This window comes from Cololabis saira, chromosome 6 (assembly GCF_033807715.1).
Source record: "Cololabis saira isolate AMF1-May2022 chromosome 6, fColSai1.1, whole genome shotgun sequence".
Taxonomy (NCBI): domain Eukaryota; kingdom Metazoa; phylum Chordata; class Actinopteri; order Beloniformes; family Belonidae; genus Cololabis; species Cololabis saira.
The window spans coordinates 39442720-39586898 of NC_084592.1; the positions used below are offsets into that span (position 1 = coordinate 39442720).

General features: G+C 40.7%; 1 protein-coding gene across 2 annotated transcripts; it reads left to right on the top strand.

Annotated features, from left to right (window-relative positions):
* The first annotated feature begins 14939 nt into the window (after nt 1–14939).
* On the top strand, nt 14940–87946 carry LOC133446178 (aryl hydrocarbon receptor-like). 2 transcript variants are annotated; one of them, XR_009782805.1, is made up of 12 exons: nt 14940–15408; nt 18800–18987; nt 51853–51959; nt 60612–60701; nt 65564–65696; nt 66241–66374; nt 70352–70554; nt 70680–70789; nt 73284–73425; nt 76410–77883; nt 83421–87611; nt 87733–87946. XR_009782805.1 is itself a non-coding variant. In XM_061724094.1 (11 exons), the coding sequence occupies exons 1-11, from the start codon at nt 15368–15370 to the stop codon at nt 83568–83570; spliced, it is 2772 nt and encodes a 923-aa protein (XP_061580078.1). In that variant the 5' UTR covers nt 14940–15367; the 3' UTR covers nt 83571–87946. The 2 variants fall into 2 exon arrangements, 1 of the variants encoding a protein (XP_061580078.1); XM_061724094.1 differs by having other exon boundaries at nt 83421–87946.
* The last annotated feature ends 56233 nt before the right edge of the window (nt 87947–144179 follow it).

Below are 144179 nucleotides of genomic sequence, written 5' to 3' on the forward strand. Positions count from 1 at the left end.
GCACTTCGAGAAAAAAGTCGAAATGTTGAGAAAAAAGTCAAAATGTCGAGATTAATGTTGAAGTACAATCTTGAGGAAAAAAGTCAAAATGTTGAGAAAAAAGTTGAAATGTCGAGAAAAAAAGTTGAAATGTCGAGAAAAAAGTCGAAATTTCGAGAAAAAAGTCAAAATGTCGAGATTAATGTTGAAGTACAATCTTGAGAAAAAAGTCAAAATGTCGAGAAAAAAGTCGAAATGTTGAGAAAAAAGTTGAAATGTCGAGAAAAAAAGTCAAAATGTCGAGAAAAAAGTCAAAATGTTGAGAAAAAAGTCGAAATTTCGAGAAAAAAGTCAAAATGTCGAGATTAATGTTGAAGTACAATCTTGAGAAAAAAGTCAAAATGTCGAGAAAAAAGTCGAAATGTTGAGAAAAAAGTTGAAATGTCGAGAAAAAAAGTCAAAATGTTGAGAAAAAAGTTAAAATTTCGTGAAAAAGGTCGAAAGGTCGAGAAAAGTCGAAATGTTGAGATTAAAAAGGAAAGGAAAAAGGAAGAAAAAAAGAGAAAAAAGAAGAAGAAAAAGAGAAAAAAAATTAAAAAAGGAAAAAAAAGAAAAAAGTAACAAAAAAAGGAAAAAAGAAAAAAAGAAGAAAAAAAGGAAAAAAAAGGTCAAACATTTTTGAAAAAGCTCCAGGAGCCACTAGGGCGGCGCTAAAGAGCCGCATGCGGCTCTGGAGCCGCGGGTTGCCGACCCCTGCTCTAGGTGTTCTGATCTGACGTACAGCACTGGGACCCGGACCGGGTGGATCTCCGGTTGGCGCGTTTTATAATAGATCCATGGGTTGGCGACGGAGCCACGTATTAAACGTCATGGTTTAAAAGGAATAAAAGAGGGGAAGAGAGGCGGTTAGAAGTGATTTTATTGAGCTTACTTGGATCATTTATCACTTCAAGAAATTCAGCGTTTCATTTTGAGCTTAAAAACATCTTAAAGAAACATGAACTGTGTTTTTATGTGTAATTAAGCTCTTCAGGCCAAAAAAATCCATATCTGTTGTTAATGAGGCGTCATCACAGGAAGCTTAACCATGCACATCGTTGGCCAGGCGGACTTGTGTTGAGATGTTTTTCTAAAGCTTAAAAACGCGCACAGCCGGTGGCTAGTTGGAGGGAAACGAGCGAGCGGGACGAAAAGAAGAGGTGTTCATCAGTTTTATGATTCGAACTTCACAAAACTAACATATCCTGAGGTTTCCTCCAGTAGCTCCGTTAGTGTTTTTTGTGGGTTTAGTTCAATGATTGACAGCTGTTCTATTATTATATTTACAAATATAAAACAGCTGTGGACACATCTGTGCACTCTTTCACTAAAGAAGGAAAAACCCACAATGGTCACTGAAATAACTTGAAACAATAAAAGTAAATTATACATCAACAGACCCTCGGACCCTCGACTTCATACTTTGTTGCTACACAACGTTTGAGATCAATCACTGTTAACTGAGTGTAGACTTGTGCACCTGTAGACGAGTGTTCTGGTCCTCATGGACAAACACCTGTCTCAGCTTTGAAGGGTTTCTTTGAAGGGAGTATTAGGGCCAAACTAAGACACAAAAATTTGGGAAATTACGAGAATAAAGTCATAATATAATGAGAATAAAGTCGTAAAATTACGAGAATAAAGTCGTAATGTTGCGAGAATAAAGTCGTAATATTATGAGAATAAAGTCGTAATATTATGAGAATAAAGTCGAGAATAAAGTTGTAAAATTCCGAGAATAAAGTTGTGACATTACGAGAATAAAGTCGTAATGAATAAAGTGGTAATTTATGAGAATAAAGTCATTATATTATGAAAATAAAGTGGTAATTTATGAGAACTCTAACAGGAAGAGCAGTCTTCTCCCTGTGTTAAAATGAAGAATATTGAGCATCTTGTGAAGTTATATTTATATATTTATAATATATTACAACTTTATTCTCGTAATATTACGACTTTATTCTCGTAATATTATGACTTTATTCTCATAATTTTACGACTTTATTCTCATTACATTATGACTTTATTCTCGTAATTTCCTTTTTTTGTTTTTTTGTTTGGCCCTAATACTCCGTCGTAGTTTCCACAGATGTTCAACAGGATGTAGATCAGGACTCATAGAAGGACACTTCAGAATAGTCCAGTGTTTGGTTCTGAGTGGTTATTGGCTGGTTCTGGTTGTGTTTTTTTGAGCCTTCTCCATGTTCCACAGCAGATCCAGTCTTCTTTTCTTTGAAGGCTTCATTTTTGCATCTGTGAACATGGAGATGGTGTGACATATTAAGTGGGTCCAGTCTTGACTCATCTGTCCATGGTCTTCTCGTCTTCACCTCTAACTTGCTGGTTTAGAACAGGGGTGGGCAGTCCTGGTCCTCGAGGGCCGGTGTCCCTGCAGGTTTTAGATGTTTCCCTGCTTCATTGCACCATGATACAAGTGACTGTGTCATTAACAGAATTGTGCAGCCCTGGATGACAAGCTGATGACGATGATTAATTAGAATCAGGTGTGTTAAAGCAGGGAAACATCTAATGCAGGACACCGGCCCTCGAGGACCAGGAGGACATCAGACTGACTGACTGATGACACCTGAGATGATGTTTACAGGACAAACTTTAGTTAAAACATCACTTTTCTGGAGGTACCAGCTCACCTGTCCAGGCCATTTTCTGTCTTTCTCTATTTTCTTTTCATGATTATTTGAACCACGTCTGAGTTTCATTAGTTGATTTTCAGTAATTTATTGACTATTATTATTTCTGTTAGTTTCGAGTTATTTCAGTGACCATCGCGGTTTTTCTCTCTGCAAAGGGGTAACAACAAATGTTACCATGTGTGTATATCTTAATATGATTAATTAGTTGTGCTAAGTGACTGATGGTTACTTTTGTTTTTATAAAACCAAAAATTGTTTGTTTAATCTGGTAATATTTTCCTCCGTGTTTATGTCTTCCTGTGAAATTAAAGTATTTTGTTGACGAGGAGTCAGTAAATGAATCAGTAAAAACAATCCTTTGGGCTGAGAACATGGCAGCTTCTACGGCATATGATTTCATATTGTTATAATAATTACAGCGACGAATATAAAATCTCTATAAAATCGACGATAAAAGGAAAACATTTCAAAATAAAAGCATCACACCCTGATTAATCAGCGGGACGTTACGTTTTATGGCCACCAGAGGGCGCCCTTTCCAAGAGTCTCAGCTCCCGGATCGGTCGACTGGGCCGGACAAACCGAAGAATAAAGCCCGTTTGGACATTTTAGACTGCTTTCAATCCACTTAAACCCAAAAACCGATAATGTAAAGATGTGCATTAATTCATTTTGTTAGTAGAGACGTTGAAAAGAATTTATCATCACTTGAAATTGTGAGAAAAAAGAAAATGAAAAAAACATACTGACAGTAATTATTGGATTTTCAGTTTTATTGTGACATTCAGTTATTTTGCTGGCAGCTGATGGCGTCTGCCCAGTAGGGCATGGTGGTAGCTGCATCATGATGAGTTGGACGGGTCAAAACTGAGGGAAACATCCACGCTGGAGGGGCTCGTGGACGTGTCTGAAGGTCCAAGGCCCAGGAGACTGACAGGAGACAGCTGGTCCTGGAAGTGTTTGGAAAGAATCTGCAGGAAGGGGAAACTTCTCCACACGACTGGATCTGAAAACGTGGATAAGAGAGAGTTGTGAGCTTTTAGCCTGATATGTTCATGACAGAAACATTTGAGATGAAATCGTACACAATGAAAGAGGTTCCAGCATCGCCTGAACAGGATGTGTTGAAGCTTCAAGAAGGACGATGAAGCATGTATGATAACCATTTTCTCTGCGGCTGTGAGGTCGCAGGCCTCTCTGGTACCAAACAGAATCCTAATGATCATCTACAAACCCACAACTCCTGACAGAATATTACATTCAGCTGATCGTACGGCTGTTGGTTTCCAGTTGGTCTCCAGCGTCTCACACTGCAGGCCGAGTCCCGACGGCTTGGAAAATGTCCCTGTCAGGGGTTTAACAGCGCTCCATTGTGTACAACAAGAACACTGATGCAGGAATACTGTTGACTTCAGCTCTGCATTCAACACGGTTGTTCCCTCCAAACTAATCACTAAACTTAGATACCTGGGAAATAACACCTCCCTCTGCAACTGCATCATTGACTTTCTGACCAACAGACCTCATAATATTAAACCAGGATTAAATTAAGATTAAATCAGCTTTAAAACATACTAACATGTAATTAAACGATGCTTTCCTGAATCTATTAAGGCGGGTGAAGAGCTGTAAAAGGTTAAAGTGAACCTTTGTTGTGAAGGTGTTGTCCCCTTATGTGAAACCTCCTGTTTACCCCAAACACAATCTGGACGTGAATGGCTGCCATTCACGTGGTTGTTGCTCTAACCAACTGTTATATTTTTTACATCAGTACATGCTGAAACAGCCCACAAATAACATTATTAGGCCATTACTTATTATTTTATCAGTGTATTGCACTGGTCTGCTAATATTTGTAAGTTGAAGCGGTCAAAGTTTACTTTGACAATAGTCAACCGGGTTTGGGAAATCTTGCGAGATTGTAATATTGCGATATTTCACAAGTTCCTTATGGAGGATTTTTTGTGCCAAAATTAAATAAATAAATACATCATTAATTAATTAAATTGGGAATGAAATATATCATTAATTAATTAAATGTGTCATTAATTAATTAAAATTAGAATGAAATATGTCATTAATTAATTAAAATACAATTCATTTTAAGTAAAAATATATATTTATTGTTTCAGCATTTAATTAATTAATGACACATTTAATTAATGATTTCGTGTTGCGTGTGAATCATGAAATGTAAAACTGCATTTAATTAATTAATGACACATTTAATTAATGATTTCGTGTTGCTGAATCATGAAATGTAAATGTAAAACTGTCAGTTTCACTCGTCAAATTCAGTGGGCGGATTCCAAACACCTGATTGGTTCCCCTGCACATCAAGTCAAGGCAAATCGAATCCACATAATGGATTGTTGCAGGGCTTCGGGACACATTCCGACAAACTAGGGCCGCGTTCAGACTGCAGGCAAATCTGATTCATATCTGATTCCTTCTCATATCCGATTTTCAGGGCTGACTGTCCACACTGTTTTTAACAAGTGTCCATATCGGATCTGGCTCTGTTCAGACTGGGCCACATCATTGACTGATCTGACGGGTTGCCGTAGCAACGACGTCGGAGCGGAGGCGTCACCCAGCGCGTGTATTGTGTAAAGTCATGTATTTCTTTTATATATATAAAAAAATCCCAAAATATCTGTACCGTTTCTGATTGGGTCGGCACTGCGCATCATTTTTAGACATAAAAATGAACGCATACCGCAAAAGTTGTGTGATCGGCGGAGGGACCGACGTCCCAGCAAAATGAGAAACAGAGAAAAGTGTTCAGAACAAAACCACCAGCAAACTAACAAACCAACCAACAAAGCTCAGAGTTAACAAAACGAATCAGAAATATTACAACTATAATAATATATAATAACTATATATATATATATATATATATATATATATATATATATATATATATATGTATATGTATATATATATATAGTTATTATATATATATATATATATATATATATATATATATATATATATATATATATATATATATAATAACTATAATACAACTCTATTAAAATAGAAAACATGTTATTATTGCAGGTTTAACATAGGTTTTGAGCATATGGGTATTATGTTTCCATCATTAGGGAGAACCCCTATGACAGAATCATCACTGTCTAATGTTCTATCTAATGACAGAATTATCACTGTTTCAGCAGGTCTCTTAGGTTTATAATTCAGATTAATTTTCGTTTACATATAACATTGTTTGTAGTCATTTTAGTGCAATTTAAAGCTTATTTCTACAAATAAAATCAGCACTTTAGGCAGCGATCTTGGACCAGCGGCCACTCTGATTGGTCCAGCACCAATCAGTGACAATGTCGAAGCACTTTGTGTCAACGCCGCCTCTGGAAATAGTTCCACTTTTAAAACGTCGTTTGTGAAGCCAGTTTCCCGAGATCGGACTTCGACGACTAGATAAATGCTTGGCATCAATAGCTGTATATGTTGAAGTGAATGGCATGAGATAAAAAGTCGTGCGCACGAGATAACAATAATAATTTCCATGTCACCTCCAGGGCTCCGTACAGACCAAAGCAGTGGATTCCACTAGATTTGCGTTAGCTCCGCCCACTGAGTTTGACGAGTGAAACTGACAGTTTTACATTTACATTTCATGATTCAGCAACACGAAATCATTGATTAAATGTGTCATTAATTAATTAAATGCAGTTTTACATTTCATGATTCACACGCAACACGAAATCATTAATTAAATGTGCCATTAATTAATTAAATGCTGAAACAATAAATATATATTTTTACTTAAAATTAATTGTATTTTAATTAATTAATGACATATTTCATTCTAAATTTAATTAATTAATGACACATTTAATTAATTAATGATATATTTCATTCCCAATTTAATTAATTAATGATGTATTTATTTATTTAATTTTGGCACAAAAAATCCTCCATAGTTCCTTACGTTACCTTTTTTTGGTTATTTAAATGCACTGCACTGTATTTAAGTAACTCGTACATAATGTCTTCAAGGGCCTATGGTAAATGAGTTCAAGTTTAAGAGAGATATACCCACTTATGTATACATAAATAGTGTTTATGTGGGACAATACAATGTTAATGTATTGTAATTGAGTTTTATATTTTTATAAGTAATGACAAGACAAGGAAGTTTTGAAAACTTTTTTAGTATTGAAAACTTTTGTATTAGTACATTTAAAAACAACAAAGCAGACCAAAGTGCTTTACAATCAAATGAAAATAATTTAAAAGCATGAGCATATAATAAAGAGCATTAATGGTACAAGGAAATCAAAATAGCATATTTATCTGTCATACTCTACTTAAAATTGAAAGCTGAGGAGAAGAAACATGTTATTAACAGTGATTTGAACATATGCAAGATCTACCGACATACAGCACATTGCAATAGAGTAAATGAGAGGTGACGAATGCATGAATTACTTTTTCCAGGTCTTTTGCAGAGAGATAGGGCTGCACCCGAGCAATAACCTCTAGGTGGAAAAAGCTTGATTTCTCCTTCGCACTAATAAATAAATAGTCCAATTTAAGAGCGGAGTCAAATATTACACAACCAGACTTCTGACAGCAGAGCCACGAAATGAGCCCATGAGAACGTCAGTAGAGAACACCTGACTTTCTACACCGAATGAGCTCTGTCTTCTTGTCGTAAAGATTCAAAAAGTTAAGTTTCATCCCAGTTTTAACCCACAGAGACCCTGTTTCATTGACTGATGTCAATAAAAGAAACATGATAACCATTATTCCTTTAACAGTTTCGTCAGTTTCAGTCCACTGCCAGAAAGGGACGTGTGATGACGTAAACCAACCATTAATAGATTATTACATTTGTTGGCAACTAATTTAGTCATTGATTTTGATGACTACGTCAATTATTTGTGGCAGGCCTAATGTGTACCCCAAAAGATCCCATCAATCATTAAAGTTCCCTTTTGCCGTCCTGGTCCAGGTTTCTTCCTCCTAAAGGGGAGTTTTTCTTGCCACTGTTTGGCTTAAGGTTTTTCTCCCACTAGGGGAGTTTTTAGCTTGAATTGAATTGAATGTAATTTAATTCAATTCAATTATTTTTCTGTGTTAATAAAAAGTTTGCTTAGAACATGTTGACACCTGTGTCATCCTAAACACTAACTGCATTACTACTTACCCTCATCTAGGTACATCCTGTCACATAATGACAATGTAAATAAAAATAATTTCACGTATTTACTCCTAATTCAGCAGTTGGCCAAAGCTTCGCTGCTGGATCAAAAGCTACAGATCGGACATTTATATTGCTTTATACTTCATGAAGTTGGCCAAATATTTTCTATTTAGAAGTGTTTTATGGTAAATTTAAAGGAATTCAAAACCCACAGGTCACAACATAAAATACGTCTTAGTGCAAATTAACTTTTTTCTGATTCATTTGTTTTGCCTGTTGAGTCAAGATCATTGACTCTGGGAGTTTTAAAGTTTGGGTTTACATGTCATCAAGTTGTCCTCAACAACAAAACATTTTTTATCAACATAATAAAATAATGTATATTTGTCCATGTGATTCGCCTCACTCTGGCTAATGCTTTGTCACCATGGCAACCCAAGAGTTCCGTTATGATGTCAATGACCCCCTTATGATGCAATAAAGCACTGCTTACTGCTGAGGAACTCTCAGACAGTTGTATCACGTTTGGTGCTGACAGATCAACTATCACGTACAGTAGAAACATGAAACATCCCAGCCAGGTTTTGCAGCATACTTTTATTATAAATTCACACATGGAGCAAGATAAAAACAAAACCAGTCAAGATCCACCCCAGACATTCTGTACAAGCAGCACAAAAAGAGGAGAGAAAAGAAAACTGGAGGACGGCGTGACATACAGGATCCGCAAGTTCATTTCTCCACCGCGAAAAAGACTTAGAACTTGTGAAGGAGGCTTTTGCAGAAAAAGACCTCATAGTAAAATTTCTGAGAGCAGCATCTCAGATACTGCTGCTCTAATTTCGAGCGTCTGACGTTTCTCATCCCCAACAAGAAAGAGGAGGAGGATCAAAAAAATGGAAGTGGCCGTAGCAAGTACCTCTAAGTGCTTTCCTACTATTGGGAGCTCTTTTTCAGAAGGTAAGAGGACGAAAGATGACATAAACTCAGCAATAGCAAGCACGTCTAATAATGTTGCTACAACTGATATCTCTTCTTCAGAAAGAAAGAGAGCAGAAGATAAAATGGCCTCAGCGATAGCAAGCACGTCTAATGATGTTTCTCCTACTGAAATCTCTTGTGCAGAAAGTAAGGGGGGAAAAAGGACCTTCAAACTTGTGAGAACTTTTAAAACCATTTCTTCAGTTGAGAGCTCCTCAGAAAAGAAGTCATGAAGACGCTTCACCAAGAACGGACTCTAGTTCTGGTTCCAGACTGCGCCATCCTTGTCATTATTAAACATCTTTTTGTACGGAGAGAACATAATCATCATGGATCAAGTCTAGGAACGACTCATGGAGGAAGTCCCAAAGTACGACAACAAATTCGTCGTCACCTCATTACAAAGATTGCCAGAGGGCACAAATCTCCTGGAGGGAGATCTCTCAGAACTGCGGAGAAAGTTGGCCTCAAGGAGCGGGGATCCAGGTGGAAAAAGAGCATTCTATCATTTTCATTCCTGGTTGGCTCCACATGTAAAGCATCGAGACACGGACTCAAATTATGATGCACAGGTAAATAAGCTCTTTTTTCTACTGGTAGCCTCTCGGTTTGGGCGAGCTAAGCTAACAATGCTAGGGCAGGATAAACAAAGCCCATAATTGCCCAACCTATTGTTTTCAACAGAACTCATGCCGTCTTCATAGCTCCGTTAATCCATGCATTTAACAAAAAAACTACACTTTATAAGCAGTGATGGACAAAGATTCCACATCATTTATTACATCAAAAATACTACCACAGTGTGTACTCCACTACAAGTTAAAGTTCTGCAGTTAAAGTACATAAATATATCAGCAAAATGTACTCAAAAGTACTCATTGTGTAATAAAATGGTCCCTCCGTGTTTTATTATAAGATATTTTTGAATTGGAAGTAATGTTGCATTAATGTGTATACTGCATTTTACTAAAATGTCTGCTTTTTCACTATCACAGGAAGGAACCCCCTCTCCCCCAGCGTCCAGCATGGAGCCATCGTCCCCCTCAGATGACCCTCCACCGTCATCCTGTTCCCCGCTGCCCTCTGTCCACCCAGCTGTCCCTGCTGCCCTCTGCATCCACCCAGCCGTCCCTGCTGCCCTCTGCATCCACCCAGCCGTCCCTGCTGCCCTCTGCGTCCACGCCGCTGTCCCCTCCCGTGTCACGGATGGGACAGAAAAGGAAGCGCAGGGACCAGGACGAGCTGCACTTGGAGCAGCAGGCTGACCTGGAGGACAGGCAGGTGGAACTGCAGCAACGGTGCCCCAGGACACCAGGGATGAAGCTCCAGGGTTGGCGAGACTGCGGACCATTTTCTCAGGAGGGTCTGGAGCCCCAACCTGATGAGATGCGGCCTGATATCATTTAAAAACTCTCCAGTTTGCATGACGGCGTGAAGCACTAGTGAACTTTCAGCGCTCTTTTCTTGGTGTGTGTGTGGTTTTTTTTTTTTTTGGGTTGTTTTGGTTTTTTGCACATAGTTTCTCTCTTTTGTTAATTTGTTGTTAATGCATCTTTCTAATTTTAACTTTTGACTACTTTTCTTGCACTGGATCATTGTAAATTTACTTGTTTATACTTGAAAGTTGGTTTGTTTACTGTTTTTGCAATAAAGTGCACTCTGATTCAGATTCTGACTCTGAGCATTTCATGTATTAGTATTTTCATCAATTATTAGGTATATAATATATATTCCAGTGTGTATACACAAAACCATTGGGGTATAATTTATTAAAGTTTAAAAATGTAACCCATTAAAACAAGTGAACACTAATAAACATGAATTGTATATGTTTAAATATTCACCTATTTTAATGCCAGTAACACTTTATGCTTGTACTTTAATGTACCAGTCTTGCACTGTTTTAATTCATATAATAGTTTAACATAGTTTATTTTTTATATACAAAACTGTATAGGCATATTAATAGGTTAACTTGTCATATTTGAGTTTTTATTAATGTTGGATTTTTGTACTTCATGCACTTGCATTGTAAAAAATTAAGTTCTTTTCTCAACTGAAACTTTTTCATACTCACATGGTAGTTAAAAATGTACACCATTATGAAAACCAGGGGTCAGATCATCGTCACGAAAAACAATTCTAACCGTCCCTAAGTGAATGTGAATTTTTCACTTGTTTTCATCACCTATAGCTGTTTGTGGAATTACAAAAACAATACTGGGATGAGGAAATAAATCATATTTATTTTGCTCCACTCAAAGGAACATTTATCACAGCACACTTGTTTATTCCCAAAACAACTATTTACAAAACATGACAGCAATATGAGCAATTTCAATAATATTAGCCAAGAGTGCCACAGCACACTATGCCATTCTGCCTCGATTGGTTCAATGGGCGTACATCCCATCTCCTCCTTCTCCTCCTTCTCCTCCTCCTTCTTCTGTTGCAAATATGATTCAGGATAACGATACTTTCTTCAACATCCAAGAACTTCAACTCCAGCAAGATCCTCTTTCTCTTGGTCGCCATTGTTTACTGTGACCGGAAAAGCCGGAAGCTAAACAAAGAGTCAACTAGAGACGACAATAAACCATTCAGGAAAAGAACGCAACCCCCTAGCGGTCTGGAGGGGTACTGCACCGCGGAGAAGATGGAGTGACGGAGAAGTCCAGAGGAGTCACGGCAACGGAGTCACGGCAACGGCGTCACGGCAACGGCGTCACGGCAACGGCGTCACGGCAACGGCGTAGGCTCTGCGTTGGTTTAACGCAGAACCATAATCCAGGCTTCAGTCATAGAAGGCCACTTTAGCCATTGCTGTTTTTTTTTTTTTTTTGTCATCTCTTAAATGTCTGAATAAAATTTGCAAATGTAACGTCAAGCTGCTTGGAGAAGTTATTTTAGCATTTGCCTTTAACATTTGCACCTGCAGTACAGAGGATGCCCTAAGACCGGTACAGTGGAACATGTGGTGTGTCGGGGTGCATAAAGATGTGAGGGTCTTTCTTCTAAAACATTTTCTGAGACGTAAAACCCTTTCCAGAGAAAGGGGTTGTACTTTTTTCTGAATTCGTCGTACTCCAGACTTCTGAGTCGGATGTTCTGGCATTGACGCTCCCTGAAGTCAGAGAAACCCCAACATCAGAATCCTACAAATAAAGAAAAAAGTAAAAAAAAAATAATAGAGCTGCTGCAATAAGAGAACCAGAGTGGCGCCTTTTATGCACGAGCTGCAGTGGTTTGTTTGAATACATCTTCAATAAAGCCCGTTGAACCTCCTTGTTGTTGAAGTATGTTACATAATATCATGTGTCCTGGACCCTCATGGACCATCACGGACCACCACGGTTCACCATGGACCCACATAGAGCACCACGTGGTTGATTCCTACCTGAGATGTGACTGTGAGAAGAGGAGACGAAGTGACCACTGACAATTAGAAAACGCGAGGGCGTTGTTTCAGATTTGTGTTGCAGATGAATCCGCCCGTAGTTCTTTTAAGCAAGTGCATCAGACAAGTGTCTCAGGTGTTTTACTCTGAACCCTCAGATCACGTGTCAAAAACTTCCACGGAGGAAACACCAGACATCCTCCTGGACGCTCCTCCCGCAGCCTCCTCCCCCCCCCCAGGCACATTTTGTTCTCCATCAACATTGAAGACATTGATTTCTTTTTTCCTCAGGCAGGAGGAGAGCGGTGCAAAGGAGAGAAGTAAGAGGAACTCGCATGATCCGCGTCCCTACAGTTTCCTCTGCTGGATTCTGCATGTTTAATATCAATATTTTAATTCATATTAATGCAGCTTATATCAGCGTCACTACTCTGTTGAGATTTACTGGAGTGTTGTTGGTGTTGTCCTGTTGTCAAGCCTCCGCCAGTAACCTTGAACGCTGAACCCCCCCCCCCCCCCCCACTCGATCTGTTTGGCCCAGAGCATGAAAAGCACATTTACAGTTGTGGCAGAGGCTCCCAGGGGACTCATGGTGTCTCAACAAACACGGAAAGTCTTTCTTCTTCCTAAATCATCCACCGTGCAAGGAAGCGACCCGGCAGCCTGACGCGCAGCAGAGGAGAGGACTCTCTCACTTTTAAAGGCGAAGAGGAACTCAAACCGGTGGACATCCATTTTTAATCCATGTTGGACTGGTTTCCTGTCATGACTCTTCTCCCCATGGCAGCAGGGTGTCGGGAGTTTTCAAGTTTGAAGGTGGTGAGGAAGAGCTGCTTGGTCTCTCCCACCTGCACAAACTCCGCCTTCCTGAGCCATAACCTCAGTTGTGTTATGTAACTGTTGACCTCTGACCCACATTCAGCAGCCTGAGCCCGAGTCTCTCGTCTGCGAGCTGATTGGACGGCGAGACTCTCGGGTGCGTGCTTAGCTTGTGTTTCCAGGAGACTCTACCTCGGTCCCGCGCACTCGTGAGGCCATGTATGCCGAACCAACACGATCAGAAAATGCCACTGAAATCACACGCTCTGTAATGAAACCGGAGGAAAGGACCAGCGCTGAGAATGTCTGAAAGGGCTTCTCACAAATACATTTGTGCAAAACAATGAATAAATGTCTAAGCTACTGATAACTCCATTAAAAATGCTGTTTTGTGCAAATAAAATGCAGTTTTTGCCGCTACAAAAACTGAACCGTCATCATCTAATCAGTGAAGGAGGAGAGCGGACTTCACCAATTCATTACTGACCTCCTCTGCAATACAACAAGCCGTTTGTTTTGGTTCCTGTGGGGTTTTCTGACACCCATTTTCCCAATAAACTCATCAGACACAGTCCTAAAATTGTACATTTGGAGCCTCAGTGGTTGGCTTTCTTGGACACAGGTGTAATATGGGAGGTTGATCACCAAAACTCATATATGTGGTAGTTTACTGGTCATGGTTTCCACCCTGATTGAAATGTGCTAGCCTTCATTATTTTATTTTATGCTAATAATTATGATGGATATTAATATTCAAATGAAGATAATTACAACAATATTGTTGGTTGCTGCAGGTAGTAATGTCATTGATTATAATGCAATTTTAGTAGAAGAGAAAACCAAGGGGAGGGATAAATATGTAATAAACATAAGGTTATTGATTATTGTTTTTGACTGTATAAATTGGTAATTTTGTTTATCACAATCTACTACCAAAACATATCAGAGGAATGTTCACAGAGAGAAGAGATATATATAATATAGATATATAATCTAAGGGGAGAACTATTTTAGAAAACATAAAGTACGAACAACAATGAAAAGCATTTGTATATGGAACTGTGGAGACTCTGTGGAACAGTTTGGAGCAGGAAATGAAACAAAGTACTAACATAAATCTGTTTAAAAAGAGATACAAGAAATTATTTATGTGTGTGTTTATGAGTTTGATAGACAAATAAAATAGGGAACAATTGTATATTATACTTGCTTAAGATATGTTTAGATATTTATGTAGTATATATTATATGTTGAGAGGGATAGTTATAATTATGTAATATATGTTATATATTTATTATGTATGTAGCATATATATATTTATAGGGATATTTATGTAGTTTATATAGTGTATATTTATATAGATGTATAGCCTATAATATTTGTATTTTCTATATATTGATATAATATTTATGTAATATTTATATTTTCTATATACTTATATGGATAATTATGTAGTAATAGGCATGTTTACGTAGTATTTATATAGACTATATTTATATGGATATTGTGTAGATATAATAATAGCAATAATGTAAATTCATGGAGTTATAAAGGGGTAGGAACTAGGAAAAAGTGTATACTTCTTCCTACTCCTTTTTCGAACCTATGTACATATGAAAATGTTAAATAAATTCATTCATTCATTCATTCATTCATTCACTTGTAAAAAGCAGGTTTTTTTCTTTAAAAATTTCTGTTTTGACTTCTAAACGGTGTTTGTTATTATCATAAAAAGCGTAACTGCATCGTGTTTAATGTTCCTGCTGGGTTTGCCATAGCGCGCACCTCCCGTGCCACACGGCGCGCTCCCGACAGAGACGCACGAGGCGCGTGGCCGCTGGCGGAATGCGCGTCCCCGGTGCCCCGTTTCCCCGGTCGGCGGGTGTCCGTCTCAGGCTGGAGCAGGAGCGCAGGAACGGTGCAGCTCTGCGGCGTCTCTGCTCTTCTAGTGGAGATGTTCAGCATCACCCCGGCTCAGCCTGAGCAGCCTGAGCAGCCGCTCCTCTTCCTCGGGATGAAGAGCCGGCATCGGGTCTGAACTTCTCCAGCTTCTCCGGCTGCGGGACGAGCCGCTGCCGCTGCGACACTTCTCTGTTCTGCGGGGGTTTTGATTTCACCTGAACCCAACAGGACTCCGTCCCACTTATTACGTCTTCGGCTGCTGTTATTGTTTTATTTTATGTTTTATTTTTCTGTTATTCTTGTTTGGTGTGGTGATGAGTTTGCGGGCCAGAGGGAGATTGTAGCGGATCACTGGTCTGCGGTTTCCATGCAGAGCTGCGGCTTTTCTGACAGATCCGTTATATAAGAGGAGCCGTCATGTACGCGGGACGCAAGAGGAGAAAACCCGTCCAGAGAGCGTGAGTTGCGTTTCATTATTATCTTCGGCGTAAATCTTGGTGATTAAGCTTTTAAAATGCACCTGCTGGTCCGCTTCCGACGATCATCCTGCGCTTTTCCGTCCTCAAAATAGATTTTTCTTTAATAGTTCATTTAATAGTTAATTTATGAACGTTAATCAAGTCAGAGAGTAGACTACATGAGATGGTGAAATGCATTATTATTATCATTATTATTATTATTACAAACGGGCTGCAGGCCGGTCGGGTGGCTGCAGGCCTGCAGCGGCCTCGTCCTCCGCAGCGCTGCTTCGCCTTCTTATTTACAAAACTGAACATTTATTCTGGGAGGAGACAAAAACATCGCAATAAAGGGGTTTAATCTTCTAAAATTAAAATGTCGCTGTTTCTAGGGGTTTTCTGCACATTTGGCTGCCAACCGATGTTCACGTCACTCTGTTTGGACGCCCTGCGGAGCTCAGCGGGACTAAATTCTAGAAATATATAAATTATAGGCCTATAAAATCTCCAATTTGCGGAATTAAATTCACAATGTTCTTCATTAATTTATTATAATTATAATTATAATTATTATTAATAAGAATAATAAGAATAAAGAATGCAATTTGAATTTGATTTATTTTGACAACTTTACTTTAATAGCCTATGCTTTTAAATCGCACCTTTTCTCACCATGAACGTTTCAGAAAAAAAAAAGTCAAGCTGTCATGACATCGCAGCCGCGTGCAGCACCGCACTGACGGTGTTTTTTTGTCGGAAATGATATTAATAGTAATAATCTACAACAAAACAAAACAAAATCCAGCAATTTGAAGGTACATTGCATGTAAGTAAGGAATGGACACATGTAAATGCTTCAGAGAGCTGCAGGATGAATCTCTGCTGCAGCTGTTGTCGATGGTGTGTACTGCTGGATGCATCTGTCAGCTGCTAGTGCATTCTGAGGAGCCTGAACAAAATCCATCTCTTGGTATTTACTACTAAACCCTGTGGAAATGTTGTAGGCAGCTATTGTTTTAATGTTTTATCAAAGTACAAAGACACAAATGTATAATTTTAGGTTTTTTAAGATGCAAGCAGAAAATCCAGTGAATCAGTTTGACTGTAAATCCACTGCAGACCTTGTTTCAGATTGTAAATATTGGTATCAGTTTAGTGTGAATGGAGGGATCTGAATGTGTCCAGAAATGACGCTGATGATGCTGTTGTTTGTTTTCTGGGTCACTACTTACTCTTTCTTGATTTATCAAACATAATTCATGTAGAGCAGCAGATAAGAACAACAACATCATTTATGGTGGCTGAGTGTGAACGGAGATGTTTAACAACACAGAACAGAAATACTGGTGTGGATGCCGATTCGTTTCAAAACAGAGGAATAAAAGTCCACCGGCTGTAATAAATGTGTTTGGTTGAAGATGTCTGATCTGCTGATAGTTCGCTGGTGTCTCCTTTCAGATGATAAAGATGATATAAAGAAGCACTTTTGGAGGATTTTCATTCAGTTTCTTTATTCTGTGGGGAAAAATATCACAAAATAATTTAATCTATTAGCTGAAAATTCTGCATGACTTTTTTCTTTTTCCGTTTACCCTAATCAAATTGCTTATTTGTTAAGATTTTTAAATCTTGAAGATTTAGCTGTTGAGACAGATTTTATGTTATATCGATATAAATCTATAAAAATAAAACTTTTGGATAAACATCTTCAGTGATGATTCTATATTTATAGCCTGGGCTGAAATGTGCTGATTATAGACGAATCCGGCGAAACCCGGAAGTCGAGCGGGCCGCCATTACTGCGGTGGCGGCTCCGCTCCTCCGCTCCAGCCCATAGACATATATACGTATGGATCTATTACTCCGCTCCCTGCCAGGCTCTCTTAATGTATTTGTATCATCGGAACACTCCTGTCCCGTCACGTGCATTTGTTTTGATAGTGAATGAAGACGGGAGGGACTTTCAAAACTACTTTTCTGTTTCACCAAGTGAACAGACGGAACGCAAAAAAAGATGTTAAACTGCTGGAAAGGAACTGGAATTTACCTGGATACCTTAAACAAGGAAGCCAGGGAGCGGTATATGGAGAAAATAATGATTATTAACGGTTTGGATCCATATGAAATCCCTAAAGAATGAAGCTCCGATGAGGATTTACTGCCGCAGTTCTGCAGAACCACCGTCTTACTACCTTGTTTAGTGTTTGGCAGCTGCTTTGGTAAATGTTTGACTCGCCATGTGTTTCAATAAATTAGTATAATATAACAACATACAGTAGCCTACATCTTTTTTATTACTCTTACTTCTCTTTTCTTTTTTTTTATGCTGAAGAGGCTCCGATGGCGTGAGCAATATTTTTCTTTTCCTCGTGAGATTATTTTTTTCTTCTGCAGCTACAAATAGAGTTGATATTTTTTCCTCAACAAACTAGTTTTATCTGCAGATTGGGGTTATGTATGTATGTATTCTGTATCATCGGGAGCTGAGATAGTTCTGCCCTTCAATTAGAGACCTGTAATTGCGTTTTTTTTCGTCATCGGACGCCAGGCGATCAATAAAATATTCTTGGATACCTAAAATAAAACAAAACATAAACAGGTAATATTTAATTGTGCAGACGTGCCTCGTAAGGAGAGGAGGTGGAGAGAGCTATATTACAGTGTTTAATCATACACTCCCTTATCTCCCTATTCCTCTATTCTTTCCTGCTTATCGCTCAAACAAATCATTATTTATAAATTAACATCAGCATTAATTTAAGATACCTTCATTATTTATGGAAGGCCACTGTCTAACATCATCAATCCAGCTATAATGATGCTGTAGAGCGTCAGGTTACAATAACAGCGCTGCGGTGGCAGATTGACACCTGCCACCGCAGCAATGGCGCCGCCGCAAGATGGCGGCGCACACAAACCGGTCGCCGGATTCGTCTATATGTTCAATATGCACATAAACAGATCTGCAGGCTTCCTCTGCTGGGATTAAAACAGGAACAGGAAGCCCCGCCCTCCAACAGATCCAAAGCACGTGATTGGCTGTTTTTATTAACCCTGTCCTATCTGAACAGGTTTCAGGAGATTAAGTCCAAAAAGTGCAACTTGTGTAATTATTTGCTTTAGTCACATTTTTAAACTTTGACCAAGATCAATAATTAGTCTCCTAAACTAAAACAAAAATGACCGTCTCCTCATCACTGGTTGATAAGAGGCCTAAAGTATCAACAACTTTATATTAAACTCGAAATACTTTTTTAAAACTTTGTTTGATGATTGTAAACCAGCTTTTGAAACATAAACTACTGCGATGTGACAGCCAACACTGAAGTGCTTTGAACGACGCTCTGAATGCTGATGTTTTCATGTTTTCTACCTTTGCAATGACGATCAGGGTGAAGCAGCCGCCGCCTGAAGGGGCCAAGTCCAACCCGTCCAAACGGCACCGGGACCGCCTGAATGGCGAGCTGGAGCGGCTGGCCAGCCTGCTGCCGTTTCCCACGGACGTCACCGCCAGTCTGGACAAACTGTCCATCCTCCGCCTGAGCGTCAGCTACCTCCGAGCCAAGAACTTCTTCTCTGGTAGGTTTACTGCAGGGCCAGTGAACAGGGAATAAACTGTCCTCATCAGTCCCAACACTAATGTCCTGCTCTGTCCTACTGAAATCATTTAACAGAAGTGTGAAAAGACTTATTGACGGCAGAATTGTGCCTGATTGGTTTCACAGAGACCATAGATTAGGAGGCTTTATTGCTCACTAACTATTTGTCACATACTTTACACTGAGCATGTCACATTCTCTCTGAAATGCTGTTTTGTTTGTCTTTAATCAATCAATCTTTATTTGTATAGCACTTTTAAAACAACCACGTTTTACTGTTAAAATAAAATAAAAACATGGACTACAAAAATAATCATAAGACACATAGGGCCTGATTTACTAAGATCCTAAATAAAGAGTACTAAATTGCGTGTGCACTGAAAAAGTTTGCACGTGCTGTTGTTGTGTGTTTTGCGGGTGATCAACTAAGAATGCTTGCGCAATTGATAACAGGTGCAAACCTCAGTATTTAAATGAGGTGTTGCGTGTCTTACGGTTTGCGCCATGGAGAGTCTGGATGGAAAGCAGGATAGTCGCAAGCGCAAAATGAAATTTGACGAGTTGGAGTTAGAGATATTAGTGGAAGAGGCAAATAAACACATTCATGAACTACAGCAAAGAAATTTAATTATTACCAAAAGGAACGCAATATGGGAGAAAAATAGAAATAAAATAGAATAAATGCAGTTGGTAAGACAAAAAGAACGGCAGATGAGGTTAAAAGAAGGTGGCAAGATATAAGGCGAAGAACTAAAGAAAAAGTGGCCTTTAATAAAACTTGTGCAACCATTTTTAAAATAGCATGCAGTAGGGCTGGGCGATATGGCAAAAAAATTGATCACGATTTTTTTTCCCATATTGAATGATCTCGATTTTTAATCACGATTTTTTTAAATCAGAAGATCCCCCCTCCCTTCTGGAATAAAATAGAAAGAAAACAGAGATTAGTTGTTTTTTTATTAACAAATAAAGCAAATAGCATGTTTTAACAAGAATCCAGAATGCTACCAGTGGTACCCACCGAAAAAACTAGGGATGCACCAAAATGAAAATTTGAGGCCGAAACTGAAGCGGAATAAAATTTAAAGACTTGGCTGAATACTGAGTACTGAATAGCCTACGGAATGCGGTTGTTCACAGTTTTTCATTTATTTTGCCATTTTTTTCACAATTGCATAGATAAAATTGCAATGACATTATTAAAAACAAAAACAGTAAACTAATATGAGTTGAGCCACTGTCAAGCAGCTGGCGATGCGGTTGCTTAAATTGACCAACAGGTGGCTCTCTAACATCACTGTTTGCTTACTGTGCGTGACTCTCACGCTGGTTAGTAATTAAGGAGTTAAAACTCACTCGCCACTTACAGGACTCAGTAGCCAGCAGAAACGGCAGTTTTATTACATTTATTAACTGTAGTACCGCTATTATGAGAGGTTATTTCTCACAGTATTAGCCTAAAGGGACTTAAGGCTGATTTATGGTCCCGCGTTACACCAACGCAGGCCTACGGCGTCATCATGCTGAGCTCTGCTTGTTGCCTCCGCGTTCCGACACAATCACTCCGCTGAGCGCGCACACACATACACACGCACGCACGCACACACCCATGTCGGGGCCGCGGAGTTTCTGAAGTCGGCGGTGATGAGTAATTTGTGGTACAAGCAGAGCGAATCACAACTTTAATGAGTGCGGTTCGAATACACAATACATCCATCACGAAGGGCATTTTGTGAATCCATCACACCCTCCTCCTGTACGCTCGGAAGAAGTTGTCCGGCGAAATAAATAAATAAATAACCGCTAACCGTGAGTCCCGGTCGGCTCAAAGCTAAGCTAACGCTAGCCTGCGGTTGTTGTCTTGTAGTTTTATTCTCTCTGGTCACGCTTGCTCCCACCAGTGCAGGGGAGGCAGATGTGACTACTTTACTGCCTATGGTCATGCAACTTGCCGCGGCATGTCATGCATGATCAATTAATGCAGACAGCGCGATGCCAGGAAAGCGGGTTGTGATTGGTTGTCGTGCACTTTGCTGCAGCATGTTTTGCACGTGATCGAGAAAGTAGACCCACAGCTGATCACCGTGATCGAACTTAATTTGATCGCGATCACAAATCGTGATCGTATAATCGCCCAGCCCTAGCATGCAGCAGAATAAAGACTCTCTCTCTGCGTATTCTTTGATTTTGGCGATGTCGCCTCCTTGCCACAATAACAGCAGCCATCGGTGCGTAATGCTGGGCAGATTAGCACCTTCCTTTCGAACTTATTAAATACAGACGCAATCACAATCCCTGCAATAACTTTCAGGCTTGGTAAATCTCATTGCGTGTGGTAAATGAACCTATTTGCATTTTCCCCTCCCAGTATTTAGTATTTTCTGGCGGGTACGCCCCATATTGATTATTCATCAGGGCAAAAGTACTAAACGAACAGCGTGTGCTATTTTGCTCATTTGAGAGGCGCAGTCCTCTTTGCACGCTGTTAGTAGATCAGCTTGCACATTGGTTTGCGGGTGATGTCAAGTTTGCACGCGTTTTTACGCACGCAAACCTTTAGTAAATCAAACCCATAGAGACATAGAACGATGGAAACAATCCAGTAAAAAACCCAATGAAAAAAATAAAAATAAAAGTATAAAATACATAAATAAAAGATATGGAAGCATATGAGGAACTTTATTCAAATTAAAATGCATTTGCGGAAATGCTTTTTCATTTTAAGAATGTGCCCGCATTATTTGAGTCAAAAATGAAATTGATAATATATAATCCGAATTACATTTTAATTTTCGTATTCAACACTGCTTATTCTTGTACTTAATTCAAATTAAAAAGAAAAAGACGTTTGAGATTTAATTTTCAAATCATGCCTCAGCGAATAGTTCCCAATATTCAATTTTAAATCTAAAATTTGAAAATTAAGTTCTCAGCTGCAGCCTGGAAACCCTGGAAACCGCTCACGTTTTTTAAGGTGGCATCGTATTTTGCCGATTTCCCAAAGTCTGTTAGAAAAGGTCTGATGTCCTACAACTCTAACAGAGTTCTAGATGTCAACATGAGACACAGACAGTAGCGGCGTTTCTCTACACGGAGCGTTGGTGCCGGGTTGACTCCTCAAGTCATTTTTGTGGCAAAATCCGGTAATATTACTGTACCTCGTCGGTCGACATTGCTCCTCTTTGCATTTCGGTCTCCATAGGTTGTAAACAAACACACTGTCTGAATAGGAGGAGTCAGCCCGGCACCAACGCTCCGTGTAGAGAAACGCCGCTACTGTCTGTGTCTGTGTCTCATGTTGACATCTAGAACTCTGTTAGAGTTGTAGGACATCAGACCTTTTCTAACAGACTTTGGGAAATCGGCAAAATACGATGTCACCTTAAAAAACGTGAGCGGTTTCCAGGGTTTCCAGGCTGCAGCTGAGAACAGGAGAAGCTGAGGGGGCGGGCCGTGACGTCACTCTCCTGCGCTGCTGAGATTGCGAATTCATTTTGAATTTTGTCCCCTTTTTTGCGGGCAGAGCATGAAAAAGAAAAAGCAATGTCTTCTTTGTTTTCTTTTTGATTATGACATAAAATGTGCAGCGTAAAGAATAAGATTAAAATGCAATTCGGATTATATATTATCAATTTTATTTTTGACTCAAATAATGCAGCTACATTCTTAAAATGAAAAAGCATTTCTGCAAATGCATTTTAATTTTCAAATTTTAGATTTAAAATTGAATATTGGGAACTATTCGCTGGGGCATGATTTGAAAATTAAATCTCAAACTTCTTTTTATTTTTAATTTGAATTAAGTACAAGAATGAGCAGTGTTGAATACGAAAATTAAAATGCAATTCGTATTATATATTATCAATTTTAGTTTTGACTCAAATAATGCAGCTACATTCTTAAAATGAAAAAGCATTTCTGCAAATGCATTTTAATTTTCAAATTTTAGATTTAAAATTGAATATTGGGAACTATTTGCTGAGGCATGATTTGAAAATTAAATCTCAAACGTCTTTTTCTTTTTAATTTGAATTAAGTACAAGAATGAGCAGTGTTGAATACGAAAATTAAAATGCAATTCGGATTATATATTATCAATTTTATTTTTGACTCAAATAATGCAGCTACATTCTTAAAATGAAAAAGCATTTCTGCAAATGCATTTTAATTTTCAAATTTTAGATTTAAAATTGAATATTGGGAACTATTTGCTGAGGCATGATTTGAAAATTAAATCTCAAACGTCTTTTTCTTTTTAATTTGAATTAAGTACAAGAATAAGCAGTGTTGAATACGAAAATTAAAATGCAAATCGGATTATATATTATCAATTTCATTTTTGACTCAAATAATGCGGGCACATTCTTAAAATGAAAAAGCATTTCCGTAAATGCATTTTAATTTGAATATAGTTCCTCATATGCTTCCATAAAAAGAATGCTATTATCAGCCAAATGCCAATCTGAAAACGTCCGTATTCAGTTTGGATTTGAATTGAGGCGGGTCAGCCAGGGACCGTAACTCAAGTGACAGGTTAGTGAGGGGCCGTAGCTCAAGGGCCATGTTAGTGAGGAACGGTAACGCAAGTGACAGGTCAGTGAGAGATCGTAACTCAAGGAGGACGTTAGTGAGGGACCGTAACTCAAGAAGCAGCGTGTTGCAGAGTTTAGGACCAGCTACTCCGAGAGAGCGATCGCCCCGCTTTTTCACCCTGGTCCGTGGAACCTCTAACAAAAGTTGGCGTACTGAACGCAAAGTTCTGCTGGGTCGACGGAAATTTATCGCAGAGATATGAGGGAGCAAGGCCGTTTATGGCACTAAGAACAAACAACAAGCTTAAACGAGCTTAAAATGAATTCTAAATTCATCAGGGAGTCAGTGTAAATAATAGAGGACAGGTGTGATGTGGTCGTGCATCCACGTATTTGTCAGCAGACAAGCAGCAGCATTCTGAACCAGCTGCAAACAATGCAGTAAAGGGCATTGCAATAATCAAGTCGGGAAGTAATGGAGGCATGTACGGCTTTCTCAAGGACAATCAAGAACGGCTTCACTTTTGTGAGGAGTCGAAGTTGATCTGTTCGTCAAATTTGTCAAATTTGTGTCAAAAGCCACACCCAGATTTCTGAAATGAGGGGCAAGTGCATCAAGACTTTGAATAAATGAGGAAACTGTACTACTGGGGGGCTTGGAAGTAGCAAATACAATACATTCAGTTTTACTCTCATTTAAAGAGAGGACATTTTGAGACAGCCAGAGTTTAATGTCGTCTAGGCATCTGTGGATGGATTCCAAGGTATTTGATGAACTAGGCTTGATTGGCAGATAGATTTGCAGATCATCTGCATAAAGGTGAAAAGAGACATTATGGTGGGAAATGATTGACCCTAAATGGGAGCATGTATAATGGAAATAGGATAGGGCCCAAAATGGATCCCTGTGGCACACCAGAAGTCAAAGGGGCTGAGGATGAGGAGATGTCATTAATCATAATGGAGAAACTCCTGTTTGTTAGATAAGACCTGAACCACTGCAACACAAGACCCTGCAGGTTAACCTGCTGGTCCAGACGTTTCAGGAGGGCTGGTCGGTCATCAGTGTCGACTGCTGCAGTGACGTACAGCACTGGTTTATTAGCATCCAGGGAAGGGATGACGTCGTTCTGGACCTTCAATAGAGGAGATTCACTGCTATTCACTACTAAATCCTGATTGGAATTTCTCAAAAATATGATTCTTCTCCAAAAAAGAGAGTAACTGGGTGAGCACAACATTTTAAGACCTTGGTTAATAAAAGTAAATGAGACACTGGTGTAACATTGGAGAGCACTGTAGGATAGAGACTAGACCTTTTTAGCCTCACCACAGCCTCCTCAAAAACCGTTCAGATCCTGAACTGAGACAGCTGTTCACAAACGAGAAACCAGAAGCCCCTCCCCCTCACAAGAGGCAGTCTGCTCTGATAGGTCCAACAACATAAACCAGCTGCTCATTTCTTTATCTGAAACATCCCAAACCACACAGGAGGAAAGCATCATGCTGACGGTGATGTCATCAAGCAAAGGACCAGGAAGATCAGCTGTAATGAGAAGATAGACTTCTTAGTTATTTGAGATATCAGTTGCAGATAAAGACATAACTGTCAGATGTTGAGTCCTTCTTCTAAACACAGAATAATTCCACTTATTCTAAACGATGGGATCCATGGTTCCTTTGAGTATGACCTTATTTGGAAAAAGGATGCTGTTTGTGTTTTTTTTCTTAATCTGACGTATGAAGGCGTTTGTTTTTCATGACAAGCGAGTCTGTGGATGTCTCGTCTCGTGGTGACCGTACCGGGATTGAAAAGCCGGGCCACTTCTTTTCTATTTTAGGAGTCAAACAAACTCTGACGCGGTTGCCGGGCAGGTGGGCTTCACTTGAACATTCGTGAACGCTGCCACCATGTGGTCTGCTTCCAAATGGGCCCGACCACCCGTCTGAAAGCATGTGATGTCGGGCTAACGGGTGATTTTAAACTGCTTGTTGGAGGGAGAGTGTGTGGCTGTCCATCTATGTGAGCCCCTAATGGACTGGTGACCTCCCTAGGGCGAATCCCTGCCTTTTTAGATGCAGAGAGTGGTTGGGGGGGGGGGGGGGGGGGCTCCAGCAGGCACCCGTAGCCATTGCAACAGCTGAGCAGGTCCCTGTTGAGGTTCCAGCAGCAGTCATGACCGGATTCAGGTGATTCCATCCCTTAGTCTTTCACTGAGATGCGTGTGCGAGAGAGGGGGGGTGTCACCTTCAGGAGGACGTGGCGATACGGTAATGCTTCCCAGTAGGGCTGGGCGATATGGACCAAAAGTCATATCTCGATATTTTCTAGCCAAATGGCGATACTCGATATATATCTAGATATTTTTTCTGTGCCTTAATTGGGGTTTCCCCCAAAGCATTATAGCATAGCATCTCTGTTAGCTTCATTTTTTCTGAGGAAAACCCTTAAAAAAACAGTCAGTTTTAATACAAAGCCTCGTGCCAAATGTCACACAGGTTCCTTTGTTAACAGAGGTCTGCAAAATATCAAAATGTATAAAACAAATGAAATAAAAATAAACTGCCTGCATATATAGAATAAAAATGCTTCTTGAATAAAATAAAACAAATATCCCTTTCCTGCATAACAATTAAATTAAAATACACTGTGCAATTAATACAATGTAGACAGTAACAGGCAGACTTTTCCACTGAGGTTGACAGTTGTGCAAATAACAAAACATTTGTGCAAATCTCAAATAAAACATTCAAGTCAATTTGTCACAAAATAAGCTATATCAAAATCATTAAAAAAAAAATGTAAAAAAAAAAAAAAAAATTATTATTTTTTTTTTAAATCGATATAAACGATATTGTCTCGTACCATATCGTGTTTGAAAATATATCGATATATATTAAAATCTCGATATATCGCCCAGCCCTACTTCCCAGCCACTAAAACCGATTCCTACTACAGCGCTCTGAATGAAAAGGCCTTATTTTAGGCGGTGATCTATCCGAGAGGAGGCTGCAGCACAGCCGTCACATGCTCTCCAGGCATGAATTATTGAAAGCTTGGACTTTAAAGAATTTATGAAGTTGAAGGGGCGTTTAGGCCGGGGCGGTCTGTAGGTGGCCGTGGCGATACAAGCGCGGCGTTTGCAAACATGTCTGCCGTGTAGCTGCTCACTCCAGCCCGGACGCTCAAAGGAAACAGCGTTTTTTTTCCTGCTGACAGACAGATTCATCTCTGAACATTTAACTGTGGACGATCTAAAGTGGACTGCGGGACTTGTCCAGGACCACCCTGCGTCTAACTACGTTAGCCCACTTCCTAGACAGCCTCTGATTAATTAACGAGATCAGGCCTCTTGCATTAAGGAAGCGGGCCCATCTCCGCAGGCCGCCATGGGGCCCGACCTTAATTTGTTGTGTGTAAACAGCTCGGACTCTGCTCGTCAGAGGATTCGACTGCAGCATACTCCAGGGAACGCTGCTGCTCTGCCCCGTCGGTGCGTTCGCTTTGTTCAGTCTGAGACTGGAGCGGCGAGCTGCAGACAAACACCCACAACTGCGTTTACGGGGGCTCCCAGCCCTCCCTTAATCCGGGAATTATCCCACCAAGCTGCCATCTTTCTTCTCGGGACAACAGCGGGCCGTCGGGGGGGCGTTGCCGTGGGGAGCCCCCTCCCCTTCAGCAAACCCAGACCCTCATCCCCACCAGTGTGGACGTTAACGGACTCGTTAGAGCAGATCTGCGTGACTTTGTGTCGTTTCCGCCACGAGGACGCAACTCTGGTTGGAACTTTTGATTCAGAACCAGAACTTCTTGATTTGGTCTCGTTTCCCTCGCTTTGTTTCCCTTCTGGCCTTTCGCTGTGATTGATCGCTGCAGACTGTGTGTTTGAGGGAGTTATTGTAGTGTTTGGAAGAATAAAAGTGGAAGCACTAAGAGAGATGGTAAAAACAGCTCAAAAGTCTCTTCAAACATATTTTTCATTTATTTATGTCTATAGTTTAAAATTCATATTTTCATTTATTTGCACATAAGTGGATTTTTGTTGGTAGGTTCTGAAAGGTCTTTACTTTCTTTTCCTACATTTTATCCTCTTTCCATTTCGGTTTCTCTGTTTTTCCTTTTTTTGGTCTCTTTTTTTCTTGCCTCTAGTTTAAAAGCTTGTCTGCATAATATGTTGTTTATTTCAGTTTAGCCATTCATGAAGCCTGTTTTTCTACACATAAAAAAGCTATACAGTCGCTCTACATCTTCAAGGCCTAAATTAAAAGTTAAAAAACATGAAATGCTTTTTAGAATGAGGTTTTATTTGGTGTCCAGTTTCAGCAGAACCAGCAACACTTTTTATTCTATTGCCGAAATAAATAGTTTCATGTGTTTTCTACAGTTGATGACAATCATGCTCTCTTTAGAAATGAATTAAAGGCCCAAATATTTCCCGGTTCTTTCCTGATTTGTTCAGATTACTTCATGACGGAGACACTGAATAAGCAAGAAAAACAACTTCACAGCAAATACGCAACTGTTCTCATAGGAAATATCGGGACATTTTAAAACAGAAAGCTTGACACAGTTGTAATAATCCTCTGTAAATTTATGAAACTATTAAGTCATTAGCTGGAAACTATAATGTTTTGGAGCTTCCACCGTGGGTTGTTAAGGACCTGCTCTGACAAAGCTGGGGCATGCTCAGATATGTGTTACGAACGTTTTATTACATCTGCGTGTGTGTTATCAGTATGAATAATGCTCATGAGGACTAATTCCCCCACAAATCTCTCCTTTTAATCCAGTCACAGCTGTAGAGATACAGAAAGCTCTAAATTTCGTTAGCCATTAGTGAACCTCAAGCTCCTGATCTGGAGCTGTACTTTTCAAAGGTCGCAGATTTGATTATACTTCCTTCGACACGTCATTATTTGTTTCGTTGCTCGCAAATTAGATTCTGTCTGTATTTGATCTTCCTACGTTTAAAACAGATGACCTGAATAACCACAGACCCATCACCATGCTCTCTGTCTCTGGGAGGAGTCTGTACTTACAAGAAAATGGGATGGTTTGAAACCAGAGGTGTTCCACAGGGCCCCGTCCTGGGACCACTTCTGCTCACATATTATCCATTTCAAATGTATTAAGTGCCAAGTTCAATGTCTGTAGTTAAGATAAAATAAAGCTTAACCGATCCAAAAGGGGAAATTCATGTGTAGTGTTCTGCTTTGTGTCTATACCTAACCGGACCTGGCTGCAAATGGTTGGGATATCTGGATATTTGTTTTTTAGACATTCTTTTTTTGCTTTTCCAAACAGCTTAAAGCAGCACTATGTAACTTTTCCACCTTAATATAATATTTCCAGAGTCATTGTGATGGTACATCAACTTCCAACAGGTTTAATGAACCTCTGTCATGGTCTGAGAGGTCTGTGTCACCTTCACTGGCACTATGTTACTTCGAGGTGCATGGTAGGAACCCTGCCACACTAAAAAAACTACAAATTTTTTAGGCTTTGACTGCTTTACGGCATACGTCACTTCCCCCTCCTTCCCGATTCGTAGTCGAGACGAAAGCTGGGCGGGACGTGCAGCACAGAGCTCAGTAGAAGCTGGTATTATGGCCAAAGCAGTGAAAAAAAATGAAGAAAATAAAAGTTTTATCGGAGGAGGCGAAAAAACATTGGCCCGGCGTTCACTCGCTGGCGTGAGCTGAAAGACGAGGAGGGATGTCCGACAAGAGAGACAGAATTGTTATGATACAAATGTAAATGTAGAGTTCTACTGTATGTTCAATAAGAATCAAAATTAGAATGTTTTCACATTCGTCTTGGGTTCTAGTATTTTTCCTGAGAACTGTAAAATTGTGCAGGGCTGATCTGCAAAATATAAGGAATGGGCATTCAGTTATTCACAGGTTATGAAGTATTTTTTTATTTTTTCAGTAAGTATGTTGGACTACTAATTTATGATGAAGTCCCTCTAAAAAACGTGACAGGAAAAAGGTGCAGTAGAACAAAACCAGAGCGTATATTGTAATTTGGGGCACATTATCTCGCTGCAACAGGACAGGGGGGTGGGGGTGACTTCACCCTGACAGCATCAACAAGCTTTCATAGTGTAATGTGTACCTTGTGAGATTTAAAACCAGCTCCTGATTATTCCACAAATTGTCATTATTCTTGGTTGAGACTTAGTCAGCGATACCTTGATCAGCATTTGACAGGAAAATAGAATAACATGGCTAAAAGGCTGACCGGGTTGGCGTTGTGTCAAAGGAAGCTCAATGGCCTTCAGGCGTCCTTGTGTCATATACAGCCTCCTTCTGTTCCTCTCTTTCATCACCTCTGGAAAGTTAACTTACTTTTTCCAGTTTTCCTCTTGAGTGTCTACATAGAACGGTTCATTTACATCTCATTAGTGTGGTTTTCTTAGGCAGAACGTAACAACGGTTGCCTGACGCCTCCAAGCATGACCTACATACGTGTGTGGGACAACATGACCACTGTTTTGCCTCGCTTCCTGCCGTTAGATGAGCCATGAAGATTCTCCATATTGAAGATTGGTCCTTGGAGGAAATCGCTGCAGACGTGATGAGATCTTTGATGACACAACTGTGCCAACAAAGACTCTCATGGGTGTCATGGCAGAGCCACTGCCTGCAGGCAGCTTCATTGTCCTTTTTCCCTCTTCGTATCCCTCTCCATCGAAACCAACCCTCTCTGGTTCCAGTCTTATTTTTCCAGAGAGGTTTCTACAATTTCCCAGACAGGCTAAACTGTACAAAGGAAACCTGCCTGCAAGTGGCTGCTGTTGCATAAACACACTCAGCTCAGCTGGCGCTATAGTTTAAATCAGAAAAATGCAATACACTGCAGTTTGTCATTCTTGGTATCAGATGACGCACGGCCAAACTCTTCATCTCGTAACACTGCAGTTGCTTTCATGAGCGCATCAGACCGTTTAACTGTAAATGGTCTGATGTGTTTTGGTGGGCGGGGCTTAGCTGGAGCCGAACGCTTCCACACCAGCCCCCGAATCTCGCACTCAGAAGGCACGCCGATTTTTCCCAGTGGCCAGCCGCGGTACTGCAACAAAAAATCCCATGGGGCCCAGAAAGCTTTTTTCCCATAGACCGCAATAGTAAAAGAGAAGCCTCTAAAACTGTTCACAGGACACCTCCAGCTGTAATCACCGGCAATTACTAATCTTTGTATTCTATATTTTTAAGTCATGGACTTTATATCCGTCAAAAATGTTTTATAACGGCCAGAAAAGTCAAAGAAAAGTCTCTTTCTGGGCGTGACGTCACGGCTGACGTCACAGCCGTGTCCGTGCATTCCATGGATGTATTATATTAATATATATTATGTAATTATATTATATTAATACATTAATAATATATGTAATACTATACATGTAATAATATACATTAATTAATATATCATATTAATACATATTATATTAATATTCGCGTCATTGCCCCGGGGCATGATGGGAGACCCCAGAGCATCATGGGAGGTGACTCAACTGCGCATGCTCTATGGGCCGCATAACGCGGAAGTAAACCCGGAAGTCAGGAACTTTTTCAGCGTATGCGCTGAGTGAGCAAAATGCATTGAAATGAAGGGGCAGGCCATTTTCGATGTCCCATCCAGTTTTTATTAATAGATCCATGTTCCACAGTTAGCTCGCATTACCTAGCAAGTGAAAAAGGTGTCTCCCTGTTTTGTCTAAATTTAAATAATATGACCCCGATGGACGGGGACAGCCCGACACGAATGCTGACACGCAACCGTTGGGTTGAGTTAGGGTTAGGGTTAGAGAAGAATCCTACTTGCATGGTTCCTTTGTTTTGATTGCAAAGATTAGCACATTACGACATAATGTGCTAATAATAATTACTCTCTAACCTTAATAAGTCACTAATATACCTGCAACTGTAGGGATAAAGTTTAAATGTGATTGTCCTTCTTGATGTTATACGCTGTAGTTTGAAGCCGCTTAACATTAGTCCATCTTTTCTGCTAGCAACAACTCAACAGGACGACTTTTTAAGACTTCTGTTAATCTGTGTTTTTATCCAGTTTTCTTTTGTTCTACCTACAACTAGTCCCATCAAGTAGTTGTGACGTCGACCGTTACAGGATTTATAGAAGCAAAGTTATTTCCAGGGCGGTTTTCACTCGTGTGCTCATATCCAGTAAGCACAGATGGCCGTGTGTTGTGGGTTTATGTTGCTGTAATCTGGATGGAGATCTTTCCTGACATGGAGTTGAAATGCTAATGTGGACGCAGATGTTTTATGAGGATGTAATAACTGGAACACACGTTTAATCTTCAATGTCCACTTTAAACAAGGTTTTGTTGCATTTTTATTCCACAATAAGTGACAGAGAACACAGACATTGGCTCGCTGTATACGGTCCAGTCTCAGGGTTAAATGCCAAAATAACTAGGGAACCAGAGCATTCATGTTCATGTGGACGGGTAAGAACTTTGTCCTTTTTTGGGTCAGTTAGCATGACTTTTGTTTGTGTGTCCAGCAGGTGTTGGATCATTTGCAGAGGAGGTGGTAGTTGCCACTATAGGTGCTAGAGACGCTAAAAGGCGTTAAAGGCGGGAAAAAGACAAACTGCAACCAATTGAGGGGGGATGAGGGGGGATGGCATCCCCCCTGAAATAAAAACAGTAAAAATCCCCCCTGTAAAACTGCCATCCCCCCTTTCCATCCTTTATGTCATTTCATCAATGAATGTGGTTTTACTGTTATTTCAACATTTAGAGTCATCACCAGAAAAATAACACCATAAAAATAACTTATTGGACAATTTTCACCTGTTTCAAGTAAATTTTCACTTGAAATAAGTAGAAAAATCTGCCAGTGGGACAAGATTTATCTTCTTATTACAAGCAAAAATAAATAAAAAATATTGTTCCCCTGGCAGATTTTTCTACTTATTTCAAGTGAAAATCTACTTGAAACAGGTGAAAATTGTTGTTTTTTTCCAGTGATGAGTCCGTTTTTAAGTGTAATGAGATTTTTTTTTACTAAAATGAGACATTTTAACTAGAAATAAGACACATATTCTTATTTTGAGTTTTTGCAGTGATCCATTTTACTTATCCTGTGAAGGACAGAGTCATATTGATAAGTTCAGAAAACTGTTTTTTATTGTTGTGTTTTGATGTATTTGATGTAAGCCCAGTGGATATTTAAAGCTTACAGAAGGCTGCATTTAACTGCTGCTATGTCATTCCTGCAGTATTTCTGCAGGTGTTTTGGTCAGTGCTATCATTTGTAATATATTATATTATTTGTAATCAGCACAAATTATCTGTCCCCATATGATAAAATCCACCATCCCCCCTGATTTCTTTTTACAACTCGAGTACTGACTGCAACAATAATCCAGGTCAAAGATGAAGATTTGGGTACGAATGTGAGAGACACTAATTTTAGGCTGAAGCATTTTTTGGAATCCTGTAACCAAAACAAATCATTATTTGTTGTTTTACTGCTGTTTATGGTCTTTATACACTTTCAGTATAGCATACTTTTAGCAGTGCACCGTGGATGTGTGTGAAGGGTGGCGGTAGACCTCGGTAAATCAGTTGGTTTTGTGCTTGTTTATGTTTGTTTGCTCTTCAAAAGATTTTCAGATTCTGAACTTTTTCAAGTAGAGGTGCCACTGAAGAGCATCACATTTCATCACTGATATGGAATGAGGTAGGGCTGGGCGATATGGACCAAAAGTCATATCTCGATATTTTCTAGCTGAATGGCGATACTCAATATATATATTTTTTCTGTGCCTTAATTGGGGTTTCCCCCAAAGCATTATAGCATAGCATCTCTGTTAGCATCTCTGTTAGCATCTCTGTTAGCATCTCTGTTAGCTTCATTTTTTTCTGAGGAAACCCCTTAATAAAACAGTCAGTTTTAATACAAAGCCTCGTGCCAAATGTCACACAGGTTCCTTTATTAACAGAGGTCTGCACATATAGAATAAAAATGCTTCTTGAATAAAATAAAACAAATATCTCTTTCCTGCATAACAATTAAATTAAAATACACTGTGCAATTAATACAATGTAGACAGTAACAGGCAGACTTTTCCACTGAGGTTGACAGTGTGCAAATAACAAAACATTTGTGCAAATCTCAAATAAAACATTCAAGTCAATTTGTCACAAAATAAACTATATCAAAATCATAAAAAAAAAAAAAAAAAATCTTTTTTTTTTTTAAATCGATATAAACGATATTGTCTCATACCATATCGCGTTTGAAAATATATCGATATATATTAAAATCTCGATATATCGCCCAGCCCTAGAATGAGGACAAATAAAGTGTTTTCATGACCGTGCATGGCATCGCTGCTGCACAGCTGTAAATATCTGGCAGAATGCCTCCGCCCCCGCTCCACAGTCCACTCAACGGCTGATCCGCTCTAAGGCCGGCCCCCACCGCCAGCCTCATGCCCTGTCAAATGCTGCGTCGTGTCAGGGAAACGGTGATTAGCGGTGACGATTTGTTATTTGTATCCATCACCTCCTTGCTCCGGGTAAAGGAGTTCTACATGATCACGGTGGGAAATCCCTTCCCGAACCCCTCACACCACTTCTTGTCTCTCCACTTCAGAACCCCCCCCCCCCCCCCCCCCCAGCTGATCGCAGCTGATCACATATGAACTTGTTCATAAGTGACTGCCCCTCAAATCCAGTCAGCCTGCACCCTATTCTCCCTCCTACTCATGTCCCTCTTCCATCTCTGCCTCCTGTTCTTTGTCCTCCTCCCCCACCTCCTCTTCATCTCCCACCTTGTCCTCCTCTGCAGCTCAGCGTGCGTGCCAGCCCTCCCGTGTTAACCCCGTAGTAGCGGTGTGTACCTGTCATGTGCACTAGTGTATTTATGGGGGCGGTGTGTGTTTGCATTCACTGCAGCGTTTAATCGCTGCCACTCTCACTCAGGTAGAAACGCTAGCGCACCCTCTGCTTGTGTGTGCTCGTGCACGCCCGCTCACACGCCCCGGCAGCCAGTTGCTGTTTTAATGCCTCTGTGTTTCTCTCAGATGCAACGGAGTCACTGTGAAAGTGTAAAAAGAGCGCACACAGATGCTCGCACTCACGCAGAGCACGTCACTCCCCATCTACGTCCACAGAGCCTCTCATGCTTGAACTTCCTGACCAGTACTTCCTGATTAACTCCTGCAGGTCCAGATTAACCTCAGAGCTGAGCAGAACCTCTCACAGGTAGCTGATACCAATCAACGAGGGTTTCTAGATCTACGATGGCATCGGCAGTTAAGTACAAGAGAATTAGAGCAAACTAGGGCTTTTATCTGTCAGCGCATCTACGTGCAGAAAAGTAACATGGCTGCAGCGGCGAAGGAAAGAGCTGGCGGGGGAGAAATGCTCATCACGGGAATGTGTAATGTGGATATTTAATGAATGTCCACCAGACCCAACTGGTGAGAGGACAGGACAAAGAGGAGCAGCACTCACAACAGCAACAACCAAACAAAGCAATGCCGGGCCACGTTTGTTTGTTTGCTCTTCATGCTGCTGGGAGAGAAAATCCATCATCATAGGACATGTCGCACAGCGTGAAGCTCGGCGACCTCATTAAACGTAGCTGTAATCGTGTTGAGTCGGGCCATCCCACAGCAAAAGGATGAGAGGGGAAATTTAGTGGCAGCTAGGCTGCTGTTAGCCCAGCCGAGGGTGGCGTCCCGCTACTCCTCAGACTAGGGTTGCCACCTTTCAGAAATAGAAATAAGGGACGCCCCGATTTCAGCAGAGCACGCGCCAAAAAAAGGGACATCCCAAAAACTTCTAAAATGCATAGAAATGTATTTATTTTATATGAAAAAACAAAACGCTTTGATTTAAAGTTTAAAGTGCTTTAATAGCATTGAACTTGCATGACTGTTCAGACAGACAACCATACTAGCAACTGAAATAGCCTCCTATGATATGTATGTCCACATCAGCCAAGGATGTATAATATCCTGTATAATATCCTATATTATCCTATAATATAACAGGTGAAGAATATGGTGTAAAAGTTAATTTATTTCAATAATTCAACTTAAAAGGTGAAACTAATACATGTATATTACAGTACATAGTCTCATTACAGGCAAAGCAAGATATGTTAAGCCTTTATTTGTTTAATTTTGATGATTGAATTGTTTATTGATTTCATAATATATTCTATTTTTTGAGATTGTTTATTTGGGGTTTTCATAAACTGTGAGCCATAATCACCAAAATTATAACAAATAAAGGCTTGAAATATCTCACTTTCTGACAAAATCTCTATTTCCCAGCAAGGCCTTTGATCATCTGTAGGCTCGCAGTCAGACTGCTAGCATTAAAAATAAAATGATTAGCATCATTATTATTATTTTTATTTATTTATTTCTTTTTTTTTTCTTTTTCTTTTTTTTTTTTTTTTTCTTCTCTTTTCTTTCTTTATATTGTATTTGGTTGTTTTTTCTTGTCTCTGGGTCTGTTGTGAGTGCTGGGTTGGGGATGGGAATGTGGGAGGGATATAAAAAGATGGGAAAAATGGATGGATGGAAGTATTCCCAGTTATTTTGCTTTACTACTGTTGTACAATGTGAAACTATTTCCAATAAAAAAATCATTAAAAAAAAAAAGAAATATCTCACTTTGCATGTAGTGGGAAATAATATATTTGTTTCACCTTAAGTTGAATGAAAAGACAAATTAAGTTTTGCAATATATTCAAATTTTCAGACCGTCACCTGTATATTATGACATAAATAAATAAGAGCATAATATGTGTCTGTATTGGTTCAATACGGAACGCAACTTTTAATTCCTAATTACGGAACAATTCCGTATTTCAAGGGACGGGTGGCGACCCTGCCTCAGACCCCGGCGTCCCGGTGCTCCAGCCTCCAGCTGAAGCTTGATTTGAACAGGATCATTTGAGCAGCTAGTATAGCGTTCTCCAGCCCAGGCCCTGTACCCTGCATGATTGGATTCAACAGATCGCCATCATCTTGTCATCAACACCTGCACAAGTCTGTCAATAATCCTTTATAACCCATCTGTAGAGTCTGGGTTCGTTCCCTGAAGATGGACATTATGTTTTAAATGCTTGTGTTTGTTGTGTTAAACACACCTGACGTTCGCGTTTTCTTTGGGCCATGCCCTGCCCTCTCCACACCTTCTGAAACTCACGTCAAAGTTAGGACATTCAGCTCGTAGACCGCGAGCCATCACCCGTGTAAGACGCAGCTCAGCTTCGGGCATGTCCGGCTCACAGAGTTCCTGCCGGCACCAGAACTTTACCAAATGTGCCAAAATAACCCAAATGTGTCGTTACAGCTAGTTGCATCGGTGACCTCAGACAGAATATCGATGGATGACAAGCTCCGTATAAAAGGGAGGGATACTCTTCGGTAACTAATTAATACTCAGTCGGTCTTGTTGACATGTAGAATAACAATCTCACGGAAAACAGTATACCAGGGCTCGGCAACCCGCGGCTCTAGAGCCGCATGCAGCTTTTTAGTGCCGCCCTAGTGGCTCCCTGGAGCTTTTAAAAAATGTTTGACCTTTTTTCCCTTTTTTTTTTCCTTTTTTCTTCTTTTTTCTCTTTTTTCCTTTTCTTTCTTTTTTTTCTATTTTTCTCTTCTTTTTTTCCTTTTTTTTCTCTTTTTTCTTACTTTTTCCTTTCCTTTTTAATCTCAATATTTCGACTTTTTTCTCAAAATTTCGACTTTTTTCTTAAAATTTCGACTTTTTTCTCAAAATTTAGACTTTTTTTCTCAACATTTCAACTTTTTTCTCGACATTTGGACTTTTTTCTCGACATTTCAACTTTTGTCTCAAGATTGTACTTCAACATTAATCTTGACATTTTGACTTTTTTCTCGAAATATCGACTTTTTTCTGGACATTTCGACTTTTTTCTCGAAGTGCATAATGAAAAAAAAATCTTCCCCCAGTTATAACTAATATAGATATATGCAGCATGCAGCCTTCATTGTAAGGCTCATACAAGACTTTTAATTTTTTGCGGCTCCAGACATATTTGTTTTTTGTGTTTTTGGTCCAATGTGGCTCTTTTAACATTTTGGGTTGCCGACCCCTGCAGTATACCATTTATTGGGTATCAATAAAAAATATATTCACAGGAAATTATTTTTTCTTTTGTTCTCTCAGGAGAGATAGTGATAGAAGCTTTTGCGCTACGAACATCGATATGTGCGGACAGATGTTACTAAAGTTCCTGTTCCAGCGACGGGAAGGACAGAAGTGACCAGTAGAGCCTGGTTTATACTGGATGTTGCGCTGAATCCGTTCTGCCATGGCATCAGCACCAACTGCAGCAACTCAGCGTCCTTGAACTTTGAAGCCGCTATGTGGGCGGAGCCCATCGTTTAATCCCTGTTACCTCACAGGATTGAACAACTGCATGCACATGGGCGAACTGACAAGAGCCGCTGCAGATTTACACTCTAGTTTTTGGGTCAGCCAGGCCAAAGTTTCCCTTTCATGGACATGTAGCCTGAAGAGGAGCTTCTGCAGGTCTGGATCTGCAAAGCCCCCTCCTAAAGCAAAAGTCCATGTTATACTTCCATCCAGGGGAATGCATCATTGTTGGGGGGGGCGGCTGCACGAGGATCCTCTGGACGCGCACAGACTGGACCTGACGAAACGTACTTTTCTCAGACCTTGTGCACATACAAGCAGCTGCAGAAACCATCGGGTTGCTTTGAACCCGTCATCCATCTTTACAAACAAGCAGGTCTCACTTCTGTTCTTGGTTTCTTGGTTGCTCTTGGTTACATAAAACGTGTTATTTATTAGATGTACATGTAAAGAGGGAGGGAGGTGATGACGCTGGTAGGTGGAGCTGCCAGACGGGAGGAAAAAGGGAAGATACAGAATCAAGGTGACCATGGAAACGTGCAAGACGCTGTGGCCGAAAGGACAAGATTTTGTATATTTTTAAGTTGATTAATCTTACATATTTCATACCAGAAGAGTAATCTTGAGCCTCGGCATCTGAAGCCAGCACAACTCCGTCAGGCAGAGTGAAACAGACGGGTTTAATAGCAGCCCGTTAAGTAACATTTTATCCTAAGTCTCTACCGTGATTGGTCACAAACTCTTTGGCAAGGCTCTTGTGACAGCGTCATGTGTCTGTGCGTGTGTGTGTGTGTGTGTGTGTGTGTGTGTGTGTGTGTGTGTGTGTGTGTGTGTGTGTGTGTGTGTGTGTGTGTGTGTGTGTGTGTGTGTGTGTGTGTGTGTGTGTGTGTGTGTGTGTGTGTGTGTGTGTGTGTGTGTGTGTGTGTGTGTGTGTGTGTGCGCGTGTGCTATGCCGCTCTGGAGTAAATCCAGGATGCCATGTAGGGATTGAGCTGGAAACTGCAGCAGCACCAGCACATAACGTTCCTCTGTAATCCCATGTAATATGATGAAAGGACAAATTGAAAACGCACAAATATTTAATAAATATTTGCAGTGTAATTTCTGCAGAATGAATGTCAGCATATGCAGCCAGGATTAATGCCGGAGGCTCTATGAGCAAGGCCCGGAGCCAGGAGAAGAACCCAGCATCCTCTAGGCTCCACTTGTTTTTTTCACTGCCGCTGATCAAACAGTTAAATGGATTTACTGTCTACAAGAGGCTCAGAAGCAAATGTTTTCCCCACAGAGCTTGGAAACCATCGTCCAAATGTCACTTTATACTCTATAAATGATGCTTAGACTTTAAAGAGAAGGGCTTATAGATACGAGCTCCAGTTAAAGGGACTGTGTGATCCTGGTGGCAGACATCACTTCAATGGCTTTGCTTTTTCTGTTTTTTATCTTTATAGCTCTAAAATAATTACAAACCGTTTAGGCTGTTTAGGATTATAGCTGGAAGTCGAGTGAAAAACTTCCCTAAATGAGACAAGACCCCCTGGAAATGACGACCCGGTGTCCTAACTAGGAATGGGTGATATTTTACCATTCACGATAAACCGTCAAAAAAATTCCCCACGATAAGAATTTGTCATCTCGCGGTAAAAACGATAAATTCCCGTTGATGTTTTTGTGTAAAGCTGATTTATGGTTCTGCGTTAAATCGACGCAGAAGGAAGGAAGGAAGGAAGGAAGGAAGGAAGGAAGGAAGGAAGGAAGGAAGGAAGGAAGGAAGGAAGGAAGGAAGGAAGGAAGGAAGGAAGGAAGGAAGGAAGGAAGGAAATGAGCTTGAAAGAAAGAAAGAAAGAATGAAATGAGCCTGAAAGAAAGAAAGAAAGAAAGAAAAAAAAGAAAGAAAGAAAGAAAGAAAGAAAGAAAGAAAGAAAGAAAGAAAGAAAGAAAGAAAGAAAGAAATGAGGCAGAAAGAAAGAAATGAGGCAGAAAGAAAGAAAGAAAGAAATGAGGCAGAAAGAAAGAAAGAAAGAAAGAAAGAAAGAAAGAAAGAAAGAAAGAAAGAAAGAAAGAAAGAAAGAAAGAAAGAAAGAAAGAAAGAAAGAAAGAAAGAAAGAAAGAAAGAAAGAAAGAAAGAAAGAAAGAAAGAAAGCTAAATTCCCGTTGATGACGTTTTTGTGTAACAAACATGGCGGATCTGAGAGCGAGATAGATTTATAGTTGAAAAGGTGGAGTTGAATTGGTATGTTTATTATCGTCATTTTTATCGTTATCGGGATAAATGCCAGAAATTATCGTGATACATTTTTTAGTCCATACTGCCCATCCCTAGTCCTAACTAACCTACGATGCTGCATTTAGCACAGATTTAGTTTATTAGCTTCAGACGCTGATGGGGTCAGAAAGCAGACGTTTAATCACGGTACAAAACGTACTCATGTTGTGGCATAAAGAGACGACTACATGACTGCAGGTACCGGCTACTGCCGTGGTGCCCTATGGCATTATGGGATTCAGTCATACTTTTGTTTACTGACTGATGTTACTTGCAAGCTGTCTAGTGAGCTAAAGCCGGGCCAGCGCCTTCGGGTAAACTTAATGTTTGATGTCCTTGTTGCTGCATTTTGTTGGCGGAAGTGATGGAAATATGGGGGGGGGGAGCAATTTTCAATGTTGCAAATGCTGCTACACGTGCAGCTACTGTGGAAATAGTCCTAATGCGTGGGAGTTCATTGGTTGGAAGTCCCCCAGGAAGTAGGACCGAAGTAAGGCGAATACGTCCACTGGACTCAGAGACGACGTTCTTAAAGATGCTAATAGAGGAGAAGGATCAGCGTAATCTTTGGACCAAGGTTTATTTTTCCGGCTTTTTTCCCTCTTAAAAAAGAAAAGAAAAAAGGAATAAATGTTGGATCACTGTTGTTGTTGGCCTCTTAATTCTGGTCTCTTCGTGCTCCCCGCTGGTGAATACTTTGGATTTTTGGAGATGACATTACTTTTTTCAACATGTATGCATCACAGTTCTCTGCTCAGTAGAAGCGTAAATATTTTGATTATGCCTTGATGTCATTTATCATGTAATCTTATGACAAACATCCTGCAGGAATTCCCTCTAGAGCCGGCTGAAAGGAGCTGAACTGTGTGATTTTCAGGGTCAGCGCTCGTTTGTCGGGTCTGATCAGTCAAGTCTGCAGCAGATGCGTTTGCCGACGGCCATCACGGGGCCCAGTGGAAGAAAGCGGCATGTGTATCCACAACGGGGGATTGGCCGGCCAGAAAGCCCTCCTCACTGTTAGCGTCTGTGCAGCTCTGACGCATCCGCTGCATCGCCACGGCAATAATTAAGATTCTTCTGAGCTCTCGAAGTGACAGCAGGATAAAAAAAATTCACCAGAATGAACAGAAACTTAGATATCTCTGGAGTAGCGGTGCATTTGGAGCATTTAGTTGTTGCGTTCAGAGCAAAACGCAGCCTCATAGTTGGACAGGAGGGTCGTAACGTCGGTATTCTTTCTGCTTGATGCAATGATGCTGCAGTTAATCGAGCTGATCGTTTCAGGCTGGCAGCTCTGTGCAAAATCAGGAAGAAGAAAGTAGTATTCAGGCACCGTTTGAATGCTCATCCAGTTAATTAGCATTTGAGTAAAACTGAAATATTCCCTGCAGACGTTTTGCTGAGTCAGCGCGAGGATGCAGATGGAGACCTCGCTCGTCAGGTAGAAGGTTTTCTGTCAAAGTGTCCGTGGGAAAGATTAATCAATCAATCAATGAATTATAAGCTAACAGAGAAGTACTGCTGCTAACGCCACGTCTGTCCGTCAGACCAGCCTGCTTGGTTACCATGGTGACAAGTCCCAAGTCCCTGTGGGAAATCAAGCTCTCTTCAATTCAGCTTTGATGTTGGTTGTAGCTTGGACACGTTGTGGGACTGATATACCGTACGAGTTGGTGTTGAAGTTCTATTCCTGCTTGCTAAGAGGGCGCGGCGGTCAGTTGGTGCTCGGAGGGCAAACGTCTTTGTGCTTTCGCCCGTTAAAAAGCGATTACACATCAGGAAGAAGCTTATTTTAATAAGTCACCGATGATTTGCTGATGGGGGGGAAAAAAACTATTTATTGACAATTAGACGCTTAATCTGACTGATGTTTGCTCCAAGGATGAGGAACATGTTAACCAACAGAACCAGATGTGAAGATCGTGTGATGGACGAGAATACACTCCTTTTTTTTTGTCCAACACCTATTTTATTCAACTCCTTTGCTGTTTCTTTGACATGTACTGCGGTTTCCTCCAGTATTTCTGGCTCCCAGCTCGTACTCCGGTTCTCCTGCACTCACCATCTTGTGTCAAATAGTTAACTGTATTTAACTTCTTCCTCCATCAGTGCAGGCCCGCCCTGAATCAGTGATAGTGGTTTTTGGATAAAATGCAGTTTTACAGCTTTGGAGGCGAGGATCTCCAATTTGGAAGCATTAAAAACAACCCCATAGCTACGCCTTTTGGCCGAGTCAGGCCCGCCTGGTCTACCATAGCCCGTTAGCTGTCTCCCGGTGGGAGGACAGGGCTCCAGGGTAGCTGGCTGATGGTTCGGAGCGGGCGTAGCTAAACCCACGTTCACCACCCTTTGCTCCATGGCTCTAATCCATTTTCTGCACTCCTTGACACACCTACTGAGAAACAAATCCTGCTAACCGGCCAACCTTAGTTTGTTAGTTAGTTAGTTAGTTAGTTAGTTAGTTAGTTAGTTAGTTAGTTAGTTAGTTAGTTAGTTAGTTAGTTAGTTAGTTAGTTAGTTAGTTAGTTAGTTAGTTAGTTAGTTAGTTAGTTAGTTAGTTAGTTTTATTTTGGTCCATTAGTAAATCAAAACATGCACCACAGTACAGCTGGATATATAAATAAATGAACCAAAAAAGGTGTAGACTGAAGCCTTAGCTTATATAATACCTACCCTTTTTTACAATACATCACATCATAACAAATCAAAATAAAAAGTATTACATAGATCAATTACAACAAAAGCATGTGATATAGAGGATTTACAGGAGAAGCTGCTGTTGGTCATAGTCTATATTTATCAATTGCCCTAAGTTTAAACATGTTTTTGATTTTGCGGATAGAGCTACACATTTTTAGCTCATCACAGAGACTATTCCACAACTTTACCCCTTTAACAGAAACACATTTTTTTAAACATACAAGTTCCCCTGAGTTCATACTAGGGCTGCACGATTAATCGTTAAAAAATCGCGATCTCGATTCATGCTTGAACGCAATCTCATTTCCAAATGACGACGATTTAAAAATATATGTATATATATATATATATATATATATATATTTTTTTTTTTTTTTATGTTTATTGTTTTTATGTTCAATGTCAGCTATTACAAAGTTAATGCCAGTCTTTTATCAGGCACCATCATATTTTTTGTAACGTTTACCTTTTGTATCGGCAGCTTCTTAATAGCAGCAAAAGGCAATGGGGGGTTCATCCCAGCCAGAGGAATAATTTGTTGCCTCAGAACTACAGGATCTGTTACAAGTCCCCTTTCTGAAAGGGTGTTCAACTCAGGGAGGAACAAATATTGTTCAAAATTGTTATTATTGTTTAAATTATTCAAAGGTTTGTGTAAAGAAGACAAGAGATGTTTATTGTTATTATATTTTTGTTCAGCTGTTGCAAAGTTAAAGTAATAAGTGCAATAAATTTTATATTGGAAAAAAATCGTGAGAGAATCGTGATCTCAATTCTAAGCAAAAAAATCGTGATTCTCATTTTGTCCAGAATCGTGCAGCCCTAGTTCATACCGACTTTCTCTGGGTGAAAACATTTCCTGAATGCAGTAAGGAAGTAGGTTGTTGTGTGCCTTATACATTATAAGAGAAGTCCTAAGCTCAACTAGATCTACACATTTTAAGGTATTTAGTTTAAGGTATTAAAGGTATATGTATGTATATGTATATGTATGTAAGGTATAACCTACAGTCAGAAACAATACTGAGTTGACCTGAGCTGAGCACAGTGATGGAGGAAGGCGGGAGAGGATGGTGTCATGTGCAGGTTGACCCATCATAACGGAAGTTTTTACAGATACTCTTCCTCTGGAGCTCAGATAAGCAAACAAGCTGTTAGCCTTTAGCCGCACTGCCACATCTGTGTGAATGCTGCGAGGATGTGAATTTTTCATCGTGCACTCACGCGCCCACTGAAGCTTGATAACAGGATCTGCTCTTTGTCTTCCTCCAGCCATCTAAGAGGCATGTTGTTGGCCCACTTTTTCGATTCAATTTTTCAAAACATTTTCAGCTCGATTATGTTGCTGATGCTTGTGGGTGCCTGTGGTTTCTGATGTGTGAAGTACTGAGACACAGGCTAGCAGGCTGCAGTTATTTCTCATGTTTCTGTGATGGTGAGCTCAAATTTGGAATAAATGTATGACATTAAAACATCTGGTTTGTTTGCCCAACAGGTTAGGTTCTGTTTAACCCGAGGAGTGCTTGAATAAAGACCTAACGGAGCACTTTCATGCATATTTTAAAGAGAATACGTTATGCTGTTAATTGCAATGAGAGGCCCCTGGGACTGGCCGTGGGTTGACCTGGAAAGGGTCCAAGGACGAATCTTAGCAGCTAAGCAACTTTTGTTAGCCATTCAGACCTCCACCAGTCCCTCGGCAGCATCTCCTCCACAGAACTGATAGTTAGAGAAATAACAGGCAGAAAACAGGTGAATCGTTCAGTTGCGGCTACAAGCACCAACATTGGCACACATACTCCTTAGGGGTTGCTCTTTTGATAAAACCATTGTGCCAAAAAAACCACACACAAAACCTCTAACAATACTAAAGTATACACTGCCATCCATTTTACCAGTGTCAAACATAACAAAAAAAAATCTAATTTTGCAGACTATTATGTAGGGCTGTGCGATTAATCGATTTTAAATCTAAATCGGATGTATTAATCAAGACGATGTTAAAAAAAGGAAAATCGATTTTTTACTTTGTTTGGTCAAGAAGATTGTAAATGTTGTCACTTTACTAAACTCAAGGTGGATTTACAGTATATCTTTCAGTTGCACTTCATTCCCAATAGGGAAATTTGTTTATTTTTCTATCAAAATAAAGATAAAATATTTGAAACAATTTATTCCATTTTCTTTTGTAGTTTTACCAAAAAAATCGAAATGGAAATCGAAAATCGGGTTTACAGGAAAAAAAAAATCGGGATTTTATTTTTGTCCAAAATCGCCCAGCCCTACTATTAGGATTCTGGGACTGATATATGGTACAAGGAAGCCAAAGTGTAAGTCCATGGGTCCAAATTTAGATTCTACATAGTGAAAAGGTTATGATTTGACACCAAGATCATTCCAATAGGACAACTATTGGATTTTATTGCGAAATGCAATATTACTGTATATTCGAAGGCGGCCATCTTGAAAAAAGGCCGCCATCTTTTTTTTTTTTTTCTGGCACAATGGTTTTATCAAAAGAGCAACCCCTAAGGAGTATGTGTGACAATTATGGTGCTTGTAGCCGCAACTGAACGATTATTCCTGTTATTTCTCTAACTATGAGGTCCGGCACCGATGAAGCCCCGGGGGACTGCAAGGCTGCGGTCATCAGTGACGTCAGAGCTGAGCCAAATCTTAATTTTTAGGGATTGAACGACATATAAACGTGCAACAAATGATGTGCCAGGTGATGTGGTTTAGAGACCAGGTGGGCGACTTTAAGACTCCCATCAACAACTCACTGGGTTGTCTGGTCTGAACAGCAGTGAGATCTGGACAATCAGAAGGACGTGTAGTCTGAAAGTGGCCCGACCCTCAGCTAAGCTAACAGTGCAACTGACCCATTCAGTTTAAAAAAAACAGGAGATCAAGGAACAGATGTAAAAAGAGAATGGGCCCCAAGCATGAAAGATTTTCACCAGACATTAAACAAGTAGAAAAGTCTATCTCAGCTGGAAATCTCTGCCTGCAGGATCAAAGTCGAATGTGTACAATAAACCTTTGGTTTTAGGGGGATGGATGATAGGAGCAGGATGATTTGTTTTAGTCAAGCGAAGCGCCGCTTACTCTCCTCCACCTGAGGCCGGGCCAGAGCAGGATTTCAAGACAGGCGGCACAACGTTTGTTTTTATGCTTCTCGCCGCTGCATTATCGTTTATTCTTTGCAGCAGTTCTGTATTTCATTGTGAGGCTACTCCAACATTGCCTTTCATTGTTCTCATGGCTGATCCAGTCCGGTTGGGAATAAGGTCAGGGGTGTTCCAGCAAAGCCTTGTCCCGTGAAACGTTCAAACCTTTCAATACAAAGCCCACATGCTCCCCAGTCTGTGCCCTGACACCCCGAACACTGCGGCGCCTCTCAGATGGGCTCCTTGTTAACCTCGTTTGCAGGAAACAAAAGGTCTGACCCAGAATCAGTCATCCGATTATGTCATACTTCACCTTCGGGATCAGAGGTCCTCACGGGTCGCAGCACCGAAGGCGGGGGTCAGAGAGTAACGATCACTGATCGTTGCTCTCCCTGTCATGACATCACCATGGAGCAGCTGCGACACGCTGCTGCATTAAAAACATCCTAAAACAACAACCATACCAAATACATATTTCCTGCATGATTGAATTGTTTGAAATGAATCTATCAGTCGATTGAAGGAAAGTAAATCAAATTCTGTCAGTGTGTCAGCCCCCGGCGCAAGACAAAACACCTCAACTTGGCAGAGCCATACGCCTCTATATGGTCAAACGTGGAGTTACTACATACAGTTGCTTTCACAAAAGTACCAAAAAAAGTGCACAATTCTGTGATTTTCATCAAAAGTTTTTTTGGATCAGAAGCAGACATGTTGCAGACTATGGAAATAAGTCAATAATTAGTCTTCATATGAATAATCACAATTATTGACCGTAGAAATACCAGAGCTGTTGAAGGGAACGTTGCACTCGAGTTTCTTCCCCACGTAAGACCCACCGACCAACAACAACGTGGTTCTTGATGCAACACGACTCATGTGCTCCGCTATAAAGGCAGAATTGTCGGTGGTGAACCAGTCTGGACCAGTCAGAGCTAAGCAGGAAAGACATCAGCAATGATGTCTTTCCTGGGTTACTAGGCCATTTCCAAACTATTCATCATCACTCCACAGTGATGATGAAGTGAGAAGAGATATTCACAAGTGGAAAACCTTTAAGGCAGTTGCCAACCTTCTGCAGGGTGAACACCTGAACAAGTTCACACCTGGGTCTGAATGTGCATCGCTCAGAGAAATTAAAAAAAGATCTTCATCCTGCAGGAGAAAACCTCTTCTCACAAAAAAAAAATAAAAATGCTGCAGCACCACTCGGGTTTACTAAGTTACATCTTAAAAAAGCAGAAAGGACAACATCCCTCAGACAAACCCACGAGGCCTGGACACCCTGCAGTCAGTGAGCGGGTCATGAGCTCCTCTGTACACCAGCGTAGTCCAGACTCACATGTGAGGTCATCTGTTCGGCAGCCCAAGACTGACTGGAATTAGGTCATACGAGAGATTAACGATCCCCAACAGACCAGCGGATCAGCAGCGCTCAGTCCCGCTCTGGTTCGGCGTGTATATGAAGTAGTGTCAGAAAAGTTTTCCAGCCTTCTTGAAGGGTTTTTATGTCTTTCTTAAAATAGTTGCTGCTCATAAGAGGATGCAAGCATCTTCTGCGAATCAGCTCACAATACGTTCTGTGTATATGTTTATGAGTCGTGTGATGGGTCACATGACCCGAACACGCCTGTCACTCAACATGGAAGGGTGATGAGGGCAGCATCAAAGAGCAACATCACTGATGAAGTGGTGAAGAACATTTCTGCACGTTGTGATGCTGCTTACAGTGACTACGTTTACATGCAGTCAAAATTCTGGTTATTGCTAATATTCCGGTTACTGAAACATTCGGAATAATCCGTTTCCATGGTAATTAATCATTTGGGATATCTGGATCAAACCAGCGACGCGCGGAGAACATCATGACGCAATTCCTGTCATTTCCGCTTCTTCTTCCTGTATCCAAATCCAAAACAAATGCTGCTTCGTGCAACTTTTTGCTCACCTTCTTGTAAATCTGGCTATCCCGGTACTTTCTACCGTCTACAAATGCCAAAATGTTAATTTCCTTCATTACATTTATGAAGTGATTAGTCTCCTCCTCACTCCAAAAGTTGGCGTGGTCTTATGTTTCTCCATGTTTAGAACTACGTCCTGGACTCAAAAGACCAGGATTCCTTGCGAAAAGAGGATGCGCAGAAAACAAATATAGATATAAGAAGATATTATTTTTCAGAGGTACAGGGATGAGCAAAATGCTTGGGTGCAATGATACAGTGTTTATTTTTTATTTATCTATTTGTATTATTTTCTTACACTAGTCAGTAGCTTATGTTGCTACAATGTTTTTATTGTCTTGTTTTGATTGTTTTAGTTTTTTTAGTTTTATTTATATTTTTTTTTATTATGTTTGCATAATGTTATGTTCGCATGTGTTAGCTAGTCATATTTAAGGAGAGGGGGTGAGAGTTTATAAGTTTTACTTCTTCTCACTCCCTTTCGAATATGTACTTTGTTATGTCTCATGTTAAGACGATTGTCTTATTTTCTTTCTTTTTTTATATGATTCATATTCGAAATAAACACTACTACTACTACAAATTCATGTTCCTTTTGATCGTTCCGTTTGGCGTTTACATGACCAAATATTCGGGTTTTAAAAGGAGTAACCATGGGCTCATATTCTGTTTTTTAAAAACCGGGATATGAGCAAAGTCGGGTTATTCAAAGGGGTTATTGGTGTTTACATGGCCGTGCAAAACCGGGTTATTGCTAATATTCGGGTTTTAAAACTGTTATTGACTGCATGTAAACGCAGTTAATGATTGCCACATGAAGTTTAATCTCTTTGACGTCGGCAGCAAATTCTTGTTTGGATCAAGTGCTCTTATTTGCTCAAGATCTGCTGAAGGCAGCACGTCGGGTTCAACGGTTGGCATTCATCAAGCCACCAGCCTTCCCACCCCTCCACGCGCCCGGAGCGCCGAGGGGAAGGGAAGTGCTGTGATGTCACGCCGGGGAAAGAAAACAGGAGCGTGGGAGCAGCCGGGGGGTGGTGGGGGATCACAGCTAGCGGGCAGCTGGAAGCAGCAGAGGTGAAGGCCAGCGGAGAAGAGAGGACGGAGCAGAGCGGGGCCTGTGGATCAGTGTGACGCCTAAAGGAGCTGTCGCCTCATCTCCAGCATCAAAAAGGAAGAACCTGAAGTTTAACTCCAACAGATGTATTTGAAAATCACATCTCAGGCAGCACACGAGAGCCCTGGACACATAAACACATCAGAGATACTCGGTTGTTTTGGTAGAGCGGTATTTATGTGAGTTTATTTGTAATTTGTTGGAGAAATTACATACATTTTTTTTTATTAGTTGTTTGGATTAAATAAAATAAAATAGAATAAATACACACACACACATATATCTTTAAGACTCACCTGCCCAAAAAGATCAGATTGGTTCACGTTGAGCATGAAATGGACGGTTCTCAGCCTGAACTAGCAATACAGTTTTTCGGAGGTTCTTGGCTGAGGCCAGGTTACAGTACATGAGTGGTAACGTACACCCAGTACTCGAGTTGTAAAAAAGAATCCGGGCTGATGGTGGATTTTATCATATGGGGACAGATAATTTGTGCTGATTACAAATAATAGCACTGACCAAAACACCTGCAGAAATACTGCAGGAATGACATAGCAGCAGTTAAATGCAGCATTCTGTAAGCTTTAAATATCCACTGGGCTTACATCAAATACATCAAAACACAACAATAAAAAACAGTTTTCTGAACTTATCAATATGACTCTGTCCTTCACAGGATAAGTAAAATGGATCACTGCAAAAACTCAAAATCTTAAGAATATTTGTCTTATTTCTAGTTAAAATGTCTAATTTTAGTAAAAAAAATCTCATTACACTTAAAACAAGACTCATCACTCATTTTTTTGCTTGTAATGAGAAGATAAATCTTGTTCCACTGGCAGATTTTCCTACTTATTTGAAGTAAAAATTTACCTGAAACAGGTGAAAATTGTCAAATTTTTCTGGTGATGACTCTAAATGTTGAAATAGCAGTAAAACCACATTCATTGATGAAATTACATAAGGGATGGAAAGGGGGGATGGCAGTTTTACAGGGGGGGATGATTTGGACCGTTTTTATTTCCGGGGGCTGATGCCATCCCCCCTCAACTCCAGTACTGCGTACACCCTGACTGCATGATTTGTCGGTGATGGAAAAACATTTATTTTCTTCCAACTATTGACTGTATAAGAACAACTAGACAAGCTCACTCTGATGTCACCCGCAGGTTTCTGGAAAGTGCTTTTGAAGCGTTTTTTCTTGTACTGTGTAGTGCCATGTTGCAAATAGGAGCAGCATGCTAGGAGCCTGGCAGCAGCCTAGTAAGCAGAGGTGTCAAAAGTATTCACATTCATTACTCAGGTAGAAGTATAGATACTAGAGTTTAAAAATACTCCTGTAGAAGTTGAAGTATCAACTCAAGTGTTTTACTCAAGTAAAAGTATAAAAGTACTGGTTTCAAAACTGCTTAAAATATAAAAGTAAAAGTAATGTAAGGGAGAAAAAAGCCATTAAGGACAAACGCCATTGAAAATGAATGCATCTTAGTATAATGCAAATATATTAAAGAACCATATATGTGTACTATTGAGCATTAACATGTGTTTCAGAGAGCAGGAGATATGATGACTAGTTGCCTATAAGTATTGTAATGGTGCAAAAAGTCAAACTTCAGAGGCATGTTATCATTTATACTAACGTTTATTGGAATGTACATCCAAGTTTAGTTGCAGGAATCTGAGGGAACGGATGTAAGAACAAAACTGGACAAGAACATCTGAAACAACCACAACCAAATTCAATCTATCCTGATGGAGCAATTTAACTGGATAGTTTTTATTTAAAGGCCGAAATGAAATAGAGTAACGAGGCTGTTTTTAAAATGTAAGGAGTAAAAAGTACAGATAATTGCGTGAAAATGTAAGGAGTAAAAGTAAAAAGTTATCTGAAAAATAACTACTCCAGTGAAGTATAGATAACCAACATTTCTACTTAAGTAAGGTAACAAAGTATTTGTACTTTGTTACTTGACAGCTCTGCTAGTAAGCCGGCTGCTACACGTCCACCTCATCCCATTCACAGTTAGTGGACATTGACTCGCTCTTTGAAGCCAAGCCCTAGTGGCCAGTCAATGAACTGCAGCTTTTCCTACTTCGGGGTGGGCTTCAACTGCAAGTAAGAATGTTAGCGCTTGCTTCATTGCTTCAAACCGCTGCATTATGAGTAAAAATAGCTGGCGTGGTTCAGCCTCAGGAAAAACCCCATAATATCCCCGGTTGTGGGTTGGGCCTTGAGGGAAGTCACTGATAATCACTGTGATCCGTGTCCTTTGTGCTCTGTGAACCTCCACAGACACTCAGACACTGAAGGGAGTGATGCAGTCACAGCTCTGTGCACAGAAAAGAAAACCAGATTACTTGAAATGATCATTCAAAGCAGTGTACTAATGATGGTTCCACAGCTTTTCATCACAGGCATGAATGTGTGTGTGAAATTAGACGATAAACTTAAAGTTCAGAAGGAGGTTCAAGGCAGACGTCCGTCATTCACGTCAGTTACTTGATTCAGATGTTCCCTTGTTCTCCCGGAGACTGGCATAACCAGAAGAAGAGTGTTTTTATTGTATCGGTGAAATGTTTGCAGCATTCAGCTCTCAACCCCCAACCTTAGCATCCTCAGCTGTCCCACGGTGCAATGCTTTACATCACATGACTGAAACATGCCTGCCTTTGCGTGCCTGTGTGTTTTTGCAGTTGCGCTCAACAATCAAAACGGGGCAACTGGGGTCGGTGTGAGTGACGATGACCTGAAAACAGCAGCGGCAGACAGCAAGATCCCCGAGGGTGAACTCCTGCTACAGGTCAGTCAAAGTTTCCATGATCAATGGAAGGCTGTAGTTGCTCGTTTGTGTCAATACTCAAAGTATTCCAGCGTCGCTGTTTGTACGGTTCATGTAAATACTGTATAAGAAGAGCTGGACAACTCCCCCCACCCCCTGTGACGTCACTCAGGTCTCTGAATGGAGCTTTTTCCCCGTGTGCCACCATGTTGTGAAGAGGGAGAGCAAACAAGGCCGTGATTCTAGCTGGAGCAGGTTCACCTACTGTAATGTCAGTCACAGTTCAACATTTTAGTCTGGCTGACTTTGCTCACGCTAACAATGCTAATTAATATTACATTTTTAATTCTAATCAAATCTGTCCAAAAATCCTCATTTTGAGTGTCGCTAATAAAATAACAACTACCGTATTTTCCACATCATGAGGCGCAGCATATTATAAGGCGCACATTCAATAAATGGCACATTTTAAAACCCCCTCCACATATAAGGCACATCGCATTATAAGGCGCACACAATATATGGTAAGATACAGTACTATAGTGGCTGGGGTTGAGTTAGCATCTACCTGATGGAGCTGCACTACAGGAAATGCTACAAAATGCTACGGCAAATGCAAAAAAAAACAAGAAGAAAAGTACTGTATGTCAAACTTTATTATCAAAATAAAAACCAGCTTTCTGAAAACTTAGTTCACTCCCAAAACAAATGCGGAGGGGAACTTTTCCAGTTAATTTCCCATCCCCAATCCCTTGAAATCTTCTTCCGTGTCGGAATAGAACAGTTGGGTGACTGCAGCATCCAGCGGGGCTCCGTCTCGTCACAGTCGCCATTATGTGAGTCAGCGTTGTTGCTGTTGTCTTAAACGTCTGTGATGATTCCTGACGGTTTTAGTGCTGTTATTTTGGCGACACCAACTAAAGTACCCACAATCCCCCTGACTACAGTAACAGAAATGACCGTAATGATCATATATAAGGCGCACTGCCGGTTTTTGAGAAAATTAAAGGCTTTTAGGTGCGCCTTATAGTGCAGAAAATATGGTAAACTGATCCGTACCAGAGCTGCATCGAGGTTCCAGAGATCATCACTTGGCTGCGTTAAACCTGTTGCAGCTGGATGACGTGGGAGGTTTTGGGTCCTGCTGGAAGGGTCTTGAGAGGATCTGTTATGGCTCCCAGCTCCTTCAACTGATCCACGCTGGACACATGTCATTTCGGTGGCGTAATCAGTCATCAGGTTGCCTGCTCATGGTTAGGCTCCGCCTCCCTAACCCGCCAATCAAAAATCGACGACACTAATTAGACATACGTTTGTTGCTTGATATAATTTTATATATGTTGACGTTCATGCTTGGAAACCAGTCAGTTTATGAACTGGATCAACTGGTCCTCAAGAGACCTCCATACGTGAGTGTTGCAAGCCATCAACGCTATGTTGCTGATTGAGCTAGCAGTTTTGACTTTGGCATTGTTTAGTTTTTTTTTATATTTAAACCTTACTTGAAGGACATTTGTCTTTGTTCTTTTGGAAACAAATAAACCAATAACAGCGATTATGTGTCAGGGTCTTAACGGAGCAGGCGGACACAAGCGCAGATTAACTAAAGTAGGATTTAATCCAGAAATGACAGAGCGTGAAGACGCACAGAGACGCTTATAAATTGGTGTGGACATGTGGACCCAACAATACTACACGAGGAGCTGGGGAACGTGCAGGGTATAAGTGGGTATGAGGTGCACAGGCGCAGTCCATGATGTGGAGGATTGAGGAATGCTGGGAGTCGTAGTGTCAGGACCGGCGATCAGAAGGCTGGAAGCGCCAACCGTGGTAGCGTGGGAGGAGCGGGAACAACATTATAGTCATTGGAAAATTAGATTTTCTAAATTCAGTTTTGATTTGACACTAATAATTCAGTGTTAATTGTACATTGTTGGTGACGACAGGCTGCTCGTGCCTTTAGAGATGCATAAAGTATTTGATGTTCTCCAGCCAGTGCTTTACTTCATCACGCAGACTTCTGGCAACGATACGTTTTCTCTCTTTAGAAAAATCACGTCTCGACGAGACTGAATGAGTCTCCCACATCCACGTGTGCAGTACTGGAGTCGTAAAAAAAAATCAGGGGGGATGGTGGATTTTATCATATGGGGACAGATAATTTGTGCTGATTACAAATAATATAATATATTACAAATAATAGCACTGACCAAAACACCTGCAGGAATGACATAGCAGCAGTTAAATGCTTTAAAAATAGCTTTTAAATATCCACTGGGCTTACATCAAATACATCAAAACACAACAATAAAAAACAGTTTTCTGAACTTATCAATATAACTCTTTCCTTCACAGGATAAGTAAAATGGATCACTGCAAAAACTCAAAATCTTAACAAGAACATTTGTCTTATTTCTAGTTAAAATGTCTCATTTTAGTAAAAAAATCTCATTACACTTAAAACAAGAATCATCACTGGAAAAAAAAACAACAATTTTCACCTGTTTCAAGTAGATTTTCACTTAAAATAAGTAGACAAATCTCCCAGTGGAACATGATTTTTTTGCTTGTAATGAGAAGATAAATCTTGTCCCACTGGCAGATTTTTCTACTTATTTCAAGTGAAAATGTACTTGAAACAGTTGAAAATTGTCAAATAAGTTATTTTTCCGGTGTTATTTTTCTGGTGATGACTCTAAATGTTAAAATAGCAGTAAAACCACATTCATTGATGAAATGACATAAGGGATGGAAAGGGGGATGGCAGTTTTACAAGGGGGATGATTTTGACCATTTTTATTTCAGGGGGGGATGCCGTCCCCCCTCATCCCCCCTCAACTCCAGTACTGCACGTGTGTCACCTGTACGTATATGGCATCCTGTCGTTGGGTCTGTGATGCTGTAAAACCAGGCAAAAGTTTCAGAACACTCAATGAAAAAGTACTGTCTTCCTTCTGAGGCCTCACCTCCGAAGTACGACGACATGTTCGGTGGGCAAACCGAGTTTGACAGACGGACCGATGGTCCAGTGACTTCAGTTGGGTCACACGATAACTGGGTAGTGATGAAAAACATTGACGCTTGAGTATTTAAATAACATGGTGGTTAGGAATGGGTGATATTTTACCGTTTACGATAAACCGTCAAAAAAATTCCCCACGGTAAGAATTTGTCATCTTGCGATAAAAACGATAAATTCCTGTTGATGACGTTTTTGTGTAAAGCTGATTTATGGTTCTGTGTTAAATCCACGCACAACGTACGTGAAGGAAGGAAGGAAGGAAGGAAGGAAGGAAGGAAGGAAGGAAGGAAGGAAGGAAGGAAGGAAGGAAGGAAGGAAGGAAGGAAGGAAGGAAGGAAGGAAGGAAGGAAGGAAGGGAGGGAGGGAGGGAGGGAGGGAGGGAGGGAGGGAGGGAGGGAGGAAGGAAGGAAGGAAGGAAGGAAGGAAGGGAGGGAGGAAGGGAGAAAGAAAGAAAGAAAGAAAGAAAGAAAGAAAGAAAGAAAGAAAGAAAGAAAGAAAGAAAGAAAGAAAGAAAGATACATTCCCATTGATGACGTTTAGTAGTATTTAGTATTCTTTTAGAGCAGCTCCAAAGACTGAATGTGGTGATAGATTTATAGTTACAAAGGTGGAGTTGAATTGGTATTTTTTTAATCGTCATTTTTATCGTTATCGGGATAAATGCCAGAAATTACCGTGATACATTTTTTAGTCCATACCGCCCATCCCTAATGGTGGTGAATAGAAATTCAGTTGATGACGCAAACAAGATGGCCTGCCTGACCTTTAATTCTCATGTGATGCGGCAGATGTTTGACCCCAGCTTCAGGACCTTTCACCCACATCTGGCCGGGGCCTTGCTAATGCCCCTCCAGCTGAGTGGAGAAAATCCCCCACAGATAAGTCTTTTGGCCGGCTGTTCCAGCCGCACATCAGCGCCCATGATTTTGGACGGAGCAGCTCATCAATCACGCTCAGTGTGTTTAGTGTAGATAACGTGACAGCGGTGTCCCACTGCCTGAACACGTCTGTCTCCATCAACCGGGACAGTTTCGCTTTTTTGAGCAAGACATGGTTCCCGGTTCCGGCTGAATAAAAGCCTCCCAGTTCGTCAGGGGTTTTTTTTGGGGGGCGAGGGGTAGAGAGCACGCTCGCTGGCTGCCAGATCTTTTTGGGTTTTGTTGCAGTCAACGATTTTCCGGTCCAGTTCCTCCCAATGTGCATCACACTGGCATCCCAGGAGAGGGACTGGGCCGCCTCCCATTCCCAAACCGAAGCAGGAGGCTTTCGTTTTTTTTGTCACCCATGTCCTCTTGAGTGCTCACAATGAGGAATTAAACCTCATTTGGAGAAACTAGCTGGACTTCCTCTTTGATGGGCAGCGGCTGGACCAACTCTTCCTCGCGTTACATGACCGTGAATTATGGAGGAGCTGTGAGAACATCAATTATTCAGACTCAGAAAATGGAGCAAACAAGTCATACTTGTGTCTTTCGGGTAATGTCGGTAATAACTGCAAACAAAGTGTTCTCATCGTGACCTCCTTTTAATCTAAACTTCATAAGCTGCCGCTGCTTTTTCCGTCCTGGTGGAGACAGAACGGTCTTCAGCTGGGAGCAGTACTCGAGTTGTAAAAAAAAATCAGGGGGATGGTGGATTTTATCATATGGGGACAGATAATTTGTGCTCATTACAAATAATATAATATATTACAAATAATAGCACTGACCAAAACACCTGCAGGAATGACATAGCAGCAGTTAAATGCAGCCTTCTGTAAGCTTTAAATATCCACTGGGCTTACATCAAATACATCAAAACACAAAAATAAGAAACAGTTTTCTGAACTTATCAATATGACTCTGTCCTTCACAGGATAAGTAAAATGGATCACTGCAAAAACTCAAATTAAGAATATTTGTTCTATTTCTAGTTAAAATTTCTCATTTCAGTAAAAAATCTTATTACACTTAAAACAGGACTCATCACTGGAAAAAACAACAATTTTCACCTGTTTCAAGTAGATTTTCACTTGAAATAAGTAGAAAAATCTGCCAGGGGAACAAAAAAATCTTGTTCCACATGCAGATTTTTCTACTTATTTCAAGTGAAAATCTACTTGAAACGGGTGAAAATTGTTGTTTTTTCCAGTGATGAGTCTTGTTTTAAGTGTAATGAGATTTTTTTTTTACTAAAACTGAGACATTTTAACTAGAAATAAGACAAATATTCTTAAGATTTTGAGTTTTTGCAGTGATCCATGTGACACCTTCACATTTAGAAACGGAGACAGGAGGTTTTACCAGAATAACTGGTGCCATGTTTTTGCCTTTAAATATGTTTAAAGGTATGAAAACATTAAAGTTTTTAGTTATAATGGCATATAATTTGACTAAAAATTAGACATTTTAATTACAAATTAGTCAAAAAAATCTCATTATACTTAAAACAAGACTCATCACTGGAAAAAACAACAATTTTCACCTGTTTCAAGTAGATTTTCACTTAAAATAAGTAGAAAAATCTGCCAGTGGAACAAGATTTTTTTTGCTTGTAATAAGAAGATAAATCTTGTCCCACTGGCAGATTTTTCTACTTATTTCAAGTGAAAATTGACTTGAAACAGGTGAAAATTGTCATGTGGGAATTGTCACATTCATTGATGAAATGACATAAGGGATGGAAAGGGGGGATGGCAGTTTTACAGGGGGGATGATTTTGACCGTTTTTATTTCAGGGGGGATGCCATCCCCCCTCATCCCCCTTCAACTCCAGTACTGGCTGGGAGGGTAACGAGAACACGGGCGGGCTGTGTGGTACTAGGAGGCGTGGCCTCGTCTCCCCCGATTCTCTGCGTCGAAGAAGCGCCTGTCTCACGTCCGCGTACGTTCGCTGTGGCATAACTGCAGCGACTCGCTGGTGTTTTTATCTAAGAGAACAACATGTGCAACATCAGCTGCCCTCCCTGCCCCCGTAGACTGCTCCTAAATTAGTGTTGGTGGATCTGTGAGGATCGCCGTGACTCTGTGTTCTCGTTTCCGAGATTGTGGTGTTTTCGTTTAGTGAACTGGAAACGCTGGAGCAGCTGCTCCTCTTTGAGGAAGAACGATGAGCCCGCTCCACTTAACTCGAGAGGCTCCTAGTCTCCCACTTTCCTTTTCTGGCCGAGCTTCTTCTGTTCTTGATCCAAAAAGTAATTTAAACGACTGCTGCCAGTTCTCACAGGAAGTGTGCTGGATGTACGCCATGTGATCAAATCACTCTTGACGGGGTTTGAAAACAGGGACATTCAGGTGTTTCTGTAATATTTCAGCCTCCCTCTATCTTTTTAAATGTTCTGGTTTGTTTGTTTTTGTCATCTGTTTGTAATAAAACACAGTATAAGCATTATACACAAAAATCAGAATCAAAATAAAAAAGGAAAACATTGCAGCTCAGTGGAAATGATGTAATTGTCTTATGTTGAGTCAGACCAGAGTTGGGTTGGCCAGTCTAAAGCAGCTTGAGACACAGTCGATCATTGTGTTATTGCATGTGCATATTCATTTAACAAGGCTTTTTTTTTCATTTTCAGGTGCCGTCTTCATCAAAACCCTTCTCTTTTATATGGGATTGTGTATCTATGATCGTTTATATGGGATAATTTATCTATGATTGTTTATTTATGATCATTTATCTGGGATCATTTGTCAGGGATTGTTTATCGGGACCGTATATCTATATCTGGAAATAATTATCTGGGAAAATTTATCAGGGATCATTTACCTGTTATTGTTTATCTGGGATTATTTATCTGAGATTGTTTATCTGGGATCTTTTAACTACAATTGCTTATGTAGGATCATTTCTCTGGGATCATTTATTGGGGATCTTTTATCTGGATCATTTATCTATGATCAGATTGTTTTAGTGAGGATCGTTTGTCTGGGATCGTTTACCAGGGATCCTTTATCAACGATTGTTTATGTAGAAACGTTTATCTGGGGTCGTCCATCTATGATCATTTATCTGGGGTCGTCCTTCTATGATCATTTATCTGGGATCATTTATTGGGGATCATTTATCTGGAATTGTTTGTCAGGTATCGTTTATCTGGGATCATTCAACTATGATCATTTATCTGGGATTGTTTTATTGAGGATCGTTGAACTGGAATTGTTTATATGGGGTTGTCTAGCTATGATCATTTATCTGGGACCATCCATTTTTGATCATTTATCTGGGATCATTCATCTATGATCATTTATCTGGGATCGTTTATCTGGGCTCTTTTATCTGGGATCGTTTTTCAGGAATCGTTGATGTGGGATCATTTATTGAGGATCGTTCAACTGGGATCATTTATCTGGGATTTTTTATTTGGGGTAATTTAGTGGGGATCATTTATTTGGGATAGTTTATCTGGCATCAATCAATTATGATAATTTATCTGGGATCGTTTGTCAGGAATCCTTTATCTGAGATCATTCAACTATGATCATGTATTTATTTATTTATTTTAAATATTTTTACCCCGGTTTTTTCCCATTTTTACCACCCAGTGCTCCTGCCTAAGTCAGTCCTGGGCATTGCTCCCTCTACCAACCCCGGGAGGGCCCTGCACTGAGCTCAAGTCTGCTCCTTAACCTGTGGAGTGAGCAGGCCGCTTCTTTTCACCAGACAGGGTGGGGATTCTCCGGCCGGACGTAGCGCGTGGAAGGATCACGTTATTCCGGCCGGATCCTCCCCACCCCATCTGTCCCCGGCTGGCCAGAGGGGGCATGTATAGCCCAGGACTGGTGCATGTTTTTGTGAGGGTAGCTCACATTAGCTACCCAGGGGAACACGGGGAGAACATGCAAACTCCACACAGAAAGATCCTTTCACCAACCCCACCCAGGGTGAAGTCATGGGGGAACTTAACACACACTTCAGCCCCCACAGCGTGGCCGGCAGGGATCGTTTATCTGGGGTCACCTATCCATGATCAGTTATCTGGGATCATTCATCTATGATCATTTATCTGGGGTCACTTTTCACTTTTTCTGGGATTGTTTTTATTGAGGATTGTTTGTCTGGGATAGTTTATCTGAGATCGTTTATCTGAGATCGTTTATCTGGGATCGTTTATCTGGGCTTGGGGCCATCATTCCAACTCAAGAACTGCTCATGATCGGGTTACTGATCGATTTGTTCACGTTCCGTTAAGAGATTATATGACTTTACCCTCAGTGGCATCAATTGGCTCCAGAATTTAGAGCAAATCAAAATTAAAAAAGGAGATCAAAGGTAGACCAAATAATAATACAACAACAAAAAAAAAAATGTTGGTATATTTTCAACTATTGGACGGCAGAAGGAAATTTGATTTAAATACAGTAAAACCTAAAAAACAAACATAAACTTAGACAGAAACATCGATAACACCTGAAGAGAAGGAAATCAAGTCACCGACTGTTTAGGCTTAGCAGTGAAACATAAATCTGCATTGGACAATGAGGTGATGCTGGAACTGGAGTGTCTGGAGAAAACTAGCACATTTCCTCATGTGACACAGGTAGAAATTGGACATTTAGGGCGTGGCTCCATGACTTGACTCCAATCTGCACAGCAACCTGAACAGCAAATGCATGACTGCATGAATCCCACCATGATGATCATTAAGTGTTAATAGTTCTGTCTTTGTCTCGCAGGCTCTCAACGGTTTTGTCCTGGTTATCACTGCCAACGGGACCATCTTTTACTCCTCCCACACCATCCAGGACTACTTGGGCTTCCATCAGGTATCAGTAGCATTCTGCTTTTCCGATCATCTCCAACTATTAACCTGCTTGATAATCTAAGGATTCCTCATGAAAACAGGTTGATTATATGATATTCAAAGCTAAAACTAGCGACCGTGACCGCCTCAAACACAGGCACAGAAAACAGCTGCAGGCTCTTGGTTCTAGATGGATGGCTTGCGTGCAACATGTGGCGGGATCAGCTCAGGGGTCTCTTGTAACCCCCTTGTCTGAGAAAACTACAACAAGACCTCACCTATTTATAGCTTGGCCTTTTGTAAAAAAGCAGCGGTTGCAGCAGCGTCCTGCAGAGAACAACGCACGGCTGTATCAAAGCTCCAACTGTGATTGAGCAAAGCTTCTGTGTGCGATGTTTTCTCTTCAGGTTGGAGCCTGTCTGGTCCTGTGCGACAAGCTCTGCACGATACTGGTGATACGTCCACCTCTGCAGCTCATAACACTAACTCTCATCAGCCATGAGGAATACGTCCAGTACTGAATGTTACTCGATGTCGGTTCCAATTATTTGTAAAATGCAGGGCCGGTTCTAGAAAATGATGACTAGGGCTGCATCTCAGATCAGAGGGGGTGCACATGCCTGGCACGTTATTCAACACTAAATTATGCATTTTCCCATAATTTCAAGTGGAATGATACTAGCAAAACAAGAATATTTAAAGTGTATTTCAAGTGCTTTATTGCAGCAATATTGCTGCAAAACAAAGAAAATGCTGCATTTAGTCTGGGCTACCTCACCCATCAGACAATCTAGCAACAGATGTTTCTTACCCTGAAAATAAAACATAGAAATTCAAACTAATTTTATCTATACAGCTCAAAACCCTCACTAAACATGACAGTCATTTCAAGGGGAATGATACCAGTCAAACAATAATATTTAAAGTGTCTTTCCATGGCATTTTTGCAGCAATATCGCTGCAGAACAAAGAAAATGCTACATTTAGTCTGGGCTACCTCACCCATCAGACAATCTAGCAACAAAAAATAAAACATAGCAACAAAAATAAATATAACCATAAATATACATGTAAACTTGCTTGCGTCGTTGTGCTTGAACCACTTCCGAATATCCATCATTACTCTGTGTTAACGAAGCAGCAGAGAGCAGCGTCTTGCTGGTGCAGGAAACTGCGCGCTGGACGCAGATGAGTGACGTACACTGGCTGATTTATGGTTCCGCGTTGCACCAACGCAGAGCTTACGGCGTAGGATACGCGGTGACGCGAACGTACGGTGCGCGTCGCAGCGTACCCTACGCCGTAGGCTACGCCGTCGATTTAACTTGGAACCATAAATCAGGCTTAACGCTCGCGCATTTGTCAGTTTTCTTTTCGTCTTTTCCACTGAGCATGCAAAAACATAAACTGAGGGTGCAATGCATGCTTATGCACCCTCGTAGACCCGGGCCTGGTAAAATGCCAGTATATAACACCTTTTTAATCTTGTCAATATTCTACAAATTGTTTTACAGTGTTTCTTATTCACATTACGTTATATCGTGTTATATACAGTTTGTACGGAGGTGTTCCTAAGCCAGCTGAGAGATGTGTCAAGCATGTCCTGGATCAGCCCCGGAGCCTCCACCCTTTTGGACGCGTTCAAACTAACTCGCTAGGCAAGCATCCAGGAGGCATTCATAACCAAATACTCCAACCATCTCAGCTGGGTTCTCTCAGTGTGGAAAGGCAGCAGATCTACTCTGAACCAGGAGAAATTTAAGTCTTTGTTTTGGTCACTACTCACAGTTCATGATGAAAGGTGGCAATCAGAACGCAGATCGACCAGTAAACCAAAAGACTCTTGCCTTTATGCTTCAACTGTCTTCACAGACCGATACAGATCTGCATTACAACAGACGCCTCACCAATCCGCCTGTTGTTCTTCCACTTTCTTCCCTCGCAGGTGAACAAGACCTCAAGTTACTTAAACTCCTCCAATTGAGGCAACACCTCATTCCCAATCCATCCTTTTCCAACTGAGAACCTTAGTCTTAGTCTCGGACGTGCTGATTTTTCACCACTGCAACAGGAAGAACACATGACATCCAGATAAAGCAGAAATGGACTCATTTGGCCACCAAACAGGACCTGCTCCACCGCTTGTCTGTGACATCTGTGACCGAGTCCAGCCCCCACTGGAAATGCATTACACCTATTACTGACAATAAAAATAAAAAACTATTTCTCAACCCTTTTGTAGGACTGAATAGCCGGTAGCAAAAAGGATCATCATGTCACCCAACTATGACATGTGGACTGGTTGGCTAAACTCCTTTTCCCCCTCCTGGAGCCTAGCGAGGGTACAGAGCTGAGTCTGTGACTGCATTTACATGCAGTCAATAACCCTTTTAAAACCCGAATATTGGCAATAACACAAATTTGCACGGCCATGTAAACACCAATAACCTCTTTGAATAACCCGAATTTGCTCATATTCCGGTTTTTAAAAACCCGAATATGACCCCTGGGTTACTCCTTTTAAAACCCGAATATTCGGTCATGCATAGCCTAACGGAATATCCCGATCAAACTGAACAGGAATTTGTTTTCTGTGCATGCTCTGTTCGCAAGGAATCCTGGTCTTTTGAGTCCAGGAAGTTCTTATAAACACGGAGAAACGCAAGACCACGCCACACTTTTGGAGTGAGGAGGAGACTAATCACTTCATAAATGTAATGAAGGATATGAACATTTCTGCATTTGTAGACGGTAGAAAGTACCGGGATAGCCAGATTTACAAGAAGGTGAGCAAAAAGTTGATCGAACCAGCATTTGTTTTGAATTTGGATACAGGAAGAAGAAGCGGAAATGACGCTAATTGCGTCATCACGTTCTCCGCGCGTCGCTGGTTTGATCGGGATAATCCCATATGATTAATTACCATGTATACAGGGATAACCCTGTTTGCTCACGCATGGAAACGGAATATTCCGAATGTTTCAGTAACCGGAATATTAGCAATAACCCGAATTTTGACTGCATGTAAACGTAGTCAGTGTTTCACAGCCAGGAACCTGAAACTGAGGTTCAACCATCAACTGAACTTTCTTTTATTCCTCCCGCATAATCCTAACCAACTTGTAAGGTCTATTAAATTCCTCATATTTGCATTTATACACCGATCAGCCACAACCCCACAGGTACAGTCCTCCTCAAAGAACATGATGTGGAGGTTCAGATGTTCCTCTGGCTTATAAACAAACAAACCCCAATCTGAAGGCATCTGTGGGAAGCAAACCCAACTCATTAAGACCAGTGTTAATGACCGCATGGCGTATCTATTCATGGAGTGAGAAATGGTCTAGTGCATCACTGGACGTCTATAGCAGCATAAGTAAAGGATTGTTCAGGGTAATCTGACCCAAAGCTTCACCAAAGGGAGAGTTCTGAGCTTAATCTTAAAGCCAGAGCGGATATCTGCCTCCCCAACCTGAACTGGGAACTGGTTCCACAAGAAAAGATCTTCAGTTTCTACTTTTGGAAGTTCTAGGAACCACAAGTAAGCCTGCCGTCTGTGAGCCAAGTTCTCTGTTGGAAGAACTGGAAACTATGAGCTCTTTGAGATCTGAAGGAAGTCGGCCCTCAAGCCTTTATTTCTGATGAGAAGAATTTTTAACTGATGCCTATTAGGGATGGGCGGTATGGACTAAAAAATGTATCACGATAATTTCTGGCATTTATCCCGATAACGATAAAAATGACGATAAAAAAAATACCAATTCAACTCCATCTTTGTAACTATAAATCTATCTCGCTCTCAGATCCGCCATGTTTGTCATCAACGGGAATTTATCTTTCTTTCTTTCTTTCTTTCTTTCTTTCTTTCTTTCTTTCTTTCTTTCTTTCTTTCTTTCTTTCTTTCTTTCTTTCTTTCTTTCTTTCTTTCTTTCTTTCTTTCTTTCTTTCTTTCTTTCTTTCTTTCTTTCTTTCTTTCCTTCCTTCCTTCTTTTTTCCCTTCCTTCCTTCTTTCCTCCTGCTCTTTCCTTCCTTCTTCCCTTCCTCTTTTCTCCCTTCCTTCCTCCTTTCCTTGTTTTCTCCCTTCCTTCTCCCCTTTCCTTCCTTCCTTCCTTCCTTCCTTCCTTCCTTCCTTCCTTCCTTCCTTCCTTCCTTCCTTCCTTCCTTCCTTCCTTCCTTCCTTCCTTTCTTCCTTCCTTCTTTTTTCCCTTCCTTCCTTCCTTCCTTCCTTCCTTCCTTCCTTCCTTCCTTCCTTCCTTCCTTCCTTCCTTTCTTCCTTCCTTCTTTTTTCCCTTCCTTCCTTCCTTCCTTCCTTCCTTCCTTCCTTCCTTCCTTCCTTCCTTCCTTCCTTCCTTCCTTCCTTCCTTCCTTCCTTCCTTCCTTCCTTCCTTCCTTCCTTCCTTCCTTCCTTCCTTCCTTCCTTCCAAAAATCAGCTTTACACAAAAACATCATCAACGGGAATTTATCGTTTTTACCGCGTCATGACAAATTCTTATCGTGAGGAATTTTTTCGACGGTATATCGTGAACGGTAAAATATCGCCCATTCCTAATGCCTATCTACATTCACTTGTGGCTAAAGTTGGGTGCAAAGGCTCTAGCATGCATTTGGTTAGGGGTGAGGCAAAGCAGTAGCGGACCTCTGAGCGGTGAGATATGAAGAAAGAGACTCAATAAAGTTTATAAAATGTTCTCCTGCAAAAGACAGCACAATCTTTTAAGCATCTGGTTGATGTGCAGCTTCATATGTGTTCATGAAGGATTTGACACAATGATCAGTACTCGGTCATTTACGGTGGTTTAAATCCCTGAACAAATCCTTTCCACCAGTCTATGAGCCGTTACCTGCCGCCTCAGCTGATCCCTGCTCTGTTTGCTCTTCCACAGACTGATGTCGTCCACCAGAGTGTGTACGAACTGGTCCACACGGAGGACCAGCAGGAGCTCAGCAGAAACTTGCACTGGGCTTTGAATCCGTCTCCGACCGAAGCGTCTGCCATGTCCCAAGACTCCCCTCAAGGTGACCGCTCTCCCCTCCTGCACAAGTCTGTAACGTGCAAAGTCTCAACGAAGCCTGAATATGAGTGAATCACGCAGGCGTGATGTTCAAGTTTATTGAAACCAGTCACTGCATTTCAGCCAAAGCTGACAGCCACAGCAGATGCACACAGACAGACAGACAGACATCGATACGAGGTGGTTAAAGCACACAGCATTAAGCAGACTAGCCTCAGGTCAAATCACATGACCCTGTAATCTTCACTGTGGCTTATGAGGTGAAGTGGTCCTAGATCTGTATTTGGGCTTTAAGATGCTTATGTGTTTGTGTGTGCGGGTGTCGGTTGAGTTTGAGCTAAGACCCACGGTTCCAACACAATTAACCCACAAACGCTTTGCCGTGTCCAGTCTGACAGTTCAAACTTCTTTGTACGTCTGCAGTTTGGAGAGAAAACATTAATCAGAGTATGAATCAGTCAAGAGATGTGAAGCTAGCATGGGTGTGTCAGTTCAGCGTTTACAAAGAGTCGACTTTAAAGGACTGAATGTTGTTTTTGTGGCCGCAGACGCGGAACCTGACAGCAGCTCATCGTTCGTTACGTACTGTCCCGAGCAGCTTCCTCCCGAGAACTCGTCCTTCCTGGAGAGGAGCTTCGTGTGCCGGTTCCGCTGCCTCCTGGACAACTCCTCCGGCTTCCTGGTAGGTTTTCAGCTGCAGGGTCCAAACCTGCAGACCTGCTCCAAGGAGAGCTGGGAAAGCACACGTGGGGTCCAAAGCCTTGCATCACACCTTCAGCAGGACTTTCTCAGGGATTAAACCTTTAAGATTTTTCCCAAAAAGAATCAATTCATACCCAAAAATGGCTCCAACTCGACATTTTGGAAACTATGACTGAACTAATAAGTCCTGCGTCTTTTTCCAGTCACTAGAAAGTCGGTGAGCGTTTACACACTAGCACGACGGTCAACGTTAGTAGGTTATACACTGCTGTAAAAGTGATTTCCTGGATGTCAAATTTTCCTCACAGTAGCGCATCATCCATATATTTTTGCATATAATCATCTTTATTTGTCAGTATACATCCTACAAAACAGTGAAATGCATCCTCTGCTTTTAACCCATCACTAGTTCAACTAGGAGCAGTGGGCCTTTTTTCCGGCCTCTGGGGAGCGGTCACAGTTAAGGGCCTTGCTCAGGGTTGCCATCCCGGGGACTTGAACCCGGGTCCTCCAGACCCAAGCCCGCCCAGGCTACCATTACCCATATATCTGTTGGGGACCACTTACTGAGTTCTACATTTAGGCAAAATCAGTATTTTATTCAATTCAGATTGTCTCCATGTCCTTTTCAGAGATCCAGAACAAGTAAACTCCCCTAGTGAGAGTAAAACCTTAAAGCAAAAAAGTGGCAAGAATCCCCTTGATCAAGACCTGGATCATAAGAACCTCCTGCTGAAGACCAGCCAGGTAGAGCAGGAAACGGGAGATATGAAAGAGAGAATGAAGAACAGATAGAGGAGGGGCACAGATATATTAGTAGTAATGATCTGTTAGCAGGAGAAATAAGAGTTCTATGTACATATGACTGATACCTGGTTAGTTGGTGGACTACAGAGATGACTATATAAACAGGTGTAGACAGCAGACACGGTGCTGGTCAGAGGGGGGATTGCAGCTCCTGAAACTCTGGCCTGCAAATATGCACAGAAAAAAGAGGGGGCATACCAGCCCAACAAACTACAAGAACAATGGAGAACAATGATGGTTATGAAATACTTCTAATTAATAACTGAGGGTTGATCTGAAGAAAGGAAAGAGAAGAGGAGGAGAGAAGGAGGGGTGAGGGGAGGCACTCAGTCAGGGTGGCCGCAAGGGGTGTGCGAACCGTGCGACCGCACAGGGCCTCGCTCCCCAAGGGCCTCGCGCTATGGGCCGTTTTTTTTTTTCTTTTTTCTTTCTTCTTTCCCTTATAAATATCAACAGTCACGTTCCATTACAGACCTAAATGTGTACTAGTCTGTGCATATCAATAAATATATGTGCAATGATGTGCTTGCTGATTGATGTCTCTGCGCAGCTGCGCGTGTCTGTTGTTCAATACAACTGCGTCAGACCAAGCGCAGACACAAGCTGCTCTGATCGGGACGGGTGGAGTTGGAACAAACTGTCACACAATGTCGAGAGAACGAGACAGATTCAGGAAATTTCCATCGGGGAATGAAAAAAGAAAAAAACTAAAGAAAATGGAAGAGTTTAATGCCTCTCTGAAAGCCTTGTTTGATACATTTGTAACAAAAATCACCGATCCGACCGGGTCTCAAGCAGCCACGGGGCCCTGCGTCGAGGCAAGCCCAGATGATGATGAGGCAGGGGAAGGTATCCAGTATTTTGCTAAAGGAGAGTTAAAATTGCGCATATACACACCCGATCCGACCGAAAAACCCCAAAATTTCGAGGGCCCCCCCCCCCCGGCCATTTCGCACAGGGCCTTGCAAATCTCCCAGACAGCTCTGTACTCAGTGGATCATGTCGGTGTCCCCCTGCAGCGTAGCTCTATAGCAGCGTATCTAGGATGAAGCTCTGTTTAAGACCAGCTGCTCTAGTCTTGGAGTTTGGATGTTTAGGATTTTATAAGCAAGTAACAGAAGTTTCAATTTGAGTTTTACTGGGAGCCAATGGAGTGAGGCTAACGCTGGAGAGACGTGGTCTCTCTTGCTGATTCCTGTCAGCATTCGCACTGCTGCATATTGGATCAGCTGGAGGCTATTCAGAGAATTACTTGGACATCCTGCGAATAACACATTACAGTAATCTAGTCTAGAAGAAACTACTATATACTAGTTGTACTTCTCTAAAGTACAACGAGTATATAGTAGTTTGACTCTGGGATGTGCTGGAAACACTCTCTCATGTCTCCAAGTAAATACCACAGAAATATGAACAACTCCAGCAACAGTTGTAGTAAATAGAAAAACTTCTGAAAACATTCAGTAACATCATTTAATGGAGCGAGTAAGAAATAGTAATAATACCAAGGACATAGTTTAACAAGTCAGAGAGTAGGGTGTTCACCAAACAGAAAGTGGGTGTTTTGAATCCCAGTGTAGACTTTGTTCCTGGGCCAGGCCCCGAGCACGTACCCACACAGCAAAGGAAGTGTGATGTATAAATAAAACTGGCTGGAGAATAAAATAAGTCTTGAGCTGCATTTTCTTTGTGACTTGATCAAGCCTGGGTTCCTTCAGGCTCCAGCAGGGGGCAGCACGGCGACCTCAGGGCACACCTGAACCGTCCCTGCAGACGCTACACGTACAGGCTTCAATAAACTCTCTCAAATATTGTGGCTCCAGACCGTTTAGAGGGCGGGGGTTGAATTCAATCGTACGTCAGGACTGATGTCACTGCTCAGGTTTGTCTCAGGTGTTTGGCTCAGGTGTCCTGCTCTCACATTCAGCTTCGTCTTTTGCTTTCACTCTTTTCACTCGTTATGTTTATTATGTTGTGGAGCAAATAGTGTTTTTGTACTTTTACTACTGAACGGGATTGTGAGGGCAGGGGTGTAGTGGTTGGCACTGTCAGGCCACAGCAAGAAGGTTCATATCTAGTACAGTTTCACAACCACTGATATTTTTATAACAACAACCACACACGCGTGGCTTCACAAATCTGGTGAAAATAAGGCCTCCTTTGTGAGCACACAGTTTCCACGTGAAACGGCATCGTTTATGCATCCAGCCACTGCTCTCCAGAACTAAAACTCATGACTTCATCCACCACCCGCCCTTCCGGTAGCTTCACACAAACATCAATTCAATTCAATTCAATTCAATTTTATTTATATAGCGTCTAATACAACAAAAGTTGTCTCTAGACGCTTTCCAGAGACCCATACCCAGAACATGACCCCCGAGCAGTTATTACATAAACAATGGCAGGTAAAATCTCCCCTAGTGGGAGAAAAACCTTAAGTCAAACAGTGGCAAGGAAAAACTCCCCTTTAGGAGGGAAGAAACCTTGAGCAGGACCAGGCTCATAAGGGGGGACCCTCCTGGCGAGGGCCAGACTGGTGGGTCAGGGACGGCAACAGCACAGCAGGCAGGTGGAAGCAGCAATGGGATGACCAGGGGTGGGGACCGCAGGCCAGCACGCAGCTCCCGAAGCTCCGGCCCAATCATCAAGTCCCAGGTTGGGGTGCAGGGTCGGGGAAAGGTTTGAGAAGGGGCAGGGCCAGGGAGAGGAGTCTTGACGCACAAACCTCTCCCCCGCCTGCCCGGGCCGTTACCCTGCCCCTCTCACTCCCACGCTGCAGGTTCCGGTGTCCGGCAAAGGATGCTGCAACATGGACAAAAGAGAGAAAAGGGAGGAGAAGGGGGGGCCAGCACAAGAAACTACAGGAACGACTCTGGCACACTAGAGTTTACACATTTATCGCAGTTTTTCTCTAGTTTTCTTTCTTATAAAGACATTAACTATTGACGTCACATTTTCTTAGTACTATCAACATCTTTGAAACGCACACAGATAATCAGAGTATCGGGGGAAGAAGGCCACCAAGTTCACAGATTTACATAAATACAGTACAAGGGTTGACAGGGTGCAGTAATACCTGGAGGTTTCTCACATATGAACACCAATAAGAGAAACACGCTGTTTAAACCTGTTTTTGTCCACCTGCAGGCGTTAAACATCCAGGGCCGGCTCAAGTTTCTGCACGGACAGAACCAGCGGCAAGAAAACGGCGGGAAAGCCCCCCCGCAGCTCGCCCTTTTCGCCATCGCTACGCCCCTCCAGCCGCCATCCATCCTGGAGATCAGGACCAAGAACATGATCTTCAGGACCAAGCACAAGCTCGACTTCACGCCCATGGCCTGCGACGCAAAGTAACGACGCTGCTCAGTACTTCCAGTTAGCTCTTATCTGTAGACGTGGGCCGTAGAACACCATAATTCTTGTCTTCAGTAGATTGTTTTCTTCTTTTGATAAATGACTTGTGTGTTTTGCTCAGAGGGAAGATCGTTCTGGGTTACACTGAGGCCGAGCTCAGGGTACGAGGATCAGGATATCAGTTCATTCATGCAGCAGATATGTTGTACTGTGCAGAGAACCATGTTAGAAGTAAGTATTTACAACATTTTTTTGCCTTTTGAAACACAGATAAAGTACAACAGCACCGTTTTCAACCGGGTCTATAAACTTCTATTTGTAGCAGAGGTGTAAAAAGTATTCACATTCATTACTCAGGTAGAAGTATAGATACTAGAGTTTAAAATACTCTTGTAGAAGTTGAAGTATCAACTCAAGTTTTTTACTCGAGTAAAAGTATAAAAGTACTGGTTTCAAAACTACTTAAAGTATAAAAGTAAAAGTAATGTAAGGGGGAAAAAGCCATTGAGGACAAAAGCCATTGAAAATGGATGCATCTTAGTATAATGCAAATATATTAAAGAAGCATATATGTGTACTATTGAGCATTAACATGTGTTTCAGAGAGCAGGAGATATGATGACTAGTTGCCTATAAGTATTGTAATGGTGCAAAAAGTCAAACTTCAGAGGATGTTATCATTTATCCTAACCTTTATTGGAATGTACATCCAAGTTTAGTTGCAGGAATCTGAGGGAACGGATGTAAGAACAAAACTGGACAAGAACATCTGAAACAACCACAACCAAATTCACTCTATCCGGATGGAGCAATTTAACTGGATAGTTTTTGTTTAAAGGCCGAAATGAAATAGAGTAACGAGGCTGTTTTTAAAATGTAAGAAGTAAAAAGTACAGATAATTCCGTGAAAATGTAAGGAGTAAAAGTAAAAAGTCGTCTGAAAAATAATTACTCCAGTGAAGTATAGATAACCAAAATTTCTACTTAAGTAAGGTAACGAAGTATTTGTACTTCGTTACTTGACACTTCTGTTTTGTAGCAACTGGTTTGAGAGGGGCAGGGTCTGAAAACTCTGCCCTTTTTACAGCGTAACAGAGGGCGGTTGAACTATTGGTGTGGTTTCATGGTTGGTACTAAGACCTTACACCAGCGCACAAAAGTTTTCTTTTTTTAGTTTTATAACAGTTATTTTTTATGTATTCTGCATCCAAAACTCAAAATAGCATTACAGCATGTTTATTTCTCATTGTCCTGTAAGAAATAAGCATAAGAATAGAGTTTGATATCAGCCAGAACGAGACTCAGCGCGCTTCCGTCTCCACCTTGGTCCTTTGGGCTGAAATATTGCAGGGTCAGACAGCACAGACAGCATCCACGAGTAATCCTGCTGGATTAGCGAGCAGATTGAGAAAAGCTTCAGAGCCGCCAGAGGAAAGGATATGTCCCGTAAATCCACCGCATGGGCAAAGCATCAGAGATGATGCAAACAGCACCAGCAACACAACTACAGAGGTCGCATATGTGACCGGCAGCTGTTGGCGGTTCAGGAGTGACTGTCGTTTAATCGTCACGAGATGACAAGGAGGTTTCCGCGAGCGCTACAACTGCGCCACCCTGCGGGTTCACCTTGTGGCCTTATCACCCTTTCGTGGGGTCAAAGATTCAAATAATTTGTGTTTCTGTATAATCTTTCCGTTGATCCTTGAAAGAGAATATCATTTTGGGAGTTCAAACATTTAATCCCACCTGAACAAAAGCCCTAGCAGGTTCAGAGGCCGTTACCACGGTGATTAACAGCTTCAGGTTTAGTGTTCGCCCGGCGTTTGCTTAATCTATTTACTCTGATGTAAGTGATGGCACCTTCGTTCTGTAATACCCCCCTGAGCTGGGAAGAATCCCACCTGTGGGGGCAGCACAGCTTCAAACGTCCGCTACAGTGACCTTTGACTTTTCATTTGTGTTTCTTACAGAGGTGTCAAAAGTATTCACATTCATTACTCAGGTAGAAGTATAGATACTAGAGTTTAAAAATACTCCTGTAGAAGTTGAAGTATCAACTCAAGTTGTTTAATCAAGTAAAAGTATAAAAGTACTGGTTTCAAAACTACTTAAAGTATAAAAGTAAAAGTAATGTAAGGGGGAAAAAAGCCATTAAGGACAAAAGCCATTGAAAATGAATGCATCTTAGTATAATGCAAATATATTAAAGAACCATATATGTGTACTATTGAGCATTAACATGTGTTTCAGAGAGCAGGAGATATGATGACTAGTTGTCTATAAGTATTGTAATGGTGCAAAAAGTCAAACTTCAGAGGCATGTTATCATTTATCCTAACCTTTATTGGAATGTACATCCAAGTTTAGTTGCAGGAATCTGAGGGAACGGATGTAAGAACAAAACTGGACAAGAACATCTGAAACAACCACAACCAAATTCACTCTATCTGGATGGAGCAATTTAACTGGATAGTTTTTTTTTAAAGGCCGAAATGAAATAGAGTAACAAGGCTGTTTTTAAAATGTAAGGAGTAAAAATTACAGATAATTGCGTGAAAATGTAAGGAATAAAAGTAAAAAGCCATCTGAAAAATAATTACTCCAGTGAAGTATAGATAACCAAAATTTCTACTTAAGTAAGGTAACGAAGTATTTGTACTTTGTTACTTGACACCTCTGATTTCTTATGATGTTTCAGTAATTTTGACTGTGTTTGTGCGTTAAGTGATGAAGACCGGCGAGAGCGGGCTGACCGTCTTCAGGCTCCTCACCAAGGACAATCGCTGGAAGTGGGTCCAGGCCAACGCCCGGCTGGTGTACAAGAGTGGCAAACCAGATTACATTATCGCCACCCAGAGACCTCTGCTGTACGTCCCTGCACCTACACGTTGGGTTTCACACTAGCAACATACTGTGGTTCTGGAAAAGTAACACCAAGAGCGTCACTTTGATCCAGCGCTGTCAATCAATGAATAACTTTATTTGTCCCCAATGGGGCAATTAACCTTGCGGCAATATGTAGACATATACACATAGTAAAAAAAGGACAACGACTTTAAATTTAAAAATCTAAAAATCCAAGCCCCACAACAGCTACCTTTTCCTCATGGAATTGAGAAGGGAGATGGCAGAAGGTACAAAAGAATGTTTATATTAGGAATGGGCGATATTTTACCGTTCACGATAAACCGTCAAAAAAATTCCCCACGGTAAGAATTTGTCATCTCACGGTAAAAACGATAAATAAAGAGGAAATGAGCCTGAAAGAAAGAAAGAAAGAAAGAAAGAAAGAAAGAAAGAAAGAAAGAAAGAAAGAAAGAAAGAAAGAAAGAAAGAAAGAAAGAAAGAAAGAAAGAAATGAGCCTGAAAGAAAGAAAGAAAGAAATGAGCCTGAAAGAAAGAAAGAAAGAAGAAAGAAAGAAAGAAAGAAAGAAGAAAGAAAGAAAGAAAGAAAGAAAGAAAGAAAGAAAGAAAGAAAGAAAGAAGAAAGAAATGAGCATGAAAAAAAGAAAGAAAGAAATGAGCCTGAAAGAAAGAAGAAAGAAATGAGCATGAAAGAAAGAAAGAAAGAAAGAAAGAAAGAAAGAAAGAAAGAAATGAGCCTGAAAGAAAGAAAGAAAGAAAGATAGAAAGAAAGAAAGAAAGAAATGAGCCTGAAAGAAAGAAAGAAAGAAAGAAAGAAAGAAAGAAAGAAAGAAAGAAAGAAAGAAAGAAAGAAAGAAATGAACATGAAAGAAAGAAAGAAGAAAGAAATGAGCCTGAAAGAAAGAAAGAAAGAAAGAAAGAAAGATAGAAAGAAAGAAAGAAAGAAATGAGCCTGAAAGAAAAAAAGAAAGAAAGAAAGAAAGAACACTTTTTGTATTGGTATTTTTTTTATCGTTATTGGGTTAAATGCCAGAAATTATCATGATACATTTTTTTGTCCATACCGCCCATCCCTAGTTTATATCTGTTAGTTTTGAGAAGTGGAAGTCTGAGCAATGTACCCGATGGGAGAAACTGAAACTCTTGGTGTAGAGGATGGAACAGTCCGATAGGATAGTTTTTGCTTTCCTACTGTAAAAATCTAAAAATCCAAGCCCCACAACAGCTACCTTTTCCTCATGGAATTGAGAAGGGAGATGGCAGAAGGTACAAAAGAATGTTTATATTAGGAATGGGCGATATTTTACCGTTCACGATAAACCGTCAAAAAAATTCCCCACAGTAAGAATTTGTCATCTCACGGTAAAAACGATAAATAAAGAGGAAATGAGCCTGAAAGAAAGAAAGAAAGAAAGAAAGAAAGAAAGAAATAAATGAGCCTGAAAGAAAGAAAGAAAGAAAGAAATGAGCCTGAAAGAAAGAAAGAAAGAAAGAAGAAAGAAAGAAAGAAAGAAAGAAAGAAAGAAAGAAAGAAAGAAAGAAAGAAGAAAGAAATGAGCATGAAAGAAAGAAAGAAAGAAATGAGCCTGAAAGAAAGAAGAAAGAAATGAGCATGAAAGAAAGAAAGAAAGAAAGAAAGAAAGAAAGAAAGAAAGAAAGAAAGAAAGAAAGAAATGAGCCTGAAAGAAAGAAAGAAAGAAAGAAAGATAGAAAGAAAGAAAGAAAGAAATGAGCCTGAAAGAAAGAAAGAAAGAAAGAAAGAAAGAAAGAAAGAAAGAAAGAAAGAAATGAACATGAAAGAAAGAAAGAAGAAGGAAATGAGTCTGAAGGAAAGAAAGAAAGAAAGAAAGAAAGAAAGAAATGAGCCTGAAAGAAAGAAAGAAAGAAAGAAAGATAGAAAGAAAGAAAGAAAGAAATGAGCCTGAAAGAAAGAAAGAAAGAAAGAAAGAAAGAAAGAAAGAAAGAAAGAAAGAAAGAAAGAAAGAAAGAAAGAAAGAAAGAAAGAAAGAAAGAAAGAAATGAGCCTGAAAGAAAGAAAGAAAGAAAGAAATGAACATGAAAGAAAGAAAGAAGAAAGAAATGAGTCTGAAGGAAAGAAAGAAAGAAAGAAAGAAAGAAAGAAAGAAAGAAAGAAAGAAAGAAAGAAAGAAAGAAAGAAAGAAAGAAAGAAAGAAAGAAAGAAAGAAAGAAAGAAAGAAAGAAAGAAAGAAAGAAAGAAAGAAAGAAAGAAAGAAAGAAAGAAAGAAAGAAATGAGCCTGAAAGAAAAAAAATATTCCCGTTGATGACACTTTTTGTATTGGTATTTTTTTTATCGTTATTGGGTTAAATGCCAGAAATTATCATGATACATTTTTTTGTCCATACCGCCCATCCCTAGTTTATATCTGTTAGTTTTGAGAAGTGGAAGTCTGAGCAATGTACCCGATGGGAGAAACTGAAACTCTTGATGTAGAGGATGGAACAGTCCGATAGGAGAGTTTTTATCTTTCCTATACAGCTGTTTGTTCTACAGGTCCAGTAGAGTCACCTGAGTAGAGCCAATTATTTTGCTACAGACATTAACCACCTTGGTAAGAACAGTTTTCTGCTTTACCCTAAGTGATGAAAACCAACAAATGAAAGAAAAAGTGAATACAGACTCAATGAAAGAACGATAAAACATGGACATCAAGGATGAATCAACATGGAATTTGGCCATTTTTCTAAGACAGTACAGACGCTGCTGACTTTTCTTGTAATTTAAGTTGGTGTTACTCTCAAATGTCAGCTTATTGTCTATTATAGTTCCCAGATACGTATAGGACTCTACAATTTCTACATCTTGTCCGTTAATCACTGTCCTATCTGGAGAGGAATGAGAACGTCTAAAATCAATACATGTCCTTTGTCTTTGATACATTAAGAGATTAAAAAAAAAAAAAAAATGAACTGAACTGAACTGAAGCGTAAGCGTGTTGATAATAAACTTGTTTTCTGATTGGACAGGGATGAAGAAGGAGGAGAACACCTGCGTAAGCGCTCCTTGCATCTGCCCTTCACCTACGCCACAGGCGAGGCCTTGCTCTACCAGTCCAACCATCCCATTGCAGGCTTTAAAGATGGAAGCCAGGAGAAAAACGCCAAGTCAAAGAGGAGTCGCACTGAGGGCCTGGTGGCGGACGGCCTGGATCCACACTCTCTGCTGGGGGCACTCATGAGTCAGGATGAATCGGTGTATGTCTGCCAGCCAGCCGTGGAACCCAAAATGTCCTTCCACAGTAGCTTCTTCGGCGAGCCGATGGACTTCTCTGGCTCTGAACCTCCCAGGCACTGCAGGAGTTGGACTGAGCCGTCTCACAGCGTGGCAGGTCCAGGCATTGCACAGCCGGGGACCAGCTTTGACCCGCTGTTGGCTACTCTGGACTCGCTCTCCCTGGAGGGACAGGCAGATGTCGCTGCGGCAGAAGCGGGCTGTTCCAACGGCGAGCTGTTCGGAGCACTGGAAGGGCTGGGGCTGAGCGCCGAAGACCTGGAGCTGCTGCTGCTTGATGAGCGGATGATCCGAGTGGAGATGGACCCCGAACGCATACCCACTCTGGACGACCTGCTGACCAATGACGAGATCCTCTCATATATTTACGACTCCATAGAAGGAAAAGTGGATCCTGCAGGGCCGGGAGGGCAGGTCTCTGCTCGCACCGCAGAGGTGACCTCCACCACGTCCTCGCCACCTGATAGTAACTTCACAGCTGATGCTAATGCCCAGAGACAGCTTCCTCTCTGCAACCCTGCTCTCGTTGGGCAGGGTCCCATCGTGCATCTGTCCCAGCAGATGCAGCAGCACCTCAACATGCGATCAGGTAAAGCGGTGCAGGACTGGGGCCAGCAAAATGACCGCAACACAATAGCTGACGGAGAGCTGCTTGGGCAAAATCTGCCCATCCCCAGTGGACAGTGGGCAGCTCAAGACGTTTTAACCAGTGAAGGGATACAGTTGGGACACTTGAATACCCAACAGGTGGTTTTCAGCCACTCAGAGTTGAACGGCGAGCTTCACCAGCCGCCCATGCATCTCCAACACCTGCAGCATCAGCAGAAGCAGCAGCTTTCTCAGCAGCACCACGCCAGACAGAACGGACTGTGCGGCGTCGCTAACTCGGAGCACTCTGCAGGGAAATCACAGTGGAAGGGTTTTGGATTCAGCGACAGTCTGGACTGTCTCAGCAACAGCCAAAAACCCATCATAAACACGTCTGTGGAGTCCTGCACGGGTTACGGCATGCCCGGTATTCACAGTTTGGATTACGCCGTGGGTATCCAGGAGATGGAGCACAAGCAGCAGGAGCAGATCCCAACCCCCTTCGCTCAGGTCATGTCCAGCCTGGCGCAGTGCCCTCCCCCCGACTCCGCCCTGGAGCAGATCCTTGGAGTCAGCAAGCCCTGCCAGCAGCTGGACCAGTACCAGCCGGGTCACATCAAGGTGAGGTCAACGCAACACAGACACGGTGTCCAAATCATAATCTCCTAAATGGTCTGCAGGTTCATCCAAGAGCGCTGGCGACAGTTGCGGCGAAACAAGCTCAAAACCTACTTTTCTTCCCCCTCTTTATTGTTGTCAAGCTATTAGTAGCCCCGCTCGGTCCCACCGTCCAGGAGCACCACGATTCTAGTCCCATTGGCCATTTGCCCGGATGTTTTGCGATCACGTCATGTGTTTGTTTAAAGGAACATGAGGCAAGAATAAGAAATGAGACTCATTAGCGCCACAACGACCGTCTGGGTTACTGCAGCCAACAGCGAAGCCGGCACGGGAGCGCGTGTGTAATCTCATGTGATTTTCAAATCAAGCTCTAAATATGACTTACAATGCTATCTTACCTGGTCAGTAGTAGTGTCCGACCGATCAGCCTTTTTTCGATTATTTCGATCACCGATTAGGGGGAAATCAAAAAGACCGATAGCCGATATCAGCCGATACGATTATTACCCTTTTTTACCTTTTTGGGAGAAAACAAATTTCAATACAAGAATTCATTTAAATGAATGGTGAGCAATTTATTGCTTTAACTACAACATTCTTAATACAAAAAGAAAATGCAGTATTTCAGTAAATGATCACATTAGATGCAAACCCCCCCCCCTTCCCCCATCCCTCTTCTTTACACCAGCATTCCTCAATAATGATAAATAAAAACAAAGCTGCATGGGAGAACTTAAATAAGAGGAATCTTCATACTGTAACTCAAACTGTGTAAAGTGTAAAAAAGGTTCATAATATTATTGTTTATTTATTTATTGTGGAGTAAATGTCCAAAAATGCATGTTCTGGTCCTGGTTTTACCTGGTTTTACCTGGTGAGCTCATGGCGCAAACAGGCCGAGTTTGGAAAAGTTAAAGCGAGCGGCGTCCCGGGCAGCAGCGCCGACACCTGCAGCTGGTCGGGGGCCAATGATAATGCACACACGACAGCACGTGACTGACATGTGTAACAGGGTGCGCTTGTTTTACCTCTCAGAGAAGGAGAGACGAGACGAGAGAGCGAGAAAAGCCTGTAATTTAATGGAGAAAAAAAATGTATAATAAAAAAAAAAAATTCAGGCAGTGGCGACCCGCCAAAATCATCAAAAATGTAAATATAAGATATGCACTTTATGCAGCCGATTTTCTTAAAAAAAAAAAAAAATCGAAATTATTTTTTTTCGATTTTTTTGGGGGGGGGCCGATATCGATTATTAATAAAATTATGAATATCGAATTCGATAATCGGCCACGGCCGATTATCGGTCGCCCACTAGTCAGTAGGAAATGAGCCATGTCAGCATCTGTTTTCAGTCCCAATTCAAGTTGAAGCTGCCTCCATGACTCAAACACGTATCCAATGTTTACTCGTGCGCCGCCAAGAACGCGCATGCAGCGTCATGTGACGTCACATCCGCAGGACAGCGCGGGAAATTCCGGCCCGGAATTGCAGCACATTTTGCAGCACACAGCCTGTTCAAGGCAACGGAGAGATACGCTAGAGGGCTCATTCTTTTTGGTTTGGAACGCTTCATCTGACATTATTACTAGAAAACTTAAAACTTATACGATTTTTTTCATAAATCCTGCCTCATGCTTCTTTAAGACATATTTGTCACTGTGTACTCCTTTTTAGCAGTTATCCTTATAAACAGTATGGCTATAGTCAAATAAAATGTGCTTTTCCTAACCAGGTACATGGCTGGAACCTCCCCTGACACTCCCACGGCCTGCTAGCGCCGTCTGAGTCGGAGCGTGCTCTTTGGGTTTTTGATTATTGATGCATTATCTATGCTGCTCCTCCCAGCATGCCCCTCGATGTGCTGCGTGTAAATGGATGCAGTCTGGCGGCGACTGAGTGCCAAGATAGACTCTGAGCGGACCACTCTCGTTGACTAGAGACCACGTTTTCATGCCCGCCGGGGCCAAGGGGTAAAACAAGGAATGCTACTTGTTTATGCAAGCGCACGCAGACGGACGTATAGTTGATCCTATTATAGTTTGCTCATGCGCTCCACAGGAAAGCAGATTTAAAAAGTGTTGTAACAGCTCAAAGACATTTCTGTTAACCACTGAACAAAACAGTGTCTGTGATAAAAATGCCTCACGGACAAGGAAAGACATGGGAAGGCTAAATTGCTAAAGAGCACTCGGGCAAACTGCATCGCTACTGGAAACATATTTTGTGAGTGGATGAAAAAAACTAGAATTATTGCAAGAAGCCAAAGATTACCATCAACAAAACATCACCCCAGTATTGAAGCACGACGGAGGGAGCATCATGATTCGTGCTTGCCTCGGTGCCTCAGAGCCTTTTTACATGATTGGGGGTGGGGAGTGTTTATCACAATTTTCCTGGAGGATAATATAAGAATTCCTGTCTATCACCTGAAGCTGGGTAGACCAAGCGTGGAGTTTAATCCATCACAGAATGGGTTCAGGGAAAATGAGATGACTTTTGGGGGCGGCCCGGTCTGAGCCGAGACCTTAAACTCATAGAGATGCTGTGGAATGACGTCAAGCGAGCCGTTCACACCTGACAACTTACAACCGTGTCTGAGCCGAAGTAGTTAAGTAACGATGAACGGTCAGAAATTCCTTCTCAGATCTGTCCAGGTTGGATCCAGAGGTACCAGAAACACCTGCTTGGAGAAACTGCTGCTAAAGAAGCTTTTAGATCCAAGGGTTCGCCTTCTGTGTCTGTGGATATTATGGTTCATCCGGGCTGGTGAATACTGAGGTGCTGGAGGTTCAGTGTTGTATGAGGAGGAACAGGAAACACGAGAATGAAAACTAAACCAAATTCATGTCCAGTTTCCCCCACGAGGGCACAAAGAGGATGAATCATAGTAATTTCACTCTCTGACCTTTTCCTTCTAATGAGTAACACAAAGTTTCTCACTGTGGCACACAGCAGGTCAACATTTAATACGCAAGTTCTCATGCTTTTATGGACAGACAGCCATGACATTTGCTACACAGAGCACCTGTGTCTGCACAACAGCCCATGCAAGGCAGTTAGAGCCCAATCCTGGACGTACACGGCATCAATCAAAAACCTCTCACGTCATTTCACAGCTCTTCCCCGTGTGTTTATGCTTCATTTATACCAGTACTGATGTGTTACAGGAAACTGATTTTGATCACCAGCTGTATGACTGTGTATTAGATGTTTAATTTGGTGTCGATCCAGTGCCACATGTGTTGCAAATCAATACCTGAACGCTGAGGGTCAAAATCCGGACTCCTGTAACCAAGTCATCTCTCTCGGTTACACTTTTCTATGCTTGCCATCAGCTCTGAAACCATTTCCGTTTTGGAACCATCGTCCTCAGTTATCCTTTTTTTAATATTTGGTGGTTGCAATCCTGAAACGAGTCCAAGCTGCCCATCAGGGAGGCGGGACGTAGCAGAGACTCAACGTAAGTCGCTGAGTCCTTCAGTAGCCAATGAGCTCCCAGATGTCGGCGATGTCGCCATTCTTTTTCTTTCTTTTTGTTTATTTTTGTCATCCAAAAAACAATGTTATTACATCGGTGCAACCATCATCATACAGCACACATGGGGAAAACAGCAAAACCAGAGAGGCACTACAGAGATGGCTCAAATAGATGTGACCAAAAAAGGTGTAGCTGAAGTATGAGCTTGTGATGCCTACCCTATTATCATACAATCAATACTAGACAATGTTTATAAAGAAGTGCAGGAAAAAAGTTAATGATTGTTAGAGGTAGGTGCAAAGAAGCAAACAAAAGCCTAGTAATAATTGTTACTCTATGAAATTTGGTGTCATTGACTACGTTTACATGCAGTCAAAATTCGGGTTATTGCTAATATTCCGGTTACTGAAACATTCTGAATATTCCGTTTACATGCGTGAGTAAACAGGGTTATCCCTGTATACATGGTAATTAATCATTCGGGATATCCCAATCAAACCAGCGACGCGCGGAGAACGTGATGATGCAATTAGCGTCATTTCCGCTTCTTCTTCCTGTATCCAAATTCAAAACAAATGCTGCTTTGCGCAACTTTTCGCTCACCTTCTTGTAAATCTCGCTATCCCGGTACTTTCTACCATCTACAAATTACATTACAGCAACATTACATTTATGAAGTGATTAGTCTCCTCCTCACTCGAGGTCTTGTGTTTCTCCGTGTTTATAAGAACTTCCTGGACTCAAAAGACCAGGATTCCTTGTGAACAGAGCATGCGCAGAAAACAAATTCATGTTCCGTTGGATGGGGATATTCCGTTTGGCGTTTACATGACCAAATATTCGGGTTTTAAAAGGAGTAACCCAGGGGTCATATTTGGGTTTTTAAAAAATATGAGCAAATTCGGGTTATTCAAAGGGGTTATTGGTGTTTACATGGCCGTGCAAATTCGTTACAGTATATCCCATTACAGTCAGTACTCGAGTTGAGGGGGGATGAGGGGAGATGGCATCCCCCCCTGAAATAAAAACGGTCAAAATCATCCCCCCTGTAAAACTGCCATCCCCCCTTTCCATCCCTTATGTCATTTCATCAATGAATGTGGTTTTACTGCTATTTCAACATTTAGAGTCATCACCAGAAAAATAACACCAGAAAAATAACTTATTTGACAATTTTCACCTGTTTCAAGTAAATTTTTCACTTGAAATAAGTAGGAAAATCTGCCAGTGGGACAAGATTTATCTTCTCATTACAAGCAAAAAAATCTTGTTCCAGTGGCAGATTTTTCTACTTATTTTAAGTGAAAATCTACTTGAAACAGGTGAAAATTGTTGTTTTTTCCAGTGTCCTTTCCTTGTTTTAAGTGTAATGAGATTTTTTTTTTTTTACTAAAATGAGACATTTTAACTAGAAATAAGAAAAATATTCTTGTTAAGATTTTGAGTTTTTGCAGTGATCCATTTTACTTATCCTGTGAAGGACAGAGTCATATTGATAAGTTCAGAAAACTGTTTTTTATTGTTGTGTTTTGATGTATTTGATGTAAGCCCAGTGGATATTTAAAGCTTACAGAAGGCTGCTTTTAACTGCTGCTATGTCATTCCTGCAGTATTTCTGCAGGTGTTTTGGTCAGTGCTATTATTTGTAATATATTATATTATTTGTAATCAGCAAAAATTATCTGTCCCCATATAATAAAATCCACCATCCCCCCTGATTTTTCTTTTACAACTCGAGTACTGATTAGAGTATATTTTTACACCCGTTGATTTTTTTAAAGGTATGAATTGAACTACACATTCTTAAGTCCTTTTCGCAACAATTCCATAGTTTTACACCATTTACTGAAGTACAATGTTCTTTTGACTTCTTTTGCCTTTTGGTTTTTGAACGAACCGGCCTTTCTCAGTTCATATTTGTTTTCCTGGATTTTTGAACAGCTCCTGGATACTGCGTGGTTTTCTTAGTGAGGCTAGTGACTACGTGTCCATGTGACCATCAAACGTTAAAACATGGCTGAATGTTCAGGCGTTAACTCTTCCTGTTGACCTCCTGCAGGCGGAGAACGACTGCATCCTGGACTCTCCTTACCCCGGCGGTGGCGGCCTGCCCAACGGGAACGGGCCGACGCCGCCCTCCGTCCAGACGCCGGGCTCCGAGACGTTACCCGGCCTCTCCAACCCGCCGGCCACCAGCTTCTACCTCTGACCACGTGAGCAACGGCAGTCGTGCAGCAGGACACTGTGAAGAGCTGAGACCCGGCACGACTGGAGCAGCCTTATACACATGTAGCCCCAACCAACACAGCTGTGGACCCAAGTGGTTTTTGTCAGTCGCTTTTTCTTTTTTTGGGTATTTCACCGGGACTCGGGGAGGTTCTTTTGTTGTACAGTATTATCATATGAGTTCATTGTTTACAAAGATGCAGTGAAGAGTGGTCGTTTATTTAAGTTATGCAGAGACATAAATGTGAGTCACATGAAGGCGAGTTTTATAATTCTCCTTTCAGATTTATTTCAAAATATAATTTAGAGACTAATGTAACGTTGGGACACTTTCGGGGGGTTGGGTCGGTATTTAAATATTACACGTCTATTATCGTTTTATAGTTTTGTTTTATTTCAAACGCCCTGAGAAAGTACAGAAAACACGAATGGGTCCATCTGGAAAGCAACTCCCTGCGTTTCGGGCTGACGGAAGCAGATTCTGCTTTTATCGCGAGACCCGGTGCGACTCTCACAGGGAGGTTGTCCTTCCTGACCACCATTTTTTTTTTGTTTTTTTAGGAGGGGGGGTAGGAAAAAAGATATTTATAACATTTAGTACGTGTTTAAGGAAAGTCTGGCAAATGTATGTACGTTGTAGCAACACCGAGCAGGGAACACAAATTGGTGCTAAGAAAAAGAAGTACGACTCACTTTGGGTTACCATGGTGACCTACTTTTCCATGATTCCACATAAATGAAAAAGAGATGTCCAGTTATATTTGTAAAATAACACAAATCAAACGATATACCGTATTGGCCCGAATATAAGACGGTGTTTTTTGCATTGAAATAAGACTGAAAAAGTGGGGGTCGTCTTACATTCGGGGTCTAGACGTTATACCCATTCACAACGCTAGATGGCGCCAGATATCTTTAAAGCGAATGCTGAACTTAATTCCCCAGGCCAAAGCGAACCCCTGTCACGGAGAAGAAAAATAAAAATAACAGTAAGAAAGAAAAGAGAAGAAAATAACATAAGAGATAACAGAAAATGGAGAAACATAGCGACAATCTGGAGAAAAGTGGGTCGAAGAAGTTTTGATGCAAACTTCAAGATCATGATTTGAATGAGGCAAAATAACATGCTTTTTCTCTCAAATATATTGTTATAATCATTTGTGTCAGATCTACTGTAATTATTTTCTGTATGAAAATTTAATTTGGTGTTAAAAAGTATTTTTTCAAATTTGAGTCTTGAAAAAGAGGGGGTCGTCCTACAATCAGGGTCGTCTTATATTCGGGTCAATACGGTAATTATTGATCAGAGTCCCTGTAATCAAAGGCGGCGTCACGTATGAAAGCCTTAACTCCTGCAACAGAGAGCTGAGCTGATCCAGATGATCCAAGATGCCCGGAAGGTTTACAACCTACCGGAGGATCCCAACTGTATTTACGACTGGTATCCTTTCAAGGTTTTACAAACCCATGCAGTGTTTTATAAATCAACTGAGACCTCAGAACCAAAGGCATATGATCCAGTTTCTGGTCTCAGCGAGGACTTCTGACTCGGGTGCAGCTGTGAGATCTATCTTTTATAAAAACTGTCACAGCAGTCAAGTTTACTCAAGATGAATGCATGAAACAGTTTTTTTTAATTCACTCCCGAGACCACAACAACACCCAGACTTCTGGCTCGATCGCTGCACACCAGCACTTACAGTGTAAGGTAAATCGGTTGCGGAGTTGCACAGGAAACTTTATATAGTTTTAATTTCCCCTTTGGCCAGATTTACTTTGAACAGGTTACACTTTAATCTTCCCATGTGACATGAATGGGATGTAACCGGTGGATGTGTGAGCAGGAACAAAGAAGGTGGACATTAGCATATTTCCATCAGCTTCAGGTCTCAGTAAATCTGAGATGAATTGGACACGTACATTATCACATGCACACAGGTCCAAACCATCCATCCATTTCTAAATCTCATCCCTTCCGACGTCCAGGAATGTGTTTGAAATTAGCGGCTCGGCTCATCTGGTCTTCTTCTTTTCATCTGTAACTCTTTCACCTGTGTTCCCTGAAAATAGCGCCGGTTTTTCCTCCCGTTCTGTTCAAACCCTTCAGAGTCGGTAGCAGTAAACCGGAATTGAGCATCAAGCGCCAGATAAATGCAGAATTAATGTAACATGGGCCCCAGCATAACCAAATCAACACATTTCCACTCGGTAAACCTGACTACTAGTGAATAAAAGCTGAAGTCCCAGACGCAACAGTGCAGAGAGCGTTAGCTCGACAAAGACGAGCTAAGACACATTTATCCCACTGCCAGCTTTACCTGCATTGATTTGTCATTTCCAGAACAGTAGCTGGTTTCTGAGTAGAGGTGGGTATTTTGGGGATATTTTTGAGTCATTAGCATATGTTGAAATACCTATAACGGACCAGCACGGCCTAAGGCATCATTTCCAACCAACTAAGAACTGGTCAATAATTTATAAACCCCATACTTTTATTGTTATTTAACGGTAACGTCTTTGTTGATATGAGCAGAGCTCGCAGTCCAGGAGCTGGAACGGACTGCACTGCAGATGCCGAGTAGCTGCTTTGCTAAACCCATCTTAGTATTTTTATGCTATTTTCAGCATTTAGATTTCGATTGGTGGCGTTAAACCACACCTCAGAGTTCAAAACTGGAGCGCAAAATGAAAAACCTTTATCCCTAGAGCTCATTTACTGTTTCGTTGATATGGACTGCTTTAGCATCCGTTTGTAATACCCAGCCATAATTCTCACTAGTCTGAATTTTGCCCTTTTTTAATGTCAGCTATAGAAAAAAGAGAAAGAGAAGCGTCCTTGTGTTGTCGGTTAAAACACAACAGGAAACTGTCGTTCAGCCCTCTTAAACTATAATTTAAATGTTAAAATTAAATATAGACAGAAAACCGTTCACCGGTTCACAGACAAAGTACCATCTTTGCCCTTTCAGATGAAAAAGGAAGCGGGAAGCGGTACCAGGCCCGTCAGCATGCAGTGACTGGGTTTCTTCGTGTTGAGATGGTTCTGCGCTTTTTATTACGGGCAAAATAGTTGTTCTAAAACGCACATCAAGAATGTAAACCTTCAGGTCCTCAGTGATTTTGTTGTTGAGCAGTTTTCAACAACGAGATACATCTGTAAACATTTGGAATACAGAAGTCACGGTTGGAAATGTCCTGCACTTTAACTCCGGGAAAACCCCCTAAATGCAGATGCGTTGTGAAAACAGCCGACCCCGATTGATGCTTTGGTTCCTACTCGAAGCTTTAGAAGCAAAGACTCACCTTATCTTTACAATTACTGTCTTCATTTTCAGCTGTCCTGTCTCCGTGGGGGTTTATTTCTTGTGGTTGTTGATCATCTCGAACCTCCGGATGATTTTCTTTCCCATTTTTTGAATTTTCGTCTGAATTTTTGTGGTTTAACCGACACGACTGCTCATTCTCAAGCAGCAAGCACTCGGTCGTTGATGAAGTGCAGGAAAAGAGAGGAAAAATGTTAGTTCTTTTGCAAATATGAACTCAGTTCAAGTCTGAAATCTTGTGAAATCCCCCTCGGGGGTCAGTCGGTGCGGGCGGACACCCACATAAACACACTCTGGATGCACAAATATCCCAGAGTTGCCATCTGAAGTCATAACATCCCCGCCTACACCAGTTTAAACTTCACATCAGCCCATTAACGTGCAGTACACTTAGTTGTAGAATGACAAAACCGAGAAACCAAATGTTGGAGAGATCCCTGCTGGATGGACGCAGCGATGAATGTCTCTTGTGAGTAGTAGAACGAGGGATGCTGAGCAGGTTTATCCACCAAGAAATGATGCTGGAAAGAGATTTCATTGTTCAGATTTATGTCATTATTGGTGTTAATGTTCCTGTTTTCGTTGAGATGTGATACACACATGGATGTTACACGTTTCTTTTTTTCTACTGCAGAAATGTTTGACTGCTGTGACTCACGGAGCAACGTGAGAAAAATATTTGTATATAAAAGCAAATCCAGGTATGTACATAGTTTTCCATGGAGCGTCTCGTTTAAAGCACGGTTTATAAAACACACAAAGGTCCTGTAACGACTGATTTCTTTGTTCTTTGTTTGTTCTTTGTTTTTTAATTGTAAATAGTAAATGCTCTCACCACAAAACACTGGACTCTGACAGCCTGAAAACGGTGCCATACTGCTGAGACTCGTTAAGTACTGTAGTTTGGGATGTTGCAGAGTTTTTGTTGACATGACGGAGCGTGAGGAGGAGTACCGCAGACCCGACTCGTGACTGCTCTTGTCAGATGTATGTTTATTTTCTCCTTTTTGAAATAAAGGATTTCTGCAGTCAGAAATGCGTCACAGGCTCGTCTCTGACCGGTTACACGTCTCACTTTCTAATTTTAAAGGTTTTTGTGGCAATAGTGGCCTTTATTTTAGAAAGAATGTACAGGAAACGGTAGGGCTGGGCGATATGGACCAAAAGTCATATCTCGATATTTTCTAGCTAAATGGTGATACTCGATATATATCGATATTTTTTCTGTGCCTTAATTGGGGTTTCCCCCAAAGCATTATAGCATAGCATCTCTGTTAGCATCTCTGTTAGCATCTCTGTTAGCTTCATTTTTTTCTGAGGCAAACCCTTAAAAAAACAGTCAGTTTTAATACAAAGCCTCGTGCCAAATGTCACACAGGTTCCTTTGTTAACAGAGGTCTGCACAATATCAAAATGTATAAAACAAATGAAATAAAAATAAACTGCCTGCATATATAGAATAAAAATGCTTCTTGAATAAAATAAAACAAATATCCCTTTCCTGCATAACAATTAAATTAAAATACACTGTGCAATTAATACAATGTAGACAGTAACAGGCAGACTTTTCCACTGAGGTTGACAGTTGTGCAAATAACAAAACATTTGTGCAAATCTCAAATAAAACATTCAAGTCAATTTGTCACAAAATAAGCTATATCAAAATCATTAAAAAAAAAAAAAAAAAAAAAATTTAAATCGATATAAACGATATTGTCTCGTACCATATCGTGTTTGAAAATATATCGATATATATTAAAATCTCGATATATCGCCCAACCCTAGGAAACGGGTAAAGAGAGGGGGAGAGACATTGCAGTATAGAGTGACAGGCCAGGACCAGGGTTATAATAGTTTAGAATTTTTCATTTTAGTTTAGTTTTATTTCGTTTTGACTTTTTCTCCTTCAATTCAGTTAGTTTTAATTGGTTTTTAGTGTGGGTTTGCTAGTTTTTATTAGTTTTTATATTTTCAAAAATGCTTAGTTTTAGTTTAGTTTTTATTAGTTTTAGATTTAGTTTTAGTTTTGACGTCACGGACCGTGAGGCGTTCAGGTGCCGTAGCTGCCAGTTTGAGATAAACGGCCAGAGCGGAATAAATTTATCATACCAAGAGGCTTATATTGACAGGGACCAAAACGGAGGAAATTATATCTATAATTTCAGTTCGTTTTAGTTAGTTCTAAACACGCAATATAGTTTCAGTTAGTTATCGTTTTTGTCTTTTAATTTTCGTTTTTATTTAGTTCAGTTAACTAAATAGTTTTTTCAATTTTAGTTTTTTCGTTTGTTTTCGTGAACGATAATAACTCTGGCCGGGACTGGAACCTGCGCTGCCCGCACAAGGGCTGTAGCCTCTACCCGCTCAACCCACTGAGCTATCCAGGGCCCAACATGTCTCACTTTCTGAACCTTCTGCTTTTCTGTCCAGTCAGACAGGAAGTAGGAACGGTTTTCAGCCTCTTAGCCGACGCACTCCTGTCGACGCCTGACATGTTACGAGTGCTTTGGCTTTGGCTTTGGCATTTCAGCATTCGCAGATGATTAATTCTGTTCAAGTCACGGGCCAAGTCATGACGTAGGTCATCTCAAGGCACTTCACTCAGGAAACAAACAACCACATTAAATTAGTAAAGCTTGTGTAATTACAGTCTTCTTCTCAAAACTAAGAGTTTTCGATGTTGCCCGGCTACAAAATATATTAGTCAAGCTGTACAATTTAAAAGGACGAGTAGAAAACCAGTAACACACTCCACAGAAAGTTGGTATGTGGACAAGTTAATGCAAGAAAGCAGGCGGATGATAAATATAATGATGTTGATTCAAACAGGTGATGGTAATGATGATTAGGTGCAGAAACAATGTTAAAAGGCTGAGTCTTTGAGCAAAGGATTGCAACGTTGACATCAAAAACAACAAGAAGGGTGTTCCTCAAACAGGGCTTGACTGGGATTTGCACATCTCTTCTTCTGCTGTGCTAAATATCAAATGTTTCTAGGGAGTCTTCCTGTGGGGAGTTTGCACATTCTCCCCATGTTTGCGTTGGCTTTCTCCAGGTACTCCAGATTCCTACTACAGTCCAAAAAACACGCATATCCGATTGATTTGTGAGTCTAAAAGTCCCCTGAGGAGCATCAGTGTGAGTATGTGTGGTTGTGTGTGTGGATGTGAGCCTGAGACCTGTCCACCACGTTCCCCCTGCCCTAAGCCCAGGGTCAGCTGGTGGAACTCCAGCAGATGCCTGTTCTCATAAAAAGGAATAATCAAATAGGTAATGGATGGATGAATGGAGTCAAGGAAACTCAGCATGTAAACAGCAAGGGTCCGAGGTTAAAACTGACAATCCTGATCTCAAATCCCTCAGATGGCACTGCATCTGTAAAATCATTTATCGGTAAATGACCACATGGGAAAGGAATTACATTCGCAAATCTCACAAACGCTGCTGGCTGTCCATCTTACAAGTTCACTGAAAAAGACAAAAAGGGACCACACTTATTGTAACTACCAAAAGCACTCGGGTCAATGACGAATAAGGATTTTCAATAGGTCAATTTTAAAATAATACAAAAAAGAATATCTATTGCAGTAGTTCAAACATTAAGAATGTTGTGTACACAAAAATTCATATAAAAAGTTTAAATTTAGTTTTTTGTCAAGATGAATTGGCACTAGCCTTAAAAAAGGTCATGTGGCGCAACCATGATTCATATTAAAATAAATTAATTTCCTTAACATCTTGACATCTTTTGACAAGTTTTCAGTATTATACAAAAATTGTTGTTTTTTAATGGTCGCACCACATGATATTTCATAAAATGGATCATCAGTCAAACTTTGTTAGTATATTATGATGGAAATATAAATACAAATGTGTTGCAATCTTACACACTACAAGATACTTCGGAAATCATGCCAGATAGGGCAGAAGATTGATTTAAATACATTTAGAGTGATTTCAAAAAAGGTTTTCAAAACAAGAGTCATGGTCGGACGGTCGCACCACATGACATTTTGACGCTTAAAACAACAACAAAATCCCAAATAACTAGTATTTTTTGTAAAATTCAAGTGAGTCCATATGTTGGACAGGTAGGTCATATATCTGGTATTTTTATTATCCATTTAAACCTTTTTTGAATTGAAAAAAATCTGTTTTTCAGAAAATATAGGCGTCACGTCATTGACCCACTCATACTTTAACAGCTTTATTGTACAATCTGTTGAATCATCTTGCGTTATTTGGCCAAAACCGTTTCACCATAGCAGGTTTGAATTGCTCTAAAAATGCACACATTCTTCCTTCATACAGTAAATATGAGCTTATTCAGATGTTTTTTTTTGTGTCTATATATCATTTATGCATCTGGCTCCATGAGGGAGAATAAACCAGACAAACCTTTTCTGTGTATAGTTACATTCCCACCTCAGGCAATCATCTTTTGGAAAAGCACTGTTGTGTTTTGTCAGTCGGTCTTGCTTTTTTTCCTCCCTGCAGCGGTTTTTGATGGAGTCAGCTCAACATCACTGTAATGCTCTGTGATCAGGAGGCTGCTACGGGGCCCAGGCAGCGTCTCGAATGGACAAGCAGTCAAAACATTGTATTTACTCTGATGCAGACGTTTGACACTCCAGAGGCTCACTGTGTCAGGAGAAAACCCTCTTCCCTCACATTAAGGATGTTACAGGAGAAGATGATGTGAAACCAAGGAGCAGTTCAAATGTGCTGGTATTACAAGAGGAAATGCGTGTCAAAATGCTTTAATCTCAAACAGTGACGTGTGAAGAGTTCACGTCCAATTGGAATCAGCTGCCACTGTGGAAGCAGAAATTGTATATGGAAGTCAGATCACCAATCCCAGACAGATTATCCAGCATGAATTTCCAATCACTGACTTCAGTCTTATTTCCACAAAATTCAGCTTTATCTTTGAAAGGCAAAGGTTTGATTTGGTTACTACTGGGCAAATAAACATAGATGTAATCTGCAAAGTAATAGAAAGAATTACCGTATTTTCTGGACTATAAGCCGCACCTGCATACAAGCCGCATCCGCTCTATTTAAAAAAAAAAAAAAAGATATGCAACCCGCAGATATTTATGTTGATAGATTAGACATTTACTACATGTACAGAATGATTTTGAACTGTAAATGATGTACAGGTACGTACCTAAATAGATCCTTTCCTAACGGTGTCTTTTAACACGGCAGCAACTTTACTGATTAAAACGGGACAGAACCAAGAGGAAATAACCGGTATTTATTTATCTGTTTGAAATCTGCTTTTACCTACTTCTATCACCTAAAGAAGAAGTAGTGTATTCTTCTTTGCATTTATTTTGTCTTAGTTTTGATTCTAATTCCGGTTAGAGCGCCCCGAGCGATGGAAGAAAAATCCACCGAATAGTATAAGCTATATAAGCTGCATGGTTCAAAACCTAAGAAAAAAGTAGCGGCTTATAGTCCAGAAAATACGGTAATGTGTTTGTAAAAAAAATTAGACAAAAGCAACATGCAGAGTGAGAATAACATGGGGCCAAAAATTAGATTAGATTAGATTAGATAGGCCTTTATTCATCCCTCAGTGGAGAAATTCACTTGGAGCAGCAGCAGGACACACAACACACACATGCAGAGAAAAAAGATAAAAAAGTAAAAAATATATAATAAAAAAATAGAAACAGTACATACAGGAGAAGAAAAATAGTGCAGTATGAGATAAAGAAACAGTGCAAAAAACAGGTAGGATATGTATGAGATAAAAAGATATTTCACATCTTGTTATTATTGTCCGTTGTCAGTTTGCTACTGTGATCAGCTTGGTTGTGTAGTCTGATAACAGCGGGGAGGAAGGACCTGTGATGCTTCTCAGTGATGCATCGCGGGTGACGAAGCCGGACGCTGATGGAGCTCTCCAGGGCTCTGAGTCTCATGAATGAGGTTGGGTGGAGCCCTGGGGAACTCCTCAAGTGAGCAGAGCTGCAGAAGAAAACTCCCCAACATGTACGAAAAAAGTCCCCTTGGTCAGGTGTGATCGGAACCAAATTAGTTTGTTGTTCAACTCTTGATCATTGTTTTATGATCTGCCAAATCAAAGGGCTGCAGCAGATCGAAAAGCAGAAAAGCAGCACAGTTTCCTCCAACAACTGAACCGTTTGAGTAGATGTTATGTTAAATTAATCTAATTCCTCCCATTTCTCCTCACTGGCTTCTTGTAAACTTTATTTTATCATATAGAATCTTCATCACGTAAAAGTGCTCAGTGGCCAAACTTAAAAATCTCCGTTCTTTATCACACCACAAGAACAAGAAAGGGGGACAGATCGTTCAGTTTTCTGGTGTTTCTCCCATCCATCTGTATGAGAATGAAACACTGACATCCTCTCTGACTCTTAGATACAGTTCTCATCTCTTTCAACAAGGTCAAATTTAATTGACTGAGGTGTTTGGGCATTCACTTATGCAGCAACCTCTTAAAGTTTAGACTTCGACTACTAGGCCATTTCAGGACCTTCAGTCTTTTATGTTTCAGCTATTATGATGTTGATTTTCTGGTGTGATGTGAATCATCGTCTTGTTGTTTGGCCCACTTTCAGCAAAGTTTAACCGTCCGACCCAAATCTTAACCCCTCCACAACCATGCTGAAATACTGGTTTTAAAAGTAATGCTGCGAACTTCAGTCATGCTTCAATGTTTTTTTTTTAAACAGAGGAGTCTTTCTCCTGGGAACACTTCCAAACAACTCTGAGATGTAGCTTCTAGTTTTTTTTTTTTCTTATCTGGCCTTGAGATACATTTTACATTCCTGGGAAGACTTGCAAGTGTCTTGAATGCTCTCCACATGTGAATAATCTTACTCAGAAATTGCCCGTACGACATCCATTTTTGCAGATGAATGTACTGCAACAACTGCTTCTCCAATGTCATCGCTTGTGTCTTTCCCTCTTGGCATTGTGTTAACACAGACACGAAAACTCCCGACCAACAAAAAGCCAAAATTGTGCCTTACCTTCTTAAACCCTGAGAAAGCAGTAGGGGGTACTGAACGCGAGTCTTTTTTCTTTTTGGCTACCGTTTGTTGGATAAATAATGACATGGTTGTAAAAAACTATGTACTGCATGTTTTTATTCCTAATATGAAAGACTTTGGTACATGATTGTATAAATATTGTTCTTTTCGTCTGAATTCTGTTGCAAAGATGCTTGAAGACATTGAGACTTCTCTCTGAAGTCAGTCCGACTTTGATCATGTGTCACACAGAACATCACCTCAAGGTTCGCTGACATCCCGGCTTGAAAATATCAACACTTGAAGTGAAAGGCAACATAACATTCGTGGCTGGTAAAGATGGGACGGTGAGGAACGCAGCATGCATGGGTAACTGTGTCAGTGGCTGCCCTGGATTCATACGATATACATAGAAAAGCTGGATTTTGCATTCTGTTTTGTTTTGTTTTATCTTTTTTATCAGATTAAGATGATAGCAGAGTAAAAAGAAGAGTTTGAGGGGAATTTCAGGGGGCGGCAGTGCAGATGTCATGAAGGATATCCTGAGGGAGGAGGAGCACATTTGTAGGGCGAGGCGACATCTCACCTTATTTCAGACTCAATAACACGAGAGGCTGCTTCTGAGTGTGCCCGGGGGGCGTTGTTACACACTCAGAGTGGAGATGTGGACTGCAGACGGCGGACATATTAAGATAACAAGAAGCCAATTAGAGCTCCTCAGACTGCAGCCGAGGACGAATGAATCATCACCTCTGTCCGTGTCTGAGCTCATCATGACTGCAGCGATTTTTCATGGGACGTCAAACACAGAAGGGGGAAGAGCACTGAAGGTGGACCACATTCATCTCATCAAAATGCTTCCTTCAAAAATATGCATTCAAAGTTTACCTTTTGTTTATTCACGTGCATTAATGAGAAAAACAGTGTTCACTCTTTTAGTTCTAAGGTTTTACGTATGAAAAGAAAGAAAACGTGCCTCTTCATCAGGTCTTAGAATTAGGTAAATACTCCCTCTTCAGGCGTTGTCATTGTCGGGGTTGTTACGGCATGTGATTGTGGCATTCCACATGTGGATATTTCATAGGCTAGACACTGCTGTTTTTCTATCTTGTCACACTTACATGTTTCAGATCTACCTCTATCTGTACTTCTCGCTAGGGTTGCCACCTTTCAGAAATAGAAATAAGGGACGCCCTGATTTCAGCAGCGCAGGAGCCAAAAAAAAGCCCCAAAACTTCTAAACTGAATAAAAATGTGTTTATTTTATATGAAAAACAAAATGCTTTGATTTAAAGTTTAAAATGCTTTAATAGCATTGAACTTTCATGACTGTAGAGACAGACAACCATACTAGCAACTGAAATAGCCTCCTATGCTACGTATGTCCACATCAGCCCAGATGTATAATATAGTTACAGGTGAAGAATATGGTGTAAAAGTTAATTTATTTCAATAATTCAACTAGAATATGGTGTAAAAGTTAATTTATTTCAATAATTCAACTAGAATATGGTGTAAAAGTTAATTTATTTCAATAATTCAACTAGAATATGGTGTAAAAGTTAATTTATTTCAATAATTCAACTAGAATATGGTGTAAAAGTTAATTTATTTCAATAATTCAACTAGAATATGGTGTAAAAGTTAATTTATTTCAATAATTCAACTAGAATATGGTGTAAAAGTTAATTTATTTCAATAATTCAACTAGAATATGGTGTAAAAGTTAACTTATTTCAATAATTCAACTAGAATATGGTGTAAAAGTTAATTTATTTCAATAATTCAACTAGAATATGGTGTAAAAGTTAATTTATTTCAATAATTCAACTAGAATATGGTGTAAAAGTTAATTTATTTTTATAATTCAACTAGAATATGGTGTCAAAGTTAATTTATTTCAATAATTCAACTAGAATATGGTGTAAAAGTTAATTTATTTCAATAATTCAACTAGAATATGGTGTAAAAGTTAATTTATTTCAATAATTCAACTAGAATATGGTGTAAAAGTTAATTTATTTCAATAATTCAACTAGAATATGGTGTAAAAATTCATGAAAATACGGGACAAATCGCGTTCCATATTAGTTCAATACGGGACGCAACATTTTTTTCTCAAATAAAGGACAATTCCGTATTTTACGGGACGGGTGGCAACCCTACTTCTCGCTGTGTCTTACGTAAACAAACCTGATGAGAGCGGCTCCCTCAAAATGAAGAGAAGCTAATCCTCTGGCAGTAAGAAATGAAAGGCAAAAAACCCCAAAACAAACAAAACAGAAAAACTGCCAACAAAAGCATCGAGAAAGTGGTGAGTCGTGCAAATAACACATAAGCTAGTTTAGCTGGGAGCAGCTCAGTCTGTCCTCCTGATGTTGAGTGTTGCAGCAAAGACACCTGCAGTCAACCTGTTTACTCAGCTAGCGGCTGAAAATGAAATAAATATCTTGGACAAAATTCTTTTTTATGTTATCAAATCAAAGCTTTGTCCAGTTAAATTTAACTGCCGAGCTAAGAAGTTATAGAATTCATTGGCAAGAAATTTAGAAAATCTGCTACTAAGGTTGGAAATAATTGTGCGCTGTGTGCCAGTGATGCTTATATTTTATTTTGAAACAAAACAACTGTGCACTATTTAAAAAAAAAAATTTTCTTTCACATTTTCATCAGCATCAGATTATTTATCGTATAAGAGTGATTCATTACTTGGAGGGGCCCCCTGTGAATTTTTTCCCAGGGCCCCAAAAGACTCTAGAACCGTCTCTGAGCATTATGGACAGGTTTTTGGCCTGTCCATCTTTTAAAATGCATTTTGCACAGGGAGGCATTTCTGAAAAATGTATTGTAGAGTATTGGATAAGGCACCTCAACTTATAGTTTTTATAAGAGCAGACTAATTGTTTTGTTTTTTTTTTAATCAGCCATTGAACCAAGTTGAAAATAAAGGTCAGATTTGATTTATTAGTTTAATTTATTAATTTTCTTTGGTTTTAAATAAAGATTTATGTTAATGTTCATCCACTAGAGGGCAGATGTGGACTATATAATGGGAGGGAGGTATCAAGTTTAAGCGCTGGGCATCAAAGTGAGCTACTGACAACAGCTACCTGTTTCCTGCTCTGCTTTCATTAACATGCAGGAGAGTAATGCAATAGCACTGGTATATATTGTTACACTTTAAAAAGATGAATAAATAAAGGAACATGTGTTACACTGAACATGATTACATTGACAGCAAAGATTATTAAACTACAGGTTATTGCAAGCTGTAATTTATTGCAGTTTAATTTTATTTTATTTGGAAGGTGTGTATACTGTGTGTGTATAACTGATTTTTTGTGCAGAATTGGTGTCTTTAGCATTTACCATCCAGGTCTGTTAACTCAATGCCAGTGAGGATGATTATTCATCGGCAGCGAACTTCCAGGAAAGTTGACTAATTTATTTGGAGGTCCCAGCAAGTTCTCAGAATTTGTAAAAATACAAATATAAAAACAATCAAAAGCATGTTACATGTTAGAGTTCAGGATAAACCTGAAGTAGTATTGTTTGTTTGGTAGAGTCGCCAGGAGAAGCTCAACTCTCTAAAAAGGACTTGGCAGAATGTCTGAGGTTTGTGAAGTAGCATATGAACAAAACACAAGGCTTTTAAAGCAATGACATTTGGGCAGTTGTGAGCAAAGTGGAGCTGTTTGATCTTAATGAACAGCATCACGGTTCCCGTTGGGTTCTACACAGGTTTCTTCAGTAGAGAGACCATCACCTGTATCGTCCCCTCTCTGAACCCCCCTCCTCCAAGTGTGAGCTGCTGCTTTAAAGCTCCTTTACACCAAACAGCTGTTTCGATCAAAATGTAATCCCAACATCAACAGTTGTTTTTGCTATGTGTGTAAACTTGAAAAAGAAACTGGCTTCTGCTGAGGTATTTTAAAACTCCTTGTTAAAATGAAAACGCATATGTAAAGCTTCAAGAGTTAAATGTGGGAGAAAAAGAAAAAAACATAGTTCCAAACAATAAATGTAGTGGAACTATGGGTGTGTTCCCTCATTTATGGGTTCATTTAAGAAAAATAAAGAAACAAACACTAAAACGGGAAAAAATTAGAAAAAAAAATGTGACTAAGAAAATTCTTTTCATTTTTGGTGATGTTTTGTTTACCAAGCAGACCGTCACCGTATTAAATGAAATCATCTAAAATAATCATCTTAAATTAATGGTAAATTAGTGCCATCTAGAGGCAGGAAATATAGCAACATACCAGTTAGACGCAGTTGTCTTGTCCAACGATTTCCACTAGGTGGCAGCAGCACACCGTCAGAGGGGGAACTGTGATTTGGGATGGGATGAGAGATGAAAGGGGCTGACCAGGGGGCTGCTCCTTCATCAAGCAGAGTAACATATAAGAAAGAATCATCAATTCAAAATGACAAGAGTCTAAATCTGTCTACAGATAGTTTAATCCACACTGACTTCCAAGTCAGAGACCCCAGCGTAAACATGAAGTACAAAATCTGTTCAAAGGAGGCCAGTGAAGTGAGCTGGATTCAGGCGGTCAGGGGCCAGCGGAGGTCAAAGAAGACCTGGAAGAGCCTGACCTTCTCGGGTCATGGAAGACATAACAAGGTTCTGCACCATCTGTTTGGGTATTGCTAGTGCAGGGGTCGGCAACCCAAAATGTTGAAAGAGCCATATTGGACCAAAAACACAAAAAACGAATATGTCTGGAGCCGTAAAATATGAAAGGTCTTGAATCAGCCTTAGAATGAAGACAAATGGTGAAAGGAGAAATGTCGAAAAAAAGTCAAAATGTGGAGAAAAAAGTCAAAATTTAGAGAAAAAAGTCAAAATGTTGAGATTAATGTTGAAGTACAATCTCGAGAAAAAAGTTCAAATGTTGAGAAAAAAGTGGAAATGTCGAGAAAAAAGTCGAAATGTTGAGAAAAAAGTCGAAATGTCGAGATTAAAAAGGAAAGGAAAAAGGAAGAAAAAAGTGGAAAAAAGGAAAGAAAGAAAAAAGAAAAAAAAACAAGAATAAGAAAGAAAAAAAAGGAAAAAAAGAGAAAAAAGAGAAAAAAGGAGAAAATAAAGACCAAGAAAGAGAAAAAAGGAAGAAAAAAAGAAGAAAAAAGCAAAAAAAAACAAGAAAAGAAAGAAAAAAAGGAAAAAAAGAGAAAAGAAGGAGAAAGAAAGAGAAAAAAAGGAAGAAAAAAAGAAGAAAAAAAGGAAAAAAAGGTGAAACATTTTTGAAAAAGCTCCAGGAGCCACTAGGACGGCGCTAAAGAGCCGCATGCGGCTCTAGAGCCGCGGGTTGCCGACCCCTGTGCTGGGAGACCTGCTGGTAGACCGTCGCAGCAGCTGAGGTGAGAGATCCTAGTGGTTTGGCTGGTGTAACTGGTTTGATCAGGTTGTTCCCATCTATATGTATATTTAGGTACCTGCATTTGATCCTTGCTGTAACATTGTGTCTTTTTCAGTCATTTATAACGTTAATTTCTATTCCTTTATGCAGTAAGCCGATGACGACTGTGGTTTGTTTTTAGTACGTTTTTCTTTATTCAGAGGAGAAACTTGGAGGAAAAAGAAGACTTCTCCAACTGCTGTCAGGAAGTGACACAACCCCAACTGCACATCTGACCCCAACACTTACCAGATGGGCTTTGTTTCACCAGAAGCAGCAAGTTTGGCCTCGGGGATATGTCATGATCTGTGGTTTTGGTTGTTTTCTTGGTTCGTGTTTGTTCTTTGTTGAATGGATTTTGTCCAGGTTTGTTACTCATCTTGTTTCAGTTCCTGGTTTTAGTAAAGTTTCAATCTAGGGTTTTATTGTGCTCATTGCTTTTATGCAGCTCCTGTTTTGTGTTCAGTTTGCTCTTGTCTTGTCAGATACATATGTATTTATTTATGTTGTCCTTGTCTCCCTGCCATCATTCATTTCCCCTTTTTTCCCGAACTAGATTCAATTAGCTGGATACTTTATTTTCTCCAATAAGTTTAAGAGCTTAAATTGCCTTCAGCATCTCCTCTTGCGATCTGCGTTAGGGTCCTCAATATGAGGAAGAGTCAGAGGAGACTCCTGCATGTGCAGGCGTGAAGTCGCATGGAAAGGCAACGACCACAGCCGCTCCGTCCAGCTCACTGTCCCACAGAGCAGATGCAGAGCTTCTGCTGCTTTCTTTCAGCTTTTCAGTAAACCTAGTTTATGTTGATCAAAGTCTTCTTTAACTCATAGTTTTAGTTTACATTATGTAACAGCCCTTGGAATGACGATGCGTGAGATCGACTGATGCATAAGGTCTTTTATTTGTTTCCTCTCAGATGATCCTTATGGCACCGTGAAACTGTTTGTTTTTACAAAAAACACACATATACAAAACAGACATCAAGATACCATTTACACAACGAATTCATAAATCTTTACATTATTAAAACATTCCATGCATACCTCGCTGCGCTCTCCAAGGAATGCAACTAAATCCATGAATGAATTGCACGCTCCGGTGATTGTTTACAAACAGCCCATGAATGAAACACACACTCCTGCGATTGTCCACAAACAGCCTTCCTAAAACAAACAATAATGCGGCGGCACAAATGTCCGCTTTGTTACACAACAAAAGCATTCAAACTCCAAAGAAAAAGAAACAAAATGTTGCCAAACCCCCACAAACAAAGAAATAATCTTACCCGGCCAGAGCGATGCGGCACCCAGCCGCAGCTGTCTTAATGAGTGTGTAAACTACAGCTCACCTGTGCAGGAAACACTTAAACTCTCGGTGCACACATACCTTCCGGGCCAGTTTACGTTTATAGAAAAAAATAAATCCCATAACACAAACAAAACAAACAAAACAACAAAAGGAAAACTTTACAACAATCCAGAACAAATTTGCCCCTTTGAATTTACCTTTTTAATTTGTTCTCCTTTTTCCACTTTACCTTTTGGATATTCACACACAACTCACATTATGGCCTTTTACACATTATGACTCCATTAGTTACGATAAGCAGCAGACGAGGGGTTTCTTCGGTTGCAGGACAGCCATGTGATTGAGAAATCACATGATCACATGATGGCCATAAGTGGCATCCTCAGCCACTGGAGGGATGATCAAGCAAGATGAATGGTAAATGGCTTACACTTATATAGCGCTTTCCAGCTGTACTCCTACAGCCCCAAAGTGCTTTACACTCTAGACATTCACACACACACACACCGGTTGTCTGGTTGTCCTGCAGCTGAAAAACCTCCTTGTCTGACAACTGGGTGTCTTGCCCAAGGACACTTTGGTGGACACAGGAGAAACTAAAGCCCCTTTCACACAGAGATTCCGCAATATTGGTGTAAAGAAGTCCTGCCAATACGCCGCCTTTGTTGGTTCACACAGAACCATACAACGCCGGCATAACGCCGCTCCCGTCTGTAAATTCACACAGCATGCCGGCGTTCCGCAATCAGAGGCGTGACGACAGCGTCAGCAGACCCCGTTTCGTCTCTGTGACGGCTCTGTGACTACCTCCGCTGCCGGCTTATTGGTGGGGCCACTTGGTCCCCCCATTCCGCCTCCGCGACTTTCACACAGAACAGCGAGGCGGCTTAAAGGCGCAACGTTCCCGCCTCGAACTGGCTGTGTGAAAGGGGCTTAAGGCTCAAACCACTGACCTTCAGGTTCATGGGCGAACCGACTGATCCACCTACCCCTGAGATAGCAGACTTCATGCAGGTTACAAGAAGGTTTTTCTGACTGGACCTATTCCATAATCATCTTCTTGAACAGAACACGGTGAGGGACCGATTGGATTCATGTAAGACATTTATGTTGGCTCACTAAATCATCGCTTTACTTCAGGGAGACAGCTGTGGAACTGCTGTAATTTAGGTGCGATAATGGATAGAAACTGCGGCCTGACGCCAACTACTTTTAATTTAAGAAACAGCCCAACAGCATGGATTTAAGCATGTGTCGTATGGATCAAATGTCATAAACCAGCTTTGAAAAGGGTTACTGGAAGTAAGAAAACGCAGATTGGGAACATGTTTGGGGTTTTATTTTGTTTTGGCACGCAAGTGAAAAAGCGTTGAAAACGCTGTTGAAATAAACTTTTATTGCAGATTACACTCATAAAGGCTTTCTTCCTGCACATGTAGGAAACTATTGCTAGTGTTGTATGTTCAAATTAGCTGCACAGCAGCAACCAACGACAACAAGGTCTGCAGCCCTCTGGGTTTCATCTCCACGTTGTTGCGAAAGTGAATGTGTCTGTTATATTCTGAAATCGGGGAATGTGGTGACCAAGAAGAGCAAATCACGAAGCAGATCTGTGCAACTACATTGTTTCCTTCTGCTTTCCATTATTCTATCCATTATTCTATCCATGGCAAACTGCAGGGGGTGTGATTAAAAACTGTTTCTGGGTTTGTGAGAGGATCTAAAACTGCAGAGGATCAAACTCGTTGCTGTAATATAACAAAAATACCTGGGTCAAAATAAGAAAATTAAATCAATAAGGCTGTGTTTTGGAAAAATCAGAATGACTCCAGAACTGGGTTTACACACGGTGTCTTTTTTTTTTTTGAACATCATTGGACAAAACCACTTCGGTCAGCCCAGTAAAGTAGACTTGAGGGTCTGAGGTTGACGAGGCAGAACCATCAGATCGATTTTTCCTTTTTCCTTTTAGGAAGTCAAAAACAGAAAGGTTCATGTCTCTCACAGGAGAATATCCACTTCCATCTTGGTAGATATTAAGCATCTGCTTTGGTCAACGTAACACAGAGACAACAGCTCTCTTCTCTACGTGTTTTTACAGTTCTGTTCATAGCGGATACTTTTTAGGGGTGGGGCTACACACTCAAAATGATGAACACAATACAACAATAATTCACCTTGTTCACTACTGTTGACAGACTAACAACCCCCCGAGTCAGTGGACCCAGAACTTCTATCCAACGATGTCTGCAATGAGTTGGTCTCTTTCTTTACTGATAAAATTCAGAAAATCAGACGCAGGATATGTGCCACCTCTGCGTCCAATGAGAGAAACCAGGACACGATTCTGTCCAGTCACCCATAAGAACATAAGCTGACATCATAGACCACCTGGACTCCACCACTTGCTGCCTTGATATTCTGCCAACAGGGTTTTTTAAAGTGTTGAACATTGTATGTCCTCAGATCTTCTGGACATTGTAAATACGACTCTGCTTCCAGGTATCTCTCCTCAGTACCTAAAAAAAAAGCTGTCATTAAGCCACTTTTGAAAAAGAACAGTCTAGACAGAATCATAGAAAAAGCTGTTTTTCAGCAGCTATACAACCTCCTGACACTAAATGACTGTTTTGATGTCTTCCAGTCAGGTTTCAAGCCACATCACAGCACTGAGACAGCTCTAGTGAAGGTCCGTAATGACATCCACTCCAATACAAACAGTGGCAACATTTCAGTCTTGGTCTTACTGGATTTCAGTGCTGCATTTGACCAGAACATCTTGATAGAACGGTTGAAGAACTGGGTGGAACTTTCTGGGACAGCACTTCCCTGGTTGGAGTCCGATCTAAGAGACTGGGACCATTCTGTGTCTTTAGGTCAGTAAAAAAATGGAAGCTGACAAAAATAACACATGGAGTTCCTCAAGGTTCAATTTTGGGGCCTGTGTTGTTTAAAGGAGCTGTATGTAAGAGCAATAATAAAACGAATCATAAAATGACCCTGATATGTCAACAGACATTTAAAAATCATGTTCATTTCAAATACTTATGTCACTGACAACAGCACTCAAGCCAGGATATTCCAGTTTAAAAAGAGGAGTTGCAGCCCTCAACTGATGTTTATGTTGTCATTTTTTGTTTTGGCCTGAAGCTCCACCCTCCACCTATCTCCCAATCACCAAGTCAGTATTGTTTCTGAAGCTCCACCCTCCACCTATCTCCCAATCACCAAGTCAGTATTGTTTCGGCATCCGGGTTGCCAGCTCGGCTCTAATTATCGCAGCCATGGCAGCCTACGTTCCTGCTGCATTCTGCAGCCTACCTGGCAACCTCTGGTCGGGGGGAGGAGGGGGAGGGTACACGCCGCTCAACAATATTTTGAAAGTGACTGCAGTACCAGTTTTGGCCATTTCTTACAGACGGCTCCTTTAACATCTATATGCTCCCACTATTAATCAGGTTTGTAAAATCGCATTTTTCCATTCATGGAATATTGCAAAGATTAGGAACATCCTCTCCCAGAGTGATGCGGAAAAACTAATTCATGCATTTGTATCTTCTAGACTAGATTACTGCAATGTTTTATTAGCAGGATGTCCAAGTAATTTGCTGAAAAGGCTCTAGCTGCTCCAAAATGCAGCAGCGCGAGTCCTGACAGGAATCAACAAGAGAGACCACGTCTCTCCTATGTTAGCCTCATTCCATTGGCTCACCATTAAAATTCAGAATCCAATTCGAAATGTTATTACTTGCGTATAAAGCCCAAAACGGCTTATCTCTGCGATATTTGCAAAACCTGATGTTGTACCTTATGTTCCTAACAGAGCTCTCCGTTCTCAGAGGGCAGGTTTACTCATAGTTCCTAGAGTATCCAAATGTAGATTTGGAGGTCGGGCGTTCTGGCTATCAGGCACCGTTACTATGAAACCAACTTCCAATCTGGGTTAAGGAGGCTGACACAACATCCACCTTTAAAACTAAATTTAAAACGTTTCTGTTTAGTAAAGCCTATAGTTAGTGTAAAATGTAGTGTGTTAACGCCAGTAATAATAGCTGCAGCTATAGAACAAGACTATAATAGTTAGTCTCAAAAAATAGCTTCGTGGTAGATATGCTGCTATAGGCCTATGCTGCAGGGGGGACACCGGCATGATCCACTGAGCTGTGCCCATCACTCCTCCTTCTCTCCTCTTCTTCTCTTCCTTTCTCATTTATTAATTATAAATATCTCATAACGATCATTGTTCTCCATTGTTCTTGTAGTTTGTTGTGCTGGTCTGCCCCCTCTTTTCTCTTTTGTGTATGTTTGCAGGCCAGAGCTTCAGGATCTGCATGCTGACCTGCAGTCCTCCCCTCTGATCATCCCACTGCTTGCTTCCACCTGTCTGTGTGGATGTCTGGTAGATGCCTGCTGACATCCTGACCTGCAGTCCCCCCCTCCAACCACCTCAGTGTCTGCTGTCTACATCTGCGTATACAGTATAGTCATGCCTGTAGTGCACCAGTTAGCCATTGTGTATGTGTCTTTCCTTTCTCTGTTCTTCATTCCATCTGTGTTTTCTCTTTTCCTGCTCTGCCCAGCTGGCCTCTGACAGGAGGGTCCCCCCTTATGAGCCTGGTCCTGCTCAAGGTTTCTTCCCTCCTAAAGGGGAGTTTTTCTTGCCACTGTTTGGCTTAAGTTTTTCTCCCACCAAGGGAGTTTTTTACCTGCCATTGTTTATGTAATAATTGCTAGGGATCATGTTCTGGGTCTCTGGAAAGCACCTAGAGACAACTTCTGTTGTAATAGACGCTATATAAATAAAATTGAATTGAATTTAATGCTCCCACTCGCTCAAATCATTAAAGAAAAAGTGATACCATAACTATGCTGATGACACACAATTCTATATAGACATCTCAGTAGGAGACTATAATCCAATTCAAACATTGATCAAATGGATTGATAAAATTAAAGAGTGGATGTACCAGAATTTTCTTCAGTTAAATGAAGACAAAACAGAAATACTAGTGTTTGGAGCCGAGGAAGAAAGATTAAAAGTCAGCACTGAGCTTCAAGCAGTAAAGCTAAAATCCAATAGCCAAGCCAGAAATCTGGGAGTGGTTCTGGACTCTACTCAGACCGGTAGTAATGTATTTTTTTATATTTTCATAGCGGTGTATCGCGTCATTCAGGCAGCCAATCAGCACAGTGCCTCATTATCATAGCCCCGCCCACTCAGAATGTTGCCTCACAGCAAGAAGGTCCCCGGTTCGACTCCCAGGCCCGGCAGGGGCCTTTCTGTGTGGAGTTTGCATGTTCTCCCCGTGCTTGCGTGGGTACTCCGGCTTCCTCCCACAGTCCTCCCACAGTCCAAAAACATGCATATTAGGTTAATTGGTGATTCTAAATTGTCCATAGGTGTGAGCGTGAGTGTGGTTGTGAGCATGGTTTGTGTGTTTATATGTGGCCCTGTGATGGACTGGTGACCTGTCCAGGGTGTAACCCCTGCCTCTCACCTGAAATGAGCTGGGATAGGCTCCAGCAGACCCCCGTGACCCCGCAAGGGATAAAGCGGGTATAGATAAAGGATGGATGATGGATGGAGAATGGGAGGATAAAGACATGGCTAATGGCGCTTTTCCACTAGTACCTACTTAGCTTGACTCGCCTCGGTACGGCTCGTCACGCATCGTCCCGGCTCCACCCGCTTTGGCCTCGTTTCTTTTTCCACAGCCAGGTGAGAAGTGGGCAGGTTGGGGTGAAGCTGCTGTGACGTACTCGATTGCGCAACCCCTTTGTTTGTGTCGGCGCAGATGAGAAAATCAGCTGGAGCCGCTGAGAGTAAAACAGAGCGCCTGTGGATCTGGTCTTTCCTTATCGCCCGTCTACATCCCTTTTTTAATTCTCTCGTCAGCCACCAGGTTTATGAACATCTGCACCTCAGAGTTGGATCACCAAACAGACGTTTGCGCTGTATAATAAAATCGCCGCGAGCCGCCAGTTGTTCTCGCGCTGACTCCCCGCTTCCTGATTCAAACGTCTGACGGCCCCGCCCCCCGACCAATCGGTGGCGTGGAGGGTGAGGACGTCAGATCCAGGGCCGACTCAGCACACTTAGAACCTCGGCAGAAAAGATACAGAAAAAGGGCAGCTCGGTGGCGCAGTGGGTTAAGCAGCGGCTCATATACTGAGGCTACAGTCCTCCTCCTGCAGCGGTCGTGGGTTCGAATCCAGCCCGTATACCTTTGCTGCGTGTCTTCCCCGTTCTCTCTCTCTACCCCTTTCCAGTCTGCATCTCCAATAAAGGGCCACTAGAGCCCAAAAAAATCTTTAAAAAAAAAAAGGTACAGAAAAAGTATCTGCTTGGCACGGCTATACCCGCCTCAGCCCGTAGTGGTAAAGCGCAAGACGGGGGCGTGGCGGGTAGAAGCAAGCTGAGTAGGTACTAGGGCTGTTCGATTAATCAATTTTAAATCGTAATCGCGATTATGTAATTAGAACGATGTTAAAACGTGAAACTCGTAAAATCGATTTTTCACTTTTTTTTATTTTTATTTTTATTTATTTTTTTACCTTGTCTCCACACATATTAATGATTGATACCATATTAATGATTTATGGAAATACCTCTCAATACCTGCGACAAGTGCCCCATCGGAGAGGCTCTTTAGTGTAGGAGGGGGCGTTGCCACCGGGCATCCCTCAAGCCAGATGCGGTAGACCGGCTCGTGTTCCTTGCAAAAAACTTGCAAATGTGAACAGCAAATGTAATGACTGACATTACACACCTCTACCTCCTTCATGGGTTGCATTATTATTTAGCATGCAAAGACCCAGTTTTTTTTTTCAGAGATAAAACTTTATATTTTATTATATTTTTTAAAACTTTTTTTCAACTTATTTTACAGAGTTTTGCACTTTATTCATTCATTTTTGGTTTAATAAGAGCAAAGCTTGCACTTAAAGCCCAATGGGGCAAATGTTCAATAAAAAAACAGCATATTTGAAATCATTTCTTTGCCTTTTGTCAATTCACAAAATAATCGTAATCGTAATCGAAAATCGGATTTTGAGAGAAAAAAATCAAGATTTTATTTTTGGGCAAAATCGAACAGCCCTAGTAGACACTAGTGGAAACGGGCCATTAGAGGCTGAATTTCTCATTTATTTAGCAAAAACAATCAAAAGCTTGTTTTTAAGACATTCAAGGCCTGTTTAAAATAGGTACCATTAGATGTCACAATCGGTCCCCTTTAATGTATAATACTCTTCGTAATGACAATAAAACATTTAATTTGTCATCTCTGCGTTTAGCTGTGGATAAAACCTGTAATCAGACACAAAGATGATGCTATGCCAATAAAGGTCAATTGGATTGAAATGGGAGCGACAGGGAGAGAGAGAGAGAGAGAGAGAGAGAGAGAGAGAGAGAGAGAGAGAGAGAGAGAGAGAGAGAGAGAGAGAGAGAGAGAGAGAGAGAGAAAGTCGGAGGGAGAGAGAAGGAGCGAGAGGGAGAGAGAGACAGAGAGGGAGAGGGAGGGAGGTGCAGGGAGGAGGGAGGCAGAGAGACCCTGGCGGACAGCAGGAGAGGGAGCTTGGACCGGGAACAATAGAGAGAAACGAAGCCAGCTCCCAAACTGCAAACAAACCTAACGGGCGACGCGCGGAGAGAGAAGCCCGCGGAGGCTGATGGAGGGAGAGGACATGTGAGGAATACAAGAGGCCGGGGCTGCTTTCTTTGTCTTTCTTTGGATTGAAAAAGAGCCGGATTCCGGAATGAACCCCGCAGAAGCGGCCGAGGAGGCGCCCTGCAGCGACCCCGACACCGACGCCTTCTACAAAACAGGTAGGACGCTGCGGGAACAAAAGCATCGCGACTGCGCTGCTCCCTGGCTGGATGAAGGCTGGATTATGGTCCCGCGTTAAATCGACGCAGAGCCTACGCCGTAGGGTACGGCGTAGGGTACGCGGCGACGCGCAACGTACGGCGCGCGTCGCCGCGTACTCTACGGCGTAGGCTCTGCGTTGGTGTAACGCGGAACCATAAATCAGCCTTCAGCCCCACAATAAACACCGAGTCCTGCTCGGGGCTTTTAACACGCGTTTACAACCGGGCTGTGTGTGTGTGTGTGTGTGTGTGTGTGTGTGTGTGGGTGGGTGGGTGCGCTTTGAGGTGATGCTTTGGCTTCCCACAAAAGGAATGAAAGAGGAGGAATCAAGGAGGAGGAATCATGGAGGAGCACCAAACCAACCAGCTGGAAATGTGTCCAGCATGCAGCTTCAGTCAGCCCTGTGTGTGCGTGTGCCCTGATGCCATCACGGAGTCTGGCTGACTGGCTGCTCTGGAATCAGAGGAGAGGGTTTTAGATGATGGAGAGTGTGAGCTGATTCCCCCTCAGATGTTTTTCTTGTCTGTGTCCAAACTGTGCCTCCGTGCAGATGATGGTGTGCTGGTGTTGGGCTGCTCCCCAGCAGCTGACTGGTCAGCAGAGCAGCAGCAGCAGCAGCAGCAGCAGCGTCTGCAGGGATCTGATCGATTTAGCCATCTACAAATCAAAACAGCCGATCTGTCTCTGGCTCCAGCGGGGTTCGCTGTCACGTCGTTATTTATAGTGAAACATGTGTAGGCTGTTTTTTTAATTTTCTTTTCTCACTATGTGTGAGTTTGACATCACAAAAAAAAATGAATAGGCTATTGGGATGGGCCAGTTTTCAGTCTCTATTCACACACTCATGGCTTTGCAGTAATTGATAAGCAATACAGACTGATGTGTGGAAGAGGCTGACGGCATCAGGCTTGGCTTATCATGAAAAAAACAACAACGCGATATGAAAGCGTTAAATGTCGATACATCTAGCTGGGAAAGGATGGCTGAAAACCGTAGCAGCTGGCGTCGTACACTTTATGCTGGTGGCATTGAACTGGAGCAGCGATGGTTTGAAAAACTTGCCCGCAAACGCACTAACACTGTTTGACTCATTCATTTATTAACACTATAATCTCACGTAGATAAAATTTGCCATTATTATAATAAAAGAATAAAGAATGTATGTTAAATGAACAGATCCAGGCATTGGTTTGAAGTGCAGCTACAAATATCCATCCATTATCCACGCATGCATGTTCCAGTTCAGGGTCAGGGTGGTTTGATGGAGCACATCACAGCTTTCTCTGGGTGAAAGGCAGGGACTTACCTGCGACAGCTCACCAGTCCAGTGCAGAATTTGAGTACACTGAGTGTAGCTGACATGGACTCAGATCAATCCGTCAGTTCAATTCAACTGAATTTAGCTTTATTTATACAGCGCCCACATTGTGGCAGGGTCATCTTGAAGTACTTCAACAATTCAGTTCAACTCATTTGAAATTAGTCTAATTTGCTTCCCTAAGGAAACCAGCAGATTGCAAACCTTTCTTCGAAAAACAACTCCCTGACCTGATCAAGCATTGGTTGACTGTGGGAAGAAAAAAAAAACTCTCCCTTGATAGGAAGAAACCTCTGACAGAACCAGACTCAAGAGGACGGGACAGAGGAGAGAACAGCAGCAACAACAGAACAGTAACACCTGCTGGGCAGAAGGACCACAGGTTATTAACAACGACAATAGTGTCATAAATAGAGCTGGAGCAGGAGCAAATATGTTGAGGAGAGGTGCATCACGGGCTGCAGGTGTTCATTAACATACCAACGTCCAACATTTTCAATGACCAACGGGAGCTTGGTCATCTGCTGCAATGAATTCCACACTTCTGTCCAGTTTTTAAATGCCCAGTAAGGTTTATAGGTGTTATTTTTAGCAACATTTGCACCACCTATAGAAACTGCAGCCGTGCACAATCAGCATATCACAGTTGTTAGATATATTTTAGGGGTATTTTGGATACTGGTGGTCTGGTGTAGAATATCTCTTGAGGTCAGCATCTTTTTGGCGCGGAGGTCTGGGCCCTGACTGGACCGCTCCTCAAGGAGGATTTTCCTTCTTCTGCAGCCCTTCTGTCGTGGATTTACTTCCATGTTTAGGTCATTGTCCTGCTGCATCACCCCACTTCTAGAAAGCTACAGCTGGTGAGCAGTTACCATGACATCATCCTGAAGGATATCTTGGTGAACTCAGGAATTCAAGTGGTCCAGGGCCTTAAGGCCAAGTGTTGATGCTTCCTGCACCATGTTTCTGTCTTAGGATGATGGTCTAATGTTGGTAAGCTGTGCACATTTTTGGCCATAAAGTTGCGTTTTTTAATTAAACATTTCAACTTTTGTATCATGAGTTGGCAATAGTTCTTCCCACCAGTGTTGCAGGTTGCTAAGGGGCTCTTTGACAAAGTTTAGCAGTGTGTCTTTTTTTATTTTCTGGAGACAGCAGCTTCCTTCACATTGTTCTGCCACTGCCTGTTTGATGAGTTACGTATGGTAGGCTTGTGAACAGAGATGTTTGACAGATCCACAGATGTCTTCAATCATTCAGCTGTCACTTGTGAGTTCTCCTTTAAAGTAATCTTGGCTGGACCATCTGTGAACTGATGGATGCCTACACACTTCCAGATTACTTTGTACCACATTCCAGCTGTAAGCAGATCTATTCCTCTTGATTGTATGTCTTCAAAGATGCCACATGTCTCTTGGTCATGATACCTTTTGGTCGGCATGTTTCACATCAGTAAATACGTCTTACTAACAGCTAATGTAAAGTGTTTGGTGTCTTTGATTGATAAATATGGCCCTAAACCAAACCTCCAAACCTATTTAATCAAACTACTGACTCCAGTTAGCTTTCGGTGAAGTAATTAGTTGATGAGTTCACTGTGTTTGTCCACCAGCAGTGAAAAGGTTTAATGGGTATGTTCAATGAAGACACGATGCAATCTAATTGTTGGTGTTTATCGAGTTAAGGACATTGTTGTGACTTAGATGAAGGTCAAATCACACTTCCTGGTTTTTCATGGATTTTCTTGCCATTGTATGTCACGCTGAGTTACGTTGAGACTTCCTCATAACTCAACTCTTTTTTTTGTTAAGAATGATCAAAACTGATGAAGTTGACTGGAGACAAGAAAGAAAGACGAAGGTCCCCACCGGAAGGATGTGCATCACAAACAAACGTCAGACAATAGTTTTTCAGTTGTGTTGACAGACTTCATGGAGGACAAAGTGACACACATGACTGGTCACAACTTCCTAAGTTGTACCCTGGAAATCAAAGTCAGATCAAGAAAAAACTGACTAATTCTTTTGTATTAAACAGTCCTTATTTATAAATATAGATTATGAATTAGGATGGCCGGCCAGGCTAGGAAAGCTTCTGATTGACTCACTGAACATGTTAATATTTTTGATGTATTACAATTCAACATGCTGTTCTGTCCCAAAGGCCGACGGCTCTGATGTTTTTGGAAGCTGCAGAGAAGTTCAGAAGATGACATCCAACAAATTGATTTTCACATTTTCCTTTTCTCTGAGCTCTGCTTCTTTTTCATTTCATCTTCTTTGGCTGGTTTCTCTGACAGGTTTAATGATGGGTGGGAACTAGGGAATAACAACTCAACTCCTTTTTGTCTAAGTGAGTTTCAGAGAAGAGCGTCCTTCAGACTTCTCTGTTGCAATGATTTGAACGTAAAAAGGAAAACTGGGGGGGTGAGTGTTACCCGTGCATCCGTGTGTCTGAGCAGCTTGATTTCAGTTCATTATGTCTGTCTGTGAATCGTTTCCACTTCACTGAGCATTGTGCCACATATGACCTCCGTCTGATGGGATGCTGAGCTGCTGATAAACAGAAGTCATGTACCAGTTTGAATATGTCGGCTTCGTTAGTGCTCTGAGGGGACATCTAGCAGCTTTTCTGGTGATCTTCGTGTTGACTCAGCTCTTCTACGTCATGTTCTGGCCATGTTCTGTGTATTTCTGAAACTAACACATCCACGGCTGCTCCAAAAATTTCCATACGCTGCTGTTGCATTCTTTAGACTATTCAAGTGGCATCTGTCCGTTTATAAGATGCCTCAGCATCTTAAACAAAACAATTCGGTTCAACTTGATGTGATTCAATGCAACCTGATGCAGTAACTATTTTCAACTTTGTTTATCACAGATATTCATTTAAAGTGGAAATTAGCGTGAATGATTCTCTGGTTCATATGATACGTTTTAGGGTCGATTGAGGAAAGAGGAAATTGTGAGGCAGGACGAAGAACCCCAGATTTTTTAAATTCATGAACTCTCACATATTAGACTTTTTATAAAAATTGCAAATTTCTCAAAAACTCATTTTCTATAAAAAAATTTATAAACAAATTTGCAAGAAAGGTTTTGTGGATCACAACCCAGAGGGTGCATATCTGAAGTAAAATGCTTGTATTCAGTGACCAGATCAAATTATGCCTAAGAGTTGGATTCAGCAGTAAGGAAATAAGCTTGACTTTGGCCCCAAATCAGATTATTGCCATCAGCATTTGGACTTTGAAGAAAAACTGCAGTAAACAATACCAGATCAGTCCTGTTTCTTTTTTTTTCTTAAATTGCACTAATATGCCCTCACAGGTCAACTTCCTCCGAACAGATTTATTTAGTAAAAGACCAGGAAATCACTAGTACATTTTCATCGCAGACCATGAAAGAGCTTATTTAGGTGGTTTGACTTCCTACATTACTTTCTTGTGACAGTTTCAGCGCATTTGTGGGTGAAATGTTTCTTTGTGTCTTTTGCCAAAGCTGTAATAAACAGCGGCAAGAAAAAGTATGTGAATGCCTTGAAATTAACTGGTTTTCTCCATTTATTTGCCATGAAATCTGATTGAATCGTCAGTTAAGTCTCAACAACAGACAAACACAATGGACTAATTACTTCATCAAAAGCTAATTGGAGTTTTGACATGTAGTTCAGAATTATTTTCAATGACAAAAGACTGTCAAACATCATGAGTTTGTTGTTAATAAGAAGGCAATGATTATGTAATCCATGCCTTTTCAATGAAGCTGCAAAAATGTTTTGCGCACAATGAAGCAGGAGTTGAATTGGTTGGGAGGTACACTGCACGATTTATATATTGAAACATCATCCTAGTGGTGAAGCAAGGTGGAGGGAACATCTTGATTGTGGCCTTTGCTGCCTCAGGGTCTGGGCCACTTACTTACAGTCATGGAGGGAAAATGAAATATCACAGGCTCCTCCAGGATAATGTCAGGGTGTCTGTCCAACCAGCTAAACTTAAAGAGATGTTAGGTGACACACAAGGACAGTGACCCTAAACATGGAAATAAATTCACCACAGAATGTCTTCAGAAAAAGAAAATCCACCTTTGGGGTGGTCCAGTCAGAGCCCCGATCTCAACCCCATAGAGATGCTGTAGAACAGGGGTCGGCAACCCAAAATGTTGAAAGAGCCATATTTGATCAAAAACACAAAAAACAAATATGTCTGGAGCCGCAAAAAATGAAAAGTCTTGTATCAGCCTTAGAATGAAGACAACACATGCTGCATGTTTCTATATTAGTTATAACTGGGGGAAGATTTTTATTTTCATTATGCACTTCGAGAAAAAAGTCGAAATGTCGAGAAAAAAGTCGAAATATCGAGAAAAAAGTCAAAATTTCGAGAAAAAAGTCAAAATTTCGAGGAAAAAAGTTTAAATGTCAAGATTAATGTTGAAGTACAATCTTGAGAAAAAAGGCGAAATGTCAAGAAAAAGTCAAATGTTGAGAAAAAAGTCAAAATTTTGAGAAAAAGGTCGAAATGTCGAGATTAATGTTGAAGTACAATCTTGAGAAAAAAGGCGAAATGTCAAGAAAAAGTCGAAATGTCGAGAAAAAAGTCAAATTTTTGAGAAAAAAGTTGAAATGTCAAGAAAATAGTTGAAATGTCAAGAAAAAAATCAAAATTTTGAGAAAAAAGATTAAAAAGGAAAGGAAAAGGGAAGAAAAAAAGGAAAAAAATTAAGAAAAAATTTTAACAAAAAGAAGAAAAAAAGGAAAAAAGGAAAAAAAAGGTCAAACATTTTTGAAAAATCTCCAGGAGCCACTAGGGCGGCGCTAAAGAGCCGCATGCGGCTCTAGAGCCGCGGGTTGCCGACCCCTGCTGTAGAAGGACCTCAAGAAGAGCCGTTCACAGCAGACAAACATCCATTTTGGAAAGAAGAACGTGTGGTATGATTTTATCCAGAGCAACCGAAAACTCTTGCTTGAAGTCAGTGCTGCCAAAGCAGTTTTAAATGAGCCAAGGTTTCACTTACTTTATTCCAACCAGCACTATGACTGTTTATTGTCTTCAGTAAAGACATGACAAAGGACAAATGTTTGTGCTATGTAATTGTCTATAATTCTGAGATAAGATCAGATCGCATTTGACAGCAAATTCATTTAGAAAACCAGTTCATACCAAGAGCTTAACATGCTTCTTCCTGCCTCTGTATGCTGGATCCTGTGGCGGTTATAACCAACCTCTGGTCTGATTGGTTATGAGTTGGTTTTGACAGTTGTTTTTCTTGAGCAATAAATCCAACTGGAAAAAAACAAAAACACCACTGTGCCTTTTCTATCAGCCTCTCTTTCCTTGTCTTGACATACAATTTGTGAATAAATCCCTTCCCAACACCAACTGAAACTCAAATTGATCTCCACTTTGGCAACACTTTACCCGACAATTGTCAGATGGCTGTCGTCCAGTCATCCAGTCCTCAATCCTTGCTGGCTCACCAGTTTGCTCTCCTTTCACCCCTTGTCTCCGTGGCTTGGGTTTGTGATTTTTAACCAATTCTGACCAGTTATTAGCCTTTTACCAAAACCTTCTAATTTGTTGAATAAAAGGATCATATCCAAAGTCGTTAGAAATGTATTATCATTGTTTTGTATGGGTAATGAATTATTACGAACATCAGTTTACCTTACTTAGAAATCATAATTTTTATTGTTAAAGATTTACAATCATACAGTGTGGCTGAATGACTGTTTTAGTGACATCATACACACTTTTACGAAACATTTAAATTGACTCATATGTACATCAGTCTTTTTCCTCTTGGGGAAAGCTGTTAAGATTCACTGACATCACTATTCAGATAGAAGCTCGTGACGCAGTCGCAGTTTTGTCATTTCACGTACTTGTTCTGTGATGAAAAGTGCCGCTGAATAACAAATACCAAAAAAAGCGACAGCCAGGAAGTGGAAGAAGAGCAGGGAAATGGAATGACTGCAATCCCAAAACACAGGAAGATGCAGGCGGCGCAGTGTTATGCTAATCAGCCGTTTATAAATAGGATCTTAAATTATCAAGCAGAAACAGGAAGTGACACGCACACGCATTCATACCTACATGCGAGCAATCAGAGCGTATTTATCAGACAACTGACACCAGCTGTCTGTCAGCTGATGCTGTGCTGCCAGAAAACCTCAGCTCTAATCCCTGAACGTAAAAGCGCTGAGTGTTTGTGGAAACAGGTGACACACAGGCGCGCTAAGAGATTGCGACTACCTTCACGCAGAGCAGATTCCTGCTCAATGCTACTCCTTAACTGTCTCCGGCGGTTACTTTCATTTATTCACAGGAAATCTGCTTCCAGTTCCACATTTTCCTTCAGCGAGGGGTGAAGCACACAATCATTGTGTGCAGGAGTAGGTAATCAGAGATAATTTTCTCAGATAATCAGGTAGAACCAAGAGCAATGTGCGTTGCCATGGAGCTTTTTAGTACAGAATAAAGGTGGCAGCAGCATCAGCAGGTTCGCTCCCATGGAAGTCTCCGGTTTCAAGCCAATGTGGTTTATGTGGAAATGACATTAACGTGAAGCATATTGCAGCACAAAGTGTTGGAATACGTGATGATCTGTGAGTGGATCAGGAATCGAATCTGCAGATCTGTCCCCTCCACACTAGTGATCTTTAAAAATGTTAGTTTGGAAAGCTAATTAAAGGGAAAAACATGAGCCCTTGCTCCCAAGAGAAATGGATGCAATGTTTCCACAGAGCACGAGTGGTTACTCTTGGATTTATGTGGATAAATCATCTCTTAACACCTTTAAAGAGTTTGACAGCTCCGACCACTGCTGAAATCAAAACGAGGGAGTGTTTTGAAAGAAATGTTTTCTGCTTTTCCTCGAGATCTCCTCAGACTTTTTTGGATGAATGTTGAGGCGCAGTGGAGAACCACGTGAAGGTCCGGCAGCTCATGAAAACTTAATACCCTATGTGCAACATATAGATTAAAATGATGTTATCATAATGCACTATAATCATGTGATCAGAACGGTGCAGATATAACCATAGAAGAAGAGCAACTTATAACCAAGTTGCAACCAGTTACTCCAAATCCTTAGCCTTTAATGAATAACACATCACCAAAAGGGAATTAAATAAGAAAAGTTCTTAGATTAGAAACTCTAGACATTTCAAGATGCATATCAATCTGGAAAGGGTTATAAGGAAATGTACAAACAATTTCCATCTTAAAAAAGGTCATATTCAAGTGAAAAGCATTTTAGACAGTTGCAAGTCATCCCAGGACAACATTAGAATAGCTGAAAAAAGAAGTTTTGTAATGACCTAGTGAAAATTTAGACTGCTGTCCGTTTAAATTGCTGTAGTTGAATATTAAGAGAGCTTTAGACACTTTAATGCACAATGTTGTAAAGAAAAATCTGCGAAAGTTCCTGCACACGAGCGCTAAAAAAGATGGACTTAAAAGTAGGGGTGGGCAAAAATATTGATACGGCAATATATCGCGATACATAGTCTCCCGATACGATATCGATATTCAATATGTGTATCGCGATATATTGCTGTATCAATATTTTTGCCCACCCTTAGCTGCACTTTATTTTTTCGATTTCAGTGTGGGTGAGACACCATTTTATTTTTGTCATTTTAAGTCAGGGGCAAGTAGCTGTACTGTATTTTTGTGATTTCAATTTCAGTGTGGGTGAGACACTGCATTTTATTTTGAGTATTTTGCACACACAGCACTTTTCATTGTGTTTCAGTGTGTTTTTTCATGCAAATATGTTGCATAATTAAAATGGAAAGTTTGAATTACATTGTTTTGACTCAGTCTGTCCAATGCATTATCACTAACATCTGATGTACATATATACAACTTGGATTTTAAGATGTGTAATGCATTTTTAAATTTTTCGGTGAACTATGTAGAATATCGCGATATATCGGGATATATCGCATAATCGGGATATCGCAATTTGTATCGTATCGTGGCTCAAGTATCGTGATGCGTATTGTATCGTGAGGTCCTTCCCAATACCCACCCCTACTTAAAAGCTATTGAATGATGGGGGCACTAAGTGTCGCCCACACTATTATAAAGTGGGGGTATGATCAGATGACTTATGCTATGTTTGTGTGCTAAAAATCCCTGCCTTCTGCTGTAATGAGCTGGGATAGGCTCCAGCAGATCCCAGTGACCCTGTACAGGGTTAAGCTGGTGTAGAAGATGGATAAATGGATCTACCCTAAAAAAAACAACTACAAAGAGGCACTAGGTGGTACTCACTTTTGCACACAACTGTTCATCACCGCTATTCCACTGCCTGAAGTGTCCCGCCCCCACACTGTGTGTCATGTAATGATGTTTCGAGTGCAACTGGTGGAGGAAAATTGAGATAAGTTTAGCTTTTCATATGGCAGCATCGGTGGCAGCCAATCATCTCACCTGACTGATCTTGCGAGCTATAATTCCAAACATAAGATTATTAAGCGAATTGCGTCCTTGGGAATTCTTCTTGGTGCCCATGTTTTGCCTCATTTCCACATGTTTATTGTATACTGCAGACTGTTTTGCTCAAATATAATGCCTCTAAAACCACAATCTAACAGGCTGTAATTTGATCAGGCTGGCTCGGGACAGACGAAAACCAGCAGTTTTTTTTTTGGTTTTCAAAGCTTCACTGTCCACATGTAGACTTGGTCACTTCCAGCAGTCCTACACACCATCTACCTCAATGTCTTCCCACTTGTTTCCGTCATGTGATCAGCTCTTGACGTATACTCAAAGATCCTGGGTCATATCCAGTAACGTCTGTTTTCAATCATCATTGTTTGATGCAGCTGCCTTGAGATTGATGCAGAAATGCCATTAAACATGCAGAGCACTCACAGCTGTGTTTGTAAACTTCTGTGGGCTTCAGAAACATTTTTGAAAAGGCATAAAACTCATGTAACATCATCTGAAGTCATTTTCTGTCTCTTCTGTGTGAGGCGCTTTCAGTCAAAATATCAGCATTTACTTAATTACAAGTTAATATAGATGTCAGAAACCCCACAGATTATGTAACAGTCAAAATTAAAATTAAATCAAAATGAAAATCCAATTATGGTTGAAAAGATAAATTAAAAGTTTGAAATGCCAAACCCTGAAGGCTGCAACTTGACACCGATGGAGCACGGAGGCTGTTCCCATCAGCAATAACAAAAACTTGCCTTGTTTCCTACAAAATAACTCCAACGTGACATGGTGGCGGCCAACGCTCAGAGCAGCTTTTTCATCTGGATTTGACTGCAGGTTCAGACTATAGGTTTTAAGGTTTGTTTGGCCAAATTGCAGCTTAATTCTAGTTTCTTGTTTAGGCACCAAAACCTCATGGTCAAATTTAGGAAAAGATCAAAAATAGTCTCTAAATACTGTTTGTTCCCTCCAGAATGTTACAATGTGACGAAGTAGCAAACTAATTAGGCTCCTCTGACTGACAAACCTGCCCTATCTTGGCCTTTTGTGGCTTTTTATGCCGGTGACTGAACTGGAAACGTGGAATGTAAATATTTGCAGCTTCAGCTTTGAGGTCATGACCTCAATTGTTCTGGTTCCCTACATTTTTATGTGCAAATTTGAATGATCAGACTCGTACCTAAAGCCCCTACAGATCCTACTGTCTGTCTGTTCTTTTCTATAAAACATTTTATCCTACGTCTGATTGATTGATTGGCTGATTGATATCTCAAGCAAAGGTCGTGCTCTGATGCAGGTACCCCTAAAGTCTCATCGTTGTATCATGCAGGTTCTAGTGACACTTGATGTGCACATCTTTGGACAGGGTTAAAATTGCTTGCAAAGCTTTCAAAACTAAAATATAATTTATTGTGTATTAGGGCTGAGCGATATGGACCAAAAGTCATATCTCGATATTTTCTAGCAAAATGGCGATACTCGATATATATCTCGATATTTTTTCTGTGCCTTAATTGGGGTTTCCCCCAAAGCATTATAGCATAGCATCTCTGTTAGCTTCATTTTTTCTGAGGCAAACCCTTAAAAAAACAGTCAGTTTTAATACAAAGCCTTGTGCCAAATGTCACACAGGTACCTTTATTAACAGAGGTCTGCACAATATCAAAATGTATAAAACAAATGAAAAAAAAATAAACTGCCTGCATATATAGAATAAAAATGCTTCTTGAATAAAATAAAACAAATATCCCTTTCCTGCATAACAATTAAATTAAAATACACTGTGCAATTAATACAATGTAGACAGTAACAGGCAGACTTTTCCACTGAGGTTGACAGTTGTGCAAATAACAAAACATTTGTGCAAATCTCAAATAAAACATTCAAGTCAATTTGTCACAAAATAAGCTATATCAAAATCATTAAAAAAAAAAAAGTAAAAAAAAAAAAAAAAAAAAAAAAAAAATACAATGTAGACAGTAACAGGCAGACTTTTCCACTGAGGTTGACAGTTGTGCAAATAACAAAACATTTGTGCAAATCTCAAATAAAACATTCAAGTCAATTTGTCACAAAATAAGCTATATCAAAATCATTAAAAAAAAAAAAGTAAAAAAAAAAAAAAAAAAAAAAAAAAAATACAATGTAGACAGTAACAGGCAGACTTTTCCACTGAGGTTGACAGTTGTGCAAATAACAAAACATTTGTGCAAATCTCAAATAAAACATTCAAGTCAATTTGTCACAAAATAAGCTATATCAAAATCATTAAAAAAAAAAAATGTAAAAAAAAAAAAAAAAAAAAAAAAAAAAATTAAATCGATATAAACGATATTGTCTCGTACCATATCGTGTTTGAAAATATATCGATATATATTAAAATCTCGATATATCGCCCAGCCCTATTGTGCATGTTTGTGCCTTACCTTATGGGGTTTTCCCATCCTTGTCCCACTACTCACCAAGTACTTTGACAGCTCACAATAGTAGTGGAATATTAACAAGTCAAAATAGGAACTGGATTAGCCACGATTGTCACATTTGAGCGTCTCTTGTCATTTGAGTCATTGTTATGCACAGTAACTCTCAGCTGGGCATTGTCCGAAACCACCTCGCCAGCTTCCTGTAACTGAATGACTGTAAGTGATACAGGAAAGAGTGTTTTTTTTTTAATGGCAGTGATGAATAAACTCCGAACTTGAGGTGGATCGGTTATCCTGATCTGATCAGCTGGATCAGGCTGGTGCCTCTGCTCTGCTGGTGCTTCTGATTCTTTCAGACAGATCACATTTCATCTTAAAACATGATGATGAAACTAAGGAGAAGCTCCAGGTCAAAGATTTTCCTCCGTCATATTTAGATTTTCCACTTGTAGCAGACACAAGAAGAGTTACAACTGATCTGCAACCGGCTTTGTGACACCTAAGAATGATCAAGTTGGTTTGTGTCTCCACAAACAGACACATTACATGGAAGAATGGCTGTAATTTGTTCATCCAGTGGGTTTCCTCCAGGCTTAGAGGCACATTAACCTGCAGTTTCTAGCTCTCTAACTCAGACTGCGGTGGAAAAGCTTCATTTATGATGAGTATGGCTTTGTTTGCTGCTGTCGATGCTCCTAGACTGTAATTTAAACCCGAGTTCTCACCTGATCTGCGGTTGAAATTATCGCATGCATAGTGCTTATTTGTAGAGGTATTAAATGGCTCTGAAATGGTTCTCTGTTGGTGATTCTTACATGGTATAACATTTTTCTGGCACTTGGGGCCAGTCACAGAAATATCTGGAATGACTTGATTCAGATGAATTAATCATTATTAGTTTGCCGCCAAGGTCTACACAAGTCTGTTAACGACCGATTCATTTTAAGGAAGGAAGGAAGGAAGGAAGGAAGGAAGGAAGGAAGGAAGGAGCCAGAAAGAAAGAAAGAAAGATATGAGCCAGAAAGAAAGAAAGAAAGAAAGAAAGAAAGAAAGAAAGATATGAGCATGAAAGAAAGAAAGAAAGAAAGATATGAGCCTGAGAGAAAGAAAGAAAGAAAGAAATGAGCCAGAAAGAAAGAAAGATATGAGCATGAAAGAAAGAAAGAAAGAAAGATGATGTTTAGTAGCATTTAGTATATTTTAGAGCAGTATTTTGGGGGCTCCAAAGACTGAATGTGGTGATAGATTTATAGTTACAAAGGTGGAGTTGAATTGGTATTTTTTTTTTATCGTCATTTTTATCGTTATTGGGATACATGCCAGAAATTATCGTGATACATTTTTTAGTCCATACCGCCCATCCCTACTGCACGTTCACCTCGTGTGGACTATTCCCAAACATCATTTCATTGTTGTCAAAGGGGATGTGGATGTCTTACACTGTGCTGCTGAGAAGGGGAGTCGCAACAGATGTCTTTACCTAGATGCAGAAACCCCAACTGTAGTCTACAGTAGGAATGGGTGATATTTTACCGTTCATGATAAACCGTCAAAAAAATTCCTCACGGTAAGAATTTGTCATCTCGCGGTAAAAACGATAAATTCCCGTTGATGACGTTTTTGTGTAAAGCTGATTTATGGTTCTGCGTTAAATCTACACACAACGTGAAGGAAGGAAGGGAGAAAACAAGGAAAGAAAGAAGGAAGGAAGGGAGAAAAGAAGGAAGGAAGGAAGGAAGGAAGGAAGGAAGGAAGGAAGGAAGGAAGGAAGGAAGGAAGGAGGGAGGGAGGGAGGGAGGGAGGGAGGGAAGGAAGGAAGGAAGGAAGGAAGGAAGGAAGGAAGGAAGGAAGGAAGGAAGGAAGGAAGGAAGGAAGGAAGGAAGGAAGGAAGGAAGGAAGGAAGGAAGGAAGGAAGGAAGGAAGGAAGGAAGGAAGGAAAGGGGAGAAGGAAGGGAGAAAACAAGGAAAGGAGGAAGGAAGGGAGAAAAGAAGGAAGGAAGGAAGGAAGGAAAGAAGGAAGGAAGGAAGGAAGGAAGGGAGAGAAGAGGAAGGGAAGAAGGAAGGAGAGAGCAGGAGGAAAGAAGGAAGGAAGGGAAAAAGTAGGAAGGAAGGAAGGAAGGAAGGAAGGAAGGAAGGAAGGAAGGAAGGGAGAGAAGAGGAAGGGAAGAAGGAAGGAGAGAGCAGGAAGAAAGAAGGAATGAAAGAGAGGAAGGAAGAGGGAAAGAAAAAGAAGGAAGGAAGGGGAAGGAAGGAAGGAGGAAGGGAGAAAAGAGGAAGGGAGAGGAGGGAAGGGAGAGGAGCAGGGAGGGAGAAAGAAGGAAGGAGGGAAAAAAGAAGGAGAAGGAAGGAAGGAAGGAGAAGGAAGGAAGGAAGAAGAAGGAAGGAAGAAGGGGAGAAGAGAAGGGAAGAAGGAAGGAGAGAGCAGGAGGAAAGAAGGAAGGAAGGGAAAAGAAGAAGAAGGAAGGAAGGAAGGAAATGAAAGGAAAGAAAGAAAGAAAGAAGAAAGAAAGAAAGAAAGAAAGAAAGAAAGAAAGAAAGAAAGAGAAGAAAGAAAGAAAGAAAGAAAGAAAGAAAGAAAGAAAGAAAGAAAGAAAGAAAGAAAGAAAGAAAGAAAGAAAGAAAGAAAGAAAGATAAATTCCCATTGATGACGTTTTTGTGTAACAAACATGGCGGATCTGAGAGCGAGATAGATTTATAGTTACAAAGGTGGAGTTGAATTGGTATTTTTTTATCGTCATTTTTATCGTTATCGGGATAAATGCCAGAAATTATCGTGATACATTTTTTAGTCCATACCGCCCATCCCTAGTCTACAGTCTATGTGTCCTTGGTCCTCTTCAGAAAGTTCAACATTAAAAGTGACATGAGTAACTCTAGCACCAGGCCAGCACCAGTTTGTTGAAAAGCGATGAGAGAAGAAGGAGAGCTTCTTTGTAGTTCACTTTAGATCCTCTGACAACCTATCTGTGATACAGGGAGTGTATATGAAAGTCTCCAAACCCCATTTTGTTCAGTAAAACACACTTTAAAGGTGACAAAATAATGAGATTCGTTCAGAGGACTGGAGTCCTTGAAAATAGACCAAGAAAAGAAACAGGGGGTTTTCTTTAGAGTTGTTCCGATACCAGTATTAGAAATACTCACAGATATTTACAAAAATAGTGGTATCTGTGAATATTTACGTCCATGCACCATCCGATACCATCTATCATGTTATCTTAGGCTGGAAAATCCTACAGGGGAAACTGTGATTGCTCCTTATGCAAGGCTGAGCTTTCCGGACTAAAACAAGACCAACGATGGGTAAAACTGTAGAATGAATTGTCCTAGATGAGATGATCCTGTTGATCATCTGGAGTCACAGTAGTTTCCCAGGTCAGAAATGCATCTCTGAAACTCTTTGTTTAGTAGTTATTCTTTATCTGAGTTTATTTTAGCAAATAAAAGGTTTGGTATTTTGAAATGAAATAAAAAAACCCCCACTGGTATCAGAACAGTGCTCAGTATCGGCTGATGCCAAAAGCCTAGGTATCGGACAGAAAAATCTGAACATTTCTAGTTTGCTTTCTGTGAAACAATAAGAGCGCCTTCTTCAGACAGAGGACGGAACCAAATCCATGCTTGCTTTACCTGCCTGTTCCTATTCAGGGGTCTGCTGGAGCTAGGGCTGGGCGATATGGACCAAAAGTCATATCTCGATATTTTCTAGCTAAATGGCGATACTCGATATATATCTCGATATTTTTTCTGTGCCTTAATTGGGGTTTTCCCCCAAAGCATTATAGCATAGCATCTCTGTTAGCTTCATTTTTTTCTGAGGCAAACCCTTAAAAAAACAGTCAGTTTTAATACAAAGCCTCGTGCCAAATGTCACACAGGTTCATTTATTAACAGAGGTCTGCACAATATCAAAATGTATAAAACAAATGAAATAAAAATAAACTGCCTGCATATATAGAATAAAAATGCTTCTTGAATAAAATAAAACAAATATCCCTTTCCTGCATAACAATTAAATTAAAATACACTGTGCAATTAATACAATGTAGACAGTAACAGGCAGACTTTTCCACTGAGGTTGACAGTTGTGCAAATAACAAAAAATTTGTGCAAATCTCAAATAAAACATTCAAGTCAATTTGTCAGAAAATAAGCTATATCAAAATCATAAAAAAAAAAAAAAAAAAAAAAAAAAAGATTTTTTTTTTTAAATCGATATAAACAATATTGTCTCGTACCATATCGTGTTTGAAAATATATCGATATATATTAAAATCTCGATATATCGCCCAGCCCTAGCTGGAGCCCATCCCACCTGGAGTACCCCCTGAACCGTCCACCAGGCCACGGGCCACATTTAGACAAACAACCAAACGGAAATCACTGTGGAAGTCAAGACTACTGTGATAATCTTAGCAATGGGCGTGGAGATGTTCTGCAGCTGCCGACCCATGGGCCTTGCTCCGTGGGAGTGGGTCAGACAGTGAATGCGGCTGGTTCCTACAAGCCATTCCTCTGATCATCATTAGAGGAAAAGGGATCCTGTGTCAGCCTCTCTAGACTGGGATGTGGGACAGCAGTTGTGAACTGGACACATTTTTAATGTGCAGTTCAAAAAGCAGTTCAAGGACTTCCCGACTGCTCACGGATGTGCAGTCCTGTGATAGAACTAGGAAGAAAGAGACAGACGAAAGAAGCAGCCAGTCAGCTTTAGAAGGAAGAAGAAGAGACGATATGCTCTTAAATATCCTGTTGAGCACAAACGAGTCTGAGTCTGGCTGTCTGCTGAGGGGGATGATGGATCGCACCGCAAATATGCCAGCTGGAGATCTTAATATTATGTAGCTTAAAAATCAATTTCAACCCCAATCAGGCATAAAACGGTATAGTGTGAAGGCGGCGCCGGTCATTTGCTTTTCCACTGTTGTCCAACACACACCAGTGATCATAAACACACAGAGGAGACCATGGAAGGAAATGAGAGCATTCTGCTCGAAGGGTTCACCGTCCTGTACCTTTAAGTGAAGCCTCAGTCCTGAGTCATGGCGAGGAACCGTGGAGGGAGGAGCTAGCATCTATTATTGAAGGGTGTGTGTTTTTGGGTGTGTGTGTGTGGGCGAGTGAGCGAAAGATCGGGAACAAAAAGATGCTGCTTCTGAAGAGGGAGGCAGGGATTCCCTCCTCACCTTCATCTCTCTCTTTTGTCTTCCCAGATGGGTGCGAAGACACACAAGTGTGTGTGTGTGTGTGTGTGTGTGTGTGTGTGTGTGTGTGTGTGTGTGTGTGTGTGTGTGTGTGTGTGTGTGTGTGAGCAACAGACAGGGAGAGAGAGGCAGCTTAAGTGGATTAGCTCTTATTACCCACCAGGGGACAAACGGGAGAGACAGCTAGAGACAGAGAAAGAGTGTTAAATAGATAAATACAAAGGAAGGATTTCCTTTCCTCCTCCTCCCTTCTTTTGTCTCCTCCCTCCGTAAAAGCTTTCCAGTCTTCAGGCAGCTGCAGCCATATGGTGTTTGCATGTGTGCGTATGTGTTTTAGTTTTAATGCGCGTCTGTTTTGACTGATCGATCAATGGACGTGTGTGTTTGTGTGTGTGTGTGTGTGTGTGTGTGTGTGTGTGTGTGTGTGATGGCAGCTCATTAGCGGTGCGAGGTAATGGTCCTGGATGTTATTAATTTTTGTGGGCAGGTGTTTGCAGAGGGGAAGCTTTTATCATGACTGACAGCAGCACCGAGCTGTGCATGGTCACAGGTAGTGGCCATGCACAGTTTTATTTTTGCCCCAAAAAACTTGCAGTTTTAATGTGGCTTTTCTGACTTATAAATAATGAACCAGAGAAAACCCTGAAAGGCTGGTAAGACTTGTGAGAATTAATAACTGCTTGGGTGGGAGTTAAGTGGAGATATGGGGACTGCAGTTGTTTGGCCAATGTCCAATTTTCTCAGCGCTCTGATTCTAATTATATAAATATATATGAATGGATACATGCACCTTATCACTCTATCTGCAGTTTCAGACTCTTGTCATCAGTCATGCTCTTAACTTTAGTTCAGTGTTCGCGTGCTATTCTTCCTCCACTCCGGTAGCAGAGGATACCGACAGTGAAGGACGCGCTGCCTCTTCAGCCAAAGATGCCGGTACAATGTCTCACGAGGACGTCAGCTACGGTGATCGGGCCCTTTTTTTTAAAATTGCATCATTGGACCTTATAAAACATGTCTGGGCTGGGCTCGACAGCCCAGGCAGACGGCCACAGATAAAGCTACGCTACATTGTGTATAATTAACTGTTTAGGGGGTAAAAAACTAAATCAAATGAAACAGATAACTAGACAACGAGCAAAGACTACTGGCCCTTTTTGGGTAAATTAAATAGAGTAGACTTACATGTCACTGCTTATAAAACAAGGCATTTATCCTTTGATGGGGGGAGTATACTCACATTTCCAGGGGCCACGGCACCAGTGCTGACGACAATGTAAAAAAGAATTTGACAGTAGTCTGCATAAATGCTTTACTGACGCCAAAGATACTTTGCGTGTCAATAGTTGACTTAGTTGGACTAAGAAATTGAGCGTTGACCCTGTAAAAAAAAGTGTGGTCCCACACCATTCTTTGGGCGGGTTGGTTATTGACTATTAATGATGAGGTGGTCGTCAGGTTGGCTGGAAGGGAAGTGGAGGAATGTTTAAGATATGTCTTAACCCCATCTTCTTCAGCTTGTCTCATTTTTCATGGCTGTTTAAGTTTAAGAGCTAAAACTCATTGATTTTGTTGAGTTGTAATGTTTATCTGGCCCGCTGGACAACGACGAAGGTTGTGTTGGAAACATCCGACTGCACTGATTTGTTGCTGCTGCAGTGAGACACGACTGTCCTGGACCCGACAGAGCTTTCAGGTTCAGAAAGTACTTTCATTACTTCTTCACACGTTCTCTATTAGGGCCATCTGTAGCTTTGTACACTTGGAGATCCGTTCTCTTAAGTCTCCTCCTTATTTTCGATTTTTAAAACAGAGTTAAACATCCCCACTGAGAGGAATCTCTGATTATCTGGTATTAAAGACGTAAATGAGCGCATCAATGCTGCAGTTGCATGGCGTCTCTCCCGGTTGGCGTGATCCCATGTCAGGGGTTGAAATGACATTTCGAGCTTCTCATTGCAGCCTGAAGGTCCATGTTTGGCCAGTCACACACACTCAGACGCACTCATTAAGGCTTCTTTAGAGATCAGCGGTATCTTTGACTCTAAGTAGCTCTTCATCAGCCTCGCAGAGATGGAGTGTAAGTGTTTTCTGCAGAGAGGCGGGTCCCGTGTGACTGGATGAACAGTCAGAAAGCCGATAATCCTGAAAGTTACTTGAATCTGAACGTCCTTTCTCTCTCATCGATTCCTGTCCTTTGCTGCCTTTAAAGCAGGACATTATTTCAAACATAAGTGAATTGATCGGTTGCTGGACAGATAATGACTAATCAAATCACTCATTTAGTGATTTTTTTTCTTTTTTACGCCCCAGAGTCATGTAACATGATCCAAACATTCATTTTTTGGTCAAGTGCTGATGATGTCACAAGAAAGCAGGTTGAACAGCAGGTCTGACCTGCCGATGGCCCAGCTCTGATAGTTTGTGAGTGGAGTTTGGTTTAGGCTGATTTCCTGCCCCTCCTCTTCCTCACACCAGTGCTAATCATTAGTTCACACAGTAATTAGCCTCTCATCCCGTACTACACAGTAGTAAAACCCTTTATTGGTTGCCGTCAGTAAACACCGAAACCACCGTGTGTTTATATCTCTGTGCGCCAGCGAGCACGAGCACATGAGGTTTAGGAAAAGCATGTGTTCTTAGTCAAATGCGATCTCAACGGATGGATGTAAGAGGGGATTTCTTGTCTGGCCAGCTGTGTGTAGGTTGTAATAGGCCAACTGAAGGCTGACAAACGCAAATAAAATACTGTTACAGGAAACAGTATTTGGAAGAAGCTTTCAGGGATTTTAGAGCATTTATGTTCCTTTTCACAAAACCTGCAATCCCCCATCAATATGTCGAACGAGAACAGGAGAAAATTTGCCGCCAGCTAGAGATGTGAAACATCTGCAAACATGGCACAGTTTCAGGCTGTGCCCCACTTTCAAATGCTTCTGTTCAAGTCTACCACCTGTCCTCTGAGCATTATTCCAGCGCACTGTCTCAAACAAATGTTGGAAACCGCCAGCCACATTATAGTTTATTTACTCTGGTCTGAATCATTTGATGCGTGTCTGTTGCATTCTCCCTTTTGGAGCCTTCTATTTCCACACAAAGAAAGAAAACCATCCAAGTACAAAACGTACCTAAATGTGTCACTAGAAACACACCAGAATGTCCTCACCACTTATTGGCGAGAAGTGGCTACCACAGGAACCAAGAAATGTAAATACAGGAAGAAGATCTTGGGTTGTGGAATAAACCCGTTTCCTGCTTCTTTTAAAACATGGGGAATCTATGCAAATAGTTTTATCATCCTAGTGATTTCCCTTTTCTGCTCGGCTTATCACTCTTGCCAGATATCTTAGCTTGGAAATACAGCACAGCTACTGTTGGACAGGACAGGAGGTGGGTGCATTCATCACACAGCAACACAACACGTTCATAATATATTTCATATGTGTATGAAATCATACAAATCTAAGCCTTGGTCTTGTACTTGTCGTACGCAGGCGACTGCACCAGAGCTTGTTAGATGATTTGGATTTCCTCCAAGCTCATTTTACGGTGCAAAGCCATATTTCTCACTTTGTGGAGTAATGTCACTTTGACATGGAGAATCTGTTCTTATGGAGTGTTTTAAATGATCTGCTGCAGTAAAAACGTCCTTTATATCCTCTGCTTCATCAGTACATTTCCTTATTCAGCTTCTTTAGAAATGTCTCAGCTGGCATCAAAAAGATGTCCTCAAATGGTTCGCTTCATAAAAATCAGACAAGCAGTTCTGCCTTCCTCTTACCATACAGTGATATGTGGTGTACATCAAGGTTCATTTCTAGGGGCCTTCAGTTTAGCTTTTTGATGGTTCATTTAGGTTCTGTCTTCCATGAGCAACATGTTTCATGTTGTTGCTGTAGTGATGAGGTAGGGCTGGGCGATATGGACCAAAAGTCATATCTCGATATTTTCTAGCTAAATGGCGATACTCGATATATATCTCGATATTTTTTCTGTGCCTTAATTGGGGTTTCCCCCAAAGCATTATAGCATAGCATCTCTGTTAGCTTCATTTTTTTCTGAGGCAAACCCTTAAAAAAACTGTCAGTTTTAATACAAAGCCTCGTGCCAAATGTCACACAGGTTCCTTTATTAACAGAGGTCTGCACAATATCAAAATGTATAAAACAAATGAAATAAAAATAAACTGCCTGCATATATAGAATAAAAATGCTTCTTGAATAAAATAAAATAAATATCCCTTTCCTGCATAACAATTAAATTAAAATACACTGTGTAATTAATACAATGTAGACAGTAACAGGCAGACTTTTCCACTGAGGTTGACAGTTGTGGAAATAACAAAACATTTGTGCAAATTAAAATAAAACATTCAAGTCAATTTGTCACAAAATAAGCTATATCAAAATCATTAAAAAAAAAATGTAAAAATTATTTTTTTTATTTATTTTTTTTAAATCGATATAAACGATATTGTCTCGTACCATATCGTGTTTGAAAATATATCGATATATATTAAAATCTCGATATATCGCCCAGCCCTATGATGAGGTGATCTATGTTCCATTGACTCTGTTTCTATTTTAAGCACGCTGACTTCAACTAAATGATTGCAGGGATGGCAGAAATATTAGTGTTGCCTTTGAATTAGTGATAACGTTTGATAGACATATCAAGTCTATGGTGACGGTTCAGTGTTTCCAGTATAATTAAAACCTCATTGTCACAAGGACAAGTCCTATGGCATTATTCCACCCAAGGTTGGATATTGTTACTGTTCTTGCATCATGGTGAAAAAAGCTGCTGCAAGGCCTGAATCTGGTCCCACAAACAGAGACATTATTATCTGGAGGAACCATGTCTGGATTGGTTACACATTTAATGAAGTACTGATTTTAAGATTCAGTTGTTTCCTCTTAAAGCAGCACAACGGAACTTTCAGCTTTGTTGAGTTTGGCGCCTCCTTTGGACAAAAATCGGTAGTGCTTTACCAGAAAGAACACTCCATTTCCCATGAGCACCAGCGCGTACTGCCGGAAAACTCCTGTCCCCGCCGCTGCATTTGTTTTGATGAGAGAAGACGGGACGGACTTTGAAAACGACTTTTCTGTTTTCAGCGGTCGTTTGCAGGATGGATAATGAAGAGGTAATGTATCTATTTTTGGCTAAACAATATAATATGACGATGTTGAAAAACACTAAGTTCAAATTGGTTTTATTAAGTTGTTTCAGCGAGATAATGCGCCCTACAAACTCATACGCTCTGCACCTTTTTCCTGTCACGTTTTTTAGAGGGACTTCGTCATAAATTAGTAGTCCAACATACTTACTGACAAAATAAAAAAATACTTTATAACCTGTTAATAACTGAATGCCCATTCCTTATATTTTGCAGATCAGCCCTGCACAATTTTAGTTCTCAGGAAAAATACTAGAAATGTTCTATACATTTTCTTCGCATTGCATTATTTCCTCTAGTGCTGTAATTCTATTCAATTGTATTATTATTTTATAAAGCTTCCTCATTGCGAATTACACATTTTTATGATCACTATTATTTCTGTCTGTTGTTGATATTGTCAGTAATTTTAGAATTACCAAAAAACCCAAGACGAATCCCCAGTATGTGAAAACATTCTAATTTTGATTCTTATTGATCATAGAACTCTACATTTACATTTGTATCATAACAATTCTGTCTCTTGTTTTATCAGGAATCTGCTGTTCGTGAGAACACCTCTACCTCTGCATCATCAGAGTTTGAACCCCCACAAAGACAGAACCGACACGCAGCATATATATCATATATATATGCATATATATACATATCGCCAGTTTGTGCTCTGGCAGCATGATGTTTGGAAAATAAGAAAGACCTTTCCAGACCCAATGGGACAGTACACTGGTTTCAGGGCTCCCCGTCTTCTCTACAATGGAACCTTTATGAGGATTACTGCAAATATTTTGATATTGTTTTTTTTTGTTCCATTTTTTCCTGTACAGTTGTTTTTGTGTGTTTAAAATAAAGACATTTGTGCAAAACAAGACAGACTTTTATTTACACACCTTTCAGAAAATAGAACATTCTTGAACTTTGTCATTTGCATAGTGACAGCAGTTATCCCATACATACTTATTATAAACAATAAGTAATCTGTATCACAGTAGCAGTAATGAACAACTGTATGACAGGATAAATTACTGTGAATAAAGTAAACAAGTGTAAATAGAGTAGTAGAAAAATAAACTAAAAATAATGAACTGATAATAAAAACTGAACTATGAAACAGTGTAAGAAGTTACTGTAAATAAATACAATGACTATAGTAGCAGTAGCATCTTGTGTCCATCCATGTTTGGTGCTGGGAGAGTCCGCGTGTGATTCACTGCTGGAGTGTAGGAGAACCTTCTGCATGAGGATGTGATTCTGGAAGTTTTCCAGATCTGATGTAGTCCTGCAGTGTGAGAATAAAGATACAAAAAACATTAGGTCTTTCTGATAATTACTGACCTATAAATCATTCAACATATTTTGTTGATCACAAGTTTGAATTTTTTTTCTTTGTTGAAGTCACTGTAATTATGCAGAAAGTAAAAGCAAGTAATGTATAGCTATAGAAAAATTAGAGAAATGTATATATTTATACACTCACAAGATAAAACGACACATTATAAACACCATAAGGTTTCTTTTACTACTCTTGTTATTATTTTAATATAATTCCAACAAAGTAAATTTATTTTATATGCTTATATGTTGTTTATATTGTATTTTTTTCATCTGGAAGTGTATACTTTGCCTATACATTTCATTTTTCTGGCTATATTTTACTATATCTACAAATGTGTTGCTTTTACCATCAGTGTATAAGTATCTGTATATACAGACCTGAAGAGTCAAAAGGTTTACATAGATATTGACATTTGATACAGTAGCAACACTTACACCAGCTGTAGTAGTTTCAGGATAATTGTTTTTGTAAAACACACTGACATAGGTGTTGACAAAAGTGCATACCTGAAGGTGATGAACGTCTTTACATCCTTCAACCATCTCGTCCAAGACGACGGCGCTACAAGGGCTTGTAGCGAGAGAACGCCGGGCCAATGTTTATTCTCCACCGGGCATTTAGCTTGTTACTCTCCCGCTTTCTTTTTTCGCCTCCTCCGCTCCGTTAAAACTTTTATTTTCTTCGTTTTTTTCGCTGCTTCGGCCATGATACCAGCTCCTCATTTAGCTCAACACCAGCTTCTGCTGAGCTCAGCCTCTGCGCTCCAAGCCCCGCCCATTTTTGTCTCGACTACGAATCGGGAAGGAGGGGGAAGTGACGTATGTGCCGTAAAGCAGTCAAAGCCGTAAAATTTGTAGTTTTTTAGTGTGGCAGGGTTCCTACCATGCTCCTCAAAGTTACATAGTGCCAGTGAAAGCGATACAGACCCCCTCAGATCATGACAGAGGTGTCATTAAACCTGTTGGAAGTTGATGTACCATCACAATGACTCTGGAAATATGATATTAAGGTGGAAAAGTTACGTAGTGTCGCTTTAAAGCCCCTCTTGGTTTGATATCTCTGTACTTTTCACTGTTTCGTTGACTCTGCCTCCTCCGGGACTCTGAGATCATTAGAGCCTTTTTATTGCTTTTTCACTTAGTCGTTCAGGGAGATTGTAGCTTCGCGATGAAAGCTTTGGAACATCCTCCTGCTATCAAGGATACGTTTGCCCTTTAATGACACTGATAACCGACGGCGGCTGAAGATGTTCCTGCGGTTTTCAAAGCCACTTAGCATTCCAAGCATTTAAAAGAACTGTTCATTTATTTGCTTTGTGGACTCAATCTTGACAGTGTTTTATATTCCATCATTGCTGTTCTTGCTGATGAGTTACTGCTGTGCATTAGGGCTGGGCGATATATCGAGATTTTAATATATATCGATATATTTTCAAACGCGATATGGTACGAGACAATATCGTTTATATCGATTTAAAAAAAAAAAAAAATTTTTTTTTTTTTTTTTACTTTTTTTTATGATTTTGATATAGCTTATTTTGTGACAAATTGACTTGAATGTTTTATTTGAGATTTGCACAAATGTTTTGTTATTTGCACAACTGTCAACCTCAGTGGAAAAGTCTGCCTGTTACTGTCTACATTGTATTAATTGCACAGTGTATTTTAATTTAATTGTTATGCAGGAAAGGGATATTTGTTTTATTTTATTCAAGAAGCATTTTTATTCTATATATGCAGGCAATTTATTTTTATTTCATTTGTTTTATACATTTTGATATTGTGCAGACCTCTGTTAATAAAGGTACCTGTGTGTTTTTTTAAGGGTTTGCCTCAGAAAAAAATGAAGCTAACAGAGATGCTATGCTATAAGGCTTTGCGGGAAACCCCAATTAAGGCACAGAAAAAATATCGAGATATATATCGAGTATCCCCATTTAGCTAGAAAATATCGAGATATGACTTTTGGTCCATATCGCCCAGCCCTACTGTGCATAATATTGTGGTCAGTACTTTTGTGATGAAAAAAAGGGCTCTATATGAACTTTGATGACATTTGATCCATTGAAAACCAGTTTGTATTTTGGGCTTCGGTTGTCGTCACAATACATACGTGTAACATGCAGACTACAATACTGAATGCATCCTTCTGGAAACTAGATGAGACAAGCCACAAAGTGTCACAGAGTGCTTTAATGGCTGCACAGCAAATGCAGATCCCCACCTTCATCTGTAAATAATTACAGAGTCATCTGTTTCTGCTTCATCCGGATGGTGGTTGAGATAAGCATAAACATCAGTCCACAAACTGACGAGTCCCAAAAACTTAGAGGAAGAAGTTCAGATATTCTCAGCTTTTCTTTTCTTTTTCTGTAGTTTTTGTATATTATTATTGAAATATAAAGAAATATTACTTGCTGGCATAAGATCTATTGTTTATGATGGCGGCAAATATTTCACTATCATGGGGAAGAATATCTGGACACCAAAACTGAAAACCAGCTGTCCACAAGGCGACTGAATGAGGTGGATCCTAAAAGTCATGTCAGTCAGCCCGTGGACGTACTGACGCTGTTAAACTGACTGATGCATCCCATGGTGCATCTTTCCAGCTTGTTTATTTATTCAACCAGCTGGTTCTTTGGTTCCTGGCTCCTTGTTGCCCTCCGTTTAACTTCAGTTGAGCTGAAAACTTTGAACCTCTCAGACATGTGAAGACTTAATGTGCTTTTTTGTGGTTTTGGCTTGAGTCACGGAGTGCATGTGTGTGTGCATATGTGTGTGTGTGTGTGTGTGTGTGTGTGTGTGTGTGTGTGTGTGTGTGTGCGTGTGTCACAGGCAGTTGGAAAACACTCCAGTACAACCACAAGTGGTTCTTTGCAGGAGAATAGCTCTTGGGCTGTGTGTATGCAGAATGATCCTGAATTTCATTCATTTTCAGAGTTCTGTTCATAGTTTCCATGCAGACTGCAGAATGCAGCAGCTGGAGCTGATTCTCAGCGCTCTGATTTTATTCCATCTCTCCTGTTGTTTTTCAGTGCGCTAGTCGGTCATTAGTTTTCTACATTTGTATCCTTCCTCAATGATTTAGTTGTGTCTCTATCTTCCTCTTGCACTCATTCAATCTGACTTTCTTTGAAGAGGGCTTTAATTAAACCTTTTTCCTCCTCGGAGGACTCCCCCCCCACCACACACACACAGGAACATTTGTGTCAGGCGGTAATTGAGTGAACAGAACCTGGCTTACTGTACAGTATTTTTAGAACAGAGGGAATGAGAGTGGAAACGTTAATATTCCTCTCTTCAGGGTACAAGTATCATCTGATCTTCTGGGTTTTACATCAGTGATCAGAGAGTGAAGCCTTGCTCTTGCTGCTTTTGATGTTCATCCAAAATTCATTAGGGAGCAAAACACATTACTGCAACAGAAAAAAGACTAGTGTGTGTGGATCATGCTGCCTGCCACAGGGATCAGTGAGATGCCAAAGTCTACACTGCTCGGTGTGTGTTGCTGCCCTGAGGGGAAGATGCTTCATGGATGGCTGGTATCATCCAAGCCTTTTTTGTGACTGGTGCAGCATCGCATTTCCAGGCATTTCAAACACAGACATCAGCATTAACATTAGGACAACTGCCTAATATCAAGTTTGTCTCCCTATTGCCGCCATAAGATCTGATCACTTGTGAATGGTCAAAGAATTATCTGCGGGCTTGCTGGAGAAATTGGAGCAGGGATGTCAGCAACAGATCCTTTGAGTCCTTTGCTGGTGAGGGGTGTTAGGGGGGTTGTCTCTCTTTGAACAGATGCCATCAGATTTCATCAGAGTAGCATCTGGGGAGTTTAAGAACAAGACCAGTTCTATGAGCCCTTGCTAAGCTGCTTTTGGTCCTGCTGGTGGAGACTGCAATTGGTGAGAGAACTTGGTAAAATTTCTGAGAAGGCAACTTTTCTGGGTCATTTTCAGTGTTTATTCCTTATCGTTTTAACTTTCATATTGTCTTTATTGACTTTGAGTGTTAAAGTTACATTATACATGACTACAACATGGAACATGCTGCTTCCACCTGCCTGCTGTGTGCTGCTGACGTCCCTGACTCCCCCAGTCTGGCCTTCGGCAGGAGGGTCCCCCCTTATGAGCCTGGTCCTGCTCAAGGTTTCTTCCCTCCTAAAGGGGAGTTTTTCCTTGCCACTGTTTGGCTTAAAGGTGCGGGTATGGTTCTGCGTCACACACACGCAGAGCACACGGCGCACCCGTGACGCCGTCGCGAATCGTTCAGAGTTCTCCGTCTCTCCATTTGGTCGCGGTGCAGTACCCCCCGCGGCCACTAGTTAGCGATCTTTTTCTGAATGGTTTATCCGACTTTTTCCGGTCACAGTGAATCAAAGAAATAAGGACAACTATTGTGCAAAAAACAAAAACAAAAAAAATCACATATAAATGAAGAAAAGAGCCCTGGAAGTTCACTACTGATTCAAACCGGAAACCGGAAATGCTTCGCTTTCAAACGAACCAATCACAGCCCTCTCGGTCTGCGTGTGGTCGGCGTCTCCTCGACGCGTAGTTACAATTTTCGGGAGGTGCACGTCAGTGACGGCGCATGTGACGGCGTGTCCTCTGCGTGTACAAAAACCACACGCCGTAGGCACGGCGTCGTTTTGACGCAGAAGCATAATTCAGCCTTAAGGTTTTTCTCCCACTAGGGGAGTTTTTACCTGCCATTGTTTATGTAATAATTGCTCGGGGGTTTATTATGTTCATGTTCTGGATCTCTGGAAAGCGTCTAGAGACAACATCTGTTGTATTAGACGCTATATAAATAAAATTGAATTGAATTGAATTGAATTGAACATAAGCATTTGACCCAAAAGCATTTTTTTTTGAAAAAATACCGACGTAGACAATCTAACGTATTCAGATGATAATGGGGGAAATGTGTGAATTATAAGGTTGAAAGACGACAAGGTATGCACAATATATGGAAAAAAGGAAATATGCCATATTATACTTGAAAATTATACATTTTATGTTATTATAAATTAATAATCCAGTATTTGGGCTTAACGCCTTTCTGTTCAGCTAAAATTGATTCCTGACAGTAAATAGCTCTACCAGAAATCTAAATCTCTTTTTTCCGTGCTTTTATTTATTAGTGCATTCTGTCAAATTTTTAAATATTGTGGTTATTATGTCTTATTTCAATTAATCTTAATATTGTATCTGCTTAGCACTTTACCTGCCCAGGGACTACAGGCGGAAATTAGCAATTGTTGCTATAACCTGGCTCAAAGCATCTCTTCTTGTTTTACAAGATTAATGTTTTTTTTGTGCATTGTCCCTGTTTTAAATAAATAAAAAAAAGAAAAAGAAAAGAAAGAAAAAAGTATTCCAGTAACATGGTTTTATTCAGCAAATAAGCCCAGCAGAATCTACTTTATTTTCAACGAATAACTACTGTGAATTGCAATGATTGCAATTGTTTTTCGTTTTCACTATATTTATAATGCAGATAAATTGCAATACTGAGAAATTTTTTTTTTCACCCAACAGGGTGGGGCTTATCTGGCCGGACGTAGCGTGGATCACATTATTCCAGCCAGATCCTCCCCACCCCATCTGGCGCCCCGGCTGGCCAGAGGGTAGCTCCCATCAGCTACCCAGGGTGTGGGCGCTGAAGTCATGGGGGAACTTAGCACGCCCTCAGCACCCACAGCGTCCTCGGCGAGAATTGAACCCAGGACCTTCTAGCTGTGAGACAGCTGCACTACCAGCTGCGCCACCGTGCCCCCGATACTGAGAAAATTGTGATATATCGATATTGCGATTTCAAGAAATTCTTGACGGACTGTGCAGCCCTAAAATTGTTGAACAAATGAAAAACAAGTAAAACTGAGAATGAAAACAAAGCAAACATAATAGAAATTAGGGCTGCACGATTAATCGTTAAAAAATCGCGATCTCGATTCATGCTTGAACGCAATCTCATTTCCAAATGACGACGATTTTATAAATTTTTTTTTTTTTTTTTTTTTTAAAGATGGCTGCATAAAAAATGTTCTAGGTTGTTGTAGTCCTGTCATGGTCAACTATCATGTTGTCATGTTTGTTATATTTTGTTAATGATTGTGGATTACATTTGGAGAAACATCTACCTTTCTCATCACCTGACACATATTGCACATAAATATTGTTGAAATTGTTATTGTTAAAATTATTTAAAGACAAGAGAGATGTTTATTGTTTTTATGTTCAATGTCAGCTGTTACAGCAAAAAGCAGCCAGAGGAATAATTTGTTGCCTCAGAACTACAGGATCTGTTACAAGTCCCCTTTCTGAAAGGGTGTTCGACTCAGGGAGGAACAAATATTGTTCAAAATTGTTATTATTGTTTAAATTATTCAAAGGTTTGTGTAAAGAAGACAAGAGATGTTTATTGTTATTATATTTTTGTTCAGCTGTTGCAAAGTTAAAGTAATAAGTGCAATACATTAGTGCTGGGCGGTATACCGGATCATACCGAATACCGGTGTTTATTTTTCTTATGATATGAATTTTTCATATACCGTAATACCGGTGAGTATGTACAGTAGCGTACACAACGTTGGGAACGCGGCGCGGCGGAACGTAGCGCCGCTGGACACTGTTTGTGAGGGGACTGTTTAGCAGTAGTGATGCACCGATTGTTCGGTAACCGGAATTGTTCGGCCGAAAATGGCAAAAAAACACTTTCAGTGTTCGGTGGAATAAGTGGGGAATAAAACGTGTGATATTGTGATATAAGGAAATAGACTGGCCGCTCCCGTACCGGTTGCGCATAAATAAATAAACATAAATCGTTGGCCAACCAAAAAGTAACCACGTAAGAATTTTACCTAACATTCACCAGGAGGTGGAACCAAAACAACATAATGCTGGGAAATTAAAAAATGTTCAGTTTTTTATTTTCAATAAATATTTTCTACCTTGTAATTTTGTAAAAGATTTTTCTCTTTGAAAAGCATGCCTAAATCAAATTTATTTGATTTATGCAATGGTGAAAAAATTGGCAAAATAAATGAAAAACTGTGAAGAACCATGTTCGGTATTGTTAAAATAGGCAATTCTAAGCCAATTTACTGCAGCAATTCCTTTCCAAATCATTAGAAAATGTGGTTAACACCCAGTTGTCAAAAACAATACCGTGATATACCGTGAAACCGATATAATTTTGAAAAATACCGTGATATAAATTTTTGGTCATACCGCCCAGCACTACAATACATTTTATATTGGAGAAAAATCGTGAGAGAATCGTGATCTCAATTCTAAGCAAAAAAATCGTGATTCTCATTTTGTCCAGAATCGTGCAGCCCTAATATAAATATTCCTGAAATCTGTCATTGATGATGGTGTTGCTGCCTCCCTTCCGTGAGTGATGATCAATGCAGAACCACATCCAAAAAAAACAACCAAACATTATGATGTTGATAACTAACACAAGCAAGCAGCTGTGGACTCAGACTCAGACTTAGTTAGTGGACCTAGAAAGAAATTACAATGAGCCAAAACTTTGAAAGTCATTATCACAGATCACTGTTGCAAGTACAAATCTGCTTGGTACAAACAATTCAGGTGCCCAAATTTTAATACATTTGGACAGTATTTCAATATTTTGCTCAGGTCAATCCAGGAGGCCTTTAACAACCAAGATGGATCAGAATAAAATTAGTGGAGCTAAAACGCTGCGTCATGTGAGAAAAGTTCCACCTACTTTATAAAGAGTCACCCCAGGACAGGAATTTGATTGGGTAATTTGGATAACTTCATGTCCATGATCATGTGTTTGACAATGTTGTGGAGAAACTGTTGTGTCTGTTATGTCTCAGCAGTGGTCCTTTTACGTTTTGGAGGCACGTTTCCATGATTATGTTCACTGCATTAGCATCAAGTATGCATTTGTGCTGCATGTGCCTCTAATGGAGCATATTACACTCTCAGATTGGGTTAAATTACTGACAGCATACCACAGCAGCAATTACAGTCATTATCCTAAGTGTCGTGATAGCAATTTATTCTGCTTTATCTCAATCTCTTTGTTGTAACATATTGTTGGGATTGTCGTTAGATCTGATTACAGATGCCAGTCTGTAGCAAGTGGCAGGCCTGCCAGGGCTGCAGGGCTAATTTTAAAAAAGATCCCGGTTCATAACTGACTGGTTGTGAAGGCTGTTGCCCACGCGCGGGGTGTGAATGGCTTGCAAAATATGTTTAGAGTTTACATAGGTGGCAAGTATCAAAGTCAATCTCACTGCTAGAATTGAGGTTTTTCTCTGTCAGAACATTGTGTTGTAACAGGACGAGCTGTGATACCTGACTCTCCATTAAAGTAGGAGAATAGTTAATTGAATTAGAAGGACAGGAAGAGCTGGAGGGAAGAGTGTGCAACCAAGTCCGTGTCCACAGGCATCAGTGCAGGCATCAAATCTCACGAAAGTACACTTGCATTAGGGCTGCACGATTCTGGACAAAATGAGAATCACGATTTTTTTGCTTAGAATTGAGATCACGATTCTCTCACGATTTTTTTCCAATATATAATTTATTGCACTTATTACTTTAACTTTGCAACAGCTGAACAAAATATAATAACAATAAACATCGCTTGTCTTCTTTACACAAACCTTTGAATAATTTAAACAATAATAACAATTTTGAACAATATTTGTTCCTCCCTGAGTTGAACACCCTTTCAGAAAGGGGACTTGTAACAGATCCTGTAGTTCTGAGGCAACAAATTATTCCTCTGGCTGGGATGAACCCCCCATTGCCTTTTGCTGCTATTAAGAAGCTGCCGATACAAAAGGTAAACGTTACAAAAAATATGATGGTGCCTGATAAAAGACTGGCATCAACTTTGTAACAGCTGACATTGAACATGAAAACAATAAACATTAAAAAAAAAAAAAAAAAAAAAAAAATTTTAAATCGTCGTCATTTGGAAATGAGATTGCGTTCAAGCATGAATCGAGATCGCGATTTTTTAACGATTAATCGTGCAGCCCTAACTTGCATCCATTGTTTCGGACTGGATTGTGAGAGCAACAACTGGAGCAGAGATCCCAAGACCTCCCACTCCCCAGCCACCTCCCTCTAGCTTTTCTAGAAGAAAGCGAGGTGTTCCCAAGTCAGTTGAGGGATTTTAATCTTTTTATAGCATCTCGGGATCATTTCTTAGGTGTCCCTCTAATTGGACACGTCCAAAATTCCTTCCTGGGAAGGCATCCTAACCAGATGCAACGTTTCAAGCTAAAGACTGAGGTCCTCACCCAGCAGCCTTGTATGAGCTACTGTCCAAGAACAACTGTCCAGGGGTCCCGTCTCCAGAGCAAGGCAGATAACAGGAAGGGGACCATCACAGCAATATTGTGTGAATAATTTAAACAGCAGGTTCTGGAAAAGTACCAAGATAACAGAATCGGTTTGATCAGGGCCGCCGCAAGGGGTGTGCGAACCGTGCGACCGCACGGGGGCTCGCGCCCCAGGGGGCCTCGCGCTATAGGCGTTTTTTTTTTGTTTTTTTTTAATTTTTTTTTTTTTAATTTTTTTTCCCGATTTTTTTCGTTTTTTCCCTTATAAATATCAACAGTCACGTTCCATTACACACCTAAATGTGTACTAGTCTGTGCATATCAATAAATATATGTGCAATGATGCACGTGTCTGTTGTTCAATACAACTGATCAGACCAAGCGCAGACACAAGCTAGTCTGATCCAGACGGTGGAGTTGGAACAAACTGTAACACAATGTCGAGAGAACGAGACAGATTCAGGAGATTTCCATCAGGGGATGAAAAAAGAAAAAAACTAAAGAAAATGGAAGAGTTTAATGCCTCTCTGAAAGGCTCGTTTGATAAATTTGTTACAAAAATCACCGATTCGACCGGGTCTCAAGCAGCCGTGGGGCCCCGCGTCGAGGCAAGTCCAGATGATGATGAGGCAGGGGAAGGTATCCAGTATTTTGCTAATTGGAGAGTTAAAATTGCGCATATAGACACCCGATCCGACCCGAAAAACCCAAAAATTTCGAGGGCCCCCCCCCCAGTCATTTCGCACAGGGCCTCGCAAATCTCCCAGGCGGCTCTGGGTTTCATGGCAAACATGGCCTCGTAGATCTGAAAACATCTCCTTTCACCTGATTATGTCCAGTTGTCTGTCGGGTCGTTAAGACCCATAAGTGACGAGTATAAAACATTTCACCACATCATTTCTAATATTTTAATTTTCATCACACTCACTTCAAGCAGCTTACTAGATGCTGATGCTGCTCTAGGTTGAGGGTTACGGCTACTCTTCTAGGTTGAAGGTAACGTCTACTTCTGTAGGTTGAAAGGTTACGTTTATTTCTCTACATTGAGTGTTAGAGTACGTCTACTCCTCTAGGTAGAGTGTTACGTCTGTTAACGATGAAACTTGAGACAATGAATGAGTAGATGGATATATATTTAAACTTTATTACAGGCTCTAGACCCAATAAGGAGAAATACAACATAAAACAAATAAATAAAAAAAAAATACATAAACACATACAAACATACATGAGAGTCTTAAAAGGCACCCATACCAATGTTTCCATAGATATGATTGATATCTGACCGAACTGCACCTGGGGCTTGTGAGCTTCATTATAATACAGTTCTGTGACTCATCAAGTCGAGACATAAACTTAAACCTTAGGTTCCTCAAGAGAGCCTGTAAATTGCTTAGACCTGAGTCACAAAAGAGTTTACTATATAAAATAATAAATATAAATAAATAATGTGATTTAGTGAAATAAAAATAAAAAACGCTGATCATTTTCACGTGACCCCATGATCATTTGGAAATCTCATGATTGGCCCTGATTTGGGATATGGACATCACTACTGGCCACAGATGAAGACAGTTGTTTCTTACTTCAAAGTGACAGACTGGTACAGAGACCTCATCGCTTTGGATGTTGTCAGAATTCTTTGGGACTTGGAATTTCAGGACAACTGAGATTGTGTCAAATAAAATCTCTTTGGTTTTGTTTACGTTTCTGAACCAAAGTTCTATTGATCACTTCTAGTCTCCATCTCTAAGGTCACTGTCCTTCCATATCACTAATATAAGCCATTCAGCTGCCCTCCAGATTCATCCCAGATGTTATTTTGTCCTTTAACCAGTTTCACCAACAATTACTCGTCAGATCAAAGTGTGATCATCCAGAATCGCAGGTGACAGTCACTCACACACGACAAATCACAGAGCAGAGAGTCTTTGTTCCAGTGAATGTGGCGCTTCTGATTACCTAACTGTCACTGCACTCGCCACACACACACACACACACACACACACTCAGACATGCACGGACACATTCCAGGTCTGACCGCTTGGTCTTAGTTTTTCCTCTCCACAGACAGCTGCTGTCTGGAGACTGAAAGCCGATCTGGAGAGGCTGGCAGTTTCATCTGATAGCTCCAACACGTGTTCCATGTTTGAACATTTGCTTCCCTCTCCTCTCCAGCGCCGACTCTCCTCGAGGAAGGTTGCCTTTTGCTTCCTCCTGACCTCTGACCTCTGCTTAATCATGTTCATATGTGTGGGATCGCCTGGGCAGATGAGGTGTTAGCGAGGGACGTGAACACTTCAGCATCAGTGGGTGCTTTTTCTGGAGCTGTTATACTGTATGTTTGCTAGGGCTGGGCGATATGGACCAAAAGTCATATCTCGATATTTTCTAGCTAAATGGCGATACTCGATATATA

Coding starts and splice junctions, on each gene's coding strand:
- LOC133446178 (XM_061724094.1), top strand. CDS start 15,368: ATGTACGCGGGACGCAAGAGGAGAAAACCCGTCCAGAGAGC. Junction 66,375..70,351: donor ACAACTCCTCCGGCTTCCTG/GTAGGTTTTCAG, acceptor GTCCACCTGCAG/GCGTTAAACATCCAGGGCCG. Junction 77,884..83,420: donor ACCAGCCGGGTCACATCAAG/GTGAGGTCAACG, acceptor GACCTCCTGCAG/GCGGAGAACGACTGCATCCT.